We start from the raw sequence: 126,335 nt of genomic DNA on the forward strand, positions 1-126,335 counted from the left end.
CCAAGACAAAGGAGATGATTGTGGACTACATTCTCATCGACGGGGCTGTAGTGGAACAGGTTGAGAGCTTCAAGTTCCTTGGTGTCCACATCACCAACAAAATATCATGGTCCAAACACACCAAGACAGTCGTGAAGAGGGCACGACAAAGCCTATTCCCCCTCAGGAGACTGAAAAGATTTGGCATGGGTCCTCAGATCCTCCAAAAATTCTACAGCTGCACCATCGAGAGCATCCTGACTGGTTGCATCACCGCCTGGTATGGCAACTGCTTGGCCTCCGACAGCAAGGCACTATAGAGGGTAGTGCGTACGGCCCAGTACATCACTGGGGCCAAGCTTCCTGCCATCCAGGACCTCTATACCAGGCGGTGTCAGAGGAAGGCCCTCAAAATTGTCAAAGACTCCAGCCACCCTAGTCATAGACTGTTCTCTCTGCTACCGCATGGCAAGTGGTACCGGAGTGCCAAGTCTAGGTCCAAAAGACACCCCCACCACCCACCCCATCTTTTTACGCTGCTGTTACTCTGTTAATTATTTATGCATAGTCACTTTAACTCTACCCACATGTACATATTACTTCAACTACCTCAACTAGCCGGTGCCCCCGCACATTGACTCTGCACCGGTACCCCCCTGTATATATAGCCTCCCTACTGTTATTTTATTTTACTTCTGCTCTTTTTTTCTCAACACTTTTTTGTTGTTTTATTTTACTTTTTTATTTAAAATAAATGCACTGTTGGTTAAGGGCTGTAAGTAAGCATTTCACTGTAATGTCTGCACCTGTTGTATTCGGCGCATGTGGCCAATAAAATTTGATTTTATTTTATTTGATCTGATTTGTATTCATTAGTACACTCTTAGAATGAAAGGTGCTATCTAGAACCTAACAGGGTTATTCGGCTGTCCCCATAGGAGAACCCTTTGAATAACCCTTATTGTTTCCAGGTAAAACCCCTTTTGGTTCCAGGTAAAACCCTTTTGGGTTCCATGAAGAACCCTTTCCACAGTGGAAAAAAGGTTCTACCTGAATCCAAAAAGGATTCTCCTGTGGGGACAGCCGAAAAACCCTTTTGGAACCCTTTTTTCTAAGAGTGTACACACCATAGCAAACCATAGCAAAATGTTTTTCCAATGAAAATTTGAGTTTCTTATTCGTCAAATTCAGGTAGTTACCGCCCCGTTTTGGCCCGCTTGCCTCCGTTTGGTTCCTAGTGAATACACCCACAGTGAAACAAAGCTGTAGTTCCAGTGTGCCAGTAGAGGGCACTCAGACTTACTGAATTGGCTGTTCTCTGCAAAGTCTGGAGGAACAGACTGCAATCACTTCTCTGCAAAACATGATAATTGAGTGATTCAAACTATTGAATGCCGTTAGTGACGTCTTCCTTGTGATATCTTTATAATTTTACGAACATTGGGAACATTGGTTTTTAGAGGAGTTTACGAACATTGGTTAATTGAAAAACGTCCTCGCTACAATGCAAGTGGGCTAATAGCTACTGAAGTTTACCCCCTTGAGATTTGGGTAAGCTCTAATAAATTACAGTCTCGCACAAATAGTAAGGTCTCTGGGCTGAAGACATGGTAAAGTGAGGTGGAATTGAACCAAGAAGAGAGAGAGAGAGAACGGGATAAAGAGAGAGAGTCCTGTGGGAGTGGTGAAGACAACTTATTGGAGCTTTTGTTGCTACCGACCATACAAATTAATCACACCCTGTTGTATTAGGCAGAGTGGGGAATGATTGGGAAAGGGAGAGAGGGAGAGGTAGAGAGAGAGTGCATACCTCCTCAGACTGTAAAGCACTGTGAACTCACTGAACTGAGAGTAAAGCAGAAACTGTAATGTGGTAGATCAAGCTGAGAGGAGAGAGAGAGAGAGGAGAGAGAGACCAAATATTATGTAGTACCCATTGTTAATTTACTGGTACAGTGTATGTGTGTGTGGGGGTGGGTGGGTGGGGGGGTGGGGGTGGTCAATTATTAGCTGATCAATTAAATATGTGCTACCCAAATCAAGGAATAGCGTGAAACAACGCAATCGCACATGAACATTCAGTATGCAAAAACATGTTTTACAGTATATGAATTTTCGAAAATCGAATATGGTTTAAATGCCAGGATGTTATACTTATTTCGGATTTTCATCTAGTAGAATTCGCTGCACACTTTTCGGGAATTTCACAGCCACAATGTATTGGAAGAGTGGGGCTGCGAGTTTTGATAGCTAGGTCTCTTCAAGTAAACAACAAAACAACTTGGAAGATGGTGAATAGCGAAGCTTCTGCGCTGGTGTTCAAATGAAAGTAGTTTTTGTTCTCCTTAAAATTATCAAAACTATTTCATCGTAACGTTACATCTTTGAAAACAGATCTGCTTTATAAGTTAGCACTGTTTGAACAGTCATGTTAGCTACAGGGTTAGCTACTTGCTTGCTGTTGAGCGACAACTTCATATTTAACATTAGCGTTGTTAGCTAGCTACTTGTTGTAAATACCAGGGCTTGTGTTAAAACTGTTACATGATCTGATGACAATAGAGCTCGCCAGCTTGTAATCCTAAAAACGGGAAATGCGTTACCTCGGGTTCATTCAGCCATTCCTATGGGGAAAATGATTGGGAAAGAATAATGTTTTGGGATAAACGCTGAAAATAAGGTCTGAGGTTAACACAGGCTTAGGAGATCTTAAACGTTTTGTTCTATGAGGTAATATCAGTCAGTTAACATTACCTTTATGAATTATGAAGCCTTTTGTGTGCTTTATGTGCTTATTTTGATTACATAAATGCTTCAAAATTCACAAACAGCGACCTTAGCTGATTAAGATTATCTTAAAGAACAAAATGTGTAAGATCTCCTAAGCCTGTGTTTACCACAGACCTTATTTTCTGCGTTTATCCAAAAACCCTACACAAACTCCATTCATTTTCCCATAGGCCTTGTCCAATGAACCATGACAGAGTGAGTGCCTACAAAAAGACGCCATTACTATTGCTCTCTATACCAGGCATTTAACTCAGTGACGAACGTGGCAGGAGAAATGCCGCTACAAAGGTTTTGAGTAAGTCATGTTAGCCATAGTTAGCTCTCTTTCCACTGCACTATGCACTGCCACTAGTTATAGCTAATGTTAGTAACACGGTAGCCTACTATTACATTCCTATTTTCCACAGTGGTACTGGTCCCAACACTTTTTTTCTAGTTCTCCTGATTTGTCAAGTCGGTTTATCTGTGTTGTAATGTTCATGCTATGCAATATTACTTTCCACCTGAACGGTTACAGCCTGAATGGGTCTAGGCTAGCTAGTTTCATTGCACCTGTTATGGTGAAAGTAGCTGTTTCACCTTGGCACTCCAATTTGATAAAGTATGTGGAAGTCTAGCTGTCTACAGAAACTTCACACAACTCTACTTTGCTCATGTTTTGGTTAATGTTGTACTTCATCTTATGTCTTTTCATGATCTACGTGAAGGAGTGTGAGCTGAAGGGGCAGCTGTCGCCTGCATGAGTGAAAAATAAGTGGGAGAACCATAAGCAAAAATACACAGTACGCTACTGTATGTTATCTTGACATTTATTGCTGTGCTGTACTTGGATACTAAAGTTCCCCTTTCTCTGAGAGCAACAACACTTTCCCATCTATTTCCTATGCTTCGGTGGAACATTCATGTAAGTGTGAAGATATACATGTTAGAAAAGTGCAAGTATTCTAGAGAATGGCATAATACCTTTTACATGTAGCTAGTACGTTTGATGCTGAAAGCTATCCTTTTCCATATTTTTCAGGAGCTGAAAGCTTCCCCACCAGAGTCAGCATGGAGGGAGGCTACAGCCACTCCATCACCCAATCTCCTCCTCTCCCTCCCAGAAGGGTCCAGATGTGGAGGCGGAAGAAGGAGGTGACTGCCAGGGAGGCACGCCTTATGGCCATTTTAGAGGCCATGATTAAGAAGTAGTTTTATGTATTCTGTATGTAGCTGTTAATTGTTTTTGGTGAAGTCCTTTTTTTTAAGCCCAAAGTGGATTTCTGTTTTCTCATTGATATGTTTCTTGTTTGTAAAAAAAAGAATGTATTTGATACCGGTACAGCCACTGTTGGTGTGTTTTACTTTGAACATTTCAACATTCAAAAATGCACTCTCACATCTAAGCTATGTTGTTGCAGTTGCATGGTAACAATTAGATAAGATACATCTTCATAGATGTTTGCTCTACTAAACTAAATAAACCATCTTTGTTTATTACATTTCTACACCGCTTTTCATAACAATCTCAAAGCGCATCAAAATATAAAAACAAACAAGCAATACATCATGAGTAGCCTAGCTATAGTTGGCTAGGTCAACCAATAGAGGCCAAGTCTTTGAGTGCATGCATCTTCCAAAGATAGAGAGGGACAGTTCATGGCTTGATCAGAGGAAGGTGGTCAGGGAGATGGTTGATGAAGGAGTCTGGTGACGATCTTGTAGAGGGCTACCTACTCTGGGAACCAGCATGAGTCGTGTAGCCACTGGACTTCTCCCTTGCTTGTATGGCACCCACTTGGGTGAAGCCTCAGCAGCTCTGGGCGCCAGAAAGCTCACTACACAATATTCAGAGTAGTAGCTAGTCGTCCTCATTACGAGCCCTATGTCTCAGCACTGCATTCCTCTACTGCATCTTCCATTCCTTTCACGCTTCAGGTGACTCTTCAATTGATACATGCGTAGGCCAACGGTACACTCATGTTTACTCCAAATATGTAGTTCCAAATGCTAGTTACTTAGCTAACGTTAGCCCAAAACAACAACATGAAAGGTCACTGGGTCGGGCTACAGAAGATCCTTTCTTGTTCATATGAAGCTGTAACTGATGGTGCGTTCAAGACAACAAGGAACTCTGAAAAAAACTTTTCCAACTGGGAAAAATCGGACATCATAAACTCGGGCATCGTCCTAGAGCTACGACTTCTCTAACTTTTTCCCAGTCTGAGCTCGTTTTGTTTCCGAATTACCAGTTGTCTTGAACGTACCAAAAGTAATTCGTTTCGGGTGTGGCAAACTGCATACTTTTTACTAAACAGTATGTGCTAAAAGGTACGTAGTATGATTACTACACAATATGCAGTTTAAGTAAGTAGAAGGCATGCCAGATTACGGCCACGACCAGTGTGTATATGTGTAAGTATGCTGCATAGACTACAATTACAGACACCTGCATTAGCGTCCCACAGATTGGAGCTCAGACTTTGATTGATGGGCTGTCAGGAAACCCCCATTTGCGTCCCCCTGATACTGAAAACTAATCAGGGAGAGGGAAGGAGCGATGAAGTGAAAGAATAGGGAAATAAACATCCCTTATTGTGGGGACTCCTGTTGGCTACAGTCCTCTGGTCTCTAGCCTCCGACTCTATGACCCCCTGTCTTAGCCTGGTCCCAGATCTGTTTGCATTGTCTTGCCAACTCCTATGGCCATTGTCACCGTTCCTCTGTCACCTGTGCTTCATACTGGAATGAGAGGACGTACAGGTGTTCAAGGACAGGTGTTTAAAGACAGGTGTTTAAGGACAGGTGTTTAAAGACAGGAGTTTAAAGACAGGAGTTTAAGGACAGGTGTTTAAAGACAGGTGTTTGGTTTTCGTCATAGGACATGAGGAAATGGAAGTGATCTGGTATGGGTTTGTTTTCTCTTTGTTCTTCCCACACCCTCTCTCCTCCTCTCCCCCCTCCATCCCTCCATCCTCCTCTCCTCCTCTCCACCCTCCATCCCTCCATCCCCCTCTCCTCCTCTCCTCCTCTCCCCCTCCATCCTCCTCTACTCCTCTCCCCCCTCTTTCCCCCTCTACTCCTCTCCTCCTCTCCCCCCTCCACCCCCCTCTCCTCCCTCTTTCTCTTTGTTCCTCTCTTTGAAGTTGCAGAGGATCTACCGGCCAACAGCTGGAAGCAGGAGAACAAATGTCCCTTTAAACCTGCTTTAAATGTCCCTTTCATCCGTGTCAAATTTAATATAATAGTCCCTTAAATCAATGTTCCTGTCATTTTCCCTCCTCAAGGGGGGTGTTTTGGGTTCCTGGGGGGAGGTGGGGTAGAGGCAGTGGGAGGTGGAGGTGAGGTGGGGGGGGGGGTCAAAGGCAGCCCCCTGAAGAGTGGTAAAGGGCGGTGTGGAGGATGAGGTCAGATCCTTACCCCCCTAGCGACCCTCGTCACTCGACCCCCCCCCCCCCCTTTAGTGCCGTGACCCCAGGAGGTTGTGACCTTTCAGGTGTGGCTTTCATGACAGTTCTTTTGGGAGGACGCACTGCTTGCTTCGTTCCATCCAGTCACATACTGTAGTGACGCACACACACTCACACAGATGCACACACATAGCTGTGTGGGAGTATGAACAAACACATAGCTGTGTGGGAGTATGAACAAACACACAGACGCAAACACACAGAAGCAAGCAATAGATGCAAGCATGCAGAAGCACCTGCACGTACACACACATACACACACATACACACACATACAGACGGACAAACAGATGCACACATGTACAAACACTGAGGCAAACACAGACGCACATGCATACACACATGTTAACACATACAGATACCCATTTGCTGAGATTAATATACAATAATTTCTGACTCTAAGGCACCATCATGAACCGTGGTCCTCTGTAGCTCAGCTGGTAGAGCACGGCGCTTGTAACGCTAAGGTAGTGGGTTCGATCCCCGGGACCACCCATACACAAAAAATGTATGCACGCATGACTGTAAGTCGCTTTGGATAAAAGCGTCTGCTAAATGGCATATTATTATTATTATTATTATAACCCACACTTTGACATTATTCAGTAACTTGATTTTACAATAAATTACCTTCTTTATTGATTAAGCATTTCACTTTTAATTATAATGAATCAACTGCAACAATATTTCCCCTCCTAGTCCCACCGCAATGTATTGACCAACACTTTATCCATTCTAACCAGATGCAAAATCCATAAAGCATTAAATACTATTACTATAAGTATATTTTGTGCTGGGTTCAGCAGGTTTACAGTGAAAGACTGTGTTTTGATGAAAGCTTTTTGTCATAGAACAGGTTCAAAGAGTTTAAGTCCTGAATTTCCCTTGCGGGTACTTGGAGTTGTATGGGTGTGTGTGTGTTTGTGTGTGTGTGCTTGTGTGTGTGCATGCATGAATGTCTGTGTTATTAGACACTCCTTATCTTGTAATTTGTGTTTGAGAGAGAGAGAGAGAGAGAGAGAGAGGGAGAGAGAGAGAGAGAGAGAGAAAGAGCAAGAGAGAGAGAAAGAGAGAGAGAGAAAAAGAAAGAGCAAGAGAGAGAGAGAGAGAGAGAGAGAGAGAGAGAGAGAGAGAGAGAGAGAGAGAGGGAGAGAGAGAGAGAGAGAGAGAAAGAGCAAGAGAGAGAGAAAGAGAGAGAGAGAAAAAGAAAGAGCAAGAGAGAGAGAGAGAGAGAGAGAGAGAGAGAGAGGGAGAGAGAGAGAGAGAGAGAGAAAGAGCAAGAGAGAGAGAAAGAGAGAGAGAGAAAAAGAAAGAGCAAGAGAGAGAGAGAGAGAGAGAGAGAGAGAGAGAGAGAGAGAGAGAGAGAGAGAGAGAGAGAGAGAGAGAGAGAGAGAGAGAGAAAGGGAGAGAGTTTAAAACTGACCCACCACCTTCTCAGCTCTGCCCATTTATCAGGCATGTTGATCAGCAGTAAGAACAGAGAGTCAGAGGAAGAGAGGATGGAAGAGGGGATTGGGAGGAGGAGATGGGGAGTAGTGCCAGAGAGAGAGAGTTAATCATTAAGGCTGCCGTGGGTTCCTTCATCCATCACTCTGTGTTCCACTGAGATGGCCTGCCCTGGGTAGAATAATGCTCCTTCATCCATCACTCTGTGTTCCACTGCGATGGTCTGGCCTGGGTAGAATAATGCTCCTTCATCCATCACTCTGTGTTCCACTGCGATGGTCTGGCCTGGGTAGAATAATGCTCCTTCATCCATCACTCTGTTCCACTGAGATGTCCTGACCTAGCCAAGACCTCAGGAAAGAAAGGAGGAAGAGAAAGAGGAAGGAGAGAGAGTAAATTGGTTGTGGAGGATACAAGGGGATGACAACCCTGGATCAATTCTGGAAGTGCGTCTTAAATGGCACCCTATTCCCTATATAGTGCATTACTTTTGACCAAGCCCATAGGGCTCTGGTTAAAAGTAGTGCACTATACAGTATAGGGACTAGGGTGCCATTTGGGATGCAGTCGGGTTCTTCCCGGCTGCCTTCCTCTTCAGTCTCATTAAATCTCTATCCATCCTTATGTCTTTCCCTTTGTCCTTTATGACCTCTGCAGGGAGGTGAGTGTTTCTCTGCCTGCGTCCTAAATGGCACCCTATCCCTACATAGTACACTACTTTTGACTAGTGCCCTACGGGGTGCCTCTATGTACCCTGGTCAAAAGTAGAGCACTATATAGGCAATAGGGTGCCATCCTTATTAAATACTGTACAGTCTGAAGCCAGGGACAGGATTTATGCAGTGGACATGGTGTTGTGTGTGTGTGTGTGTGTGTGTGTGTGTGTGTGTGTGTGTGTGTGTGTGTGTGTGTGTGTGTGTGTGTGTGTGTGTGTGTGTCAAGGAGAAAGAGCACTGAAGTTGTTAGCTCGTTAATCCTAGCTTTGTGTAAAGAGTTACTGCAGCACAAGCAATATATCGTACCGTATATCAATTTCTTCTGGTAAGAAACGGTGAGGGTTCCTCGATCTAGTTTCTCTGTGTTTTCGTTTAAATATTGACAAATCTCTAAATATATTAAGACTAATCGCACAGATACAAAGAGAGAATCCCCCCCCCCCCCTCACCCACCCACACTAATATTAGGCAGGTGCCACGCGTCCCCCACTCTCCCTTCATTAACCATCCCTGTTGTCTTTGTAGTTTGTGTTTGTGTTGATGTATCTGGAGACCCGGTCCTCTTTGTTGTCCTATGGCTTTAACTATGCTGATTTAAACACTGCTTTAAGATCAGGGCCTTTTATCTGTCCAGATTAAAGGAGAGGCAGCTGAATAAAACAGAATACATTAGACAGGTACAGTATTCACATGGAGGGCTGGGAAACTGAGAGGTGTAACGCACACACGCACACACACACACACACACACACACACACACACACACACACACAGAGGAGAGAGGTGTCAGGTGAGGCGATCAAATAGTACCTGGGTTTAAATCTGGTTTGTCACAAATACTTAATCTGTGCTTGATTGAGCATGCCTGGCGCAATGGAACCAATGGAATAGACCAAAACGTGCAACTGGACTGCAGCCGGGCAGGCTCAATCAAATGCTCAAAGTATTTTAAGGGGAGAAAATACTATTTGAACCCAGGTGTAATATGTCTAGCAGAGGAAAGGCTGCAGTGTTAGCCACTTGGCTTGATGGACAGGGAGGAGAGCAGATCAAACAACTTGTTCCTTCATGAAGGTAGTAGGAACAGGTGGCAAACAAGAGACCACTCTGTTCAGCACTCAAAAGCCCTATACCTGATCTTTGAACCTTCAGTTGGATGTACCGTTTATATCAAATATACTGTATTTAAATGACGGTAGTATTCGGAAAGTATTCAGACCCCTTGACTTTTTTCACATTTTGTTACGTTTACAGCCTTATTCTAAAATTGATGAAATTATTGTTTTTCCTCATCAATCTACACACAATAACCCAAAGTTTTTATAAAACATAAAAAACTGAAATAATGTATTTACATAAGTATTCAGACCCTTTGCTATGAGACTTGAAATTGAGCTCAGGTGCGTCCTGTTTCCATTGATCATCCTTGAGATGTTTCTACAATTTGATTGGAGTCCACCTGTTGTAAATTCAATTGATTGGACATGATTTGGAAAGGCACACACATTTACATTTACATTTACGTCATTTAGCAGACGCTCTTATCCAGAGCGACTTACAAATTGGTGCATTCACCTTATAGCCAGTGGGATAACCACTTTACAATGTATTTTTTTTTTTTTTTGGGGGGGGGTAAGGGGGGGGTAGAAGGAATACTTTATCCTATCCCAGCATCGACACACCTGTCTATATAAGGTCCCACAATTGATAGTGCATGTCAGAGCAAGAACCAAGCCATGAGGTTGAAGGAATTGTCCGTAGAGCTCCGAGACAGGATTGTGTCAAGGCACAGATCTGGGGAAGGGTACCAAAACATTTCTGCAGCATTGAAGGTCCCCAAGAACACAGTGGCCTCCATCATTCTTAAATGGAAGAAGTTTGGAACCACCAAGACTCTTCCTAGAGCTGGCCGCCCTGGCCAAACTGAGCAATCGGGGGAGAAGGGCCTTGGTCAGGGAGGTGACCATGAAACCTATGGTCACTCTGACAGAGCTCCAGAGTTCCTCTGTGGAGATGGGAGAATTTTCCAGAAGGACAACCATCTCTGCAGCACTCCACCAATCAGGCCTTTATGGTAGAGTGGCCAGACAGAAGTAAATCCTCAGTAAAAGGCACATGACAGCCCGCTTGGAGTTTGCCAAAAGGTACCTAAAGTACTCTCAGACCATGAGAAACAAGATTCTCTGGTCTGATGAAACCAAGATTGAACTCTTTGGCCTGAATGCCAAGTGTCAGGTCTGGAGGAAACATCCCTACGGTGAAGCATGGTGGTGGCAGCATCATGCTATGGGGAGGTTTTTCAGCGGCAGGGACTGGGACGCTAGTCAGCCTTGAACCCGAGTTCAAAATCTCTGGAGAGACCGGAAAATAGCTGTGCAGCGACGCTCCCCATCCAACCTGACAGAGCTTGAGAGGATCTGCAGAGAAGAAGACTCGAGGCTGTAATCGCTGCCAAAGGTGCTTCTACAAAGTACTGAGTAAAGGGTCTGAATTTTTAATAAATATGCTAGAAACCTATTTTTGCTTTGTTATTTTGGGGTATTGTGTGTAGATTGATGTGGGAAAAAACCAATTTAATCTATATTATAATAAGGCTGTAACGTAACAAAATGTGGAAAAAGTCAACGTGTCTGAATACTTTCCGAATGCACTGTATATGTAGACAGTTCAGATACAGTAGTATTGTAAATACAGATAATTGTCCATGTGACTATTGTCCATGTGTTATCGTCTTTACATGTTGTTATACTGATACAGATGAGGAAAGTACAGCTAATATACAAACTGCTGAAGTTCTAATGTGTTAATTTGCAAAGGACCTTGTGATGATGCTGGAAGAAACAGGTACAAAAGTGTCTATATCCACAGTGAAAAACTGAGTTTAAATGTATTTGGCTAAGGTGTATGTAAACTTCAGACTTCAACTGTACATTTAAACTCAGTTTTTCACAATTCCTGACATTTAATCCTAGTAACAATTCCCTGTCTTAGGTCAGTTAGGATCACCACTTTATTTTAAGAATGTGAAATGTCAGAATAATAGTAGAGAGAATGACTTATTTCAGCTTTTATTTCTTTCATCACATTCCCAGTGGGTCAGAAGTTTACATACACTCAATTAGTATTTGGTAGCATTGCCTTTAAATTGTTAAACTTGGGTCAAACATTTCGGGTAGCCTTCCACAAGCTTCCCACAATAAGTTGGGTAAATTTTGGCCCATTCCTCCGGACAAAGCTGGTGTAACTGAGTCAGGTTTGTAGGCCTCCTTGCTCGCACATGCTTTTTCAGTTCTGCCCACAAATGTTCTATGGGATTGAGGTCAGGGCTTTGTGATGGCCACTCCAATACCTTTACTTTGTTGTCCTTAAGCCATTTTCCCACAACTTTGGAAGTATGCTTGGGGTCATTGTCCATTTGGAAGACCCATTTGTGACCACGCTTTAACTTCCTGACTGATCTCTTGAAATGTTGCTTCAATATATCCACATAATTTTCCTTCCACATGATGCCATCTATTTTGTGAAGTGCACCAGTCCCTCCTGCAGCAAAGCACCCCCACAGCATTATGCTGCCACCCCCGTGCTTCACGGTTGGGATGGTATTCTTCGGCTTGCAAGCAACCCCCTTTTTCCTCCAAACATAACGATGGTCATTATGGCCAAACAGTTCTATTTTTGTTTCATCAGACCAGAGGACATTTCTCCAAAAAGTACGATCTTTGTCCCCATGTGCAGTTGCAAACCGTAGTCTGGCTTTTTTATGGCGGCTGTGGAGCAGTGGCTTCTTCCTTGCTTAGCGGCCTTTCAGGTTATGTCGATATAGGACTTGTTTTACTGTGGATATAGACACTTTTGTACCTGTTTCCTCCAGCATCTTCACAAGGTCCTTTGCTGTTGTTCTGGGATTGATTTGCACTTTTCGCACCAAAGTACGTTCATCTCTAGGAGACAGAACGCGTCTCCTTCCTGAGCGGTATGACAGCTGCGTGGTCCCATGGTGTTTATACTTGCTTATTATTGTTTGTACAGATGAACATGGTACCTTCAGGCGTTTGGAAATTACTCCCAATGATGAACCGGACTTGTGGAGGTCTACAATTTTTTTCTGAGGTCTTGGCTGATTTCTTTTGATTTTCCCATGATGTCAAGCAAAGAGGCACTGAGTTTGAAGGTAGGCCTTGAAATACATCCACAGGTACACCTCCAATTGACTCAAATGATGTATATCAGAAGTTTCTAAAGCCATGACATCATTTTTTGGAATTTTCCAAGCTGTTTAAAGGCACAATCAACTTAACTTCTGACCCACTGGAATTGTGATACAGAGAATTATAAGTGAAATAATCTGTCTGTAAACAATTATTGGAAAAATTACTTGTGTCATGCACAAAGTAGATGTCCTAACCGACTTGCCAAAACTATAGTTTGTTAACAAGACATTTGTGGAGTGGTTGAAAAACGAGTTTTAATGACTCCAACCTAAGTGTATGTAAACTTCTGACTTTAACTGTATATGGTGCACTATAATGGACCAGGACACATAGGGTGCCATTTGGGACACATACGACTGTGCACAGAACAGTCAGTCAATCCGTGTTTCAGTTTGGTCCCAGTGACCTGGAGGCACATGGACCAACAGGAAAGTGGGGTCACTAACCCTGGGTCTATCAGAGTCATCATCATAACGTTTACGTTTGCATTTTTGTCATTTAGCAGACGTTCTTATCGAGAGTGACAATTAGTGCCAAGGTTTTTTTCATTCTGGAAGGGGGACACCATGAAGTTGTCGACCGTGATGGAGAGGCCTTGCAGGTGGTGGGCTGATATCCAAGCTGAGATGTCTGCCAGGTACGCAGAGATGCGTGTTGCCACCTGGGTATCAGAAGGGGGGAAGGAGAACAGTAGTTGAGTGTCATCCACAATGCAATGATAGGAGAGACCATGTGAGGATATGATGGAGCCGAGTGACTTGGTGTATATAGATAAATGGGAAGACGAGAGAAGAGGAGAGGGCCTAGAACCGAGCCCTGGGGGACACCAGTAGTGAGAGCAGACTCAGATCCTCTCCACATCACCTGGTAGGAGCGACCTGCCAAGTAGGATGCAATCCAAGAGTGTGCAGAGCCTGAGACCCGCACACCTGAGAGGGTGGAGAATAGGATCTGTTCGTTCACGGTGTCAAAGACAGTGGATAGATCTAGGAGGATGAGAACAGAGGAGAGAGAGTCAGCTTTGGCAGAGCGGAGAGCCTCCGTGACGCAGAGGTGAGTGTTCTCAGCTGAGTAAGCCGTCTTGAAGCCTGACTGGTTAGGGTCAAGAAGACATGGACAAGTGACAGTGACAGCATGAGGAGATAGACAGGTGAGAAAGGGGAAAAGAGAAAATCTCCACTTAGGAGAAATGAGTAGCCCTCCGTCAGGGGTCAAAAAGTGTAGGGACTTAAGGGCAACATATTGGCAGTTCCAAATACTGTTGGAGACTAGGAATTCCACATGGGTTGTGCGCGCAGGGTACATTAAATTAGAAGAGTTGCAGCCACGGGGTGGGGAACATCTGTAAAGCCTACAGGGAGAGGAGCGAACTGGGATAGAAAGCACACACAGTTGACAAAGCTACAAAAGAGCAAAATGAGATCATCTGAAAATAACAAGGTACTTTACTCAAGTGAGAGAGATTCGTCATATAATAGGACTGGCCATACAGTCTTAAATTGCTTCCTGTCCTTCATTCCCACCGACCCTGTGACCATTCTCGGATGAGTCACTGTCATGGGACTAGTTCCAACAAGTCCCTTCATTCCTACATAGGACTAGTCCCAACAAGTCCCTTCATTCCCACTGATATGCCCTGGCCGGGCATGGCACTTGACTTTTAAAAGTAATTTACACTTGTGTCGACATCTGTAGTGTTAACCGTGAATGTGATCTCTGCGAACGTCAGGGACATTGTCTTTAAAGGGGCAATCTGGGATTCAAACAACAACAAAGCTTTTCTCCGACACTTCTTTTTGGTAATCAGCTATGGGATAGGGATGGAGAAATGCAACCACTCTCAAATTCCTAGACGGAGCTATTGATGCAAGGACTGACGATCCATGAGATCAGAATTATAGTTTTAACGGTGTTTGTTCCAAGTGAAATTGCTTCTTGTCCTTTATTCCCACTGACCTGGAAAAAGGGGGGGGGGGGTACTTGTTAGGTAAGAGTCAATCAACCTTTGGGCTGACGCCATATTGCTGTCACCTATCACTCACACAGTCACTCACCCAAGGGGCTGATGCAGTAGGTGATACAGGGTGGCAAAACAAACTTCTACTCATTGAGATGCACCCATCTGAACCCAGTGTCCTCTCTATATTTCTGTGGGTGGCACTGGGGTCACAGGGGACAAATACAATAGGATGAGACATTGTTTGAGCTGGCTAATGTTTTAAATGTTAATAAAGCGATGATTAAGCACATACATCTTGCTCTCTGCGGCTGCATCCTGGTCAAAAGTAGTGCACTTTAAAGGGAATAGCGCCATTTGGGACCCAGCTTCACTCTCTGCATCTTATAATAGGGCATAAAGTGCCAAGCTGATGATGAGGTGGTATCGGTGTCACTGTAGGTAGGAGGTTATGGATGATATTATGGCTGGTGACGGTTTGCACCAGGTGACTGGGTTTGACTTAGGAGTCACTGAGTTCAGGGTTTAGCACATTGCTCTCTTTCTTTCATTCTCTTTCTCCATCCTCTGCTCCCTTTCTCTTTCCGGCCATGTAAAGGTTATCTTTCATACTCTCTTTGTTACTCTCTCTCTCACTTCATCACAGACATACACACATCTGCGTACGTGCATGCACACACACACATGCGCACACACACACACACACATACACACACACACACACACACAAACACACACACAGAGATCAGCTGCAGCCCAGTCACAGCAACAGCAGACAGGCACATCCGTCTTTATTACCGCAGTGACACACTGGCAAAGACTGGCCACTGAGCTGAGAGAGAAACACACCCTCCTAGACACACAGTCACACACACCCTCCTAGACACACATTCAAATACACCCTCATAGACACACAGTCACAAACACCCTTCTAGACACACAGTCACACACACCCTCCTAGACACACAGTCAAACACACCCTCCTAGACACACAGTCACAAACACCCTCCTAGACACACAGTCACACACACCCTCCTAGACACACAGTCACACACACCTTCCTAGACACAGTCACTCACCCTCCTAGACAATACTCAACTATTTTCTTTCTCTCTCGCTTTCTGACAAACACACTCTCTGTCTCTCTTTTGCTCTCTCTCTCTCTCTCACACACACACACACACACACACACACACACACACACACACACACACACACACACACACACACACACACACACACACACACACACACACACACACACACACACACACACACACACACACACACACACACACACACCACAGGAATATATTACAGTAACAATCAAATACACAACACCCAGCCACAAACAGGTCCCTACAATGATGAGATATTGGACACTTAAATAAGATTAGGCTGTGATATTGAGTTATCGAGGGCCATATTGTGGCCTATCTATCAGAGACACACACACACACATATGTGCACACACACACACACACACACACACAAGCAAACACATGCAAACACACACCCATGCAAACACACAGACACACCACACACACACATATGTACACACACACACGCACAAACACACACACACACACATTTGTGCACACACACAAACACACACAAACACACACACACACACAAGCAATCACATGCAACCACACAGACACACCATACACACACACACAGACACACACAGACACATAGACACAGACGCAGACACAGACACACACACGCAGAGTGATGGGAGCCCAGGGCAGTCTCTGGCTAATACACCTCTTCATCACTTTACCTGTCATCTAAGTTGAAATGAGATTCCAGCCATGTAAAGGAGTTCCAGGAACAATCTCCCAGTTTCCCACAATAAGTTACCTGTAGGGCCAATACAGGAGAGTGACATTGCCAGATATACTTGTGCCTTTTTCATTTCAAACAATACAGTTTATAAGTCCTCAGTTTCTGTTAAAATATGATAGCAGAAGCTTCTGGGATCTGACTTCAAGTTGAATGCTGGAGTGTATTCACAGTAGGAAACAAACAGAAGAAAACGGGACGAAATGGGGAGGGACTTACCTGAATTTGTCCAATCAGAAATGGTTGTTTTTGTTTTTCTACGGTGTGCTGAAATTAATACATGCCAGGTGAATTTCGCCAGTTCAACAATGTTCTGATGACGATTCTCCTGTCCATTAAGTGGTGTAGTTTTAGGGTTCTTTAGATGATGGATGGATGACTCTATATGTAGACAACCACATCGATGGAGAGCAATTACTCTTGTGCAGATTTAATGATGAACTGACCACAGTTACAGCCATAACTCAACCACTTCCTGTTCTTGCTCAAACAATTATTAGTGTAATACCTTGCTAAAACCAAGTATAGAGTTTATTTGTTATAATTCATTGGTATTAGATTTAAAAGGTGATCGAATAGCTCCTGATTTGTAATGTCATTAATGCATTTCTTTTGAAGCAATGTTTAAAAAATGTTTACAAGTGAATAGGTTGGTTTACTTTTAAGTTTAAGTTTCTCACGTATCTCGTTAAAGTTTTGACCAATGAGGTAACTTGTTAAGTTGTGGCCAATGGGAGAGTGGACTGGTTGCTGGGAAAGAAAAGAGAGGGAAAAGGTTGAAAGAAGGGAGAGGAGAGACGTTAGTGGGGTTGGTGAAGGAAAAACGACCAAAGGAAACGATAAAGAGAAAACAAAACCATACCTACAGAGTTTTTTTTGAAGGGAAATCCTGATTTTATTTCTATAAGAGAGTGTTTATTATTTCGTTAAGAAAGACCTAGTGGAGACTGAAGCTGCCGTCGCATTGTGGAGACATTCGACATCCTAGAGGTTAGCCTAGCATCGTGCAAGACTTGGAGAGAATTGCTTGTGACGATCAACGAGTTCGGGTTTCCAACGGATGTCTGTTGCTGCTACCGAGTACTGGCTGCATTGATAGCTGTGTTCGCTGTGGATCTTGTGAGGACACCTGCACGGAACTACTATATTTTGCTGAGGCATTATCTACAAGTAGTGAGTAACTACAAATGTGGGGTGGACTTCGGGACTTTATGTATGTCGTCATTTTTTTTTTTTATGAGCTCCAACGCGCGCCCAGGGTTTAAGCAAGCTTGCAAATAATTTGGACATGGGTTGTGGAAAAATCATTGGGGTTTATTATTTTTATTTCTTTTGATGTGATACATTGAACATTTGATTAATATAGATCTTGAACCTTATGTCTGTTGTATTGGTGGAGTCATTTACTGTTTCATTTAATGCATGGGAAAGCATATCCTTATAATAATAACCAAGTCTATAATCATTCTATCTGAAGTTAATACCCTATTTGTCATTCACCCTAGCAAGTTTACAATAGGGATTCTTATTGGAGATGTCCTTCTCACCTAATATCCCATGCTGTTCAGATATTCTAAATAAGGTAATATTGTGAGAGTCAAATTCGAGCCTGGTGAGAGCTTTGCCTTGATGACAGCTTTGCACACTCTTGGCATTCTCTCAACCAGCTTCACCTGGAATGCTTTTCCAACAGTTTTGAAGGAGTTCCCACGTATGCTTAGCACTTGTTGGCTGATTTTCCTTCACTCTGCCATCCGACTCATCCCAAACCATCTCAATTGGGTTGAGGTCGGGGGATTGGGGAGGCCAGGTCAACTGATGTAGCACGCCATCACTCTCCTTCTTGGTAAAATAACCCTTACACAGCCTGGAGGTGTGTTGGGTCATTGTCCTGTTGAAATACAAATGATAGTCCCACTAAGCACAAACCAGATGGGATGGCGTATCGCTGCAGATTGCTGTGGTAGCCATGCTGGTTGAATTCTAAATAACTCACAGACAGTGTCACCAGCAAAGCACCCCCACACCATAACACCTCCTCCTCCATGCTTTACGGGGGGAAATACACATGCGGAGATCATCCATTCACCCACACCGCGTCTCACAAAGACACAGCGGTTGAAACAAAAAATCTCAAATTTGGACACATTTCCACCGGTCTAATGTCCATTGCTCGTGTTTCTTGGCCCAAGCAGGTCTCTTCTTATTATTGGTGTCCTTTAGTAGTGGTTTCTTTGCAGCAATTCGACGATGAAGGCCTGATTCACACAGTCCCTTCTGAACAGTTGATGTTGAGATGTGTCTGTGACTTGAATTCTGTGAAGCATTTATTTGGGCTGCAATTTCTGAGGCTGAAAAATCTAATGAACTTATCCTCTGCAGCAGAGGTAACTCTGGGTCTTCCATTCCTGTGGCAGTCCTCATGAGAGCCAGTTTCATCATAGCGCTTGATGGTTTTTGCGACTGCACTTGAAGAAACTTTCAAAGTTCTTGAAATTTTCTGAATTGACTGACCTTCATGTCTTAAAGTAATGATGGATTTTAAAGTAATGATGGATCATACAATGTGATTTTCTGGATTTTTGTTTTAGATTCCGTCTCTCACAGTTGAAGTGTACCTATGATAAAAAATTACAGACCTCTACATGCTTTGTAAGTAGGAAAACCTGCAAAATCGGCAGTGTATCAAATACTTGTTCTCCCCACTGTATATATATAGTGGTCCTCTGTAGCTCAGCTGGTAGAGCACGGCGCTTGTAACGCCACGGTAGTGGGTTCGATCCCCAGGACCACCCATACACAAAAATGTATGCACGCATGACTGTAAGTCGCTTTGGATAAAAGCGTCTGCTAAATGGCATATTATTTATTATTATATACACTACCAGTCAAAAGTTTGGACACACCTACTCTTTCAAGGGTTTTTCTTTATTTTTACAATTTTTTACATTGTAGAATAATAGTGAAGACATCAAAGCTAAGAAATAACACACATGGAATCATGTAGTAACCAAAAAAGTGTTAAACAAATCAAAATATATTTTAGATTTTAGATTCTTCAAATAGCCACCCTTTGCCTTGATGACAGCTTTGCACACTCTTGGCATTCTCTCAATCAGCTTCATGAGATAGTCACCTGGAATGCATTTCAATTAACAGGTGTACCTTCTTAAAAGTTAATTTGTGGATTTTCTTTCCTTCTTAATGTGTTTGAGCTAATCAGTTGTGTTGAAACAAGGTAGGGGGGCAATACAGAAGATAGCCCTATTTGGTAAAAGACCAAGCCCATATTATGGCAAGAACAGCTCAAATAAGCAAAGAGAAACAACAGTCCATCATTACTTTAAGACATGAAGGTCAGTAAATTCGGAAAATTTCAAGAACTTTGAAAGTTTCTTCAAGTGCAGTCGCAAAAACCATCAAGTGCTATGATGAAACTGCCTCTCATGAGGACTGCCACAGGAATGGAAGACCCAGAGTTACCTCTGCTGCAGAGGATAAGTTCATTTTTATATTCCGTCTCTCACAGTTGAAGTGTACCTATGATAAAAATGACAGACATCTACATGCTTTGTAAGTAGGAAAACCTGCAAAATCGGCAGTGTATCAAATACTTGTTCTCCCCATTGTATATATATATATATGTGAAGCAGAAACCGAAGCGGAGGATTGGGCAGTGAGGAGACAGACAAGGTGTTCTGGTGCTCACCTCTCTTAGAGGCTTTTATTTACAATAACAGGTGCAGGACGAATTGGCCAATACATTTTCTACAGAAAATAACAAACAGGACGTTGACAAAGACTTTAATAAATCAAAGATATTCTTAGTATAAACTATTCTGGCAACAACTCTTTGCCTGTAACCAAACTCAGGTATGGCTCTACTACAGCCAACCTGTTACCTGCCCAGCCTGCTTTCCCCCAGGCAAAGGCCAACTGAGCACCCAAGCACTCTTTCCAGGAACTTCCTTCTGCTAGGAATGTTCCGTCATGATTGCCCCAAAACACATTTCTACCATACATTAGTAATTTCCCATGGACATATATCATAAACAACATTTTTATTTAAACACACACTTCAATAACTTGTGCCATAACTTCTTCTTTAAGTCACACAAATACATAAACTAATTCACCCCCTGTAAAATTCATCACTTTGGTTATTCCCGTTAACCAATAAATTACTCGTAGACTCATTTGCGCCGTGCGTAATGTTGGCACTTCAACAAGGAAACAAACACATCCGGTAGGTTAAATTATATGATTATTCTCTACCAACACTTTGATCGTTATTCTAATCATATATTTTACATTGCTAGAGCATGTACGTTTAAATGAGCAGCTTCATACATGGTAGAAACATGGTTAACAAGTTACATTGTTTTAGTAACTGGCGTGCACAACAAACACTCGACTTTGGCGACTTATGTCAAAGTATTGTTGGCAAACGGAATGCGCAACTCTATCCAACATAATATATTCTCTTTTGCTTCAGGATTCTTGGCTATACCATGAAGAGATACAATAAAGTGTCTTTCTCCAACCAATAATTTGTTTCAGTATATACAGTGCAATCATAAAGTATTCAGATCCCTTGACTTTTTTCACATTTTGTTACGTTACAGCCTTATTGTAAAATGTATTCAATTGTGTTTTTCTTCTTCTCATCAATCTACACACAATACCCCATAATGAAAAAAACAAAAACCGGTTGTATTAATGTATTTTTAAAAAATGAAATGAAATATCACGTTTACATAAGTATTCAGACCCTTTACTCAGTACTTTGATGAAGCACCTTTGGCAGTGATTACAGCCTCGAGTATTCTTGGGTATGACGCTACAAGCTTGGCACACCTGTATTTTGGGGAGTTTCTCCCATTCTTCTCTTTGCAGATCCCCTCAAACTCTGTCAGTTTGGATGAGGAGCGTCGCTGAACAGCTATTTTCAGGTCTCTCCAGAGATGTTCGATCGGGTTCAAGTCCGGGCTCTGGCTGGGCCACTCGACATTCAGAGACTTGTCCCGAAGCCACTCCTGCATTGTCTTGGCTGTGTGCTTAGGGTCGTTGTCCTGTTGGAAGGTGAACCTTCACCCCAGTCTGAGGTCCTGAGCGCTCTGGAGCAGGTTTTCATCAAGGATCTCTCTGTACTTTGCTCCGTTCATCTTTCCCTCGATCCTGACTAGTCTCCCAGACCCTGTCGCTGAAAAACATCCCCACAGCATGATGCTGCCACCACCATGCTTCACCGTAGGGATGGTGCCAGGTTTCCTCCAGACGTGACGCTTGGCATTCAGGCCAAAGAATTCAATCTTGGTTTCATCAGACCAGAGAATGTTGTTTCTCATGGTCTGAGAGTCCTTTAGGTGCCTTTTGGCAAACTCCAAGCGGGCTGTCATGTGCCTTTTACTGAGGAGTGGCTTCCGTCTGGCCCCTCTACCATAAAGGCCTGATTGGTGGAGTGCTGCAGAGATGGTTGTCCTTCTGGAAGGTTTTCCCATCTCCACAGAGGAACTCTGGAGCTCTGTCAGAGTGACCATCGGGTTCTTGGTCACCTCCCTGACCATGGCCCTTCTCCCCCGATTGCTCAGTTTGGCCGGGCAGCCAGCTAGAGAATGATGGAGGCCACTGTGTTCTTGGGGATCTTCAATACTGCAGAAATTTGTTTGTACCCTTCCCCAGATCTGTGCCTCAACACACTCCTGTCTCAGAGCTCTAAGTATTTTTTTTTTATTTTTTTATTTTTTTGTAAAAATTTCTAAAAACCTGTTTTGGCGTTGTCAATATGGAGTATTGTGTGTAGATTGATGAGGGAACAATCTATTTCATCCATTCTAGAAAAAGGCTGCAACGTAACAAAATGTGGAAAAAGTGAAGGGGTCTGAATACTTTCCAAATGCACTGTATATACAATAAAATGTATATGGGGGATTGGAAATGATGCAGACAATTACATTGATGGAAGCTACAATCTGTCAGCAATTTTAAAGCTGATCTACCCCCTAAAAAATATATTATAATAATAACAATAATAATAATAATAATAATAATAATAATAATAATTACAATTCACAACAACTGATTCTCCACATTTTAGAACAAGTGATTTAGTAAATAATAACACCTGTCATGATATAATCATACAGTAGTTGGAGTTGTCTTACACTGCACCAAATCAAATCAAGCTATATTTATACAGCACATTTCAGACATGGAATGCAACGCAATGTGCTTCACAGGAAAAAACTAATAAAAACAATGAAAATAAAAACTTAAATATTTACTACACAACAAAAATAAGAGGATAAAAAACATAAGAATAGCAATAAAAACTGAACGACTAAAAAGCACCCTAAGGAAAAGCAAAGCTAAAAATGTGTGTTAAAAGATCTCTTTTAAATATGTCCACAGTTTCGGCCCCCCTCAGGTTCTCTTGCAGGCTATTCCAGAGGCTGGGGGCATAATAACTAAAGGCTGTCTCTCCATGCCTCTTTGTCCTAAGCTTTGGGATAGTTAAAAGGCCAGTGCCAGAGGACCTGAGGGACCTACTGGGTACATAACTTAAAAGCATGTCTGACATGTATTGGGTTGCACAATCGTGGATTGATTTAAAAACCAATAGAATAATCTTAAAGTTAATTCTAAACTCACAGGCAGCCAGTGCAGAGACCTTAAAACCGTTGTGTGCTCTCCACAATATTCCTAGAGAAGATATTCATATTATATAGTTTAATTCCTGTTTAATTGGTTTTCTCTGACTGTGCAGGTTGTCTGACATTTTGGACGTGTTCCTCTGCTCAGACGTTGTTGAATCATTCCAGATCTTACAACGCTTAGTTAAGTATTTAACGTATCAGCTAACCACATCATATGTTATAGCAATTTGGTGTCCGACAGCACAGTCGATGATGTGGCACGCAACCCTTGGTTGATGCATGCAACATCTGAGCAGGGGAACTCAATCATTGATGTGGTTCATGAGATCTTAAAGGGGTAGTTCTCTCGAAAGCTATATTTTAGTGTTTTGTTCATTAGTCCACTGTTAATACAATCCCCCAAAATGGTGAAAGTCAGCAGTCATGTTTTCAGTACAGAGCGGAAACTGTGATGATGCATTTTGCATCATTGAGTGAACTATCCCTTTAAACACTTCTCCAGGCATTCTTAACCTGAGTAGAATCTCTTTCTGTCTAGAACATACCGAATATGTCTTGTGTCTATATAACTGTACCCTCTGTACAGCAGTGGAGGCTCATCAGAAGAGGAAGGGGAGAACCCCCTTAAAACTATACTTATATATTCACGTCACAAAAGTACCTGATAAAAACACATTGTTTTGCAATGAAGGTCTACAGCAGTCTCACCAGCACCCTCTAGGGTAACAACATGGTGTAGCCGGAGGGCTGCTATTTTCCGTCCTCATTTGGCAACATTGATCTCAATATAAAACCTAGGAGGCTCGTGCTCCTCACCCCCTTCCATAGACCTACATGGTAATTATGAAGACTTCCGGAGGACGTCCTCCAACAAGTATGAACTGACATGTTGTCCATCCAATCAAAGGATCAGAGAATGAACCTTGTACTACGCATGTGTGATTTAGAAGCTTGATGAGTTGGTGACATTGTTGGATAGATTGAGATAGTGAATAGTGATAACTGAGCATTTTTAGAATAGTATTACATTCAAATTAGTTCCTTCAAACTACAGGAAACTGAGGAAGTAGATTATATATTGTTTTCTTGGTTTTAGAACTGTATTTTTGTGTTACTGCAATTTATTTCAATTTTCCTTGCTAACATGCCCCTCCCACCTGAGAATCTGTCTTTGTCAGCTATCTATTTCCTTTGTTTGAGGGGTGCAAAATCCACTTGTCACTTAAATCTCGCTGGATTGATTGCTTTCATTTTACTCCTGCGACTCTTTCATACTCTAGCTTGTGCCTATTTCTGTTAACGTTATGACCGCGGAAATGTATGTAATGACTTGTCGAACATACCCCGGTAATGGCTGAAATGGGCTCAATAAAAAACCTTGTCTTTCCATTGAATCTATAAGAATGCTAAAGCTTCGTAAGGGATTTAATGCACCATCTCAACACTTACATCACAAGAAAGAGAAGAAAGATTTTTTAAATGGGTGTTCATTTTTTGTGGAATTGAAAAAAGTAATCATTTAATACAGTTGAAATGTTTACAAATTAGATGAGTGGGAATGAAAGCAACTTCCGAAAATGAAAACTCGGATGTGCTATATGTGCTAAAATTCATTTAATATCTGATGGATTATAAAAATGCAAAATGTTTGGAGTATTTTCAGCCATTGTCCAATGTTGCATTTATATTGTTTTGAATTTTCTTTAACAATTTCGATGACCGTTGCTACTACCAGAGTGCAGTTTTCTCCACCAGAATGGACAGCTAACGCTAATGACAATGTAGTGGATTTTTTTGTTGAATAACCCCTTTCATTGCCCACATCAGATTCAAGGTTCTGAGAAAAAACTCAATCAATCATGAAATTGACGAAGGTCTGCGTATTCAAACTGCGCAACACAATGAGAAGGTAAGAAGAAACAGGGATGTTCTCAAGCAGCTGAGTGCGTCAGTCGGAGAGGAGATTCATGCGGTTATTGCCTTCTGCATTTTTGGGCATGTAAGAGTTGTCTTTTAGGGGGCACGATGAGAGGGAAAGTTCCGCTAACAAGGGCAACTACAAAGAGCTTGCAGAGGTAATTGCACATTACGATGCTTTACTTGTTGAGCATATGGAAGTTTCTACTGTCTTCTCCGGGATGTCGAAATCAATTTAGAATGATTTGATAGCTTCCATTTCATCATCCATTAAAGGAGATGTTGACGCAGAAAATTTTTTCGCATGGCAAATGGATGAAACCACAGACATCAGCTGTCGCTAGCGGTTGTCCGTTGACAACAGGTATGTGGATGATCAGGGCTTTATTCAGGAACGTTTCATGAATCTTGGGCTACTTTGATGCACAGTCTGTATTTGACTGTAGATGTCTGAGTTGAAAAAATTGTTGCCCAAACCTATGATGGCGCTGTTGTAATGGAATGTATCTGCTATTTGTATTTACAGCTAAATCCCCTCCTGTTCCCTGATTAAGAGGTGATGACCACTCCACTCCACTACCAGTATCAACTCTCTCCTGACATGAACTGAAGCCATGTCTGATGTGCCCTCTCATCCACTGACACATTGAATGTTTCCTCTGCAAGCACTGTGAGTAGCCCATGTCAATTTTCTCTCATTAGTGTACGTAGAGTCAATCACACACACACAAACACAATCCCATTATTGTTACATTTACATCAATGTGATTTTAATCCTTGCTTGGACTAACTCGTTCTTAGCTCCTTTGACTAACTGTGTTGTGTTATTGTTTCGTGTCTTCCCAGTCAACCTCTAACCCTAGTAAGCTCTTTGCCACATTCTCCTCCCTGCTGAATCCTCCCCCCCACCCCCCCACCCCCCTCCTCCCTCTCTGTGGATGACTTCGTCAACCACTTTGAAAAGAAGGTTGACGACATCCGATCCTCGTTTGTTAAGTCAAATGACACTGCTGGTCCTGCTCACACTGCCCTAACCTATGCTTTGACTTCTTTCTCCCCTCTCTCTCCAGATAAAATATTGCGACTTGTGACTGCAGGCCGCCCAACAACCTGCCCGCTTGACCCTATCCCCTCCTCTCTTCTCCAGACCATCTCCGGTTACCTTCTCCCCTACCTCACCTCGCTGATCAACTCATCCTTGACCGCTGGCTATGTCCCTTCCGTCTTCAAGAGAGCGAGAGTTGCACCCCTTCTCAAAAAACCAACACTCGATCCCTCTGATGTCAACAACTACAGACCAGTATCCCTTCTTTCTTTTCTTTCCAAAACTATTGAGCGTGCCGTCTTTAGCCAACTCTCTTGCTATCTCTCTCAGAATTACCTTCTTGATCCAAACCAGTCAGGTTTCAAGACTGGTCATTCAACTGAGACTGCTCTTCTCTGTGTCACGGAGGCTCTCCGCACTGCTAAAGCTAACTCTCTCTCCTCTGCTCTTGTCCTTCTAGACCTGTCTGCTGCCTTTGATACTGTGAACCATCAGATCCTCCTCTCCACCCTCTCCGAGCTGGGCATCTCCGGCGCGGCTCACTCTTGGATTGCGTCCTACCTGACCGGTCGCTCCTACCAAGTGGCGTGGCGAGAAGCTGTCTCCGCACCACGTGCTCTCACCACTGGTGTCCCCCAGGGCTCAGTTCTAGGCCCTCTCCTATTCTCGCTATACACCAAGTCACTTGGCTCTGTCATATCCTCACATGGCCTCTCCTATCATTGCTACGCTGACGATACACAACTAATCTTCTCCTTTCCCCCTTCTGATAACCAGGTGGCGAATCGCATCTCTGCATGTCTGGCAGACATATCAGTATGGATGACGGATCACCACCTCAAGCTGAACCTTGGCAAGACGGAGCTGCTCTTCCTCCCGGGGAAGGACTGCCCGTTCCATGATCTCGCCTTCACGGTTGACAACTCCGTTGTGTCCTCCTCCCAGAGTGCGAAGAGCCTTGGCGTGACCCTGGACAACACCCTGTCGTTCTCCGCTAACATCAAGGCGGTGACCCGATCCTGTAGGTTCATGCTCTACAACATTCGGAGAGTACGACCCTGCCTTACACAGGAAGCGGCACAGGTCCTAATCCAGGCACTTGTCATCTCCCGTCTGGATTACTGCAACTCGCTGTTGGCTGGGCTCCCTGCCTGTGCCATTAAACCCCTACAACTCATCCAGAATGCCGCAGCCTGTCTGGTGTTCAACCTTCCCAAGTTCTCTCACGTCACCCCGCTCCTCCGCACACTCCACTGGCTTCCAGTTGAAGCTCGCATCTGTTACAAGACCATGGTGCTTGCCTATGGAGCTGTGAGGGGAACGGCACCTCCGTACCTTCAGGCTCTGATCAGTCCCTACACCCAAACGAGGGCATTGCGTTCATCCACCTCTGGCCTGCTGGCTCCCCTTCCTCTGCGGAAGCATAGTTCCCGCTCAGCCCAGTCAAAACTGTTCGCTGCTCTGGCACCCCAATGGTGGAACAAGCTCCCTCACGACGCCAGGACAGCGGAGTCACTCACCACCTTCCGGAGACATTTGAAACCCCACCTCTTTAAGGAATACCTGGGATAGGATAAAGTAATCCTTCTAACCCCCCCCCCCCCCAAAAAAAATAAAGAAAAAAATAAAGAAAAAAAAACACAAAAAACATGTAAATGTAAATGTCAAATCCTGTCCTGTCCATGTCCTGCACTGAAGCCTCTGAACACCTCAACCCCTGTCCTGCACTGAAGCCAAGCCTCTGAACACCTCAACTCATGCCTCATACCCTCATTCAATCACTGCTGTGATCCCTTCCCAACACTGTATAAGTAGTCCTCTCATTCCCATTCCCCATAATATTTTACCTTAAACGTCCTTATTAAATGTTTTAGGTTAAAATAATTTGTCTTTGATGATTTTTTTAAACACTGTCGTCTATATCGTTGGTCTCCCATCCTCCTCAATTTTCCATGTCACCAACCTCCACTGCTGAACAGTATACGTAAGAGACAGGCATTGATTAGCTAGCTGTGTCTTCTGGAAGTGAGAAAAAGACAGTGATTGGCGAGCACAGCCTTCTCTGTGTGGGGTAGAGGTTCTGGTTGGGTGAACCCTCTCTGTTCAAATCTGTTAAGGTGTAAAGTTGCCTCTACTCTTTCATTCAAAAGGTGTGTGTGTGTGTGAAATCTCAGCTATAGAGGTCATCAGGGGCAGAGGGGGAGAGATACATTTTATAAGCCAAGTCCCCCCCTCTCTCTCTCTCCCCCTCTCTCTCTTGGTCTCTCTTTCTCTCTCTCTCTCCCTCTCTCAACCCCCCCCCCCCCCCCCCCCTCTCTCTGTCTCTCTGTTTCTCTGTTTCTCTGTCACACACTTAGACATCTCAGCTCTCTCAGAGACCCGTATGAGTGTGTCAGTCGGACAGCAGACTCAAGCGGTTATTGCCTGTGTTTTTATCAGCCCAGCTGGTATCTGCAGTGCTGTGTAACTGCAGAGTGGTGCTCGTCACTGCATCGTAATATCCCCCTGCAACCCTCTCTCTGCCTCTCTAACTGCTCTATGAAGCCTACCCACACCAGACCTGGGTTCAAATACTATTCAAAATTATTTGAAATACTTTATCTCTGCTCGATTGAGCTTGCCTGGCTAAATGGACCAATAGAACCATCCCAGAACTGCAAAACCTGCCCATCATGGCACTCCAGGCAGGCTAGAGCAAACGCTCAAAGTATTTGAAGGATTTTGAATATAAATTGAACCCAGGGGTGCAGTCCCACAGCTCTACAGTCTACCCACGGTGAGCGAGAGGGGGTTGGTACTGTACTGTTTTAGTGGCTGACGGGTTAGAGGGTAAAAGTGATGGACTGATCATTCGTTCCCCCGACGCTGCGATCAGTGTCACGGATCATCAGTCAAATGTCACATTACCTCCTGAGTGTTGCTGTTGGCGATCAATACGGTATGTACAATTACAGCAGAATTCATCCAGAAGAGCGTGTGTGTGTGTGTGTGTGTGTGTGTGTGTGTGTGTGTGTGTGTGTGTGTGTGTTTGTAGGTGGATTGTGTTAAATGGCTGTGCGGTTGGTAATTACAGGGGTGGAACCTGTAGAACCTTAACTGTGTGATAATCACCAACGAGTGGCAAATTAAATGTCACCACGACTGTCAACCGCAGCAGGAACACTCTGTACCTCATTGCCCTGTACACAGTAAGGGTGAACATACTCTGAGTCGCTATTCCCCCCAGGGGTGTGTGCTTAGCCCCCTCCTGAACTCCCTGTTCACCCATGGCTGTGTGGCCACGCACGACTGCAACTCCATCATCAAGTTTGCTGACGACACAACGGTGATCAGCCTGATCACCAACGTCCAACAGGGAGGAGGTCAGTCAACGGTTTGGCCTACAAACTATTATGACCACTCTATGAAAAATGAGACTCTCATGAACACGAGCGTATTGGGACTCATCTGAAGTCGGTACAGCCGACCTGCCAACTTCTGTCTGTAGCGTCCAAAGAGTTTGGGCTATAGACTAATATGTGTAAAGGTGAGACTCTCAAGAACACTTACATGTCAGTTGTTTTGCTCTAGGATGCCCACAGGCCTCACAAGACTCATCTGAAGGTCCCCTGGTACCAGTTGAAAAATGTATGGAAGTATATATGTGACTCGTTTCAGGAAACTAGGCATATGTCGAACGTCACTACTTCACAGGAGAGGCATTTGAATGTAAACATGTATTTTTTTATCAAAATGTTTTTTGTGTGTCAGAAATGCCTTCTGGAACATGTGAACTTTAATGTGCCTTAATAAACTTGTATACCATCTATAAACACTAATACAATTGTTAAATTACGAGCCTAGTTGGTTTAGCCACGGAAAACAGGAACCTTCCCGCTAGCCATGACTGGCTGAGATAAAGGATGGGCTGGACATGCCGAGAGATGAGTTCGGATTGGTCTGCCACGTAGCAGGCTTCTGTCTATAACATGAGCTGCTCAGTATGTGAAGGTAATCCTTTCTAACACAGCTTTTTTAAAAGATACCACGAAGCACTGCAAAAGTGTTGCTAATGCTCTCCACTTTCTGGAGGACGATCGTGCCATGCTGACTCTCTCTGACTCTGAAAATGAATCAGACAATGAGGAAATCCCTGATTTAGGTAAAATCATTTTCTGTGAACCAGACATTGTAGAGTCTTCTGAAATGGCGATCAACAGTGTTGTCACAGAAGAAGTTGACCGAGTTTTGAAATCAATGGAATGTCCGGTGGAAGCAGAGTATGATAGCTAAGGAGATGGAGAAAATTCTGGCGTTTGATTGGAAATATGCAGAGGGAGTTGAAAAGAGAACACAAAGAAGGATGTTGTATAAAACACCTGTCTCCAGATTACATCTTCAAACTAAGGGCAACCATGGCATCAGTGACAAAGAGGGAGAAGCGTTCATCCATGTATACGGGTAAGAGATTCTAGCTAGCTACATTTTCAGATATTATACGTTTCTTATTTTGTCAGAAGGTTGTTTTCATTGCAAGTTAAAGCGTAGTGTTAGCTAGCTAGCTAACATTAGCTGGCTGGCTCGCTAGCTAATGTTACATGTATGATCTGTGTAGTAATGTTACTGTATGTGTATCTCAGAAATCCATGTGCATTGCTAGTCATAGCCTAATGTTAGCTAGCTAGCTACCATTGAACCTAGTTGGTTAGCTTTAGCTACCTGTAGATTCATGCATGGTAATAACGTTACGAGTTGGGATTATGGTTAATTGTTTAGCTAGCTAGCTAGCTAGCTACATGTCTAAACAAAAGACTCCACTATACAAGTAACCATTTCACAGTACCATTTACACCTTCTGTATCCTGTGCATATGAAAAATAAACGTTGATTTGATTTGATATAGTATGTGTTTACCAGAGACGGTAAAGTGAAGAACAACATGACCTGCACCAAAGTCAAATTAGGATATAACGTTAGGCCAACAAGACAGTGTCCAAGTTCTAAAATTCTCCGGTAGAATGCCCTGCTTTTATTTCGTCACACTCACAACCATAAGCTATTTTCTGTAATTAGCTCGCCATTAACTTGTAAATAATGATCAAATTAGCTAAAGTTAAGACATTGTCAGGTATATGATATGGTCATTATTTGAACTGGCTAGCCAGCTAATGTAACGTTAGCTAGCTAGCTAACAAGCTAGAAATTAACCAAGACATTGTTTAGAAAGTTGCTTTTAGTTGCCTGGTTTGCTAGATTGACATATACTAAATTCATTTTTAAACAGATGGGTTTATTTGTGTTAAAATACACCAGTTATGCTATTTTGGACCAACAGGCTGCTGTCGTTTTTGTGTTTATACTTTTTCATAATGACAACAGAATGTTCATGATGTCACTGCGACAACTGTCTACAGACATGTAGATAGACGTAGTATAAACCAGACTTTAGTCTTGAAATATTTTGTTGTTTAGTACACTACCGTACTTGCACTGTTGGGTAGAGCATGCAATAACTTTTCACAATTTCCCCACCGTGGGGAAAAACACAGGGGAGTTCTCATAGTTTGCCAGCAAAAAAGCCTCCATTTACATGTTGCGAATGAGTGCATTGCACACTACTTTTGGATTATAATTGGATTGTAAGGCTCGTATGAATGTCCTGCTGCTTAGTGTTGCTTTGCTACCAGCCTATGTCAATGAGCGTTAGCATTCTAGCTAACATCTGCTGCATCCAAAATAGTTTTTTTGCAACTATCACAACCAAATATAATCTTAGCGACTGTTCAAACAATAATCAAAACAACATTGTAAGTTTATGAGAACCCAAAAAGTTGTGTTTTATTAAGAAGTAATAACTACATCAATCTAGGCTATGTTGAATGGGCGCAGATGGTGAAAGGCAGTTGTTTTACCCACATTGACCGTTGTACTTGTTTATGACGTGAATAGCGACTCACAGGTTGTAAAAAGCATTACAATTAATTATGATGCAATGATTGCGTAACAATGGAAAAACATTTGCACAACTCATGGTGAGTGGTGACAGTGGGTGAATGTCACCCAATTCCCTACATAGTGCACTACGTTTTACCAGAACTTTGTGGGCCCTGGTCAAAAGTAGTGCACTGTATTGAGAGTAGGGTGTCATTTGGGACACATGCAGTGAGTGTCTTTGACCTCCTTGTTTGAAATATCATGTGATAGTCGAACCATGAACAATCAGATTCATTTAGGATATGACAACTCTTTGAGGATTTTGGTATGTACTTTGTGATATTGTGATATTCATTTGGTGTTACAACACCTTGAAAACATCTTGATTTGCACAATACGCAGATAAGTGCCAAGAAAAGACTGAATTTGTGCACTTTATGATACAACCATGAACCTTGGTACACTAATTCTATTCATCATTAGGAACATTATAAAATAAAAAATAAGGATCAGGATTTGACATTACACATTAGGATATATCATGCCATTTGTCACAATATATTAGTGAAAATTAATACAACTTCTACTGTGTTACTTTATTTAAAGTGTGAATATGTGAAAAAAAAATTGACAGAGACGAACAAGACCAGACAGACATCTTTGATTATTAGAGGATATCTTTATCTTATTCTTAGTTATAAAATATCAGAGGGGAATAATCCTTCTCAACATGCCTTCTCACAGGAAATTACCAAATACATACATTACATTCATTTAAATTCATTAGTTAAAGCTGCAATATGTATCTTTTTGGGTGACCCGACCAAATTCATATAGAAATCTGAGTTATAGACCTGTCATTCTCATTGAACGCTAGTCTGAGAAGCTGTAGATCTGTTTTATATGCACTATTTCTATGCTTCCCGTTCTTAAGATTCGTTTTTGCTTGTTTCACTTTCGGTTTTGTACATCAGCTTCAAACAGCTAAAAATACAATATTTTTTGGTTATGGAAAGTATATTTCACAGCGGTTTAGATGGGACAATGATTCTCTATATAATGACTGCTTGTTTTGTCACATAAACTGACATTAGGCGAACTATTAGAATTTTTGCGAACAGGAAATGTCAGAGCGATTTCCGCATATTGCACCTTAATTATGCAAGCCAAAACAATCAATACATTACATTCAATCAATACACCCCTTATGAAGCGCTGCCATGGAGAAATGGTAGCCTGGTCCCAGATTTGTTTATGCTGTTTTGACAACTCCTATGGTCATTGGTTTGAGTTGGCAATACAGCACCAACAGATCTGGTAACAGGCTACGAGAACAACTGATTTTAAAAAGAGCCTGACATGTAGAAAACACACAATGGAAAAGCTATCAGTAGACAGCCATACTGTAAGCAGAGTGAAATACATTCTCAGATATGCTACTTTAGTAATACTGTTCTGTATATGCACTTGTAATCAACACCAAGGAGTATAAATAAGCTATTTAATACAGAGTACAGAGATATTTTGCTTTATTTACTGTACAGATTTTTTGTCTTAACTGACTTGATATTTTATGCACTTTTGAACGCTCTTGCACTTGGACAGATGCGCACTCACGTGGATGCACACAAAGACTTACGCACGCATACACACACACATGCAAACGCACACACACAAACATACCCACATACCCTGAGAGAGAGAATTAAAGAGTAGAGGAAAATAAAATATTATATTTTTTCATGATCTTTTTGTATTTGCCCTTTTTTATATACAGGTTTACAGTATCTGTGGGAGAAAAGCATGAAGCCTCCAGAGATAAGAGTTTCCTATTATGGTTAGCCGGTTATGAGTTATTGGTGTCACCAACAGTGGGCATACCCTAGTCATCACCATAGCAACTACCACTCCCTCCCACCTGCTTCAGAGTTTCTCACGTGGCAAATGGAGAGGACACCTGGGTCGTATTCATTGGGGCATTTTAAAACAAAGTCAAAGTAGTCTCAACCTGTTTCAGTCTTTCTTCCATTTTAAATGAATAAGATCCTGCATCTGACTCGTATCCTGAATCTGTTTTCCAACCACAGCTCAGACAAGGACTGCACCCCTCTGTGTGTTTTCAGTAGTAGCTTACTATTTCACAAATCAAATTACTATAATCAGTCTAATTAATGTTGGTGGGAACATTTGATGAGGGTTATAAATTAATGTCACACTAACAATGTTGGGATACTTTCAATAAAGAAAATCCATTATTCCCATTGCATTTTCTGGGATAGTTATGAAGTCCTGTTTGACATTTTATTACTGATTGTCACTTAACATTCAATGACATAAGCTGTCAGGATATCATATATAATTTGTTATGTAATGTTTATGACAATATGACAATGTTATGACACAGTAACTGGTCAAATAAAGTGGTACTGCACTGTCTGTTGTGGTATTGATGCATATTGCTCATCATGACCAATGGACAACCAAAAAATAGCATTCACATGACCAATGGACAACCACAAAACAACATTAACATGACCAATGGACAACCACAAATCAACATTACCATGACCAATGGACAACCAAAAAGCAACATTAACATGACCAATGGACAACCACCAAAAAACAACATTAATATGACCAACGAACAACCAACATTATTGATTATTAATTAACATGACCAATGGACAACCACCAAAAAAAAAAACATTAATTAACATGACCAATGGACAACCACCAAAAAACAACATTAACATGACCAATAGACAACCAAATAAAATCCATTAACATCACCAATGGACAACCAAAAAAACAACATTAACATGACCAAAGGACAACCAAAAAAACAACATTAACAACTTCAGATGGGATACGTTGCCCCCAGAGACACAGCATTACAGTGATGAACTGAGAGGTGATTGGCCAGGGTTCAAGTCAAGGCAGAGCGCATGCTGGGTCATTATTGACCATTGACAGTGTCTCAGCTGAGGTCACCTATCTTCATTATATACAGTTGAAGTCGGAAGTTTACACATACTTAGGTTGGAGTCATTAAAACTTGTTTTTCAACCACTACACAAATGTCTTGTTAACAAACTATAGTTTTGGCACAAGTAATTTTACCAACAATTCTTTACAGACAGATTATTTCACTTATAATTCACTGTATCACAATTCCAGTGGGTCAGAAGTTTACATCACTAAGTTGACTGTGCCTTTAAACAGCTTGGAACATTCCAGAAAATGATGTCATAGCTTTAGAAGCTTCTGATAGGCTAATTGACATAATTTGAGTCAATTGGAGGTGTACCTGTGGATGTATTTCAAGGCCGACCATCAAACTGAGTGCCTCTTTGCTTGACATCATGGGAAAATGAAAATAAATCAGCCAAGACCTCAGAAAAAAAATTTAGACCTCCACAAGTCTGGTTCATCCTTGGGAGCAATTTCCAAACACCTGAAGGTATCACGTTCATCTGTACAAACAATAGTACGCAAGTATAAACACCATGGGACCACGCAGCCGTCATACCGCTCAGGAAGGAGACGTGTTCTGTCTCCTAGAGATGAACGTACTTTAATGCGAAAAAAGAAAATCAATCCCAGAACAACAGCAAAGAACCTTGTGAAGATCCTGGAGGAAACAGGTACAAAAGTATCTATATCCACAGTAAAACGAGTCCTATATCGACATAACCTGAAAGGCTGCTCAGCAAGGAAGAAGCCACTGCTCCAAAACCGCCATAAAAAAGCCAGACTACAGTTTGCAACTGCACATGGGGACAAAGATCTTTTTGAGAAATGTCCTCTGGTCTGATGAAACAACAATAGAACTGTTTGGCCATAATGATCATCGTTATGTTTGGAGGAAAGAGAGGGCTGCTTGCAAGCCGAAGAACACCATCCCAACCGTGAAGCACAGGGGTGGCAGCATCATGCTGTGGGGGTGCTTTGCTGCAGGAGAGACTGGTGCACTTCACAAAATAGATGGCATCATGATGAAGGAAAATTATGTGGATATATTGAAGCGACATCTCAAGACATCAGTCAGGAAGTTAAAGCTTGGTCGCAAATAGATCTTCCAAATGGACAATGACCCCAAGCATACTTCCAAAGTTGTGGCAAAATGGCTTAAGGACAACAAAGTCAAGGTATTGGAGTGGCCATCACAAAGCCCTGACCTCAATCCTATAGAAAATTTGTGGGCAGAACTGAAAAAGCATGTGCGAGCAAGGAGGCCTACAAACCTGACTCAGTTACACCAGCTCTGTCAGGAGGAATGGGCCAAAATTCACCCAACTTATTGTGGGAAGTTTGTGGAAGGCTACCCGAAACGTTTGACCCAAATTAAACAATTTAAAGGCAATGCTACCAAATACCAATTGAGTGTATGAAAACTTCTGACCCACTGGGAATGTGATGAAAGAAATAAAAGCTGAAATAAATCATTCTCTCTACTATTGTTCTTACATTTCACATTCATAAAATAAAGTGGTGATCCTAACTGACCTAAGACAGGGAATTTTTACTAGGATTAAATGTCAGGAATTGTGAAAAACTGAGTTTAAATGTATTTGGCTAAGGTGTATGTAAACTTCCGACTTCAACTGTAGCTCTAATAACCTACCTCCCTTCCATACTCTGAAGGTTCCTTACTGGGGAGTAGTTATTTTTAATGAATGTGTGTGTGTGTGTGTGTGTGTGTGTGTGTGTGTGTGTGTGTGTGTGTGTGTGTGTGTGTGTGTGTGTGTGTGTGTGTGTGTGTGTGTGTGTGTGTGTGTGTGTGTGTGTGTGTGTGTGTGTGTGTGTGTGTGTGTGTGTAATTGGAAAGATAATTGCTAAAGCCTGTGATAAGAGTGATGTTGACAGGTTAACAGGTTAGTAAACAACCTGTTTTTGATGGTTGTTTAGATAGGGGTGTGAAGCTCTGGCCCTCTATGGGGGTTAGTGTGCCCAGAAAGCTCTCACAGTCTCATGTCAGAATTAGACGTTCATCCATGTTTCTCAAATGTAAAATGTTGAAGTGTTTGGTTATTTCTCTTTATTGTTCCAAGGTTAAGTCTAGGGATTAACTCCTGATTCTTAAGGTTAGGCATTAATTCAGAATGGTTAAGGTAAGGTTTAAGGTTTGGGATAGGCTTATTTTTTACAATCAAAAACAACTTTCTATCCCTGGATTTGAACATGCAACCTTTGGAACCGGAGGCAGATGCTTGAAGGTAACAGAGCTCATTGTTGCCCCTAGTGGCCAGTTTCCATGTCATCTCCCGACAACCTCAGACATGGATGAACGTCAAATACTGACTTGTATCACGGGTGACCTGCCTGAGTGTGCCGCCCTCCAGAGGCCAGTGGACAACTTTGAGAGGGTAACAGCCTACAATGAGATATCAAATATGAGAGATGGAGCTATATTTCTACCATTCATCAGATATAGAATGCATTTAATACACAATTTATGAAACCATGTCATGCTGAATCCCTCAAGGGAGATGTTATGTGTATTTTGCCCTCTGGCTTAGTTTCACCCAATGTGGATAGATGAATACACATTTTGCCTGAGGACTAAGGTCCACAAAGTGTTTGTGCATTGATCTGTGTGTGTGTGTGTGTGTGTGTGTGTGTGTGTGTGTGTGTGCGCGCGCGTGTGTGCGTGTGTGGATGTTCAGTGGACAGAAATTAACAGAGATGTGTTTTATACAACAAGCTCTCACAGTCTTACTGCAGAATCCAACGTTTGTCCATAAACTTCAGATTTAGAAGGTTAAGTTTATGCATTAATTCCAAATGGTTAAGTTTAGGGTTAAGGTTGGGATAGGGTGAAAACAAAAATAACTCCACTGTTTAGGCATTAATTCAGAATGGTTAAGGTAATTGTTAAGGTTTGGGATAAGCTTAAAACCTAGCAGTTGGATTGAACACGCGACTCCCGGTGCACGAGTTTATGGCCATCCGCCATCCCCGTCCACAATGCCCTAGCAAAACCCAAGCCTACATGATGGTAATAACGCTCACCATTGCCCCTAGCGGATGGTGTTGAAGTCTTCTTCCGATGTCCTGCTTACCTGGACAGATGTCGAATTACGCAGTGAATCGTGAGCAACCTGGCTGGTTTTATAGGTTGTTGTTTCTGGGCAGGACAGAACACAGTTGAATTAGTTGTCATGGCTTCATAGATTCATAGTTTCTCAGTCATCTGGTTTCTCACCCTCGTGCCAGGCAGACAGAGGAGGGTTGAAGAGAGAATAGGAGAATACAGCCTTGAGTGTGACAGCGAGAATAAACTGGCTTTTTACTGTTCTAATTACATTGTTAACCAGTTTATAATACCAATAAGGCACCTCAGGGCTTTGTGGTATATGGCCAATATACCACGGCTAAGGGGCTAAGGGCTGTGTCCAGGCACTCTGCGTTGCGTCGTACGTAAGAACAGCCCTTTAGCCGTGGTATATTGGCCATATACCACACCTCCTCTGGCGTTTACTCTCTTGTTTACTCTCTATCTCTCTCTTTCTATCTCCCTCTCTTTCTCTCTCACATACAGACAGACAGACAGACAGAGAGAGAGAGAGAGGGAGAGAGCGAGAGAGATGCACACACACACACACACACACACACACACACACACACACACACACACACACACACACAGACACAAACACACACACACACACACAAACTTCATCTAGTCAGTAATATAAAGTTAAGGGGCTGAGGAGCTACACAAGTACATTCATTCTGATATGACTAAGACAGTCATCAAAGACAACCAACACTTAACTGAATACTCTTTAAATGGTAGAAATGTCCTCCTTCTAAAATTTTGGAATCCATGGTTACAAGATTACTGATCCTATGGAACCACTACGACAAAGTATTGTAATTTTTTTGCTTTATTTTTGTGCATCTACAACAGTCTCCTTCAATCCTGGTCCTGGAGACACACAAAATGTGCAGGTTTTTGTTTTAACCCAGCACTAACACACCTAGCACACCTTGATTCAACCACTCAAATTGCTTGATGATCAGTTGATTCGCCGAATCAAGTGTGTTAGTACTGGGCTAGAATAAAAATCTGCACACCATGTGTGTCTTCAAGATCGGTATTAAGGAACACTGATCTAACAGTAACAGTCAAGTCTACCATAATCCTTCACCATGACAACAACAAGCAGCTCCTACTTATCCTTAACAACACCTGTGAGACTGCTCCTGATTGGATGGTAATCTTTCCCAATCCCTTCCATCTCTGATGAATTCACTCACTGAGAACATCTTAATATCCACAGATCCGTTTTTAAATAAAAAGTCCCTTGTAATGTCTAACGCACCTCTGAGACCCACTATATATTAACAGGAAATGTCAGCGGTGTTTCAAAATGCGTCAGGGTACACGGTAGTGATTGCGAACCAAATCAGCTAAGGTCACCACTAAGGACAAGGACATCTGATACTTGAGAGTCAATGCCTAGGATGCCTCTTCAAAGGTGAGGGGTTTCTCTTACTGAGAGCCTCTGTGATGAACTCTTTGACTGGAGAGGGCTCCCCTTGGATGATGGCCATCTGTTCAGATTCAGAGCATCCCTTATCCTCCCACCGTCCCTCCCCCATCACCTCCTCCCCATCCGTCGACAGCAGTACAATAGAGACGGTACTAAAAACATCCCAATGTCAAAGCGAGGTTGATATGTCACAGAGGAATTCCTCAGTTGTCACTCTCTATTCCCATTTACAAATGGCTGGCTATAAAACCCGGTAATAAGCAGCCGCCATGATGCTCGTTTATCAGGCCCTGATCAAAGTCAAAGGGCATCGTCAGACACTGTCTGAGCAGTAACACAGTCAAAGAGACAGGCAGTTATCCAAGCTGAATGATCAGTCTGTTAGATTGCTTTTCCGCATGAACGAGTGGAGAGATGGTTCTCAACACTGTCGCTAGGTTGTGAGTTCTGTTCTGCTGTTGGAGCTCAGCAACATTCCTACTTGATTTCTCGACTTTTCTTCTTCTTCTTGTTCTCGAACATTCATTCTCTCACTTTAGATAGATAGATTGTTGCGTATCCATAAACCAACCACATACCTTTCTGTCTCCTCTTCTCAGACACTCCTCTAACTCTTCTCTCCTCCACCTCTCCTCTCCTCTCCTCCACCTCTCCTCCACCTCTCGTCACCTCTCCTCTAACTCTCCTTTCCTCTCCTCCACCTCTCCAGCCCTCCACTCTAAATGTCTGTTGACATTTGAAAAGCTCAAAGAGTCCCAGAACCGGGTCGTCATCAAGGTCGGTCGTCGTAAGGGAAACCCTCCACCCTTCCCCCCTCACGAGGAGATGCAGATGGGCTTGCCGTTCTTATCGTACTGGTAGACCAGCATCTTGATGCAGTGGGAGTTGGCTGGGGAGATCCAGGGGCTACTGGTGATAGAGAAGTTGTGTCCAGCGTAGAATGGCGGTGGCTGCTTCCGGCATCGGAACAGCGTCCGGAGAACCGTGGCCGCCATGGTCCGGAAACGCTTGCTGATGAAACAGTAGAGAAAGAAGTTGACCCCGGTGTTGAGGAGAGCTAGCATATTCGCCACATCGGTTAGGAGGTGCAGGAGGCGGGCAGGACCTGGGGATGCCGGCGGTGCCGTGTACAGGTGGTAGAGGATCATGACGGTGCGTGGTGCCCAGAGGACGGCGAACACGGAGGTGATGGCGAGCAGGATGGCGGTGGTCTTGCCCGTGGAGTAGCCGCGGAGGCGGAAGCAGCTGCGACGGCGCTGGAGCTTCCTGACGATCATGGCATTGAGGGAGAAGAAGACGGAGCAGGGGAGGAGATAAACGGTCGCGCAGTGCACCCAGACTAGCACATGCTGCGCAGCACTACTACTACTCCCCCCTCCTCCACTTCCTGTACCACCTCCAGGTAAACCATGCCACAGCTCAGGCCACCAGTAGTAAGGCGCCGCAGACACCAAACACCCCGTATAGACGCCCATGATGACCCGCCGTGTGCGGGCTGGGTAGGAAACGCTATGATACTTCAACGGGTGACAGACTGCAATGTAACGGTCAACGGTCAAGGGGACCGTGATCCAGATCGAGGTGTGGATAGAGGAGAACTCCAGGACCTGGACCGCCTTGTTGAGGGAGGGAGGGAGGGGCGCGCCCAAAATGAAGTCCTCCAATATGAAGTCGACGAAGACGATGAGCAGGAGGACCAGGATGTCAGCGGCGGCGAGCGCCAGGAGGTAGTTATAGGAGGACTTCTGACGCCGTAACACCAGCTGGGAGAGGATGATGACTGTGAGTATGTTGGCTGGATGAGGGGGAAGGTTATGAGGGTGACACAAGAAAATAGGTTGGGGAGATGAGGGAGGGAGGGGGAGGAAGTGGGAGGGGTGAGGTGATGAAGGTAGCACAAGGGAATAGGTTGGGGAGATGAGGCGGGGAGGAAGTGGGAGGGGTGAGGTGATGATGGTAGCACAAGGGAATAGGTTGGGGAGATGAGGGGGGAGGGGGAGGAAGTGGGAGGGGTGAGGGGTGAGGTGATGAAGGTAGCACAAGGGAATAGGTTGGGGAGATGAGGGGGGGGGAGTGGGAGGGGTGAGGTGATGAAGGTAGCACAAGGGAATAGATTGGGGAGATGAGGGGGGGAGGAAGTGGGAGGGGTGAGGTGATGAAGGTAGCACAAGGGAATAGGTTGGGGAGATGAGGGGGGAAGTGGGAGGGGTGAGGTGATGAAGGTGACACAAGGGAATAGGTTGGGGAGATGAGGGGGGGAGGAAGTGGGAGGGGTGAGGTGATGAAGGTAACACAAGGGAATAGGTTGGGGAGATGAGGGAGGGAGGGGGAGGAAGTGGGAGGGGTGAGGTGATGAAGGAACGGATGTGAGGGGGGTGAGTATGAACCAAGGGTCAGATATATGGGGAGATGAATGGAGACAGAGAGAGAAAGGAGAGGAAAGTGATGGGGAAATTACATAAGAGGAAAAGCATGAAAGTGGAGAAGAAAGAATGATGAGAGGTTGAGATTGAAAGTGGCGTGAAAACAGGTTATGATAAAGGAAAACGAAAGAGAGAGGAAGAGAGTTAGTTTTACTGGGGAGGCCATTGACAAGGAGCAACACTCATTCAGCCAATCAGAAACAACACACACTCTACCTACATAGAACACACCCACACGTGTACATGCACATACACACACACATACATACACACACATACACACACACACACACACACACACACACACACACACACACACACACTTTTTGCACCTGTCTACACAAAGTTTAATTTTCACTTCCTTCTACTGGCATAAAGAGAACCAAATAACAACCCTTTACATAACCCTAACAAGTGTTGTGTTCGAGACCACTTAAAGCGAGATCGATTCAAGACCAAGACTGGAGCAAACTGAGTCAGAGTCAAGACCGAGACCAGAGGGGGGGTGAGACCGAGTCAAGAATGAGACCGGGAGGAAAATAAGGGGTCCACGACCGAGTCAAGACTGAGACCAGAATTGAGTCCAATTCAAGGCTATGATTGTAATTTTGAGAAATCACCACCATAATAAGAGTTCAAAATGTCCAGTATTTGTGTGTTCATTTTTCAGAACAACATATGGATTATTTAGACATTCAGAATAGTGAAAAAATGCATGCTGAGGGAAATAGAGCCAGTCTACAAATTATTACTATTACAATTATTACTGTTTCATATCCGCAAAGTAGTTAAAACGCTGTCAGTTCCACTTTAAACTTTAGGTCACCGGTTACTTTGTGTGCTAAACATGAAATGTTTTTTGCAATTGGAAGTAATAGTTGTACATTTTGATTGGGAATTGCTTAATGGTTGTGTTTTTGTATTCTTATGATTGGGACCTACTGGCTTATTTTGTCTGAGTTTATGGACTGCTTAAACTTTAACATCATGTGTGTGACAGGTTTATGGACTGCTTAAACTTTAACATCATGCTGTGTGTGACTGCTGTCTTTCCATCGGCCCAGTGGTGTCTGGAGAAGTGGGTATACTCTAATCTTTTTTTAAATGAGTTTTTCTATAGATTTTTCAAATTGTCACTCTCAAAATCACACTTTTTTTATATAGAAAAAATACGAAAATGTGATGGTCTAAGTCCACAACAATGTTTAAACCACATCAATCTGATTGTATGGACCTGTCAGGGCTTAGCTCCCCAGTGGGTGGGCCTCTGTTTGCAAACAGCACATTATGAAAATTGTGCATCACAAATAGCCTACTAACCAACACTTTTTCAATATCTGTTTTGCATACCCATTGTTGCCTTAGTTCGCATTTACTGGTAGATATCATAAATTCAAACGTCTTTCCTACCCTACCGGCTACTGATGTTATTCTTCTGTGAGCTGCTCCGTGCCAAAACCAGTCGAGAGCTGCACACTCTTGTTGCCTGCAGATGATATTCCACTGAAACTAGGCTATGTGTGCAGCACGCATGTGAATATATTTCACATGCTTTGCAATTGTGTAGGCTACTTTGTGCATGATTTCTCTATTGTACTACATAATTGATCAATCGTATCAGTAGGGATTTAGAAGTGAGTATACGCAATGCCCACTGAAAAAAAAGTGTGTATACGGCTTATACCTGCATATACCCTCCACTACACCACTGGCCCTTTGTGTTTTACAAAAAAGTGCAATCTCCTACATGAGTGCGCTGGTATTACAGTTGCTGTCCTTTCAGAATCACAAACCTGTCACACACTGAAGGCCTATAGGTTCGCCACTGCGCAAACATGTCTATAATAGATATAAAGGCTGTTAAGATATTCATGTTTCAAGAAAATACTGTATATATTTGGCCTGGCGAAGAGGTTTTATGACTGAATGGAAGCTGATAATTATGAGTTTTTTACTCTGCTGGTCTCGGCTGGTCTCTGGAAGAAATGATGAGTCCTCACTCTCCGAGACCGAGTCAAAACCGAGTACAAATGTATCAGACACCAAGACAAGACCAAGACACTCAATATGTGGTCTCGAGACCGGACTCGGGTACTACAACACTGACCCTAACCCCTTTCTAAAGACTAATAATTTGCTCAGTAGAATATTTCCTGTAACAATATTTCCCTCCACCTCTCCTATCCTGTCTCCTCTCTCTCTCTCTCTCTCTCTCTCTCTCTCTCTCTCTCTCTCTCTCTCTCTCTCTCTCTCTCTCTCTCTCTCTCTCTCTCTCTCTCTCTGTCTCTGTCCTCTCCTCCCCCCTTCCCTCCCTCCATCCATCTCTTCGCCCATCCTTCCCTCCTCCCCTCTACCTGCTGAGTTGCACGGTGGCACTTGCCTCTGCCTCGGGTCCATTAGTTAGCTCGATTAAATAATAATATACAGCGCCACAACAAAACCAGGGAACAATGACAGCGCACCGTCATGGCCTTGCTGAGTCGTTGAGGCTCCGGCTGGCCCAGATAAACAGTCCAAGGACACCACCTCTCTCTCTCTCTCTCTCTCTCTCTCTCTCTCTCTCTCTCTCTCTCTCTCTCTCTCTCTCTCTCTCTCTCTCTCTCTCTCTCTTTCGCTGCCTTTTCCTCCCCCTCTTGCTTCTTCCTCCATCTTTTATCTCCCTTTTCACTCCTCCTTCCCTCCCCATTTGCCTCTTTCTCCTCTCTCTACCTCCCTCTCTCACATTCCTTCTTTCCTCTCTCCTTCCATCCCTCCCTCCTGGCCTTGCTGGAGCATGGGGAATGATTCAGGGGACATAGAGGGACAACCACAGTTTTCTATCATTTCCGCCCAGTCTCCCTCTTAAGGGTCGTGCTGGGCCATGGTGAATTGCTCATGAGCAAGATGTGGGGGATAATGACAGTTTTCTATAACTTCGGCCCCCTCCCTCTCTACCTCTCTCCCTCTCTCCCTCCATCCATCCATCCCTCCCTCCCCTCTTCCAGAAGGGGGACGTGGTGGTGACAATCACAGTACCACTCTGCCAGTAGTAGGAGAAACGTGTACACAAAGGGGTCTATGTGATTTAGCCTGCTGTTACCCAGGCAAACCAACTGTGTGTATGTGTGTGTCCATGTGTGTGATTGCTTGTGTGTCAACAAGTTCAATGGTCATGCATGTATACATGTGTAAGTACATGTGTTGTGTGCATGTGTGGGTGTGGGGGAAAGTGCATTGTACCTCATGATGGTGAGTATAAAAGTGTACACTTTTAGGAGAAAAGTGGAGATTTGGGAAGTAGCCTTAGGCGTAAAGAAAACATGTGCAAGCACAACTGTCAAGATCTGTGCTTTTGTAACCAAGCGAAATCTGTTGATTAAATCACGTTTCCCTTTAGAGCCAAAATGGCTGATTCCTATGACGTGTGTTGAAGGCAACCAGAAGACATTCATCCCTCTTTGTTCTCTTGCTGTAGATAACGCTGCTGTGTGTCTGTCTATGACATTTCTGACAATGATTTGCATTGTTATGTCACAGAGACATCAATGCACTTAGCACCTGTCACAGGGCATCTAGCTAGATGAAAGGGGTCTGTGGTGCCACCATCGCCTCCTCTCTCTCTGTCTCTCTTTCTTTTCCTCTCCCTCTGCCTATCTTTCTTTCTTTCTCCTCCCCCCCCACCTCTCTCTCTCCCTCTCACTCTCTCCTTCTCTCTCTCTCCCCCTCTTTCTTTCTCCCAGTCTGTCTGGTAATAGATGTGGGATTGGATTAAAGATGGCAGCTCAGAGTCTGGTCCATCACACTTCACACCTCTCTGCTATCAGCTGATTACTTATGACAAAGCAGGCTCCAGATAATGACTAAAGATGTCCTTGTCAGACGCAGGCGGAGATGCCCAGGCTCACGGGCACACTTACGCGCACACACACACACACACAACAATAGTAGGCTTGATTACCAACTATGACGAGACAGCCTACAGGGAAGAAGTGAGGGCTCTGGGAGTGTGGTGCCAGGAAAATAACCTCTCACTCAACGTCAACAAAACAAAGGAGATGATCATGCACTTCAGAAAACAGCAGAGGGTGCACCCCCCTATCCACATTGACGCGACCGCAGTGGAGAAGGTAGAAAGCTTCTTGGCGTACACATCACTGACAAACTGAAATGGACCACCCACACAGAAAGTGTGGTGAAGAAGGCACAACAGAGCCTCTTCAACCTCAGGAGGCTAAATAAATTCGGCTTGGCACCTACAACCCTCACAATTGAGAGCATCCTGTCGGGCTGTATCATCGCCTGGTACGGCAACTGCACCGCCCGCAACCGCAAGGCTCTCCAGAGGGTGGTGCGGTCTGCCCAACGCATTACCGGGGACAGGTAATGGTGGAACAAAGCTGGGACAGAGAGACTGAAAAACAGCTTCTATCTCAAGGCCATCAGACTGTTAAACAGCCATCACTAGCACATTAGAGGCTGCTGCCTATAGACATAGACTAGAAATCACTGGCCACTTTAAGAAATGGAACACTAGCCACTTTAATAATGTTTACATATCTTGGATTACTCATCTCATATGTATATACTGTATTCTATACTATTCTACTGTATCTTAATCCATACCGCTCTGACATCGCTCATCCATTTATGTATATATTCTTAATTAATTCCTTACTTAGATTTGTGTGTATTGGGTATATGTTGTGAAATTGTTAGATATTACTTGTTAGATATTACTGCACTGTCGGAGCTAGAAGCACAAGCATTTCGCTTCACCCGTAATAACATCTGCTAAACACGTGTATGTGACCAATACAATTTTATTTTATTTGACACACACACAAACAGTTTGCTTTGCAGCATTTCAGGTTTTCTCTCCTCTCTCAGTGTAACGGGATAATCCAGTAGACGATCCCATCCTGTGTGCTGCTGGTCACTCACCACTGAGTCTCCCGGACACTCAGCTAGCAGCTCAATTGGTTTGTTATTGAACTTCACTTGATTGTGCTATTGATTGTTGTTCGTCCCTTTCCACTTACAGAGTGAAAAGTTAACTTTGTGAGTGTCTCTCGCTCTACTATCTCATCCTATCACTCTGTGTATGTGTGTGTACTGTAGCTCAGTTGGTAGAGCATGGCGCTTGCAATGGCAGGGTTGTGGGTTCGTTTCCCACGGGGGGCCAGTATGAAAATGTATGCACTCGCTAACTGTAAGTCGCTCTGGATAAGAGCGTCTGCTAAATGACTAAAATGTAAATGTACTGTATAAAATGTCTGTCTCTCTCTGTCTGTGCAGGTGTACCTGAGAGCATAAGCAGGTGGTTTCTCTCTCTGCTCCTTTGTGTTTATGTGTATCAAAGTGTGTCACTAAGCCTTGAGCCACCTGGGGAGAGACATTAGAAGAGCGCAGCAAATCCCACACAATGGATTCCTCACATAATAATCCTCTAACCTCTCCATCTATCTCCTTCTCTTCCTCTCTCTCTCTATCCAGCCCTCTTTCTCTTTCTCCATCCACCTCTAAAGAGGGATGACCATATGTGGAATTGAAATGGGATGTTTTTCTGTATTCAGTTTTTCAGTGGTCGTGGTATTATTCAGTGAAAAGCTCTGCACTCCCTAGTGAGACAGAGCCTTGAAGGGACGGACAAAGGGAATCCGATGTGCGCTTGACATTTCCATTTAGCCACAGCAAGCCTCCACTGGACGGTCCATTCATTTCAATTGACTGCTGCTCTCTGTCTCTGTCTGTGTGTGCGTCCCAAATGGCACCCTATTCCCTGTATAGTGCACTACTTCTGATCAAAATAAGTTCCCTATGTAGGGAATAGGGTGCCATTTGGGATGTAGCTGTGTCTGTGGAGCTGGTTCTGGGCAACAGGGTTAGGCAGGCAGGCTGGTTCTACTCGACATGAAGCTCGGATGGTCCAGGAGGGACCCATCTCTACCAGGGGAGGACTGGAGGATGACGGACTGAAAATAAAACAGACAACAACCACAAAATGATTCCCCTGTGCTTTCTTTCTCTCTCTCCCACTGTGTCTCTTTCTGTGGTGCTCTCTCTCTCTCTCTCTCTCTCTCTCAAATTAATATTTAAATAGCTTTATTGGTATAACATTGGCAAAAAATCTAAAGTACAATTGCCTCTCTCTCTCTCCCCCCCTCTGCCCCCCTCTCTCCCATCTCCCCTGATGTGTAACCATGACGCTAGGAGGAATAGGCTGGAGAGGAGGAGGGCAGAATGACCTGTGGGGAGGGAGAGAGAGAGAGAGAGAGAGAGAGAGAGAGAGAGAGAGAGAGAGAGAGAGAATGGGGTCTGTTGCCATGTGTTTTTGTGCGTCTCTTTACTCTGCTACTTCTCCAATATAACAGGGGTCGAGGCCAATGACATTGTTGTGGGGGGGGGGGGGACGACACACACGCTCTAATACACACACATACATTGATGCACACACTGACATGCACACACACACACTGAGACACATCGTGCTCCCCGAGGTGTGTAATGACGCTGAGTCATCCCCCCTAAAAAAGGAGGTGTAGAAACAAGCCCCCTTGCTCCGGTGGAGGAGAAGAGAGGAGAGGCACAGTTTAACCCCATAGAAAGAAGAGGTAAACACATTAGGTGCTGCGACACTATGACTGTGTCCCAAATAGCACCCTATTTCATGCAGAGTCTTCCGTCAGACAGATGCCACAATCTACACCCCGGGCCTGGTATTACTATACAGAAAAACGGAACGATGAAAAGAAGAGAAATTAAATGAGAGAAAAGACATGCAATTATGTTTTTCGGGGGATGAGGAAATTGAAGTTGGACTCAGGCTGCATATCTGAGGGAGTCAGCTTAATCAGTCTCGTGGACGTGTTGTGAGAGAGAGAGTGAGAGAGAGAGAAAGATTGAGAGAGAGAGAGAGAGAAGGAGAGAGAGAGTGAGAAGGAGAGGGAGAGAGAGAAGGAGAGGGAGAGAGAGAGAGAGAGAGAGAGAGAGAGAGAGAGAGAGAGAGAGAGAAAGAGAGAGAGAGAGAGAGAGAGAGAGAGAGAAATAGAGGAGGAGAGAGGGAGAAATAAGAGAGGGAGAGAGAGAAATAGGAAGTAGATAGTGATAAATAGAGAACGATAGAGACAGGGGGAGGGGCAAAATAGAGAGAAGGTTAGAAAGAAAGTACGAGAGAAAGTTGAAGGAGTCTAAGATCAGGTAGGGAAAGGTTTGGTGAGAGGTTGATTGAGAGCGAAGGGGAGAGGAGAGGCGGAGAGAGTTAAATGGAGAGAGAGAAGGCGTGAATGAAAAAGAGAGGTAGTGATGGAGAAGGTATGGGAGGGGGAGGAAAAGGGAGGCCTGGTTGAAATATCAAAAGGCAGTTTCAAAGGTCACACTCACTTTGTACCTTATGACAAACATTTGCCCTTTTGTCTTCTCAAAGAGTCTGATTAGACCGAGCTACCAATCCATTCACACTATTTAAGTTGTACATCTACGATCCAATCTTGGCTATACACTTAGAAAGAAAGGGGCTACCTAGAACCATAAAGGGTTCTGCGGTTCTTCGGCTGTCCCTATAGAATAAACATTTTTTGGTTCCAGATACAACCCTTTTTCTAAGAATATTCTTTGTACCCTCTCTACAAAGACAGAGTTTATTTATTTATTTATCTTATCTCATGTGAACTAACACTTAACCATACACTGTTGTGTGCTTTCATAGATCAATACATTCGTAAAGGGAGATATGGAGGGGGAGAATATAAACATTTTAGAGTAGGAGAGAGAGCGTGAAGACAGTTAGAGATGCTGAATGAAAAATAGAGAGTGTAAACTAGAAAGAGAGAGAGAGAGAGAGAGAGAGAGAGAGAGAGAGAGAGAGAGAGAGAGAGAGAGAGAGAGAGAGAGAGAGAGAGAGAGAGAGAGAGGACTAGGATAGTCAGAGAGAAAAAGAGAGGGAGGGTGGGAATAGAGGCAGAGAGAGTGAGAAAAGAGAGAGAATAGTAGAAAGAAGCTAAGGATAATTGTAGAGATAGAGAAACAGAGAGAAAGTAAATAAGAGAGAATATATAGATAGAGCGAGAAATAGAGGTCAGGCCAGGTTTGTAGGTAATGTTATTGATGACACTGCAGTGTTGTGCTACTGCCTGATGAGACCTTTCGATTCCTCAGATCACACAGTCTATTGAACCAAACCTTGTTGTTCAACTCCTGCTCTGCTCTCACTGTCTATAGAAGCTATATAGCAACCTGGAGATGAGGGGAGAAAGAGAGAGAAAGAGAGGATTGATCACACCAATTTATAAAAATGGAGACAAATTTGACCCAAATAATTACAGAGGAATTTGCGTCAACAGCAACTTGGGGAAAATTCTCTGCAGTATCATAAACAGCAGACTACATAATTTCCTTGATGAACACAACGTCCTAAGCAGAAGCCAGATTGGATTTGTAAAAAATGATTGTGCAACAGACCACATTTACACCCTCCACACTCTAATTGATAAACAAGTAAACCAAAACAAAGGCAAAATCTACTCGTGTTTTGTAGACTTCAAGAAAGCATTTGATTCAATTTGGCACGAAGGTCTTTTTTACAAACTAATAAAAAGTGGTATTGGAAGGAAAACAAATGTGCGATTAAAATCGGCAACAAGCAAACAGACTTCTTCTCTCAGGGACGTGGAGTGAAATAGGGCTGCCCAAGTCCAACACTATTTAACATCTACATTAATGAATTGGCAAAAACATTAGAAGAATCGGCAGCACCTGTTCTCACCCTACACAACACTAGAATCAAGTGTCTGCTGTACGCAGATGACCTGGTACTACTGTCTCCCACTAAGGAGGGGTTACAGCAGCATCTAGATCATCTGCACATGTTCAGTCAGACCTGGGCTCTTAATTAATCTAAAATAATAATCTAATAATAATATGCCATATAGCAGACGCTTTTATCGAAAGCGACTTACAGTCAGTCATGTGTGCATACATTTTTACGTATGGATGGTCCCGGGGATCGAACCCACTACCCTGGCATTACAAGCGCCATGCTCTACCAATTGAGCTACAGAGGACCAAAAAAAACAAATATAATGATATTCCAAAAAAGGTCCGGAAATCAGGATGACAAATATAAATTCTATTTGGACACAGTTCTATTAGAACACACCAAAAATGACACGTATCTAGGACTAAATATCAGCAACACAGGTAGCTTTCACATGGCTGTGACTGAGCTGAGAGACAAAGCAAGAAGAGCATTCTATGCCATTAAAAGGAATATTAAAATCGAAATTCCAATTAGAATCTGGCTCAAAAATGTCCAATCAGTTATAGAACCAATTGCTCTATATGGCAGCGAAGTATGGGGTCCGCTCTCTAATATTGAATTTACCAAATGGGACAAACATCCAATTGAAATACTGCATGCAGAGTTTTGCAAGACTGTATTGCAAGTGCAAAGAAAAACTCCAAATAGAGCAGAATTGGGCCAATACCCCCTCCTTATTCGAATAGAAAAAAGAGCCATCAAATTTTACAACCATCTAAAAACAACTGACCCCAAAACATTCCATCACACAGCTCTACTATGTCAAGAGATGAAACAAGAGAAGAGTCCCCTCAGCCAGCTGGTTCTGAGGCTCAGTTCACTAACCAAAACCAACCTCATAGAGCCTCAAGACAGCACTCAGAAAATCTGGCCCAACCAAATCATCACAAAGCAAAAATAAAAATACATCACCTATTGGAAAGACACCACAGAAAATCAAAGTAAACGTCAATGCTATTTGGCTCTAAACAGACAGTACATGGTGGCAGACTATCTGACCACTGTGACTGATAGAAAACTGAGGAAAACAATGACTAGGTACAGACTCAGTGAGCACAGTCTGGCTATAGAGACCGGTCGTCACAGGCAAACCTGGCTGCCCAGAGAGGACAGGCTGTGCTTACTCTGCCCCTGGGGAGAGGTAGAGACAGAGCTGCATTTCCTATTAAACTGTGACAAATACTCAGACCTAAGAGAATCTTTCTTTCCCAAAATTATCATTCAGTACAAAGAATTTGAAACTATAAAAGAGGAATAAAAAATCCAATATTTATTGGGTGAAAAGCCAAAATGTGCAATTTTGGCAGCCAAATATGTGTCCTCCTGCCACAACCCGAGGGACAGCCAGTGAAAAGTGTAATGTAATGTCAACAATATTTCCTGTTTTGTTTTGGCTTTCATACCATGTAATGTGTCTTCTCAGTCATGTTGAGATTGGTCGATTACTATTGCTTTAATGTATTGTTATTCTCATTAATATTGTTGTTGTAGTTGCTGTTAATGGTAATCCCATTTCCACTACTACTATTACTATTATTGCTGTTGGTCCCACCATTTTTGTTATATCTATACTTTGACAATGTAAGTAATTTTACTTGCCATGTCAATAAAGTCTATTGAATTGAATTGAATTGAATTGAATTGAGAGACAAAGAGAGAGAGAGAGAGAGAGAGAGAGAGAGAGAGAGAGAGAGAGAGAGAGAGAGAGAGAGAGAGAGAGAGAGAGAGAGAGAGAGAGAGAGAGAGAGAGAGAGAGAGAGGGAGAAAGGGGGGGAGAAAGAGAGAAAAAGAAAGAGGGATAGAGAGAGAGAGAGAGGGAGAGGGAGAGGGAGTGGACAGGGGAGAGACCAAGAAGTTGGATAGGAGATGACAGAACCAGAGAGGGAGGATGAGGGAGAGACCAGGAAGTAAACAACAAGAAGAGGGAGGAAGAGGGAGGATGTAAAGAGAGTATAATAAGGGGAGGAGTAGGATGAGAGGAGGGGTATGGCCGGCAGATTGGGAGATTCATGTAAGTTCCTGACAACTTTACCATAATTACCTAATGATTGGTTCTAAGTCCTCCTTTAAACAGTGCTGTTCTGTATTGAGCGAGCCATAAGGATACTGTACACCTTTCCCAGTGTTTTCTCACAACTTAACACTGCCAAGTTGGTTTTTATGTGGGTAACGGATCCACTTTCAACACCAGTCAGAACTGTCACTGTGTCAACAGCTTTTAAAACACCCTTTATTTTCCCATCTCTCGCCCTCCCTCTCTCTTCCCTCTCTCCCCCCTCCCTCCTCTCTCTTCCCTCTCTCTTCCCTCTCTCCCCCCTCCCTCCTCTCTCCTTCCCTGTCCTCTCTGGCTCATCTCCTCCCTGACAGGCCGCTGCCTGGTGGATATAACACTCGTCTTTTCCTCCTCATCTTCCTCCCACCATCATTTCCCCAGACGATGCCTCACTTTAGGAGGATGAGCGCATCCTCCTCTTTCCCTCCCTTCCTGAGACTTTCCCCAAAGCCACTGTCCCTTCCCTCTGTCAACTCCTGTCCCTTCCCTCTGTCAACGCCTGTCCCTTCCCTCTGTCAACGCCTGTCCCTTCCCTCTGTCAACGCCTGTCCCTTCCCTCTGTCAACGCCTGTCCCTTCCCTCTGTCAACGCCTGTCCCTTCCCTCTGTCAACGCCTGTCCCTTCCCTCTGTCAACGCCTGTCCCTTCCCTCTGTCAACGCCTGTCCCTTCCCTCTGTCAACGCCTGTCCCTTCCCTCTGTCAACTGCTGTCCCTTCTCTCTGTCAACGCCTGTCCCTTCCCTCTGTCAACGCCTGTCCCTTCCCTCTGTCAACGCCTGTCCCTTCCCTCTGTCAACTCCTGTCCCTTCCCTCTGTCAACTGCTGTCCCTTCCCTCTGTCAACTCCTGTCCCTTTCCTCTGTCAACTGCTGTCCCTTCCCTCTATCAACTCCTGTCCCTTTCCTCTGTCAACTGCTGTCCCTTTCCTCTGTCAACTCCTGTCCCTACATCCTCCTTCCCTCCTCCTTCCGTCCTTCCCTCCATTTCAGCAGTACACAAGAGAATCTTCTCCCTCCCTACTGTCACTTCCCCTTCCCTTCACTCAGCCTCCGGTATGACCGTCGCTTCCCTCCATCCTATCTTCTCTTCCTCCATCCTATCCTGCTCTCTCCCTCCATCCTATCCTCCTCTCTCCCTCCATCCTATCCTCCTCTCTATCCCTCCATCCTATCCTCCTCTCTCCCTCCATCCTATCCTCATCTCTCTCTCCCTCCATCCTATCCTCATCTCTCTCCCTCCATCATATCCTCCTCTCTCTCTCCCTCCATCCTATCCTCCTCTCTCTCCCTCCATCCTATCCTCCTCTCTCTCCCTCCATCCTATCCTCCTCTCTCTCTCCCTCCATCCTATCCTTCTCTCTCCCTCCATCCTATCCTCCTCTCTCCCTCCTATCCTCCTCTCTCTCCCTCCATCCTATCCTCCTCTCTCTCTCCCTCCATCCTATCCTCCTCTCTCTCCCTCCATCCTATACTCCTCTCTCTCTCCTCCATCCTATCCTCCTCTCTCCCTCCATCCTATCCTCCTCTCTATCCCTCCATCCTATCCTCATCTCTCTCTCCCTCCATCCTATCCTCCTCTCTCTCTCCTCCATCCTATCCTCCTATCTCTCCCTCCATCCTATCCTCCTCTCTCCCTCCATCCTCTCCTCCTCTCTCTCCCTCCATCCTATCCTCCTCTCTCCCTCCATCCTATCCTCCTCTCTCTCCCTCCATCCTATCCTCCTCTCTCCCTCCATCCTATCCTCCTCTCTCTCCCTCCATCATATCCTCATCTCTCTCTCCTCCATCCTATCCTCCTGTCTCCTTCCATCCTCCCCTGACATCAGACTAACATCTCTTTAACAACCCTTCCCTTCTCTCCTTCTTTCCCTCCTTTCCTCCTTCCATCCCTCCCTTTCTACTCCACATCTAAACCACCTGTCACCACCACTAAACCTATAAACCCCTCACTATCCCTTTTACAATCATCCCCTCCTCTCCTCTCCACCTCCTGTCTTCACCCTCCACTCCTCTATCCCACTCTTCTGTAACCCCTACAAACACCGGGCTGACACTGGGCTGACACCGGCCCACTGGAGTCCCCAGTTAGAGAGGTCATTAGTGCTTTATCCTCCTGACCTTCACTCTGAATTACACACAGAGTCTGAGAGGAGAGAAGCTTCGAGAGCCTTGAAGAGAGGTCTTAACATTGCTCCCAGCACGTGCACCAAACTCCCTAGTGACTACATACAGTATGCATACACCAAGACTGTACGCAACCTATCTAGTGACTACACACAGTATGCATACACCAAGACTGTAGGCAACCTATCTAGTGACTACACACAGTATGCATACACCAAGACTGTAGGCAACCTATCTAGTGACTACACACATGCATCAGGACTGTTAACAGTAAGTACAGGAGCTGCTCCCTGGTGAGACGTTGGTAAATTGGTTGATAATAAAAAGGTACAGAGAGTTATCGGCATCGGGGGAGCAACAGCAGTAGCACAGGTGCAATGGTGCATGCATACATTCTTTTTTTAAAAGTGCTATCTAGAACCTTAAAGGGTTCACCCGCTGTCCCCATATGAGAACACTTTTTGGAACACTTTTTGGTTGCAGGTAGAACCCTTTTGGGTTCCATGTAGAACCTTTTCTACAGAGGGTTCTACATGTAACCAAAAAGGGTTGTAGCTGGAACCAAAAAGGGTTGTACCTGTAACCAAAATGAGTTCTCCTATGGGGACAGCTGAAGAACCCTTTTGGAACCCTTTCTTCTAAGAGTGTATAGCTGTATGACCTAGTGTAGCACTATTTCAGATATTCCTCATGGTATGACCTAGCCTGGCTACTCCATGACTGAACACTGTTTCAGATATTCCTCATGGTATGACCTAGCCTGGCTACTCCATGACTGAACACTGTTTCAGATATTCCTCATGGTATGACCTAGCCTGGCTACACCAGGACTGAACATTGTGCTTTTGTGTGGTCTAGCCAGGCTAGGTAACACCAACCATATGCAAGAATCCCTAAAAAATGATGTCCTCTCAATAGCATGCAGAAGAGACGGTCAAACTATCTACGGTATAAGAAGACATTATTTCATTTCCACAACCACCATATAAAAGTCCTCAATCATTTTGATGACACCTACCTATGCTGTAACACAACCAATACCAAAAATTATGCTTGTGCTTCTTTGCTTTGCCTAGGCTACAAACCATACTTCAATACAACAACAGCAAAGTGAATTTCCTGTTAGTCAGCCTCACACATAAGCATAGACACAGACTATAACACATCCCCGGCCCAGTGTTGAGGTACTGTAGGGTGCTGTGATGTTTGCTGTTGCCTGAACACGACAGCCTGAACACGCTGGTTTTGTTCCCATAGTACATCAGCCTCGTGAGGCAGAGAGAGAGCACCCGTTAAGAGCGGGTGAGCGATTAATTAAAAAGGTGGCAATTCGTCATAGCTCCGCGTCTGGCTTCCTCACACAGGTCTCAGGGTGCCACTTCACCGACTCCGCTGTTATTAATCTCTCTCCCTCGTTCTCTCTCTTCACCTTTCTCTTTCTCTTCTGATTTCTCTATCAATTTTTTTTACATTGACATTTTTGTCATTTAGCAGACGCTCTTTTTTATGTACAGGTCCCACGTGGGAATTGAACCCACAACCCTGGCATTGTGAGCACCATGCTCTACCAACTGAGCCTCACTTCTCTCTTTTAGCTCTTTATGTACACCTCTCTCGCTCTGTCGTTCTCTCTCTCCCTCTTCAGCCCTTTCTCTCTCTTTCCCTCCCTCTTCACCTCTCTCCTTCATATCTCTTTCTCTTTCTCTCTCTCCTTTTCTGCCTCTTCACCTCTCTCTCCTGATCTACCTCTCTCTCCCTTCTCACCTCTCTTTCTCTCCTGATCTTTCTCTCTATTTACACTTCTTCTTCGATATCGCTCTCATTCTCAGTTTCACACTTCATCCTCAAGTCTCTTGCACATCCTTTTCTCAACATGTCTTCTCTTTGTCCCAGAAATTCTCTTTCTCACAACCTCTCATCATCCACTCTCTCTACCTCCATCTTCAAATCGAACCATCCCTCTCTCTTGTTGTTCTGTCACTCTCTCTCTCTCTCTTTATGTCTTTCTTTCATCTACATCGAGGTCACTGTAAGTAACCTAAAGACAAGATTATTTATATACGTACCCAAAGTCCACAGCAGTCTCAGAACAGACTAATGGCACAGTGTGTTAATTACATCCCACTGGGCACACACTGGTTGAATCAACAGTTTCCATGTCATTTCAACTAAATGACGTTGAACCAACGTGGAATAGACGTTGAATTGAAGTCTGCGTCCAGTGGGAGTGTGACTAACCCCAAGCTATATCACAGACAAATAGGTATCTAGGCAGCAATCCTATTACTCCAAATTAACATTACAGTCAAGCTATCAGTCCAGGTCAGGTGGAACAATATGTCAGCAAAACTACTGTAGTGGAAATCAACCATTAAAAATCAGCAGATTCAAACTCAGTCCAACCCTAAGGATTCAGCATGCAGAGCTGCAAACATAATTTATTGTGGTCAGCTACTATAGCATAGATTTACCTTCCAACAGAAACATTTAGCCTGAGGAGGTAAAAGGGGCTTTCTTTCTTCAAGAGAGCAGGCGACGCGCAGGAAACATTTTGATGGTATTATTCTCTGGTAGTTTGGCATACAAAGCACTACTATTACTTTAAATTGCAGATTCCCTTATTGAGAACAGAGTATACATCTTGAAATCTCTTACTCCTGATCCATTGTAATAGAAAGTAGGACATCCCTTATGAAACTCTTATCAAACACAGATATAACAGTATTACTGTTCAGAATGAGGGCCAGTCAATTCACTCCACACTCTACTTAAAACTAACACTGAGTGCAATAACCTCTTTTAGTGGACGCATTTAAAACATACAATGTAAAATAGAGGGTTGAAAATAAAACTGGAAAATAATACATTAAAGAACGTAGGGTAATAGCATTAGAATTGAGGGTTAACATATTTTTTCCCTCTTGAAACAAATTGACGTGAAGTTCTGGTCTGGAGCTAAAGCATAGTGAATATATCTGCTATAGCCTCAAGGGCAGAACATAGACTTTAATCATAGATTGGACATCAGCATTTGTCCTGACCCCTAGCCTCTCTCTCCCTCTCGCTCTCTAGCCGCCACAACACATAGAACCAGACCAGAGGTACTATGTGACATATACAGTGCATTCGGAAAGTATTCAGCCCCCTTTACTTTTTCCACATTTTGTTACGTTACAGCCTTATTCTAAAATGGATTAAATTAAAAATGTTCCTCATCAATCTACACACAATACCCCATAATGATCAAGCAAAAACTGGGTTTTAGAAATTTTGCAAATGTATTAAAAATAAAAAACAGAAATACCTTATTTACATAAGTATTCAGACCCTTTGCTATGAGAATCAAAATTGAGCTCAGGTGCATCCTGTTTCCATCCTGTTCTAAAACTTGTTGGGAGTCCACCTGTGGTAAATTAAATTGATTGGACATGATTTGGAAAGGCACATACCTGTCTATATAAGGTTGACAGTGCATGTCAGAGCAAAAACCAAGCCATGAGGTCGAAGGAATTGTCCGTAGAGCTCAGAGACAGGATTGTGTCGAGGCACAGATCTGGGGAAGGGTACCAAAAATGTCTGCAGCATTGAAGGTCCCCAAGAACACAGTGGCCTCCATCATTCTTAAATGGAAGAAGTTTGGAACCACCAAGACTCTTCCTAGAGCTGGTCGCCCGGCCAAACTGAGCAATCTGGGGGAAAGGGCCTTGGTCACTCTGACAGAGCTCTAGAGTTCCTCTGTGGAGATGGCAGAACCTTCCAGAAGGACAACCATCTCTGCAGCACTCCACCAATCAGGCCTTTATGAAAAGTGGCCAGAAGGAGGCCAGTCCTCAGTAAAAGGCACATGACAGCGCACTTGGAGTTTGCCAAAAGGCACCTAAAGGACTCTCAGACCATGAGAAACAAGATTCTCTGATCTGATGAAACCAAGTTTGAACTCTTTGGCCTGAATGCCAAGTGTCACGTCTGGAGGAAACCTGGCACCATCCCTACGGTGAAGCATGGTGGTGGCAGCATCATGCTGTGGGGATGTTTTTCAGCGGCAGGGACTGGGAGACTAGTCAGGATCGAGGGAAAGATGAACGGAGCAAAGTACATAGAGATCCTTGATGAAAACCTGCTCCAGTACGCTCAGGACCTCAGACTGGGGCGAAGGTTCACCTTCCAACAGGACAACGACCCTGAGCACACAGCCAAGACAACGCAGGAGTGGCTTTGGGACAAGTCTCTGAATGTCCTTGAGTGGTCCAGCCAGAGCCCGGACTTGAACCCGATCGAACATCTCTGGAGAGACCTGAAAATAGCTGTGCAGCGACGCTCTGACAGAGCTTGAGAGGATCTGCAGAGAAGAATGGGAGAAACTCCCCAAATACAGGTGTGCTTGAGGCTGTATTCGCTGCCAAAGGTGCTTCAACAAAGTACTGAGTAAAGGGTCTGAATACTTATGTAAATGTGATATTTGCAACAATTTCTAAAAAACTGTTTTTGCTTTTTCATTATGGGGTATTGTGAGTATTGATGAGGGGGGAAAAAACAATTTAATCAATTTTAAAATAAGGATATAACGTAACAAAATGTGGAAAAAGTCAAGGGATCTGAATACTTTCCGAATGCACTGTAAACAGTGGTTAAATGTCACTATTTTGACACATTCTAATGAGACCATGTTGCCCAGACTGGGTAAGTGTCCATCCATAGACCACACAGTAGGGAAGCAGACATGTAAAATAGTCCTATCTGTCTTGGGAATGGGTCTAAACTCACCAATAAGTCTTTACAGAGATGGTGATGTACTGTAAGTAACCCAACAACATAGCTTGTAGGCTATGTACCTGAAACCCACAGCAGTCTCAGTACAGACTATTGGTCCAGTGTGTTCATTTAAGTGTGTCTACCCAAAGCTATAACACAGACAAGTAGTTCTCTAGGCAGCAATGTTTTTTTACTCCAAATACATATTACAGTCAAGCTATCTGGCCAGGTCTGAACTGCGATAAGTCTTTGGATCAGACATGACTGGGATGCATCAATATCTTCGTCATTGTAATTCACTGGGTGAATAGAAGCCGGAAGATTTACAAAGAGGTGAAATCTGAGCTGAGAAATAGAAAATAACGTTTCATCCCTTTTTTCATTTGTCTGGCTTTTTATCTCTGTTGATCCAACAGACCGACGTGTGGGCGCACTCACACTCACACAGGCACACACACACACACTGGCATGGACACACACACTCACACACACACACACTGGCACAGGCACATGCACACACACACACTCGAGCACACAGATAGGACAAGGTCAATGTGAGATATCAATTAATGACTCTAGAGCAGCTGAGCACAAAACACAGACTTCAAACACATACACTCACTCAGTTAGAGTATACCAAACACACACACGCTCACTTAGAGTATAACAAACACACACTCTGTCATACAAACACAAACAAACACAGATATTCACAAAAAACACACACACACACACAACACACACACAGTCCCACACACACACACACGCTCTCTCTCTCTAATCCATCCTCTCCCCCCTCTCCCTCTTACCGGGCAGGCCGAGGCAGAGCAGGGCACTGTAGTAGATGACGGGCAGTGGTCCGAGAGGGCAACCCTGGGGAGTGTCGGCCGGCTGCTGCCCCGGGCTCCAGGCACTGCTATTGGGGGGGGGCAAGAGGGTGAAGATGTGGCTGTGCTCCATGGCCCTCCTCTTCCTCCTGGTCCTCGTCCTCAGATGCTCAGGAGTGAGCTGGGAGTGTGTGAGCTCAGCTCGGCTCGGCGTCAGGAAAGCCCAGAAACACACACACACACTCTCACAGACCCAGACTCAGCAGCCTGGCAGCAGGACTGAGACAGAGAGAGGGAGAGAGAGGGAGAAAGAGGGAGAGAGATAGAGAGAGGGAGGGAGAGAGGGAGAGGGAGAGAGAGAGAGAACTAGAGAGGGAGGGAGAGAGTGGGTGCTCTGTCCTTGGGTGCCAGTCGGCATGAGTGTGTGGTGTGTGTTAGAGCGGGTGTTGAGCAAGCGTTTGTGCGTGTCTGAGTGAGAGAGAGAAGAAGAGAGAGAGAGAAAGAGAGGGGAGAAGAGGCTGTAAGTGTGTGTGAGAGAGACAGAGGTTGAGACACAGACGACACAGACAGGAAGATGAGAGAGGTGATATGTGTTTGTGACAGAGGGAGAGAGGAGGAGGAGAGTTGAGAGTGAAAGTAAGTGGAGAGGGGAGATGCTGCATGCATGTGTGACTGAGAGAGAATGAGAATGAACCGAGAGAAAGATAGAGACAGAGAGAAGGGTGGAGAGAGAGAAAAAGAGAGATTTAGAGAGGGAAGGGGTAGAGAGAGAGAGTGATAGAGAGAGAGAGAGAGAGAGAGAGAGAGAGAGAGAGAGAGAGAGAGAGAGAGAGAGAGAGAGAGAGAGAGAGAGAGAGAGAGAGAGAGAGAGAGAGAGAGCGAGAGAGAGAGAGAGAGAGAGAGAGAGAGTGGGGGAGGGATGGGGTAGAGAGAGAGCAAGGGCACACTAGAGGAGTGAGTAAGGAGAAGTGAGGGAGTCGAAAGAGGGAAAAGCAGACGGGAAGGAGGTTGTGAGGGGAGAGGGAGAAAGAACGAGCATAGATGATTTGGATGTGAGGAGAAGACAGGAAGGCAGTGAGAGTGGGGGAGCGGAGGAAGGAGGAGGGAGGAGTGGTTATGTTTCCCTTGTGAGAACAGACTATAGTCTACACAAAGAAAATATCAAATTGGGGGGAAGATGAGATGACAGGTGGGAGTAGTGTGTGTGTGTGTGTTGTGTGTGTGTGTGTGTGTGCGTCCATCTGTGTGATTATGTGTGATTGCTTGTGTGTCAACAAGTTCAATGGTCATGCGTGTGTACATGTGTTGTGTACATGTGTGGGTGTGTGGGAACACCTGTGCGCACGGTTAACTAGATTTGAACATGTTGTATCCTGATTGCCGTACAGTGTAAGCTGTGAGGTGATCTGAGTGTTATAGTTGAAGTGTGCTAGTGAGTGAATCTGTGAATCAGTGAGTCAGTGAATCAGTGTCAGTGTGACACATACAAAGTGTTCACCCCTCGGCATCTGTTCCTGTTAATCCCTATGTGCCTCTACAGCCCTACTTAGTCCCATAGAAATATAGTCTATTCATTATATTTCTATGCTTAATCTACTGCAATAAATCCTCTGTCTCTACATTGAATAACGTCTTTGTACTAGGGTCCTATGGGTGAAAGGTATTTGTTTGTTCATAACACATATCTATTGCTCTACTTCATCCCTTTGCTTAATGCCATAGAAATACAATCTATTCATTCTATTTATTTGCTTGATTCCATAGAAATATAATATATTCATTCTATTTCTATGCTTAATCCTCTGCATAGAAATCCTCTGTCTCTACATTTGAATAACATCTTGGTACTACATTGTTGCGGGTCCTACATCATGAGTGAATAGTGATTATTTGTTCATAACATAATGTGTATATTGAATTACCGAATACAATCAATTCACATTGTTGTCAGCTGAACTGAATACATACAGAACATTGGAAAAGCAAGAGAAAATATAACAAACATAATATATTCACTGTTGTTGCAGATGTGGACAAAAAATCCATTTTCAGTGATATCAGGCATGACTTTGCACAAGAGTGGTTTCGGGTGCTAGGGGTTAGGCACCCACTGCCCTGATTAAATGGATAACACTGGATGCATCCCAATTGGCACCCTATGTTCCTATGGGCCCTGGTCAAGTAGTGCACTATTTAGTGAATAGGGTGTAATTTGCCATGCAGCCACTATACAGGGGGAGGCTGGCTCACTGCTGAATAAAATATAGCACTCACTCACCTGCCAAGCTCTCTCAGGATGGAACCTATGGGCAGGGGAGGGAGGGAAGGAGAGGGAAGGAGAGAGAGAGGAGGGAGGGGGCAGGAGGGAGGAGGGAGGAGGGAGAGAGAGAGAGAAGAGCGGGGGGAGAAGGAGAGAGGGAAGATTATTTGAGGGGGAGGGGTAAAGACCGAGAGAGAGAGAAGAAGAGAGAAGGAGAAAGAGGAGCGAGGGAGAGAGAGAGAGAGGGGAGAGAGAGAGAGAGAGAGAGAGAGAGAGAGAGAGAGAGAGAGAGAGAGAGAGAGAGAGAGAGAAGAAAACGGGAGAGAGAACGGGAGAGAGAAGGATGATGTTTGGGAGGGGGGACTCAGCACAGATGATGGTAGGAATCAGGGAGTGATGGAGCAAGGGATGAATGGAGAGATGGAGAGATGGAGGGAGACCCAGGGATCCCATCCATCTGCAGCCTGTTGTGTTCTATTTGCCGTGAGCGAAAGGTTGTATTAATTATGGATGTTCAGTGTAATAGCCAGGCTGTTTGTTTAGTATGCCAGCATAATCAGCTGATTTATACTAATGAAGGGATGGAGAAAGGGAGGATGGAGGGATGGATAAGAGATAAAGGGATGGAGGGAGAGAAGGGGTGTGGTTCACATGCCCTTAATTCTCTTCTCCAACATGGAACATTTACAAAGGCAGGAAGAGTTAGGGAAGGGGCCGCACCACCAGCACAATTAAATGTTAAATAAAATATAGACTAGAAGATGTTAATTGATCATGGAGAAAGATGGGGAGAGGTGGATGGAGAGAGAGAGGGAGATGGGAGAGAGAGAGAGAGAAATTGAGAAAAAGAGAGAGCGAGCGAGAGAGCAAGAGAGAGAGAGAGATATGGAGAGAGATATGGAGCGAGGGTAAAGGTGGATGAGGAGAGGGAGAGGGAGGTAATGTATTAGACTATTAGACTCTCAGCAGCTAGCAGAGCTTAGGAACAGCCAGAGGGTTAGGAGCAGTCTGGTCTATAGTGTTAAAAACATCATCATTACACACTCAACCCTATCAGCCTGAAATGTCTTCACTCACAGAGCCAAATTGCTAGCTTTTCGGTGGCGGAACTGGGTAAGAATATTTCAGGGTGGCGGTCAGGTGTGTTTGCAAGGAAGAGGTCCTGGGTTCTAATCTCAGTGTGAGCTGGAGCAGGAAGAAGTGGTACGGCTAAGAAAGCAGTCTGACGTCCACTACACCTGCATAGAAATACCACGCAAATCATTACAACACAGTATACTCAATGCATCCTGGGTGGTGTTACGGCATCTCTCGTCAGTCGTGACGGCTGGTGCTGGTGGTGGTGGTGTGTCAGGACAGGTCATTAAGAGACTCTGTCAATGTGTGGTCCCTATCGGCTGTCACTATCTCTTCTGGCCCCTGTAGTGACAGCCTGCCTGGCTGCCTGCCTGGCTGACTGGCTGGCCTATCGATAGGTCTCCCCTGGGCTGCAGAGACATCTATCTTCCCACTGTCTGTGTTGTTAACACACCCGTTACATCCTCATTACCCACATCATTAGGGGAGGTACACACACACCCTTATCCAGGTACACACACACACGCTCGCACACAGACACACACACAGGTACGCTCATGCACACACATATACACAGTGTCACTGACAGACTTACCCAGGCACACTCACATATCTAGGTATACTCAGGCACTTAATACAGGCACAGATGGGGAGGGACATTATGGCCTAACTCACACTCACCACAAGTCGCATCATGTGTCACATGTGCATGCATTCCTATGGGATGGTGCACATACACATACAATGCTGTCACAGTTGGAACAGGAAAAAATGAAGGAGTCAGTGTTGGAAGGGAGAGAGGGAGAATGAGTCTGGGAGAGGGAGAGAGGGACGGAGAGAGATGATAATGATATTTGAGAAGGAGGAAGGGAACATAGGAGAAGGAAAATAACAGTGAGTGAGTGAGATGGAGGGATGGAGGGAGAGATGGAGAGATGGAGGGAGACCCAGGGATCCCTTCCCTCTGCAGCCTGTTGTGTTCTATCCATCAGAGTTGCCGTGAGCGACAGGTTGTATTTATGATGGATGTTCAGTGTAATAGCTGTTGGTTTAGTATGCAGGCATAATCAGCTGCTTGATTCACTGGTGCAGGGTGACCCAGGTCACACGTGACTGGCTCCCTCTCTCCCTCTCGCCCTCTCTCCATCTCTTTTTTTCTCTCTCTCTTTTATTCTCTCTCTTTGTTTTTCTTCTTCCTCTCCTTCTTCTCTATCTCCTCCTCTCCTCTCATTCTTCTCTATCCCCTCCTCTCCTTCTCTTTTCTCCTTGTACTCCCCTCCTTTCCTCTATTCTCTCCATCTCTTATCCTCATCTTCTTCTCATCTGTTTTCTCCCTCCCTCCCTCCCTCCCTCCCTCCCTCCCTCCCACTCCCTTCCCCTATTTCCCTGCTCTTTTCTTCTCACTCTCATCAAAAGAAAAGATGAGAGGGAGGTGCCCCTCCTTGAGTGGACATCTTTAAAGAAACACAAAGTAGGGAAGGAGATGAATCATTAAAGAAGAAACACACCATTTACCCTGCATGTCATGTCCATTTACTGTGTCACTGCCCCTCTCTCTCTCTCTCTCTCTCTCTCTCTCTCTCTCTCTACACACACACACACACTCGCACACACACACATTCTCACACACACACACACACACACACACAACCCCCCACATACAGAACATTATATAACTCCTAGTTATTTACTTGTACATATTTCTAATCAGAATGCCGTCCGATGGGAAATCTCCATATCCTGATCCATTTATACATCCACCACCACCTCCAGCTCCAGCTCCAGCAGGCCGGGGAACGTTCCCTCTCCCCCTCCCCAGCCACGGTAACCCTCTCTGGGCTAGGCTAGCACGGCAGACCAGGCCAGCTCTGGGGATCAGCTGGTGAAGCAGGCCTTTATAATGCCTGTTATTGGACTGGAGGAAATAGATCAACACTTTACACTGCAGTCTGCAGCCCTATAGCCCTGAGGTCCTGGTGACTATGCAATGCTGCACACACACACACACACACACACACACACACACGTGTGCATACACACACACTCATACAGATAAAGGTAAAGACCTACTGGTTTGAGATCCAAGCTGACAAGTGACCAAACATCTCCGTACTCATATTCTCTCTCTCTCTCTCTCTCTCTCTCTCTCTCTCTCTCTCTCTCTCTCTCTCTCTTTTCCCCTCCTTTCCTCTTCCTGCCTCTCCCTCTCTTCTCTTCTTCCCTCTCTATCTCACCGTTCCTCTCCTCCTCCTTCCTCTCCCCCCCTCCCCCCACCTAACATCTCCTGGCCCCTGTTGACACCACACTCCAGAGCCCCATCTTGGTGTTCTTGTTGTTGCTGCTGCTGTCTGGTTCTGTGTGCCCTCTCACATTGATCTAAATAATAACGGACGGATTTCCAACGCGTTTGATGCCCGACTTCAAAGCCGCTGAGATTATGATTCCGATCACACCGGCGAAGTAAAATGGAATTATCATTGGCACCAGGGAGAGTCGGAAGGGAAGGCCAGGGTGGGCTAGGGTAGAGGTGGGGTGGGGGAATGGAGAGCTCCCTAACACAGAGGGCAAACTAATGGGAGGGAGGGATGGGAGGGAGGGGGGGGGGGGGGGGGGGGGGTAGAGAAGGAGGAATAGAAAAGGGTGAGAGTTGTCCTGATGTTGTCCTTTGTAGGTCAGTTGGTAGAGCATTGTAACACCAGGATAGTGGGTTCGATTCCCGGGACCACCCATACATAAAAGCGTTGACTAAATGGCATATATTGTTTATATATTATGAGAGGCAGGAAGGAAGAGGAGAGGGAGGGGATAGAGAGAAGGGTTGCATGGGTTACTTTCTAAATGTAATCAATTACAGTTACTAGTTACATGTCCAAAACTGCAATCAGTAAAGTACCTTTTGGATTACCCAAACTCAGTGATGTAATCTGATTACTTTCCCTTTAAGAGGCATTAGAAGAAGACAAAAATAATTCATTTAACACATTGGTGTGTCATCAAGTCTCTGACTTGTGATCAGACTCGCTCAGGTGGAACAAACTTCAACTTGTGCCTTTTTTCAATGCTGAATTGAATGTCATTGAGAAAACAGAAAGGTGTCATAATGTATTTCATTTTGAAAACATCCTTTCTAAATTCAGAAGTAATCCAAGCAGTAATCATCTCGTTTTTCAAATGTATCTGTAAACTGATTACAGTATTTTTGCTGGTAACGTAACTGATAACATATATTATATTATTATTATTAACATTTTTTTAAAAATTTAATGATGGAGAGAAAGGGGGGGAAGACAGCAAGTACATTAGCAGTGTAATGGAGTATCTACATCTTAGGTAACTACCAGTTTGCAGTGATTAACCAATCACACACACACACACACACAAGCACTCACAACAAATATAGGCCTACATAAGGAACCATGGGATAATATTAACGATGTGTATAAACCCTGGATGACTGACAGGGGGCGCCGTTTTGAAGCCACTGCGAAGCCATTTTAGTATCCTCCTCCATCGTAAAAAAACGATTTTGGAAGCTATAGAAATGCATTTATTAATGTCTACATTCGTTTTTGCCAAGTATATTCTACTACAGACACCTTAATGCATACTTTTAAGTTATATTATTTGAACTAAACATAAAAAATATATATATATATACATCAAAACATATTCTTAAAGTTTTTTTTTTAGAGAGTACTAATGTTACTGTCCCAACTACAACAACAAAAAATACTTAAATACATGTCATTTTGTCCATGAAACATTGGAGAACTGCTCCTTCTCAGGAGTACCAACATGGTGGCGGCTTCAAAGCTCCTCATTGGCCAGTACATTCAGTAGCATCAACAATCCATCATTGGGTAATACAGTAGCACGGACCAATACAGTATAGTAGCCTACATACAGTATTTGTATTTATGGTTCTGAATAAAGTATCCAAGAGCGCCTTCGCGTGGTTGATTACACACGTCGCAGTGGCCTGAAAAGCAACACTGGAGTGTGATGCTGTCAGCCTCTATTACGATCTCAGAGCCGAGGATCCACACGGGGAAAGTGAACTGCGTGTCCGGACCAGAGACTGAACCAACCGAACAGGCCTCTGTCATCTTTCTCATTCCGTCCAAGCCCCTGTCGAAGTCCGACGCACGGTAGGTTACCGTGCTTTTTTACCGTTCTAATCATCATGCGTTTTGCCGCGCCCTGAATAGCGGTCCATCTCTCCCATAATGGGATACGCGTTGCGATTTAGGTAGCATAATATAGCGTGGATGCATAATAGGCCTCTATATTTTCGATAACGTTTAGGAGCCATACATTCATATGTGTTTTTAGTGGTTTGTGGTAGCCCAAGCTTTTACAGCATCATTTCAGATTAGTCTGGTCGTGTCATATGTTGTTTTATAGCCAACAGCACCATCATTCACAACATGAACCAGTTCATATTCATATTGGACTAAATATAAATACACAGGCCTGGTTTATTTGGTTCGTTCTGTTACAGGCAATCTATTAAACCAACTATTTTATTAGGCCTAATACCAATGAATCTAGTTTGTTTTGGGAGTTTGATGTTATCCCTCTTTGTTGTTTACAATTGGAAATTGATGAAACAATAATAAACCGGGGATAATACTACACGATGGCAGCATTGAACAGTCCAGGGGTTCTTTAGAAAATGCATTGTCACTGTTCTCTTAACTCAATTAAACAAATAGGTTGTTGATTTTAGCTTACTTTACAGAGAAAGAGCGGAAGCTGCAAGACTGAAGTTCAAGCTTTTAATGACTATCCCAAGATCCAAAAGCTTTTAACAACACTCACAACAATTAGTATTTATCCTCTTGTTTTGTAGGTTACTCTGGTCCTGCACATAAAATGACCCTCCTCTTTGAAGCTCCTTGATTGGCTCCTCCTGACAGAAAATGATGTAATCTGTGATGTCTATGTCAGAATGTGGGTATCTCTGAACTCTGGTCCTTGTTGTTTTTAGGTGTGCACTTTGAGCTCTGCTGAGGGTAGCTGACAGTATTAGACAGACAAACAGGCAGACTGTCCTCTAGCTGCCACCATGGGCTACCTAGCCACCGCTGCCACCCTGCTCTCCTTACTGCTACTGGGAGCTGTGACGGCCAGACTGGACACTAAGAACACCAAGACAGGTAAGGGACCAGGGACACGATGCTGCTGGCTGATGGCCCTGAGCAACATATTTGACATTTTAGTCATTTAGCAGATGCTCTTATCCAGAGCGACTTACAGGAGCAATTGCAGTAGGATTAAGTGCCTTGCTCTAAGGCACATCAACAGTTACTGGCCCAACGCACTTAACCGTTAGGGTTCCTGCCGCCCCCAACAAAAGGGCGCAGAGGGACTTTCCTTGGATGGTAATTTTCCCTGGATGGCCAATCCACCCAGTAATGATAATGGATTATTTAGATGGCTCACTGGGTCTCAAAGCACAACATTGAAAGGAGGAACTCACATCCAGTAGACAGGACACTAGGACAGGGAAGGGGCCTGTTTATCCACTAGACAGGACACCAGGACAGGGAAGGGTCCTGTTTATCCACTACACAGGACACCAAGACAGGGAAGGAGCCTGTTTATCCACTAGACACAACACCAAGACAGGGAAGGGGCCTGTTTATCCACTAGACAGGACACCAAGACAGGGAAGGGGCCGGTTTATCCACTAGACAGGACACCAAGACAGGGAAGGGGCCGGTTTATCCAGTAAACAGGACACCAAGTCAGGGAAGGGGCCTGTTTATCCACTAGACAGGACACCAAGACAGGGAAGGGGCCGGTTTATCCACTAGACAGGACACCAAGACAGGGAAGGGGCCTGTTGATCCACTAGACAGGACACCAAGACAGGGAATGGGCCTGTTTATCCACTAGACAGGACACCAGGACAGGGAAGGGGATGGTTTATCCACTAGACACAACACCAAGACAGGGAAGGGGCCTGTTTATCCACTAGACAGGACACCAAGACAGGGAAGGGGCCGGTTTATCCACTAGACAGGACACCAGGACAGGGAGGGGGCCTGTTTATCCAGTAGACAGGACACCAGGACAGGGAAGGGGCCTGTTTCTCCACTAGACTGGACACAAGGACAGGGAAGGGACCAGTTTATCCACGAGACAGGACAGCAGGACAGGGGCCTGTTTATCCTCTAGACAGGACACCAGGACAGGGAGGGACCGGTTTATCCACTAGACGGGACACCAGGTCTGGGAATTGGCCTTTTTATCCACTAGACAGGACACCAGGACAGGGAATTTGCCTGTTTATCCACTAGACAGGACACCAGGACAGGGAGGGGGCCTGTTTCTCCACTAGACTGGACACCAGGGCAGGGAAGGGTCATGTTTACATTAGATAAGGAGAATTTGTCATGGAGACATTAGGCTGCATTCTTAATGGAATCTGAGACCCCTTTTTGGGAGGGGGGATCCAACTTGGTTTAGGCCGAAGTTAATGAGTAACAAAGAATGTTACTATTGTACCCTACTACATAGATTTGACAGATTTAGGCTGATAATCTGTAATAAACTATTTTCAAATGTGTGACCTAACTATTTAAGTGGAATCAGGTTATATGAAAAAGACACTATCCACTGAGATAAAAAATTGTTATTTTTGTGAATGAGTGTCAAAATTAAGTACAATGACTAAATAGCTTCAACATTGAAAGTGTATCCTATTGCTCCAAGTTCTATCTCAGGGCTCCATCTCTCCTTTCCTTTCCTCTCCTCCCCCCCAGTGTTCCTGGACAAGCAGGAGGCCAGTGAGGTGATCACCCTGTCCCGCCAGAAGAGGGCCAACGTGGGCAACGAGGAGAGCCTGCTCCCTGCCAACCTGGAGAGGGAGTGTCTGGAGGAGGTCTGCAACTACGAGGAGGCCAGGGAGATCTTCCAGGACTCCTACCGCACGGTGGGCCAATGCTCCCTTATTCCACTGAGCATACTTCTCTCCTCACACCTCCCTCTATTAGACTCCCTTCTTTCCTTACCTCCTTAATCTCATCCTTCCTTTTCTCACCTCAGACATCCTCTTTAACAACCTCCAAACCTTCCTCCTTTCCTTGCCTCTCCACTCCTCTCCTCTTGTTATCTTTCTTGCTTCTGATGATTCTGTAGACATTTAGAATCAAACTGACAGTGGACTTCTGATGATTCTGTAGACATTTTGAATCAAACTGACAGTGGACTTCTGATGATTCTGTAGATATTTAGAATCAAACTGACAGTGGACTTCTGATGATTCTGTAGACATTTTGAATCAAACTGACAGTGGACTTCTGATGATTCTGTAGACATTTAGAATCAAACTGACAGTGGACTTCTGATGATTCTGTAGACATTTTGAATCAAACTGACAGTGGACTTCTGATGATTCTGTAGACATTTTGAATCAAACTGACAGTGGACTTCTGATGATTCTGTAGACATTTTGAATCAAACTGACAGTGGACTTCTGATGATTCTGTAGACATTTAGAATCAAACTGACAGTGGACTTCTGATGAATCTGTAGACATTTTGAATCAAACTGACAGTGGACTTCTGATGAATCTGTAGACATTTAGAATCAAACTGACAGTGGACTTCTGATGATTCTGTAGACATTTTGAATCAAACTGACAGTGGACTTCTGATGATTCTGTAGACATTTTGAATCAAACTGACAGTGGACTTCTGATGATTCTGTAGACATTTAGAATCAAACTGACAGTGGACTTCTGATGATTCTGTAGACATTTAGAATCAAACTGACAGTGGACTTCTGATGAATCTGTAGACATTTTGAATCAAACTGACAGTGGACTTCTGATGATTCTGTAGACATTTTGAATCAAACTGACAGTGGACTTCTGATGATTCTGTAGACATTTAGAATCAAACTGACAGTGGACTTCTGATGATTCTGTAGACATTTAGAATCAAACTGACAGTGGACTTCTGATGATTCTGTAGACATTTTGAATCAAACTGACAGTGGACTTCTGATGATTCTGTAGACATTTAGAATCAAACTGACAGTGGACTTCTGATGAATCTGTAGACATTTTGAATCAAACTGACAGTGGACTTCTGATGATTCTGTAGACATTTTGAATCAAACTGACAGTGGACTTCTGATGATTCTGTAGACATTTAGAATCAAACTGACAGTGGACTTCTGATGATTCTGTAGACATTTTGAATCAAACTGACAGTGGACTTCTGATGATTCTGTAGACATTTTGAATCAAACTGACAGTGGACTTCTGATGATTCTGTAGACATTTTGAATCAAACTGACAGTGGACTTCTGATGATTCTGTAGACATTTTGAATCAAACTGACAGTGGACTTTGTTTTGATCTTTCAGGATATCTTCTGGTCAGTCTACATAGGTAAGTGTAATGACTTTGCCTGACGTTCTCCTGGAACATATCAGAGTACTTATTCTTTTGGGTTAACACTCAATTCACATCCATGTGATTTGGTGTCACAGTTAAAATAGCTTCACCCAATAATGTGCGTCTTGTATTAGTGAATGTACCATTTGACTGGCTGTGTTGTTAACTCTGTGTGTGTACAGATGGGGACCAGTGTGCAGAGAAGCCGTGTAAGAATGGAGCCATGTGCTCAGACAGTGTGGGGGGATACGACTGTGTCTGCAAGTCAGGCTTCTTTGGAGTCCACTGCGAGACAGGTGAGAGACATGAAGGACCCAGTTGGTGGGGAACTCATGTTGTATTTTTTTTTTTTTTTTTTTAATAAAGTTTCAAAATAACAAATTCAACAAATCCGAAATGATTTGAAATCTGTCTATGTGTCCACTACCTGTGCTGTCAAAATATGAAATATACCTTGTCGTAATCCTCTCATCTCTCCCTCTTCCCCCTCTCTCTCCCCTTTCTCTCCCCCTCTCCCCCTTCCTCTCTCTCCCCCTCTTCCTCTCTCTCTGTGTGTGATTGTAGATCAGACAGTATGTATGTTGGATAAGACCAAGGGATGCAGTCAGTTCTGTAAGCCAGGATACCAGTCCTATGAGTGTTCCTGTGCCCGTGGCTGGAAACTAGAGGAGAAGGAGAGGGTGAAGTGTATTCCTGCAGGTCAGTGACCATATACCTGCTTCAATACTATTATGCTATACTATACTATGCTATCCTATCAAATCAAATTTTATTGGTCACATACACATATTTTGCAGATGTTATTGCGGGTGTAGTGAAATGCTTGTGTTCCTAGCTCCAACAGTGCAGTAGTATCTAACAATTCACAACAATACACAAATCTAAGGGTAAAATAATGGAATTAAGAAATATATAAATATTAGGACGAGCAATGTCGGAGTGGCATTGATTAAAATACAGTATATACATATGAAATTAGTAAAACAGTATGTAAACATTATTAAAGTGACTAGTGTTCCATTATTGAGGTGACCTAAGGTGCAGGGTTGAGTAACCGGGTGGTAGCCGGCTAGTGATGGCTATTTAACAGTCTGATGGCCTTGAGATAGAAGCTGTTTTTCAGTCTCTCTGTCCTAGCTTTGATGCACCTGTACTGACCTCGCCTTCTGGATGATAGCGGGGTGAACAGGCCGTGGCTCGGGTGGTTGATTTCCTTGATTATCTTTTTGGCCTTCCTGTGACATCGGGTGCTGTAGGTGTCCTGGAGGGCAGGCAGTGTGCCCTCAGTGATGCGTTGGGCAGACCGCACCACCCTCTGGAGAGCTCTGCGGTTGCGGGCGGTGCAGTTGCCGTACCAGGCGGTGATTCAGCCCGACAGGATGCTCTCAATTGTGCATCTGTAAAAGTTTGTGAGGGTCTTAGCCTCCTGAGGTTGAAGAGGCACGGTTGCGCCTTCTTCACCACACTGTTTGTGTGGGTGGACCATTTCAGATTGTCAGTGATGTGTACGCCGAAGAACTTTAAGCTTTTCATCTTCTCCACTGCGACCCTTCAATGTGGATGGGGGCGTGCTCCCTCTGCTGTCTCCAGAAGTCCACGATCAACTCCGTCGTTTTGTTGTCGTTGAGGGAGAGGTTATTTTCCTGGCACCACTCCGCCAAGGCCCTCACCTCCTCCCTGTAGGCTGTCTCGTCATTGTTGGTAATCAGGCCTACTACTGTTGTGTTGTCTGCAAACTTGATGATTGAGTTGGAGGCGTGAGTGGCCACGCAGTCATGGCTGAACAGGGAGTACAGGAGGGGGCTGAGCATGCACCCTTGTGGGCCCCTGTGTTGCGGATCAGCGTAGTGGAGGTGTTGTTTCCTACCTTCACCACCTGGGGGCGGCCCGTCAGGAAGTCCAGGACCCAGTTGCACAGGGCGGGGTTCAGACCCAGGGCCCTGAGCTTAATGATGAGCTTGGAGGGTACTATGGTGTTGAAGGCTGAGCTATAGTCAATGAACAGCATTCTTACATAGGTATTCCTCTTGTCCAGATAGGATAGGGCATTGTGCAGTGCAATGGCGATTGCATCGTCTGTGAATCAATTGGGCGGTATGCAAATTGAAGTGGGTCTATGGTGTCAGGTAAGGTGGAGGTGATATGATCCTTAACTATCCTCTCAAAGCACTTCATGATCACAGAAGTGAGTGCTACGGGGCGGTAGTCATTTAGTTCAGTTACCTTTGCTTTCTTGGGTACAGGAACAATGGTGGACATCTTGAAGCAAGTGGGGACAGCAGACTTAGATAGGGAGAGATTGAATATGTCCATAAACATTCCAGCCAGCTGGTCTGCGCATGCTCTGAGGACGCGGCTAGGGATGCCGTCTGGTCCGGCAGCCTTGCGAGGGTTAACACGCTTAAATGTCTTACTCATGTCGGCCACGGAGAACGAGAGCCCACAGTACTTGGCAGCGGGCCGTGTCGGTGGCACTGTGTTATCCTCTAAGCGGGCGAAAAAGGTGTTTAGCTTGTCCAGGAGCAAGACGTCGGTGTCTGCGACGTGGCTGGTTGTCCCTTTGGGATCCGGGATTGTCTGTAGACCCTGCCACATACGTCTCGTGTCTGAGCTGTTGAATTGCGACTCCACTTTGTCTCTGTACTGACAATTTGCCTGTTTGATTGCGTTACGGAGGGAATAACTACACAGTTTGTATTCAACTATATTCCCAGTCATCTTGCTGTGGTTAAATGCAGTGGTTCGCGCTTTCAGTTTTGCTCGAATGCTGCCATCTATCCACGGTTTTTGGTTTGGGTAGGTTTTAATAGTCACAGTAGGAACAACATCCCCTACACACTTCCTGATGAACTCAGTCACCGTGTCCGAGTATACGTCAATGTAATTCTAAGAGGCAACCCGGAACATATCCCAGTCCGCGTGATCAAAACAATCTTGAAGCATGGATTCCGATTGGTCAGACTAGCGTTGAATAGACCTTAGCACGGGTACTTCCTGTTTGAGTTTCTGCCTACTGAAAGTGAGGAGCTATTCTGTACTGTATTATGCTATGCTAGTCTAGCCTCATACAAACCATCCTGATCTCGTTAGCTTACATTCTGTTTTGCTACACGGATAGTGAAACAGAATGTAAGCTTGCGAGATGAGGATGCTTCGTACGAGGCTAATGCTATCCTATACTAGATACTAAACTGTACTATACAGTACTGTACTAAACTATACTCTGTAATTCTCTCCATCCCTCTCTCAGTGACATTCCCCTGTGGGAAGGTGAACAGCCTAAGCCAGTGGACAAAGAGACAGTCAGCCAACATCGCCAGCAACTTTGAGGGACTCGCCTGCAACTCTGGAGAGTGTCCCTGGCAGGTAGGAAAACACACACCACTATGAGGTACACACACACACAATTCAAGCTAGCACTGTCAACTGGCAGGCAGTATTCCGCTCTCAAATTCATTTTTCTCAGAAGGTCAACCCCTCACTACCAAAGCTACAGCACATTAACCCAATATTCCCATAGGTGTGATAATGTATTTTGCTGTGTCATCTCGGCTGTATGCTGTAACTGTGGCATTGTGTTGTCATTATGCAGGCCATTCTGAAGAGTGCAGAGTCTGTAGGGTTCTGTAGTGGTGTCATTCTGAAGGAGAACCTGGTTCTAACTACAGCCCAGTGTGCCCAGAAATACATCAACTTCCAGGTGGCTGTCGGTGAGTGATCATCATGGGGCATCATGTCCAGTCTATGGGCTCAGGCTCCACTGGTGGTGGAAGTGGTGTGTGTGTGTGTGAGAGAGTATGTTTTTGATTTGCTTTATAGTATGTGTTCCTTCATTGATTTGGAGTACTTCCTCCCTACCCTCCCAGGCAAGCGCCAAACCGCATCTGAAGACGGCGAACAGACGATGTATGTCAAAGTCGTCCACGTCCACCCCCGTTATGTACCCGGTCGCCCTGACAACGACCTGGCCGTCCTCGAGCTCCGTGAGCGCATCGTCTATAAGAAACACGTGGTCGCTGCCTGCCTGCCTGAACGCGACTTCTCAGAGGTCGTTCTGATGACCGGCGAGTACCCGGCAGTGGTCACTGGCTGGAAGGACCCTGTGGACGCCACGGAGGTCCAGGGCCCGCTCACTCTCAACCACCTGGCGTACGAGCATCTGCCCCAGTGTGTGGAGAGGCACCCAGGGTTGGTCACCAACAAGATGGGCTGTACGACGGTGAGACCCAATGGTGACTGCATCTTGGGGCCGGGGAGTCCCATCCTATCTCTCCACAGGGAGGTGTTCTATCTGACCGGGGTGGTCTCCAGACCAACAGGGGCAGACTGTAGTCAGGGTTACATCTACCAGAAGGTGTCCCGCTTCCTGCTTTGGCTGCAACCCCTCATGGACTCACGCTAAGGGGGCTCTGAATCCCAACTCAACCCCTAGCCCCCACCCCCTATGCATTAGGGTAGATCTGAGAGGATTGGAAAGATGTCCTTTAAGCTATATGGCGGCAATTCCCATCTGGCCAGATGGAGCTACCACCATATTGCTTATACCAGTCCAATCCTTTCAGATCTATGTAAGTGCTTCGTGGGTAGGGACTAGGAGTTGATTTGGGATTTAGGGGTGGTGATCAGGGGGAGGGAGGGTACAGGGAAGAGATGGAGAGGTTGAGGGGGTTAGGAGAATACGTGTGAGGATTGATGGTATTGAACAAAGGCGTAAATGGATAGGGATTAGGGAAGAGAAGACAGGGAGAAGGGAGGTGACACTGTTGAGAGAATAAATAAATGGAGGATATTGTAATACTGGATAGAGGTGGAAAGGGATAGGGGTTGTGGGAGGAGAAGGGGAGGGAGGGAAGAGAGCTGAACAGGAGCATGATGAAGGACTGAAAACACAAGGTAAACGGAGGGCCAGAGAAAAAGGGGGAAATTGAGATGTATTCCTTTTGTGTAACATACATTACTCTTATCTTAGGTATTTTTTCATTGGAATGGTCTGGTTTTCCATATGGCTGATGGTCCTTTCCTTAAATTATCCCTTTTCATTTAGGCCTATAAGTTGAATTCCATATAGTATATGAGTTCTATGAAAATTGGCTAAAACAGAGAGGGTTTACCTGGATCTGTCCTTTATGAACTGCCATTTTCAAAAACGTTTGCACGTTGTGTGCCCTTATGCAGTGGTTCCCAACCAGGGGTACTAGGACCCCTGGGGGTACTTAGCCTATCCACAGGGGGTACTTGAGAAGACTCATGAGACCATAGGCTTACTGGTCAAATGCACTTGCAGGGGTAATTCAGGGGTACTCTAGGCAGAGCAAAATTCTGTTGATGGTACAGTAAGTGAAAAAGGTTGGGAACCACTGCCCTAATGAACAGAACCCATATCTGTGTAGTTCTCTGTTTATCCCACAAGGTGGCGGTCTTTCATTAAAATACCATTGTCTCATGTCCTACCAAATATAGTACCTGGCTGACTGCAGCTAGACTAGGGGAACATTAAATAATGCAGCATGTTGTGTTGCTCTTGTCTTACTCTTAACTGATGTTATTTTTTTTGGAGAGAAAGGTTGGTAATTGCACTGTATACCTTTTAATGTTAGTCACTTTACTAAGAATGTATTAATAAAAGTTAACCTCTGATCTGGTGTCAGTTGAATGAATTACTGAGGAATATGGGTTGATTGAAGAGAAAGAAGAACAAAAGAGAGGGAAGACTCCACATGTTTACAGGTCTACTCTCAAGTCTGGTCTGCAGCGCATTAACAAACATTTGCTTCAAAGTAAATGTGTCACAATGACGACGTGCAAAATGACGACGTGCAAAACTATCTATAACTTTGTAATGCCGTCAACTGTAGCCTACTTTGATCTCCAGCACCTTCTCAAAGCTCTTAGATGGATCAGAACCACTGCTTTTCCTTGTGGTGTAAATTACTTTCACTAGCATGCCGAGAGCAATCTAGCAAGAATCAGGAGACTCACGCAGACAGATTTGGTGATCTTATCTGTAATAGCTGGGATTTGAGTCTAGAATGATCACTTCTACTCCCACTGCTACAGACACTACATCAATGCTACATTTCACTATTGTGCCCAATATCAAGCTACCATCACAGCCACATTCCCCCTAGCGTTGTTTGGCAACATTTTCCCACAATCCATTGCAAAGACACTACTCTCCATCTTCTCACAGCCTCCTTGGCGACCTCGGCCTGGTCCGGGGCAGCTGCCAGCCTCCTGTGTCACCCAACAAAGAGAGGCGGAGCAAGGGGAGAAAGAAAAAGAAAGAAAGGAGAGACGCCGATAACAGAACCTTTCCTGACACTTTTGATCGGGCACTTGAAAAGGGAGTCGGAACACCCCTGCCAAAGCCTGGGGGCCCTCGCCGCTTTGGGGCCCTGGTTGCCATGGCATTCACCTAGGAGATGGCTCCTGGCTCCAAGATATTCCCCCAGCTCCTTTAACTCCTTTAGCCTCTGTCCAATAGAGATGAGTTTGAGTGGACCTTCCTTCCTGTGCCTGGCCCCGTGTCCTGGCCCCGTGTCCTGGCCCTGCCACATCCTTTCGCACTGCAGCCCTGAGACAAGCACACCAGTACCTCCCAGCACTGCAGGGAAATGGGCAATATGTAATAAAAACTAGGAGGATACACATCAGTGTTGCTAGATTTAATTGACACTTTCATGCCGAAACTGAGCAAAACTCCCACCAAATCTACTATAAGGCTGCGTTCAAACAGGCAGCCCAATTCTGATCTTTTTTTCACTAATTGGTCTTTTGAACAATCATATCATCTCTGAGAAAGATCTGATGTGAAAACAATCTGATGTGATTGGTCAAAAGACCAATTAGTGGAAAGATTATCAGAATTGGGCTGCCTGTGTAAATACAGCCAAAGTAGTCCAATTGTAAGGGGGGATAGAAATCACCCAATCTGGCAACTCTAATGTAGAGAATGAAAAAAGGACAGGTGGAGAGAGAGAGAGAGAGAGAGAGAAGGAGGTTTAGGAAGGGAATGAGACTCATTGGGTTTGATGGAAAGGTGAGAATGGAGGAACATGAGAGAACCTGTTATTGATGTGACAGAGGGAAGTGGGATTACAGTCCTTAATATAAAGTGCTCTCACTTTGAGCTGGCAGAAAAAAATACATTGTAATGTGAGAGACAGCTGTGGAATGTCGTTTACAGTGATTACGCCCCAAATGGCACCCTATTCCCTAAGTAGTGCACTACTTTTGACCTGTAAAAGTAGTGCACTGTATAGGGAATAGGGTGCCATTTCAGGACAAAGCCAGTATCTACATAGTGGTACTCAACTTTAGAGAGAGAGAGTGTAGGGATAATGTGTAGGTTGGTGGTCTATCCTGTCGGTGTACTTAACTATAAATCTGACTGCTGCCCTACAAAACTGTAATCCACTAGCTACCCCATAACCCCCTATACTAGCCACATGCTGTGACCTCAAATCCACCATAACTCCTGCTGAGGATATGATGGGGTGTGAGAGTGTGTGTGTGTATGTGGGGGGCTCGGGGTAACATCAAATGACCCTGTCTTTCATAAGGATTATCTGTCTGCAATATGTCTGAGCCTGTGTATAGGGTCATATGTCAGAGAGTGAAAGTGTGTGTGTGTGTGTGTGTGTGTGTGTGTGTGTGTGTGTGTGTGTGTGTGTGTGTGTGTGTGTGTGCGTGCGTGCATGGGCGTGGGTCTGTGTGCGTATCCGTGTGTGTGTGCGCGTGTGTTCATGTGCAATTGTGTATGTATTGAGGGGCAGTAGTCTATGATGACATATCTATGATTATACCATAATCCCCATCTGATATCCCCCCCACCCCCTCTTTCTCTCCATTCCTGCTCCAACCAACCACCCAGCCCCCAACCCAGATTTCTCACTCTATGCCCAGAGATAATGCTCTCCACTGGGCCGGGTGGTGCAGGCTGAGGCCCACCTCACATGGAGCCCCATGGATGCCAGACAGCATCAGCCTCCACTTGGCTGGGTAATTGTGCAGCAGTGTGGAGGTAACGCTGCTCCTCCAGGGGCAACCGCCTGGGACTGAGGTTGGGCTGGGGGAGAGTTTTTATTTCAAAACTGCAGACGCAATAGCTGTTTGAAAACGGAAAATATATAAATAAAATATTTTAGAACTGCAGACGCAGATGAAGGCTTCTCCTTTGCAGAGAGAGAGAGAGAGAGAGAGAGAGAGAGAGAGAGAGAGAGAGAGAGAGAGAGAGAGAGAGAGAGAGAGAGAGAGAGAGAGAGAGAGAGAGAGAGAGAGAGAGAGAGAGAGAGAGAGAGAGAGAGAGAGAGAGAGCAGTCGATTATGTTTTTATGCAGGCCTACTAGACTTTTACATTAGTCATAACTCAATCGGTTAGTCACACAATCACACAAACCACAACACACACACATGCCCTGATCTTCAGTATATAATGATTGATCACATTCAAGTCAAGTGTATAATTGATCCTACCGAACATGACGCACGCAATCCAATCACTCAGGAGGATACATCAAAACAGTGTTTTCACCTGTCCCTATCCAGGCCTCTGATTGGATGACGTTGAACAGTAAATCCTGAGTTGGCCTTTGTTCTGCTAACCTGTCCATGACCCAACAAAGGGTTAGTGGGTTAAGACCCCATTCAGCCCCATGGAGCAACCTGAGCAGTTAACAGATAACAATTTGCAAGGCTCTGTGAAGGAAGATAGAATGTGCTGGGGTCCATGTGGCTGCTTTTGAAGAGGGACAGATTAAGGTTGTGCGTGTGTGTGCATGCAATGTGTGTGTGTGTGTTACTCCCTGCCTGTGTGTAGATGTACAGGTAACTGCCAAAATAAAGGAAACACCAACATAAAGTGTCTTAATAGGGCATTGGGCCACCACGAGCCAGAACAGCTTCAATGCGCCTTGACATAGATTCTACAAGTGTCTGGGACTCTATTGGAGGGATGCAACATCATTCTTCAACGAGAAATTCCATCATTTGGTGTTTTGTTGATGGTGTTGGAAAACGCTGTCTCAGGTGCTGCTCCAGAATCTCCCATAGATGATCAATTGGGTTTAGATATGGTGACTTAGACACACACACACTTTAAAACCTTATGCTCCTTAGAGACCCCTCTTTCAAAGTCACGGAGATCCCTTCTTCTAGCCATGGTAGCCAAAATAAGCATGATGGGATGTTAATTCCTTAATTAACTCAGGAACTACACCTGTGTGGAAGCACCTGATTTCAATATACTTTGTATCCCTCATTTACTTAAGTGTTTCCTTTATTTTGGCAGTTACCTGTACATCGCCACATAATGAGGTCACACTCAGCTGACCTTTAGTTGGGCTTTGTCGAGTAAGGCTTAAACTATGTATTTAGATTGTAGTTAGGTATTGTAGGTAGTTATCGTGGGTTGTTGTATGTAATTATTGTAGGTTAGTATTGTATTCGGCTGTGCCGGGTGTAGCACGAAGCTAGCTAGCTAACCCACCACCTGGACTAGCTGGCGAGTAGCTATTAGCAACGGTATAGTTGTTTCACGCCTGAGAGTGCCTGTAATTACGCCAGCTGGCTGCCTACAATAATTACATACAATAATTGCCTACCATTCAGCTGTTTTCTAACCTCATTGTCTGAACCGTTAACGTTAGGTAGCAAGTGGCTACTGTGCTTGAAATTTAGCTAGCTTGTTGCTACCTGGATAGCTACTAGTAAACAATAGCTGGAACGACCGAGCGAACAGACGCGAACTGGCTGAGTCAATTCAGTGGCTAGCTTTGCACTTGGCTAGCTAACAGTAGCTGCTAGGGGTAAGTCATAACCTACATTTGTGTTTTGTTTTTTTACATATTGATAGCCCGAGTCGTTCAAGGAATTCGGGACATGGGTGACTAGTTAACGTTAGTTTGGCTCTCTCTGTGTGTTCGTGCCGTGAAAGGAGAGGTTCTTCTTTGTCTGAAAGCAATGGCTAGCTAGTTTGCTAACTATTCTAGCTAACTAACTGGCTGAATAAGTTGACGACGGACTCGCTCAAGCTGTCGGGACTAACCCACAACGTTAGACATGGACACGAACGATCTGCTTGCGTGTTGATACACTGGTGGTTTGTTGTGGCCGAGTATTGGCGCTAAACCGGGTTGTTGGAGTCCGGCATGCTAGCTGGCTGTGGCGTCTTATGACGAGGTGCCCGGACGATTTTCACGGAATAATACTGCACCTAGTTAGCTAGCTGAATAAACTAAGTTAGTCTATTCCTAGAAAACATTGAACCGCTGTAGTTTACAACAATTATAGTTTCTGAGGTGGAAGTTGGGAGAGTTATATTTGGGAGTTGTGGTGAGGGAGGCCCCGCTCTCTCCTTTCCCAGATGTTTAGTTCATTTCATTCCGATCTCCTGTGCATTATTGTAGCCATCTGCTGCAGCCTGTCAACTATGCCTCTGCCTATCCCTGTTCTCTCCTCTCCGCACAGGCTACACAAACGCCTCACACCGCGTGGCTGCTGCCTCTCTAACCTGGTGGTCCCTGCACGCACCTCCCACGTGGAGTTCCAGGTCTCAGGCAGCCTCTGGAACTGCCGTTCTGCTGCCAACAAGGCAGAGTTCATCTCAGCCTATGCTACCCTCCAGTCCCTCGACTTCTTGGCGCTGACGGAAACATGGATTACCACTGAAAACACTGCTACTCCTGCTGCTCTCTCCTCGTCTGACCATGTGTTCTCGCATACCCCGAGAGCATCTGGTCAGCGGGGTGGTGGCACAGGAATCCTCATCTCTCCCAAGTGGACATTCTCAATTTTTCCCCTGACCCATCTGCCTATCTCCTCATTTGAATTCCATGCTGTCACAGTCACTAGCCCATTTAAGCTTAATATCCTTGTCATCTATCGCCCTCCAGGTTCCCTTAGAGAGTTCATCAATGAGCTTGACGCCTTGATAAGTTCCTTTCCTGAGGATGGCTCACCCCTCACAGTTCTGGGGGATTTCAACCTCCCTACATCTACATTTGACTCATTTCTCTCTGCCTCCTTCTTTCCACTCCTCTCCTCTTTTGACCTCACCCTCTCACCGTCCCCCCCTACTCACAAGGCAGGCAATACGCTTGACCTCATCTTTACTAGATGCTGTTGTTCTACTAATCTCACTGCAACTCCCCTCCAAGCCTCCGACCACTACTTTGTATCCTTTTCTCTCTCCCTCTCCTCCAACACTACTCACTCTGCCCCTACACAGATGGTAATGCACCGTCGCAACCTTCGCTCTCTCTCTCCCGCTACTCTCTCCTCTTCCATCCTATCATCTCTTCCCTCTGCTCAATCCTTCTCCCTCCAATCTCCTGATTCTGCCTCCTCAACCCTCCTCTCCTCCCTTTCTGCATCCTTTGACTCTCTATGTCCCCTATCCTCCCGGCCGGCTCGGTCCTCCCCTCCAGCTCCGTGGCTTGATGACTCATTGCGAGCTCACAGAACAGAGCTCCGGGCAGCTGAGCGGAAATGGAAGAAAACTAGACTCCCTGCGGACCTGGCATCTTTTCACTCCCTCCTCTCCACATTTTCTTCATCTGTTTCTGCTGCTAAGGCCACTTTCTACCACTCTAAATTCCAAGCATCTGCCTCTAACCCTAGGAAGCTCTTTGCCACATTCTCCTCCCTGCTGAATCCCCCCCCCCTCCTCCCTCTCTGTGGATGACTTCGTCAACCATTTTGAAAAGAAGGTTGACGACATCCGATCCTCGTTTGTTAAGTCAAATGACACTGCTGGTCCTGCTCACACTGCCCTACCCTATGCTTTGACTTCTTTCTCCCCTCTCTCTCCAGATAAAATCTTGCGACTTGTGACGGCAGGCCGCCCAACAACCTGCCCACTTGACCCTATCCCCTCCTCTCTTCTCCAGACCATCTCCGGTGACCTTCTCCCTTACCTCACCTCGCTGATCAACTCATCCTTGACCGCTGGCTATGTCCCTTCCGTCTTCAAGAGAGCGAGAGTTGCACCCCTTCTCAAAAAACCAACACTCGATCCCTCTGATGTCAACAACTACAGACCAGTATCCCTTCTTTCTTTTCTCTCCAAAACTATTGAGCGTGCCGTCTTTAGCCAACTCTCTTGCTATCTCTCTCAGAATGACCTTCTTGATCCAAACCAGTCAGGTTTCAAGACTGGTCATTCAACTGAGACTGCTCTTCTCTGTGTCACGGAGGCTCTCCGCACTGCTAAAGCTAACTCTCTCTCCTCTGCTCTTGTCCTTCTAGACCTGTCTGCTGCATTTGATACTGTGAACCATCAGATCCTCCTCTCCACCCTCTCCGAGCTGGGCATCTCCGGCGCGGCTCACTCTTGGATTGCGTCGTACCTGACCGGTCGCTCCTACCAAGTGGCGTGGCGAGAATCTGTCTCCGCACCACGTGCTCTCACCACTGGTGTCCCCCAGGGCTCAGTTCTAGGCCCTCTCCTATTCTCGCTATACACCAAGTCACTTGGCTCTGTCATATCCTCACATGGCCTCTCCTATCATTGCTACGCTGACGACACACAACTAATCTTCTCCTTTCCCCCTTCTGATAACCAGGTGGCGAATCGCATCTCTGCATGTCTGGCAGACATATCAGTATGGATGACGGATCACCACCTCAAGCTGAACCTTGGCAAGACGGAGCTGCTCTTCCTCCCGGGGAAGGACTGCCTGTTCCATGATCTCGCCATCACGGTTGACAACTCCGTTGTGTCCTCCTCCCAGAGTGCGAAGAGCCTTGGCGTGACCCTGGACAACACCCTGTCGTTCTCCGCTAACATCAAGGCGGTGACCCGATCCTGTAGGTTCATGCTCTACAACATTCGGAGAGTACGACCCTGCCTTACACAGGAAGCGGCACAGGTCCTAATCCAGGCACTGGTCATCTCCCGTCTGGATTACTGCAACTCGCTGTTGGCTGGGCTCCCTGCCTGTGCCATTAAACCCCTACAACTCATCCAGAATGCCGCAGCCCGTCTGGTGTTCAACCTTCCCAAGTTCTCTCACGTCACCCCGCTCCTCCGCACACTCCACTGGCTTCCAGTTGAAGCTCGCATCGGCTACAAGACCATGGTGCTTGCCTACGGAGCTGTGAGGGGAACGGCACCTCCGTACCTTCAGGCTCTGATCAGTCCCTACACCCAAACGAGGGCATTGCGTTCATCCACCTCTGGCCTGCTGGCTCCCCTACCTCTGCGGAAGCATAGTTCCCGCTCAGCCCAGTCAAAACTGTTCGCTGCTCTGGCACCCCAATGGTGGAACAAGCTCCCTCACGACGCCAGGACAGCGGAGTCACTCACCACCTTCCGGAGACATTTGAAACCCCACCTCTTTAAGGAATACCTGGGATAGGATAAAGTAATCCTTCTACCCCCCCCTTACCCCAACCCCCCCCCCCCAAAAAAAAAATATTTAAAAAAATAAAGAAAGAAAATAAAATAACATTGTAAAGTGGTTATCCCACTGGCTATAAGGTGAATGCACCTATTTGTAAGTCGCTCTGGTTAAGAGCGTCTGCTAAATGAGGTAAATGTAAATGTAAATGTATGCCATTAGCATCAGAGGGCAGGACTCCCCTAAAGGTCACGACCTCTCTGTCCTGGGCAGCGACAGCCGGAGGGCTTACGTCACCATGGTGATAAGGCCTGTAGAATGGGCTGGCGCTACACAGACACATGATGTCAGGATAATCCCTGTTCTTACCCCATAGCCTGGGTTACGTTACTTACCTCAATCAGCAAGTCAGCACATTTCACCTGCAGGGAGAAGGAGAAAACCCCAGGACAGGACACACTGTTGGTTTTTGTGTTTGTGTGTGTGTGTGTGTGTGTGTGTGTGTGTGTGTGTGTGTAACCTTGTCCCCTGGCTAAATGCTACCATATATAGAGAGAGATCTGGCTGGTGAAGGAGACTAGTGTGTGTATAATAGCTTGTGAAAATGAATGATGAAGAGGAACTTGGAGGACAATACAATTATTTTATATTCTAGAACATAGAATGAGAGCTGTACTGTATATGTGTGTGTGTGTGTGCATGCATTTTTGTGTTTATGTGCTCATGCGAGTAACTGACCTTTCTTTCTTGCCAAAAATGCCTTAACAGCCCCTCTTCCATGTCCTTCCACTGTGTTTAGGAGGAGTGAGGATGTCATATCCTTCCACTGTGTTAAGGAGGAGTGGGGATGTCATGTCCTTCCACTGTGTTAAGGAGGAGTGGGGATGTCATGTCCTTCCACTGCATTAAGGAGGAGAGGGGATGTCATGTCCTTCCACTGTGTTAAGGAGGAGTGGGGATGTCATGTACTTCCACTGTGTTTAGGAGGAGTAAGGATGTAATGTCCTTCCACTGTGTTTAGGAGGAGTAAGGATGTCGTGTCCTTCCACTGTGTTAAGGAGGAGTGAGGATGTCATGTCCTTCCACTGTGTTTAGGAGGAGTGGGGATGTCTTGTCCTTCCACTGTGTTTAGGAGGAGTGGGGATGTCATGTCCTTCCACTGTGTTTAGGAGGAGTGTGGATGTCATGTCCTTCCACTGTGTTTAGGAGGAGTAAGGATGTCGTGTCCTTCCACTGTGTTTAGGAGGAGTAAGGATGTCGTGTCCTTCCACTGTGTTTAGGAGGAGTGTGGATGTCATGTCCTTCCACTGTGTTTAGGAGGAGTAAGGATGTCGTGTCCTTCCACTGTGTTTAGGAGTGTGGATGTCATGTCCTTCCACTCACCATTCAGCCTTAAAATTAGCTATCTTCCTGTCCTGCTAGCCTTACACGCCTGCATCCTGTCATAGTGATTACTTCCTGTGTGAGGTCATGGACTCACATCCTGACATTTGTAATAAGGACAGCTCAAGCGTGCGACCGGTGTGTTCGTCTGTCCTCACCAGATCAGATCCCTCCCTGTTTCAGCCTGTTTCCTTACGTTTGTTACCTAACGAATACAACCCAGGATTGGCTATTGTCCAATGGATATAACCCTTCCACTGTGCGCCTCTGACTCTCTGAACATGTGTCATGGGTAGCCCTTAATTAGGCTAATGTCTCATCGAGCAGTGCACCGTTCAATAGTTCAATTCAATAAACTCTATTGCTGGACTGACAGTGGATAGTAACCACACAGACAACATTCTGTATAAATCAAATCCGATTTTATTTGTCACATACACGTGTTTAGCAGATGTTATAGCGGGTGTAGCGAAATGCTTGTGGTGTAGCGAAATGCTTGTATAGCAACAGCAATAAGGACTAGTGAACCTTCTCAGTGTATCACAGGACTGGGAGAACCGTCTCAGTGTAACACAGGACTGGGAGAACCGTCTCAGTGTATCACAGGGACGGAGCCAGCATCCTGGGGAGAGGAAGCCCGGCCATGCCCTGGAGAGGTGAGGAGTCCTCCAGGGGGAGGGGGTGGAGGGTGGCATGGGAATGGATTGCAGTGCCAGCCTGGGGCACTGCCAGGTGGAGGTGTCAGAGGAAATGAGCTTAGAGGCTGAATGGAGAGACAGAGACTGCAGCCAGAGTTCTCACAGGAGAAAAAGAGAGAGCGAGAGAGAGAGAGAGAGAGAGAGAGAGAGAGAGAGAGAGAGAGAGAGAGAGAGAGAGAGAGAGAGAGAGAGAGAGAGAGAGAGAGAGAGAGAGAGAGAGAGAGAGAGAGAGAGAGAGAGAGAGAGAGAGAGAGAGAGAGAGAGAGAGAGAGAGAGAGTCACATATTAAAATGAGAGCTACCAAAGTGTCTTTGAGAGGACTATGTATAAAATATATTATGAATAAAGAAAGAACGCCTGCACAAGGTGTGGTCCTGTATGGCTCAGTTAGTAGAGCATGGTGCTTGCAATGCCAGGATTGTGGGTTCAATTCCCTGGGCCACCCAAACCGAAAATGTATGCACGCATGACTGTATGTAGCTTTGGATAAAAGCGTCTGCTAAATGTCTTATACAAGGCATATGCTGCTCTCAAGTGCTTATATTTAAATTGCAATACAGTCTGTGTTGTGTTAGGAAAGAATAATCAGCTTTAAGACATATATGTACAGTATACACAATTTACTGGTGTCTTCCTTTAGTAAAGGGACTGTCATGTTATTTCAGTGTGTGACTGATATACTGGTGTCTTCCTTTAGTAAAGGGACTGTCATGTTATGATCACAGGCATCACAGACTCACCTTTATCTATAATTACAAACAGGGTGATTCGAGCCCTGAATGCTGATTGGCAGAAGGCCGTGGTGTATCAGACCAAATCCACCTCATTTTCCAATGCTTTTACAACATGGAAGCCAAACACGGAAACTATTGATACAACCTACAGCATAGAAAATGCATTTTGGGGAAAGTTGAGGAGAGAAAGTGCATTGGTGTGATCCCTTTTGGCCAGTTATGATAACATTGTTGCACAGGATAGACAGAGGGATGAGTACAGTGAAAAAGACCCAAAGGATTTGACAGTCATTAGAAAAATGGAAATCACTTGCAAACGACTTGAACAACGAGGCAATCACATGCTGTAAAAAGTTGTGCAGGCTAAACTGGGTTGTTAAATTGCCACATTTAAATACAAGTTACTATGTTATTTTTTATTAGACCTACATGTACATTGAAGTATTATTTGCAGTTGTCACTATGACAATGAACACACACTGAAAACACTGAATGGTCTGAACCAGTATCTGTGCGTGACCTACCACCTTATTAATAGGCAGCATGCAGTAGGATGCGTTGATCAGTTGATTGACAGGTGCAGGACTGTAGAACGATAAACTATCCTCTAGCGTGGATGCTCACCAACGTTTTATAGTTATGTAGCCTATAGTTAATCATTATAGTTATCGTTATAGTTCTTGGTTTGGTGGATGGCCCTTAACTCCTACACAACACAAATAACGTTCTTATCTTTTTTTGACTTTTATACTCTATAAATTGACTCCTTCAAATAATTTACTCTAGCAAGTTTGCCACCGGCACGCTGCAGTATGTAAGTATAGCGGAAGTCGAATCCATCACTTCTGTTGTTTGGCTGTGCCCATAGCGACGTTAGAAAATTAGGAGGTATCAATAGGTATGACAAAACATTACTTTTTACTGGTCTAATTACGTTGGTAACTAGTTTATAATAGCAATAAGGCACCTCAGGGGTTTGTGGTATATGGCCAATGTACCACGGCTAAGGGCTGTATCCAGGCACTCCGCAACTAACTGGACAGTTGGAAAAGATATCGGAAAACATACAATCATGACTCAATATGCGCCTACACATGCAGACCATATTTGCTACAAAGTTACAGAAAGCAAAACCAACAACCACACAAACCGAAATCAGATACATTGTAAATGCAGGTTCAACGAGGAAAAACGTAGCTAGCAGTGATTTGTTTTTGCAGAGACATATTATTTTGGAGCATCTGAAGACCTAACATGGTGAGAGTGATGAACAAGAATTTCTTCGGTCCCTGTGTAATACTATTTATGACGCAAGTGGCGCTATGCTGTCAAATCCTTCCAAATGTTTCTGGTTTGACCAGCTGTTTTCAGCAACAGGTATTTTTTTAATTCTGCTGTCATATTGGCAAGTTTGCTAGCAACAAACTATTTAGCTAGCTTCTAGCCTAGTGTTTGATATGCAAAGCGATCTCCATCTAATAAACAGTGTAGAGTGTCCAAACGAGAAGGCAAACTTTTCTAGCTATGCCAGGTAAAATCGGGCATCATCAGCTCATTGTTATGGATGTATCCAAATGAATGTCAATAGAAAACAGCTTAAACAAACGCAAATGCAGCTACTTTGCTGTTATTATGGCTGAGGTCGTGACTGTGTTAGCCGTAGCTAGTTGGCTAGCTAGCAAGTAAGGGACAAGAACGTTGCCAGTGAGAATGGCAACGGAACATATAGAACGAACAACTGGGACACGTCCATAAATATCGAACTAATCGAACGAACGACTGGGTCGCGTCTCTAGGAACCAAAAGATGAGAAAGTATGAATTCTCATATAAAAATTAAAATATCAACTAACGTATTTTTTTTTTTCTGCAGGTAAATGTGTGTTTAAGTACTGTTTTATTTGGCAACTTTGGGATAAACGCCTCCGTTCTGTACATTACCTTCAAACAATTAACTCCACTCTGGGACTCGGCGCATCAGCCATTATTTCCAAGTTATACAAAGGATGGGTCTGATCCTGGACGCTGATTGGTTAAAACCGCATTCCAGCCAGTGTCTCTTTAAGCGATAATGCCAGTTTAGAGGATATATTGGCATGGGTGTTGTTAGGCCCAAGACAAAGTCATCCTTCCACAAGATATAGTCCCGAAACAAATCTAGGGTTGCTACCCAAGCTGGCTGATTGTTAGTTATATCGGTTTGGTTCCCTGAGACTCGACCCAGTCGTTAAGTCTTTTTGTTCTGTATCTATGGACGTGACCGAGTCATTTGTTCTAAATGTTCTATTGCCATACTGGCTGGCAACATTCTTATCCCTTGCTTGCTAGCTAGCCAACTATGGCTAACTTACAGTCACGTCAAACAGTGCAGCCAGAATAACAGGCAATTTATAAATTGTCTGGCTGGGCTGATGAGACAATGGATTGTGCAGTCAGATGGAACAGAGGAAATAGGCATTTTAACATCATAGATTTAGCCGGTGGTAACTTGTGGAATAGACACCGGCTGGAATGCAGTTTTAACCAATCAGCATTCAGAATTAGACCCAGCCATTGTATAATCCACAAGTTACCACAGGCTAAAGCTATGACGTTGAAATGCCTATTTACTCTGTTCCATCTCACTGCGCAATCCACTGTCTCATCAGCCCAGCCAGACAATTTATAAATTGCCTGCGTCCAATCTAATTAGTCAGGCAATGTCCACATTATTCTCACATATTTTAGGATGTAATAATAATTTGAATATCAATGCATTGGCAAAGGCCAAAAAAAGAATGATTCTTAAAGTGGTAAAGCTCTTATTTTTTTACACTTTTTGCATGCTTTTTTTTTTGGGGGGGGGGGGGGGGGTCGGGGTTCTATAATGTTGTTGTATAGGTGGAGTTATGGGGCAATTTGCATATATTCACTTGTGGAACTGAATGAAAATCATTTTGATTTATTTTTCAATCCATTTTGAAATGTTGATCCTAATGCCACACATTATTTATAGAAAGACCATGTACACAATGTTGGCGTTTATCCCTTACAGACTGTCTATCTGAGCTAGGAATCTCCTCTCCTCTGCTCTGATCTGACCCCAGACACCCTCTGTTCTGTTTGTGGTAATGTACAATAACACACTGTTGAGGAGCAGGGGGTTGTATAAGAAGTCCCATACTTGGGGGTGTAGTCTGGCATTATGTTTGTACTTTCACACACATTGTTTGGCCTTATTTTGACGCGTGTGCACATGCGTGCGTGTGTGTCTGTGTGTGTTTCTATGTGTGTGGATGTGTGTTAATCTGTTAGTAAGGTGTGAAACTGAACAGCACTCTAACCAAGCAGGTTACCCGTGATACAAGTATGTTCGAGAGATGACATGAAAACCAGCCACTAGGGGCAACAGTGAGAGCTGTTACCTTCAAGTAGGTTTTGGTTTTGCTTGGGTGTTGCGGATGGGCGTAAGCATCAGGCTCTAAAGGTTGTTTGTTCAAATCCAGCGATAGAAAGTCATTTTTGATATTTTTGTTTTAAGCCTATCCCAAACCTTAACCATTTGGAGTTAATGCCTAACCTCCAGAATTCATAGTGATTGCCTAAACTTAACCTCAAACACTTCGAAATTTGACGTTTGGAACAACTTTCGAAATGTCACGTTTGACAAACATGGATGAACGTCTAATTCTGATGTGAGACTGCGGGAGCTTGTTGACTCTAACACCTTTAATCACCTAATGCAGGGTGCCATATGGACACCTAACCTGCGGGACACTGCATGCACCATGCACTTCCTAGAACCACACAGCATTTTACAGTATTACACAACCTCTTCTTACACTGAGCAATATCTGTATCTGTATCTGTATGACTTATAGACGTACTAATTTGCAATGTTGAGATGATGATATAATACAGTGAGTGTACAAAACATTAGGAACACCTTCCTAATATTGAGTTGCACCCTCTTTTGCCCTCAGAACAGCCTCAATTCGTCGAGGCATGGACTCTAAAAGGTGTCGAAATCATTCCACAGGGATGCTGGCCCGTATTGACTCCAATGCTTCCCACAGTTGTGTCAAGTTGGCTGGATATCCTTTGGGTGGTGGACCATTCTTGATACGCACGGTTAACTGTTGAGCGTGAAAAAACCAGCAGCGTTGCAGTTCTTGACACAGGCGCCTGGCACCTACTACCATACCCCGTTCAAAGGCACTTCAATCTTTTGTCTTGCCCATTCACCCTCTGAATGGCACACATCCACAATCCATGTCTCAACTGTCTCAAGGCTTAAAAATCCTTCTTTAACCTGTCTCCTCCTCTTCATCTACACTGATTGAAGTGGATTTAACAAGTGACATCAATAAGGGATCATAGCTTTCACCTGGTCAGTCTATGTCATGGAAAGAGCAGGTGTTCTTAATGTTTTGTACCCTCAGTGTTTATCTTTTTGATAAAGTCATTTGACTGGGAGGGAACGCTATAACACAAACTGGGTCAAATTTATTTATTTTTAATTTTATATTATTATTATATATATTTTATAATTATTGTCACATACACTGGATTGGTGCAGTGAAATGTGTTGTTTTACAGGGTCAGCCATAGTAGTACGGCGCCCCTGGAGCGAATTAGGGTTAAGTACCTTACGTTTTAAAACGTTTTGCAACAGAAAATCAAAAGGAATGTATCTTATTGGACAAGTCCAGATAGTCCCTCTCTGTTTCAGTCCATTTTCTACCGTTTGGTTCCTAATGAATACACCCCAGATGATGGTAATGAATAAGAGTGACATTTAGCTGAGGGTAGTGGTCTGTAATCTGAGAGGACTCCATTTCCCCTCAGGCTGCAGTGAGCCCCTCTCTGAGAGGTGAAACGTTCACCTCTTGCCTCTATTACCCCCCCTCCTCTTCCCTCCCTCCTGTCACTCTCCCAGACTGCACCTGTCAGATTAAGCCCCTGTCTTCAGCCGCAGCTCCATATGATTGCCTCAATGTGCATACTAGTGTGTGTGTGTGTGTGTGTGTGTGTGTGTGTGTGTGTGTGTGTGTGTGTGTGGTGCACATGGCTGCCTCGTTAACACAATGAGGTCACACTGTCACCTCAGTCTGCGAGAGAGAGTGAATGCATTGCATCTGGATGTATCCTATATGAGTTTGCATATAGAGTTAAAGTGTGATATAGCTCCGAGCATTTGTTTAACATGCAATGCACATGTTAATGGTGTGTGTGTAGTTGTGTGTGTGCATGTGTGTGCGCATATGCGCATGTGTGTGTGTGCGAGTGTGTCTGCTTTTAGTTGTTTAAGTGTGTGTATGTCAGTGTGTCAGATCTGTGTCTGTGTTATCATTATGTCCATCACCTCCATGGCCATGCTGAAGGATTTGGCCTGGGGCCAGGTCAGAACGGCCTAAATGTCTCCTATACTAATACTCCAAATCTCAGATTAAATACAATCCCATTGGAACATTATAGCAGACAACAAAGGCTCCATGCTTTAACGAAGGCAGTGTTTCTCTATTATATTCTGTCTGTGTGGCAATGGCATGGGGATATTGACAGATAGACTGTGATTACCAGGATGTGACTGTCGCTCAAATTGTCCTCGGAAGCAGAGCAGCCGTATCCGACTAACCCGAACTCGCTGGTTACGTGGGATATCGGTGAAGAGGCAATATCCCGAGCAGAGGCAGTTGGATACAATTTCAGGCGGTGTAGAGGGGTAAAAACAACAAATCACCCCCCAAGCCTAGTGCGCTGACTGTGCTCATATTAGGCTGCGCAGGTCTGGCACGGGGCGGGTTCTGGGTCACTCACTTCATACCTCCCTGAATAGATCGAATCGAATGTGTTCAAGCAGAAGGAGAAACAAGCATCACAACACCGTTATACTCATAGCTCCAAACCAACCACAGACCGAATGTGGAGGGGAAGAACTTGATGCCAAGAACCGTAAATGAACCACGGATTATAATTTCAATTGTAATCCGAAATAGAGCGCAGGATTGTGAATCAAAGTGTACTGAAGACACGGACAGATTTGGTGAACGGTGTATGGACGTGGTGCTAAAGAGGAATTGACAGGCGAACCCGCGGGCAACACACCAATTTCTTGAAGGGGAGAATATAGGACTGCCTACAGAGCAGAAGCGGACGAGAGAGAGAGAGAGAGAGAGAGAGAGAGAGAGAGAACGGAGTGCAGTGAAGTGAGTGGATTGTGCTTTCTCCCGTTGCTCCACGTAGAGCTGTCATGTTCGCTGGCAGTGCAAAGAGGGATTAAAATTACGCATGTTATGCAGCGCGCCAAACTGTATACGCGGTTGATGCAGTCAGTCGGGAGATGTGCAACAGGGGGAGCTGAGCCTCGACCCGGGCAGTGAACAGCGTAAAGGTGCGCAGCAGTGACAGGGAATCCGTCTGGATTTAACGCACGTATTTTGTGAACAGCGGGGATATTGACGTTGCTTTCATGTCTTTTATTTATTTAGATGATTCCTCATTTATTCATCACAAAAGGGGGTTCGTTGAAGAAACGCACCGTTGAACAAAGGATTTAGGAGAAACGACAACTGTAACCCAATTCTGCCATCCCGAGTGCGTCTCCCCACTGGCGTGTCAAATCGGGACCGTTACCAGAAGACAACAAGTACGGTTGAATACAGGGTGTTCTCTGTCTGGTTCCTAACCCAGGAGAGGGTTGAATAATTCGGTCGGGGGCGCAGAGCTGATCCGCAGCCGTGGGAATGTGGATGGAGAGTGTAAACGCAAACCCAGCAGGAGGGCTTCAATCCTAAAATGTGACTTTTTCCAATACATCCCCGCTATACACGTGACACGTGCATTCTGCAATCGTTTCCATCGGATTTGTTTACGTCGCTCAAGGTACGTTCCCTCGATTTCCCCTCGAGTATCGATCGATATAAACGAGAGAGGGAGGGGAGTGATTCGAGAGAGATTCGATTGGTATACATGCATGGTTTTCTGTGAACGTGATATAATCATTGTCAATGGCCAATTGGTCATTTTAGCACGACACTATTGATGCTTCTAATTAATCACCTAGTGCCGTGACGGTGGTTAAACTGGACACGGGCTATTTTAGGGTTTGTCATTCACAGGGGTGGAAGTTGCCCCCTTGACAGTCTTGTGTGAGTGGTGGTGATGCGGCTGCACCAGATGCGTGGTTTTAATATGTAAGGTTGCCCGGGGGTCTGGTATTTGTCGTTGGAGAGGAAAGGCCACGTTGTTGGGAAGGCTCTGTCATTGATTAGAGTGCAATTGCGGGCCGAAATTCGGGGCATGTGGGAATTCTTGCATCTGCAGGAACCCCTCATTATACTTCTAATGGTCAATTTTTAAGCTAGGACAGGCGGGGGCACTCCAGTACAGTAGGTGACAGTAATGCACAATAATGTTGGATGCCAACCGCCAATAAACCCCAAAGAAGAAGGGGCGGGGGCGAAAATGGTAGCTAGCTGTACACCGGTAGACAGTGTCCTTCACCCTGCTTTTCATGCAGGAACCAATGGGATGCTAAGGCGCTGCCGCTGGGCCTTGGTGCCTGGCCTTGACCTCAAGGGTCATTGATGAAAAGGACCACCTGCCACTTGACCAAGTATAACAACAAGAACAACATCTAAGCTTGAGTGAGGGTAAACATCAATACTGTTTACATCAGAATCATATGTCAACCCAGTCATTGTGCATGAATAATGCCTCTGCTATGCTCTGCCATTGATGTCATAGCTCACAGTGCATAATATGAGCATCATGGTCTTCATGGTGGTTGACATCATTTTGGGATTTCATGTAAACGCACATTTCCAATCATATCCATCGATGTTCAGTGTTTCCCCTATACGCTGCTAAATCGTTGCCGCCACTGAAAACCCCCCGCACCAGAGTTACAACATCAGATCATCTGAGAAACCTCAGCTGCTGAAAAAAATCTTAGGGTAAACACTGATGTTCTCTCATCCTCAAACACCCTCCCCTCTCTATCTATTTGGAAACATTCAAGGTGAGATTATATTCTTTATTTAGGATTTGAGATCACCCCCGCCCACCTAACAATGGGTGGGCCCGGGTCCCTCCACAAACAATCATTTCTGGAAACCCCTGCGGACCCTCCCATGTGGTCAGTATTGTTTAGGGGGGGGGGACTCAGCCTGTAAAAATAACATTCTCTAAATAGGTATCTACCTAAAGCAGAGACTTGGTTAGTGAAAGAGTTAAAGGCAAGGCCAGCAACACTTAGGACCAGGATATTTTTGGCCTCTAGCCAGCACACTGACCTAACCAGGGCTACGGATCTCCTATACTGGGTAAGTGACCATTGCTGAACGTTCATACATCAATTATGCACTTATTACTAGGTCATAACAACTGAAACAATGTAACTATGCTCTGGAACATGGGATAGGAATTTTTCCTACATACATGTACAGGACATGCCCTTCCTTGCTTGAACATTGTTGTGTATTTAAAAAAAATAATCTATAAATAAGCTTTGTTGTACAATTAAAGGTCAAACACAGTGCATTTCAAACAGTCAGCAATAATCTAATGAATTCAGGGCTTGTGAAATTATACCTAGGCTAAATATAAGCCTTCCACAACCATAAGACCCACTAATAATATAATGATTTAATAAAAAATAGTTTAACCTGCTTTTTTGCAATAATCACTGATTTAACTTTGAAGTCTGTCTATGAAAGTGCCCCTTTTGTTACAAATTCAACCAGAACCATGCATAATGCACATTCACTAATAATGACTAACTTCTTGTAGCAGGCATTATAGAAAATGAACACAGGACTCATAAACAATCTCTCAAGCACAAGCCCACGTGCTAGTGAGTAACCAGCTAATATTTATATTTCAAGTTTAGCCAACTTGGATCTATTTGCTAGCTAACAAGGTAGAACAGTTTAATTGTTATGAACACACCCTTCTGTCCGTCTCCAACTGTTTGAACAGCATGTTAGCCTGTCCACTTTGTTCAGATATTGAAATCAAGTGGCCTACCTTATTTCTCAGAATGAGAACAAGTTGCCAATTCCTTATATAATTGTGTTTGATGCTTATTGCACGTTTATAAAACACAGACTAGACAGCTAGTATAACAGTCTTTGGCTAAAATGCTGCTAGTGGTATGTGGTACCGCGCGTTACAAACTGACCATTACTTTTCCAGAATCAATGTTCATTGCATTATATATTAGTAGGTTTTGTTATCTGTTTTAACAAACCTTTTTTATTTTTTATACTTATGTATTGTTTTTTTCTGGTGTGGTTTTCATATAAGCCCCTGGGCTTCCAACCACACCTGCACACCGTAATTTATTATAATTATTTAATTTATCTGTATTGTTATTTATCACTTGTTTTCATTTTTTTCATTTTTTAGTCGTAATTATTTATTTTTTCATTTTTTGTGGTATTTTTTATTAACCCATCCCTCTTCGGAGGACAAATATCTTTGTTTTTGTACAGCTTTTCAGCTACATATACATTTTTACATATACATTTTGCATACACATTTTACATACATGGTACTTTTACATAAAGCAGTCACATAACAATAATACATTACCAAACATAAACTCTTTAATCCTACCCCTCTCAGCCCATCCCACCTATCACCATAGACCACCCTCGTTTGGTTTCCATGTGCCATATATTTTTCAATTGTGCTGTGATGTTTTACATACATTTTGAACCTTTCTAATCGTATAGTATCCACAGATTGTTAGCTAAAGATGAAAACCTTTCCTACGAGTATTATTATATTATTTATTGACTGACTATGGCTTTCCAAATCGCCCAACACTGCTGTAAGGTTAATTTTAAGTGAATGTTGTGATTTTGTAACCATTCCTGAACCTGTGACCAGAAACAAGCTACATAGGGGCAAAACCAGAATAAATGATCTAGTGATTCTGTCTCTTCACAGCAAAATCTACAGAGCTGAGATTGTTGTATGCCCCATATAAATTTATATAGCATTCTTTTGGTGGCAAGAATTTTGTATAATCATTTACATTTGAAAAACTCGAAGTGTTGAATCAAGTGTTATTTTTTGTACCAGTTCATACACCATGTGCCATGGAATCGGTACATCGAAAATCTCTTCCCATTTATTTTGCAACCTGTATGGTGCAGCTGCCAACATTTTTGTCCTCAAATGAAACTGGTATATTTTCTATTTATGCCAATTTCGTTCAGCCAATTTGTATCTTTAATATATGGCAGGTAAACAAGTTCCCTACCTTCTCCCTTTTCCACTTGCCTTCTCCATTTTTGTGGTAATGCTGCAATCAGTTGGTTGTAAGTTTGGATTGAGCAGACATTCCCATATATTTTTGATAGCTGCATATGTGACATAACTCCTCCATTTCTATTCATAATATCATTAATAAATATAATACCCAAAAAAATTGTTTTTTAAATCTGTATTGTTGTTTATCACTTGTTTTCTTTGTTGCAAATAAATTAAACTAAACTTTAAAATGTAACTTAAAATTGATACTCCTGTTTTGGTAGTGTCTGCTCTGCACGCAATTTTAGGAGTTGAGACATAAAAAGGGTATCGTTAGAAAGGTTAACTTCTCCTCCATTCCAGTAAAATAATGTCTCAATGTCTTTCGGTGTCCATATGACCGATTTTGTTGGACCAAACCTGAAATGCAAATAGTGAGTTGAAACCGCTTGTCAAAGAGGAAGAAGTGATCGCTCATCTTTGTAGTTGTGAGTGGCAGGGGGAGGGGCTCGGTGTGTGGGGGAGGGGCTTGTTGTGTGGGGGAGGGGCTTGGTGTGTGGGGGAGGAGCTTGGTGTGTGTGCAAATGGGAAGGTGCACAGTCACAGCTAAAGAACAGAAGGAGACGAGACCAAAAAGACAACATGTGAACAAGCGGACATAAACGCTCAGAAAAATTACAAACAGTAAAAAACTAGATTCTTGCGATACAGGAATTTGCAATATCGCGCAAAAACATAAATTAACATTAATTGGATCAGGGATGGTTTAAATTCTATTCAAAATACCTACTTTGTTTTTCCTACAAGGGGTAATTACACTCTTAGAAAAAAGGTGCTATCTAGAAAGGTTTTTTTAGTTGTCCCCATAGAATAACCCTTTTTGGTTCCAGGTAGAACTATTCTTCGGCAGACCCCAATAATGATTCCAGGTAGAACCCTTTTGGGTTCCATGTTAAACTCTTTCCAGAGAGGGTTCTACATGGAACCCAAAATAGTTCTACCTGGAACCAAAAAGGGTTATTCTATGGGGACAACTAAAGAACCCTTTTGGAACCCTTTTTTCTAAGAGTGTATGCTGAACATGAACTGCAAATGAGAAGTAGACTACATACAAACATGCAATATTATTCAGAGGTCCTGTCTTTGGTGTCACACAGAGTGAGTTATTCATCATTCAGACCTCTAACGCCTGATGTTTTCCCCTCTGGCCTTCCTCTCTCTCAACTATAGGTACCTTTTCTAGCTGTGCGTGTGGTTGTGTGTGTTCGTGCATGCATGCTTTCTGCCAACCATGTGTATATCTGGTACAGCTGTGTGTGCGTGTGTGTGAAAGAGAAAGAGTAAGAGAGAGAACGTGTGAGCATGTCATATCTTCATCAATGCCTGAGCTTCCTCTTGCGTGCGCGTGTGTCTGTGCTCAGAGGCAACAGCTTGACTCATCACAGAACGATCACACAACAATCCCTTCCACGCTACAGCTTCCTCCACACATCCTGCTCTCCTCTGTTCCTCTCCTCTCATCTTCTCTCCATTCCACTCACCAGCACAACCCACCTTACTAATCCTTCTTCTGATCATTATCATGTAACCCAGATATGTTCTCTGACTCTCTCTCTGACCATTATCATGTAACCCAGACATGTTCTCTGACTCTCTCTCTCTGATCATTATCATGTAACCCAGACATGCTCTCTGACTCTCTCGCTCTGACCATTATCATGTAACCCAGACATGCTCTCTGACTCTCTCTCTTTGACCATTATCATGTAACCCATACATGCTCTCTGACTCTCTCTCTCTGATCATTATCAAGTAACCCAGACATGCTCTCTGACTCTCTCTCTCTGATCATTATCATGTAATCCTTACATGCTCTCTGACTCTCTTTGTGATCATCTCCCATTCATTCTGATCCAGTATTAGTGATCCTATCATCTATAACAGATGGTCTGTGTTGATATAATCAGACTGAACTGGCACACGTGAGACACACAGCCTGAATGACATGGGTCATGTTCATTAAGCACCAAACGGACTGAAACAGTGTGAGAATACCTGAACTGGTCCAATAAGAAACGCTCATTTTTTGTTGCAAAACATTTCGCTAGCTACATTGTGCCCAAATGAATACAACCATGTCCTATTTTCTGTTTCTTTGGGGGGAGGAGGGGACCATTCCTTACCCCCTCATCTCTTAATCTCTGGGATGGGAGGATGGTAGAAGAAGGGGGGTGTGGAAATAAAAAAATCGGACTTAATTGCGAAGTCAATTAGCATATGGTCACACTGTGAGACCCAGTCACATGTTAATGAGGCCTAATTATCTGGGCTTGGGATGCCTGGAGAGGTCTGGGGACCATGGAGGGAGGAACATAACTGTCCCTGTCTGTCTGGCTATCTGTCTGATCGTCTGTCTGATCGTCTGTCTGTCTGTTCATCTGTCTGTCTGTCTGTCTGTCTGTCTGTCTGTCTGTCTGTCTGTCTGTCTTATCATCTATATGTTTGTCTGTCTGATCATCTGTCTGGCTGTCTGATCATCAGTCTGTCTGATTATCAGCCTGTCTGTGTTGCCAGTCAGTCTAGCTGGCTGGCTGGATGGATGCCCTTCTGTCTGTCTGGCAGGCTGGTTGCACTTACACACCAGACCTCAGGGGGGGACATTCTCTCTTCAATCACTCCATTCAATCTCTCTCTGTCTCTCTGGCATACTCTTTATTTATTTATCTCCATCTCTCTCTCGTTCTTTCTCTCTCTCATTGCCACAACCCCCTCTTTCTCTTTCACTGCTCTCTCACTCTCTCTATTCCCTCTGTCTCCTCTCTCTTCCTCAGTCTCTCTCATTTTCTGTCACTCCCTCCATTTATCTGACACTCACAGCTGTGGAAGACCGATGACGTCAGTGAAGGAACATGGTGTTATTGTGAGATGGAGGAAAGGAGAGAAAACAGGTCTTTAAAAAGAGCTAGTATGGAGCCTGCCAACCAGCCAGTCTAGAAAACAGGTCTTCAAAAAGAGCTAGTATGGAGCCCTGGCAACCTGCCAGTCTAGCATCTCTTCTGAAGACAGATGAAAGCCCCCCATGGCCCCCATCCTTCCCTGACCTCTCCATCTCTCCTCTGACCACTTAATTTGCCCTTGGGCTCTGGCTGCGTTGTAATTCTATACCCTTCAGATTCTTTCACATTTCCAAAAGTGTACACTCGTAAACCCCCTCATGGATTTAAAAGAAATAGAGAGGTCAAGGAATATTGTTGAAACTTCATCCAGCCATGCTTGCACCAGTCCAATGCCTCTAAATGCATTAAGAGAATCGTAGAAAACAAGTATTTCTAAGTGTCATCCAATATGGCGATTAGTTACCAACTTCCGTGGTCGATGCAATGCTAACAACAGTATCTTGTTCCTAATGAAGCACCTTCATTACAGTACTGCTGCTGATCCTCAAAAATATTGAATGAATGAATCAATTTATGTAAACATGTCGTCCCCCACAAATGTGGCCGCGTCCCTCCCCTTGGGCCAATTCATTTCAGTTAATTACTATAGCTCCTGCCTTGGGACAATCAGTGTAATTTAGTAAATGCTGGATCTCTATGGCAAGACGCATCATTCACCCAAGCTTCGTAAAAATCGGGCCAGTGCTGTCTGAGATATCGCGTGTGACTAATGTGTGAACGAACGGACGGAGGGAGATCCACATTCACCTCCCCGATTTCATTGTGGGGGACAATTAACCCATAAAGTTGCTATAGTTGGAGACAACATTACAGCATTGGTCGGGGGAGACAGTACTTCAGGAAGGCTAATTAGTAATTAATTATTACGGCTACCTTACGACACAATGACTAATGTGGCATGGACCAGAACAGAACAGGCAGATGTGAGGCAAGCTTTGGTCCATCTCCTGGAAGTGACCTGCTGACCCCAACAACATCTGTCTATCTCCATATCTGGAGCTCTGCACGGGCTAAGGTCAGGACACAGGTTTTTAGAAACACACACATACACACACATACACACATCTAAACGCATGCACCCCCCCCCCCCCCCCCCCCCCCCACCCCACCTCCATAAACACACACACAAAATCAATTATTTATCATCACTATCCATATCAAATGAATGACACAATTGCTAAAAGACTAAGGAGAGGAGAGTGAGTTGAGAGAGATCCTAGTCAGAAAATGTAATCATCTACCCAATTATGGTTATGGTAATTACACAGCATCTGGTAGTGCACTGTCTAGGGTAATTGTAGAGGATGATAATTGTAGAGGATGGCTCTGTAGGTTTCAGTCTTTGACTTGAGGTACTGAAGATGGTTGTAGCCATGAGCAATTGCATTATGTGTAGTGCTTATAAATGCAGTTGCAATGTGTTGGTATTAATTGTAGTGTAGTATTTTGTAACACTGATTTGAAGTCATATACCAGAGTGCAGTGAGAGCTATTGGGGAGGAAGATAGTAAGGCTGCGTTTATACAGGCAGCCTAGTTTTTTTCAGAGATGACCAATCAGATCAGCTCTGAAAAAGAGTTGATGTGATTGGTCAAAAGACCAATTAGTGGGGAAAAAAATATCCAAATTGGGCTGTCTAAACACAGCCTAAGTGTGTATGTGTTTTGAGACTGTGCATTATACATCGACACACACTTATCTTTACATACACACACTAAACATTTAGGGTAATAAATATTCAGTGTGCAGAGGTAAAGAGAATGAGATGCATTGTGGGAACAGTAGTCTTTGTTATTCACACATAACAACACTGTGTACCATAGAGCCTTCAGCTGCAGCTCTTGCCTCCCTGTCTGTAACTGTGAGGAGGATCAGGATGCCTAAGCAGGCAGACAGTGCAGGCAAGCAGGCAGGCAGTGCAGGCAGGCAGCAGAACTGGCAATAGCTGGATTCTGGATCCTTCCTTCCCCATTACATAAGAGAGAGGGATATATAGAGGGGTAGAAGAAAATCAAACAGAGCGAGTGGAGATGGTGAGAGAGAGAGAAAGAGAGAGAGAGAGAGAGGGGGAGAGAAGGAGGTAGAGAGCGCAGGGAGACCATAAGAGGGGAAAGGAAAGAGGGAGTGAGGGAGAGAGGGAGAGCGATGTAGGGTAAGGAAAGGATTTTGCTGTACCATGTGATTGGGTGTTGTTGGGTGAGAGAAGGAGAGCAGAGAAGGGGAGAGGGAGGAAGGTAGAGAGAGATGTGGCGTAAGGCAGGGGTTTTGCTGTACCATATGATCGGGTGTTGGGTGAAAGAGGGAGACAGGGAGGGAGAGAGCTGAGGAAGGGAAGAGGGAGGTAGCGAGTGAGTAAAGAAAGAAAGAGAGGGATGTAGGGTAAGGAAGGGGATTTTCAGTACAGTGTGATTGGGTGTTGAGAGGGAGGAAGAGAGAGAGAGTGCCAGGGAGGGGGTAAGGCACATGGTTCTCATCCCATCTTCAAATGTGGCAGAGAGATGAGACTGCTGCTCTCTTTACAGCAGGGGAGGGGGAGCAGATTCAACATGAATAGAAGATTTAAACTGAGGGGAGGACAGAAATGGCTACAGAGAGAGAGAGGCAGGGAGGAAGAGAAACATTGGAGAGGAAGAGAGAGACAGAGAGGAAGATAAATGGTAGAGAGACATGGGAGGGGGCAAAGGGAGTGAAAGACAGAGAGAGAAAAATAGACGGACATAGAGAGGGGGCAGAGAGAGGGAAATAGATGGATATAGAGAGGGGGTAGAGAGAGGGAAATAGACGGATATAGAGAGGGGGTAGAGAGAGGGAAATAGACGGATATAGAGAGGGGACAGAGAGAGGGAAATAGACGGATATAGAGAGGGGGTAGAGAGAGGGAAATAGACGGATATAGAGAGGGGGCAGAGAGGGAAATAGACGGATATAGAGAGGGGGCAGAGAGATGGAAATAGACGGATATAGAGAGGGGGTAGAGAGAGGGAAATAGACGGATATAGAGAGGGGGTAGAGAGAGGGAAATAGACGGATATAGAGAGGGGACAGAGAGAGGGAAATAGACGGATATAGAGAGGGGGTAGAGAGAGGGAAATAGACGGATATAGAGAGGGGGTAGAGAGAGGGAAATAGACGGATATAGAGAGGGGACAGAGAGAGGGAAATAGACGGATATAGAGAGGGGGTAGAGAGAGGGAAATAGACGGATATAGAGAGGGGGCAGAGAGGGAAATAGACGGATATAGAGAGGGGGCAGAGAGATGGAAATAGACAGATATAGAGAGGGGGCAGAGAGAGGGAAATAGACGGATATAGAGAGGGGGCAGAGAGGGAAATAGACGGATATAGAGAGGGGGCAGAGAGAGGGAAATAGACGGATATAGAGAGGGGGCAGAGAGGGAAATAGACGGATATAGAGAGGGGGCAGAGAGATGGAAATAGACGGATATAGAGAGGGGGCAGAGAGATGGAAATAGACGGATATAGAGAGGGGGTAGAGAGAGGGAAATAGACGGATATAGAGAGGGGGTAGAGAGAGGGAAATAGACGGACATAGAGAGGGGGCAGAGAGAGGGAAATAGACGGATATAGAGAGGGGGCAGAGAGAGGGAAATAGACAGACATAGAGAGGGGGCAGAGAGAGGGAAATAGACGGATATAGAGAGGGGCAGAGAGAGGGAAATAGACAGATATAAAGGGGGGCAGAGAGAGGGAAATAGACGGATATAGAGAGGGGGCAGAGAGAGGGAAATAGACAGATATAGAGAGGGGGCAGAGAGAGGGAAATAGACGGATATAGAGAGGGGGTAGAGAGAGGGAAATAGACGGATATAGAGAGGGGGCAGAGAGAGGGAAATAGACGGATATAGAGAGGGGACAGAGAGGGAAATAGACGGATATAGAGAGGGGGCAGAGAGAGGGAAATAGACGGATATAGAGAGGGGGCAGAGAGATGGAAATAGACGGATATAGAGAGGGGGGGTGAAAAGACTGCTATAGAGGAAGGAAGGCTGGGGGGCTGTACTTCACATGACTCATATATATGAGAGAGAGAGAGAGAGAGAGAGAGAGAGAGAGAGAGAGAGAGAGAGAGAGAGAGAGAGAGAGAGAAAGAGAGGGAGAGAGAGAGAGAGAGAGAGAGAGAGAGAGAGAGAGAGAGAGAGAGAGAGAGAGAGAGAGAGAGAGAGTGTGTTTGTCTCTGTCAGTACTCTGTGTACCATCTCCAGCCTGTCAGACAGTCCCTCTACACAGAGTGGAAGCCATCTGTGCTAGATTGAGTGAGTGAGTGAGTGAGTGAGTGAGTGAGTGAGTGAGTGAGTGAGTGAGTGAGTGAATGAATGAGTGAGTGAGTAAGTGAGTGAGTGAACGGAGAAGAGAGGGACTGAGTGTGTAGGTGAGTGAGGGACTGAGAGAGAGAGGGACTGATGGACTGATTGTATAGGTGGATAGTTGAGCGGATCAATGAATGAATGAATGGATGGATGAATGAATGAATGAATGGATGGATGGATGAATTAATGAATGGATGGATGAATGAATGAATGAATGGATGGATAACTGGAGTGAGCATGGTGATGTAGCACTCTTGATATCTCTCCAGTACTGGATGTGTGTTGGAACTCAGCTTCACTACCTGTTTCTTACTCTATGTTCTGAGTCTGCACTGTACACTGCAGCTACGCAATGTGGTTTCCATTCCCTGTCACAAAGCAGAGCCAGAGAGAGAGAGAGGAAACAGTAGTCTGTATGGTTGTGTGGGGATGAGTGAACCCCCTCTGTCCTGTCCTCGCTCCCTCCCTCCCTCTCTCGCTCCTGTCTTTTCAGAGATGGGGCGTAACCATGGTTATCAGGGGCTCTGCCAGAACAAAACATGGTGTGAGGACTGAGGAGTGAACACAGCACCCAGAGCTGTGTGTGTGTCCTTACGTCCGTGTGTGTGTGCGTGTGTGCGCCGGTGGTGTGTGTGCGTGTGTATGAATAGAGCTAGCACCGTGTTTAGGGGTGTGTGTGTGTGTGTTTGCCTGCATGTGTGAGTGTGTGTCTGTGGTCGTGCATGTGAATAGAGCTAACGCCATGCTTAGTTTACTCATCCTTGTGGAAGCGCTGATTGATGTTAATGTAACCCAGTGGTAACCAGCGGCTGTTTGCTGCTACAGCAGAAGGTGAGGGGGAAAAGAGAGAGACTTAAGTTTATGGAGGAAAGAGAAGGACGAGAGCGAGATGAGGAGGATGAGTTTGAGTTATTATTGGGGCTTAGGAAGGGATTCAGGGTTGTTTAATTACCTGAGGGTAACTTTATGTAGCTATTAAACAAATGAGAACACACACACACACTTTCACATGTACTCTCTGAGCCCTTGGCATACTTGGCAAATCACAATGCACCAAAGTCGTAAACAAGCCCTGTTAAAAAAAATAATCAAAAATGGCATTGCTTAAATAATGACTGTGAACCCTCTTGAGACATTCACCCAGCTAACACAGAATGTTCCCACAACCAACATTTCCCCCCCACAGAATGTTCTGAGAACCAACATTTGTGATTGGAATGCCTCTTGGGACACTAGCCCAGCTAACATAGAATGTTCCCACAGCCTAAAAACAATGTTCCCTGAATCTTCTGGGAACCTAAATGTGTGAACTGGAGAACTACCTACTAGGCCTACAATATGGCAACCATATGGGCTGTTGTTGCCCAAACACTCTGGGCTACAGGCCAGATGCCCACTGATCTAGCTATTCCTCACCTCCCTAATGGTTAAGGTCAGGATTGGAGGTTAGGTAATCTGATCCTAGATCTGTGGTTAAGCGACAACTTTTATCCCTGACCCCAGTGACCCCTGTGGGCCTTAATCCCAGGATTTACCTCAAGCACGCCTCCTGTCCCTCACACACACTCGACCTTGGTTTGAAACGTGCCTGCCTGCAAGAGAGGGCTCAAGGTAGAAGTATCCCCAGTCCCCACTCCTAACCTTAACCAATTGATGGACGATAAGACATTGACCCTGAATGGGTGGTTAGGAACAATTTCTACCTACAGGTAATTCCAAAATAAAGGAAACACCAACATAAAGTGTCTTAATAAGGCATTGGGCCACCACAAGCCAGAACAGCTTCAATGCACCTTGGCATAGATTCTACAAGTGTCTGGAACTCTATTGGAGGGATGCAACACCATTCTTCCATGAGAAATTCCATCATTTGGTGTTTTGTTGATTGTGGTGGAAAATGCTGTCAGGCGCCGCTCCAGAATCTCCCATTTAGTGTTCATCAAATCATTCAGTGACCACTCGTGCCCTGTGGATGGGGGCATTGTCATCCTATGGAGGCATAGCCATGGTAGCCAAAATAATGGCCTGCCCAACATTTTTTAAAACATGACCCTAAGCATGATGGGATGTTAATTGCTTAATTAACTCAGGAACCACACCTGTGTGGAAGCATCTGCTTTCAACACACTTTGTATCCCTCATTTACGCAAGTGTTTCCATTATTTTGGGATCCATCTCATCCAAAAAGTTCACTCACCTGGATGATCATCAAGTCTCTTGGAAAAATGTTCTATGGACAGATGAGTCAAAAGTATAACATTTTGGACGACATGGGTCCCATTATGCCTTGCGAAAACCAAACACTGTATTCCACAGTAAGAACCTTATACCAACGGTCAAGTATGGTGGTGGTAGTGTGATGGTTTGGGGATGCTTTGCTGCCTCAGGACCTGGACGACTTGCCTTAATAAAAGGAACCATGAATTCTGCTCTGTATCAGAGAATTCTACAGGAGAATGTCAGGCCATCCCTCTGTGAGCTGAAGCTGAAGTGCAGCTGGGTTATGCAATCAAAGGAACAGAGAATGCATCTAGTACTGAAAGCACAAAAGCACAAGTACAAGTACATCTAGCACAAAGCACAAGCTACAGCTAGCTAGCACTGCAGTGCATTAAATGTGGTGAGTAGTTGACTCAAATAGAGAGAAAGACAATAGTTTAACAGTTTTGAACAAATTAATGAATTCAAAAATTAAGGAAAAGCAGCAGAGAGAGACATAGCTATATTTTGTATTTTTTTTAACTTTCACTTACTTAGCTAGCTAATGCAGCTAGCTAATTTAGCCTACTCAAACACCGGGCTCAAATAGAGAGGAATGCTATTTATGTTAGCTAGCTGGCTAAGGCTATCCAACACAGGAACTCTTCCAAGTCAAGGTAAGCTTTTGGTTGTATTAATTTATTGCCACCGGGGCCCGCGGGTGTAACTGCTAAATTGCTTGCTGTACACTGCGTGATTGTAACGGGTTTACTAACATGTTAGTTCTAGTAGCTATGTTGACTACAACGTTAGCTAATATGGTGACATTGACACGATGTAGGCTGTGTGGAGCGGTTACGGTATAAAGGTTTGGCTTGGAAATATTTTTTTGCCTGGTCACAGACAGCTGATATGTTGTGCACTGAAGTCCACAAGCGAAGGAAAAAGGTGAGAGGACGAGAGCGCGTTGATGCGAGAAGGAATTATACAACAAGCAAGTGATGATGCTGTTTGTATGTGGCTGCTATGAAAGTAAACTGTGTGTGCGGATAATCAGGGGTGTATTCATTCAGCCGATTCTGTTGAAAAACGTTTCTTAAACGGAAACAAACGGAACGAAACGGGGATAAACCTACCTGAATTTGTCCAATAGAAACTCTTGTTTGCAACTGTTTGGACTAATGATTACGCCCTAGATCAGCTAGATGCAGGCAAGAGTGTGCAAGGCGGTATTGAATGTGTCACTGTCTGTCACCTTGATTACTCCAATTTGTCTATCGACCTGTGCACCTACATTATAAACTTTCATTCGTAGGCTAGGTTGTAGCAACCTCATGATGGGTATAGGGAACATTTGAGTATTATGTAGGCTAGTAGCCTAAACCTGTCGATGTTACATTGAGCTGGGTGAATGGAATATGAATGAAAGTCATCCAATTTGCTGTAATAGAAATAAGGCCATGCTCATTAAAAGAAAAAAATGGTCCTCCCTAATCTTAAACGGCACCGACCACCACTGATGTAAATATTATGTTACAGTCTATTTATGGCACCTAGAAGCAGATATAGCATAGCCATGCTTATAAAGACGGTGGCTGGAAGCCTTGCTGCACCAGATATCCTCGACACACTCATAAAGCTGTCTGTAATCTGAATTAGTCTAAGATGCCTCGGAGCGAACCAACACTCTGATAGAGGGGTTTAATGCCAACATTCGTGAATCTAAAATTGTGTTGAATCTTTTTCTCTTTTGGAACTCCCACCACTGTCAGCGACCCCCAGTTTATTTCCACGAGCCAGACCTAATTAAGGCTAACCAAAGGGCTTTTCCTATTACGGAGCCAAACCAAACTTTACTGAGCTGGGTTGCTTGCACATCCAACATTCTGTAGTTGCTGGAACCGTGCTGAAAAGGATAATGTGCAAAGAAAATATGTCAGCCAGCACAGTTTGGTTTGGGTGGGCATGATAGTGTGAACAGGGTCAAAGGGTTGTGTACGGTCTGTGTAGTATTTGTGTGGTTCCGTATATTAGTGTGACGCGTGGTGATGGTTTAAAATGAATGCAGTGCAATTGACTCTATGAGACGGATAGGAAAGTATGTCTGAAAGGTCAGTGTGTGACGTGTTGTGTTGGGAAGGGACCGGACAGTTGTTGTTGACTGTTACTAGGCTGGTTTAAAAAAGGTTGGTGTGTCAGTGTGGATGTCTATGTGTGTGTTTGTGAGTTTAGATACAGCCTTAGATACTGATCCTACATTGTGTTCGTTGTCTCTTTAGAGACTCATTAGGGATCGCCTTGTGAAGAATGGACAGAATGTTACTAACAGAAATGGAGTGTGTGTGTGTTTGTTTTGTTAGGATAGGATAAGATAGGATAGGATAGGATAGGATAGGATAGGGAGTTAATGTGATGGAGAAACAGACAGTCACTGTGAGGCGATATTGATTTCCTCAGTAGCACTACTCTGGCTGTCAATGCTTTCTGAAGATCTTCACTTTAAAAGTGTGTGTGTGTGCATTTGTTTTACCGATGCAATATGCCTTGTCTGTGTCTTACCTAAACAACATGATGTTGTCAGCTCCTCTGTCTGTACAGGAGGATCCCTTTTTTTCTATTCCTGTTTTATATATGATCCTGTTGAGGCTGGTGGGAGGAGCTATTGGAGGATGGGCTCATTGTAATGGCTGGAATGGAATCAATGGAATGGTGTCAAACACATCAAACATATGGAAACGACATGTTTGACTCCGTTCCATATATTCCATTCCAGCCATTACAATGAGCCCGTCCTCCTATAGCTCCTCCCACCAGCCTCCACTGATATGATCCTACATCCCTTCCCGTGTCCGCTCAGACAGTGAGCAGTGTTTTCTCTGAATATGACTCTGTCTGTGGATAATGATGTAATAAAGACTACCGGTAACTCTATGTTCTTGTTTCAAAACAAGTACATTTCCAACCTCCGACTCTCAGCTTCAAGGTAAAGCCATGTGAATGGTCTGTTTCCTTGAATGCTCTTGTTCTGGAAGTATCTAGTTGATGCTCATAATTTTGTGTGTGACTAGATGCATTTGTGTGGGTGTGTGTGCATGCATGCATTGGTGTAGTCAGTGTAAACATATGTATGTTGAAGCTATCAGCGTGTGATGTTGGTATGGAGCCTCTTAGCTGTGTGTTGACCTCTGACCATTTACAGGAGAGTGTCACTGTGCTCCTGTTGTGCTCCTGTTGTTGCGGATACAAGAAGTGTGGGTGTGGGTGCGTGCGTGCCATTGGATAGCTCTTCCATGTACATACACTGTCACTCACACAGTGATCACTTGTGGTTCATAAAAAAATGCAGCCAGATTTACAGTAGACGATTTGCTTGTCACAGCGCAACACTGACATTTTGTTTCACTTTGCACATTTTGTTCCTCTCTCCTCCTCTCAGAGATGGCGTTCTTCCCTGTCCTCCTCCTCCTCCTCTCCGTGGTCCAGCGTGGTTCCTCCCAGGACCCTGATGAGGACTCGTCGGCAGTGCCCCGGGGGTGTGGCTGGGGCCTGGTGCGCCCCTACACCCTCCTCTGCGACTTGGACTCTGTTTGGGGCGTGGCGGTTGAATCTGCAGCGGCCGGTGGTGCCCTGGCGGCCATTTTACTGGGCCTGATCCTCCTCTGCCGACTACACCACGTGAGCGAGGCGGAGAAGCGCAGCGGCGTGGGACCCATTCTCCTCCTGCTCCTGGGCATCCTGGGCCTGTTCGGCCTCAGTTTCGCCTACCTCATCGAGCGTGATGAGCAGCTGTGTCTCCTGCGCCGCGCCCTCTGGGGCTTGCTCTTCGCCCTGTGCTTCTCCTGCCTGCTGGTGCAGGGTGTGCGGCTCCGGAGGCTGGGCCGCGAGCGCCGGAGCCCGGGGGGCTGCGCTCTGACCGGCTTGGCCCTGGGGCTGAGCGCAGTCCAGGGGATCATCGCCGCTGAGTGGCTCCTGCTCACGGTGCTCAGGGAGGGCAGAGCGGCCTGCCAGTACCTGCCTCTGGACTTCTCCTTAGCCTGTAGCTATGTGCTTGCACTACTGCTAGCCGCGCTGGGGGCGGCCTCCTTCGCTCTCTGTGGGAAGACCCGGCAGTGGCGCTGTAACGCGATCTGGCTGCTCGCCGCCTGTTTGTTGTCCCTCCTCCTCTGGGTTGCCTGGGTGGGCTTCTATCTCTATGGTAACGCCTGGCTGGGGCGGTCCCCGGACTGGGACGAGCCAGCGTTGGCGATAGCGCTGGTGGCTCAGGGTTGGCTCCTCCTCCTGTTCCACGCTGTGCCCGAGGCACACTCCTGTCTACGCCCCCCGCCGCAACCCACCGCCCCCGACTATTTTGACACGTCTCAGGCCCCGTCCCGCATGAGGGAGACCAGCTTCGATGAGGAAATCCCCCTCTCACACAGGCAGTATGCGGAGAACCAGGGCTACGGCTTTGACGAAAACACTGCAGGTAACAAGAGACTTTAACTTTCAAATATGCATTAAAATGTATGCTTACCAGCTCAGTACAGCACAACTGAGGTTTTACATGCATGTTTCTGTGTATGGGGTTGGATGTAGAACATTGTGACTCAGTGATATTACCATACTGGGCTAAAAATAACTATATAAGAGCAGTGGTTCTTGTTGTGGTACAAGCAGTGCCTGTACAGCATGTGTTAAAAGTACAGATTGGGCATCTGTTCCTGTGTCTATCTTAAAGTAGGATGCATGAATGAGTGTGTTTGCAGTGTGTGTGTTTCTGAGACAAAAGAAGAGCATAACGTTGTTTCTCTGCTGTGCCAGGTCTGAGGAGTGGAGGTAATCATAATGGTAACACAGCGCCCAGACCCAGTGCCCCCTTCCGCAGCAACGTGTACCAGCCCACTGAGATGACCATGATCCTGAATGGGGGAGCGGTGAGTTCTCATATTGTACGTTTACACATCCGACCACGCTTCACAAACTCTATTAAAACTTGCATTATGATCCTGAGCAAGAAAGCAGTGTAGACACTTACACATACAGTACCAGTCAAAAGTTTGGACACACCTACTCATTTCCCCTCTGAACAATTGATATTGAGATGTGTCTGTTACTTGAACTCTGTGAAGCATTTATTTGGGCTGCAATTTCTGAGGCTGGTAACTTTAATGAACTTATCCTCTGCAGCAGAGGTATCTCTGGGTCTTCCATTCCTGTGGCGGTCCTCATGAGAGCCAGTTTCATCATAGGGCTTGATGGTTTTTGCAACTGCACTTGAAGAAACTTTCAAAGTTCTTGACATTTTCCGTATTGACTGACCTTCATGTCTTAAAGTAATGATGGACTGTTGTTTCTCTTTGCTTATTTGAGCTGTTCTTGCCATAATATGGACTTGGTCTTTTACCAAATACGGCTATCTTCTGTATACCCCCCCAACCTTGTCAGAACACAACTGATTGGCTCAAACGCATTAAGAAGGAAAGAAATTCCACAAATTAACTTTTAAGAAGGCACACCTGTTAATTGAAATGCATTCCAGGTGACTACCTCATGAAGCTGGTTGAGAGAATGCCAAGAGTGTGCAAAGCTGTCTTCAAGGCAAAGGGTGGCTAGAATCTCAAATATGAAATATATTTGGATTTGTTTAACACTTTTTTGGTTACTACATGATTCCATATATGTTATTTCATAGTTTTGATGTCTTCACTATTATTCTACAATGTAAAAAATAGTAAAAATTAAGAAAAACCCTTGAATGAGTAGGTGTGTCCAAACTTTTGACTGGTAGTGTATATAGAAACATACACTCACTCACTTGGGCAGTGAGCACACACACACAAGTTTACACACAGATACACACCTGTCACACACTACCATTCACAGGTATACAAACTCTGATTATTATTCTGCGCAAGAAAGCCACACATATTAGGTATGAAGCCACATATACACAACACATATACACACCTTGCATGCATGCATGCATGTGTGTGTGTGTGTGTTTGTGTGTGTGTGTGTGTGTGTGTGTGTGTGTGTGAGAGGGAGGGAGTGGGTTCACTGGGCTGCAGACTAGAGCCATCTCTTCAGTGTGAGTGATGCAGCTGTGTCCCCGGCCCAGTCAGGCCCTCTATAGCCCCAGGATGGATGGGTGAGCTCCCTGGCGCACGATACTACCCTCCAATCACCTCGCTATAAATAAACCCTGCCGACCTGGTAGAATCTGGAGCCACGCGTCCAGAAAAACGTTGAGCCAATGTTCAGCTTACGCTCTGGGAACGTTTTGAAATGGCTCCCTCCCAGTCTCTGCTCTGACACCTGCCACCCACATTAGAGGCAGAATCTGAAACCAGAAAACAGCCAGAAAACACTGAGCCACCGCCCAGTTAAAGCTCTGGGAACGTTTTCCTGTGAACCAAATGGTCTCACTCCCAGTATTCTGCTCTTAGACCTGCCACCTACATCAGAGTGGTATTAATGTGCTTTAGTAGGGAGTAGGGAAAGGAAAGGAGGGGGAGTTCTGATGGTCTCTCCTGCATTAAAGAGGACTAGCTGCTGAGACTGAATGAAGAGAAAAAAGGGGAGAGAGGAGGAAGATAAAAGAGGAAAGAGGAGGGTTTAGAAGATGTGATACAGGCCACATATTCAAAATGCAACCTCTTATCAGGAACGTGTGGTGTGTGTGTGTGTGTATGTGTATATTACCAAACTGACGTCCCATCTCTCTCTCTTTCTCTCTCTCTCCCCCTTTCACAGGTCCCCTCCGCACCCCCGACCTATACGGGCCGGCAGCTGTGGTGAAGGACAGAAATGGAGAAGAAGAGGATGAGAGGAAGAGGAAGGAAGAATGGGGTGATGAAGAAGGGATGAAGGGTCCTTGGACAGAGGAATAACCCAGAGAGGATAACTAAACATGGACACCATCAGGACCCCCTCCCCACCCTCCCCCCAGCTCTCTATGTGTGTATGGGGACAGACAGTTAAACTGATGACATACTGAGGGCTTACACACACCACCCACCCTGTGGTAATCAAGCACACCAACCAACCACTGAATGAGTGTGACTGAGGGGGAGAGCAGGTATGGAGGACAGATCAAAACATTACTGGTAGTTTTGAAGTTGAATCTCTGTAGGAGATGTTAGACTTAATAATAACCCTATTTTGGCTGCAAATGCAGTGGAGACCATTTCCATCTGGGAGACGTGAGATTTGAAATGTTGACAGTCAGGTTTCTTTTGTATGAGTCAAGTTTACTCCCATGAGACTACTAAACCACTGTATAATTTCTGAAAAACTGTGAAACCTCTCTCCCTCTTGAGATATTTGCTCTGTTTTTGTTGTTTATTTTGGGAGAAACTCTTCTAAAGCAGAATGTTTTGCTCTGTCCTCCATCCTGCCAAAATAAAGGAAACACCAACATAAAGTGTCTTAATAGGGTGTTGGGCCACCACGAGCCAGAACAGCTTCAATGCACCTTGGCATAGATTCTACAAGTGTCTGGAACTCTATTGGAGGGATGCGACACCATTCTTCCATGAGAAATTCCAACATTTGTTGTTTTGTTGATGGTGTTGGAAAACGCTGTCTCAGGCACCGCTCCAGAATCTCCCACAAGTGTTCAATTGGGTTGAGATCTGGTGACTGAGACGGCCATGGCATATGGCTTACATCGTTTTCATGCTCATCAAACCATTCAGTGACCACTCGTGCCCTGTGGATGGGGGCATTGTCATCCTATGGGGGCATAGCCATGGTAGCCAAAATATTGGCCAAAATAATGGCCTGCCCAGCATTTTTATACATGACTCTAAGCATGATGGGATGTTAATTGCTTAATTAACTCAGGAACCACACCTGTGTAGAAGCACCTGCTTTCAATATCTCATTTTAGGGATGGGCATTTGAAATAATTTCACTATTCGAATAATAGCATGGTTTTTGGGGGGGATATCTGGATAATCTAGTTGTTTAAACTTGGGAATTGGATTGGCTGTGCTGCCTGCGCTACTTGCGTGCCGCTTGCTTGCAGCAGTGTGATTGGCAGGTGAGTTTTACGAGAGAGAGAGTAGCCATACAGACTCACGCTAGTTAAACAAACTTGTAGATTCCGTAGGTTATCGATCATCCCATCTGGTAGAGCCTGTCTTGACTGCATCAAATCAATCTGAAGAAGCTAGCTAAGATAGCCAGCTAGCTACCTAGGCTAAAAGCAATTAAGGCTATGTTGCTGTGCTTCCCGTCCTTGTCTACAGTAACTCTATTCAGATTAAATAACAGCCTACCTGATGGTTGCTCGTAGTTGTAGCCTACTCCTTTTCATTTAACTAACTTAATTCTGTAATTTTAATTCCATTTTGCATTGATTAGAGATCTCCCACGTTGCTTACTACACATGGAGCCACTGAATGTAGACAGTACCACTTTGATTGGCCAACAATAACAACCGCGTGAAACCCGTATAGGCTACTACGGTATGTACTTTTATGGGGCGCATGTCATAAAAACTACATTTAAAAGATTGTTTTATTGAATTAAGAATTTCAAAATGTCATGGCATATCCTTGTGTGTAGCAATGTCACATAGATCATTTAATTTAGACAAAGCCTTTTCATTGTTAAAATAGATGTGTTCTTTTTTTCAAATACTAACGTCCATTTGGATATTTGAATATCTGAATAACAGTGCCCATCCCTACCTCATATACTCAAGTGTTTCCATTATTTTGTCAGTTACCTGTGTGTGTGTGTGTGTGTGTGTGTGTGTGTGTGTGTGTGTGTGTGTGTGTGTGTGTTTGTGTGTGTGTTTACCCCCTCTACTCTGGACCCCAAAAACCAAAATACTCCTTGTCTAAACACTGTGTTCTGCTCCACCCCTCCTCCCTCTGAGTAACCTGGACGCACTTCTACTGAGTAACCTGGACTCACTTCTACTGAGTAACATGGACTCACTTCTACTGGGTAACATGGACTCACTTCTACTGAGTAACCTGGACGCACTTCTACTGAGTAACCTGGACTCACTTCTACTGAGTAACATGGACTCACCTCTACTGAGTAACCTGGACTCACCTCTACTGGGTAACATGGACTCACTTCTACTCGTCTTTCCACCTGCATGGAGAACTAACCCCAAACTGTGAACCCACCCAGGCTGCGGTCCAACCAACCATAACCACAATATGACCACGAACTACTATACACCTATCCAGCTCACCTAGCACCTGAGGGACAGAGCTAAGCTGCTACTGGATGAACAGTAGGAACCGGGGGAATCCGGGGATCCTGATTGGATGAACAGGGTGTCAGTCAGTGAGGAGGGGATCCTGATTGGACAGACAGGGTGTCAGTCAGTGGGACTGTGTATATAGGTCAGACAGGCTGTGTTTTCCCCCCACATTCTCCTGTGACCACAGAGACTTTCTGAACCAGCAGGACTGAACCAACTGTCACTTTATATCAGAGAGAAATGGGTCTGCGACGAGGAGATAGTTTTCCCTTTTACTGTTTCCTTTTTTCAAAAGTGTGTGTGCGCATAGAGATAAAAACGTGTTCTATCTGTTTGTGTGTGTGTGCATGTGTGTGTGCGCTCGTGCGTATGTGTGTTAATGATTTTATCAGTGTTGGGAGGATATACAACAACTGTACAATACACAGCCCCAGTCCCGTTCCAGTCCTGGTTATGGCTCTCCCATTTCCTCCAGACCAGTTTCCAGTGAGCCTGAGAAATGGATCCAGAGTTCCAGACGTCTTGGTCAGCTCCAGATACATAACCTCCATACTGTGACCGTCAGCTAGCTACCTAGGCTAAAAGTAATTAAGGCTATGTTGCTGTGCTTCCCATCCTTGTCTACAACAACTCTATTCAGATTAAATAACAGCCTACCTGATGGTTGCTCGTAGTTGTAGCCTACTCCTTCTCATTTAACTAACTTAATTCTGTAATTTTAATTCCATTTTGCATTGATTAGAGATCTCCCATGTTGCTTACTACACATGGAGCCACTGAATGTAGACAGTACCACTTTGATTGGCCGACAATAACAACCGAGTGAAACCCGTATAGGCTACTACGGTATGTACTTTTATGGGGCGCATGTCATAAAAACTACATTTAAAAGATTGTTTTATTGAATTAAGAATTTAAAAATGTCATGGCATATCCTTGTTTGTAGCAATGTCACATAGATCATTTAATTTAGACAAAGCCTTTTCATTGTTAAAATAGATATGTTATTTTTTTCAAATACTAACGTCCATTTGGATATTTGAATATCTGAATAACCGTTCCCATCCCTACCTCATATACTCAAGTGTTTCCATTATTTTGTCAGTTACCTGTGTGTGTGTGTGTGTGTGTGTGTGTTTGTGTGTGTATGTACCCCCTCTATATTGGCTCTACTCCAAGACTCTGGACCCCAAAACCCAAAATACTCCTTGTCTAAACACTGTGTTCTGCTCCACCCCTCCTCCCTCTGAGTAACATGGACTCACTTCTACTCGTCTTTCCACCTGCATGGAGAACTAACCCCAAACTGTGAACCCACCCAGGCTGCAGTCCAACCAACCATAACCACAATATGACCACAAACTACTATACACCTATCCAGCTCACCTAGCACCTGGAGGACAGAGCTAAGCTGCTACTGGATGAACAGTAGGAACCGGGGGAATCCAGGGATCCTGATTGGATGAACAGGGTGTCAGTCAGTGAGGAGGGGATCCTGATTGGACAGACAGGGTGTCAGTCAGTGGGACTGTGTATATAGGTCAGACAGGCTGTGTTTTCCCCCCCACGTTTTCCTGTGACCACAGAGACTTTCTGAACCAGCAGGACTGAACCAACTGAGAGAAATGGGTCTGCGACGAGGAGATCGTTTTCCCTTTTACTGTTTCCTTTTTTCAAAAGTGTGTGTGCGCATAGAGATAAAAACGTGTTCTATCTGTTTGTGTGTGTGTGCATGTGTGTGTGTGTGCGCGCTCGTGCGTGTGTGTGTTAATGATTTTATCAGTGTTGGGAGGATATACAACAACTGTACAATACACAGCCCCAGTCCTGTTCCAGTCCTGGTTATGGCTCTCCCATTTCCTCCAGACTAGTTTCCAGTGAGCCTGAGAAATGGATACAGAGTTACAGACGTCTTGGTCAGCTCCAGATACATAACCCCCATACTGTGACCGTCAGCCTATATATAAACGAGCCCAGACTGGGGTCTGGAACTGCAGGTGTCCTGACCCCTGTGAATGATCAGATATAGTATACTGTGAGAGATCAAATATAAGCCTGTGGGGAGGACTGGAGAAGGAAAGGGGGATGGGTAGCTAGAGAGAGAGGAAGGGAGGAGCCAGTCCTGAGGGGTTACAATAGTCTGTGTGACGGCTACATTGCTGTGACTTCCCCCCCAATCAGCCTGCATATCTGTGTGACAAAATGGCTCTTTCCCCAGTGTGTGTGTGTGTGTGTGTGTGTGTGTGTGTGTACAGTCTGTGTACAGTCTCTGTGTGTGTGTGTGTGTGTATGTGGGGAAGGCAGTACTGCTCTGTGCTGTCCTCCTTATCTTTGAGAAGCTCCTCTCCTCTCGTCCGTCTGTGCTGGTAACTACCGTTTTCTGTGCCAAGAAAGACTCTTGTGTTACAGCAAGATCTCTGTTTTCAGTCTCCCTCTCCCTTACATACTTACCAGCTCTCCCCTTACGAGAGAGAGACACACTGTGTGCTGTATATAGTAGTGTTGTATTTTGGTTATTTTTACTTTTTTACTGTAGATTACTTTTTTTTGACACCAACCTAATATATTATTATATAAACCACTGGACATCTGACTACTGTAATAATGATTTAATTTTTATTTTATCGGATTTGTGACTGGATTGATTTTATTGTTATTATTTTATTGTCATATAGCTTTTTTATTTTGCTTTTGCTGGTGTCTTTCTTTGTTCTTTTTAACTAGTATTTTAAAACAGTTTTGAAGATGCTAGCCATGTTTTTAATTTCATTTTATTAGATTATTAACGTTCAAAAACATACAACGGTCTGTCTGTGAGGGATCTAGCTAACTTTGGGTGTGGTTTTTCCCTTCTCGCGACAACCTTGGAAATCTCCTATACAGTATCCTCTGTCAAGACATGTTTCACTGTCTGCTGTAGCAGTTTTTATTATATGGGTAAACGTAATACATTTTTCAGAGATATGACATTAGTTGCATAATCCTAATCAAAAAGACTTGTTGTTTTGCACTTCATAGATAATGACTACTGTGTCTGTGATATTATAGGGTGATGCAGAGAGCAGAGCAGGGATGGTAGAATGACCTCTGATCTATGACCTATGACCCCCGCCGATGGCCAGAGATGGTATGACCCCAAGGGTCTTTTGGTGTAATCCTGGGTCATTGGGTTACAGGATGGCCCTTCACTGGGGGTGGGTAGCAGTGGAGGCTGGTGGGAGGAGCTATAGGAGGACAGGCTCATTGTAATGGCTGGAATGGAATTAATGGAATGGAGTCAAACATGTGGTTTCCATATGTTTGATGTGTTTGATACCGTTCCAAGAATTCCATTCCAGCCATTACAATGAGCTTGTCCTCCTATAGCTCCTCCCACCAGCCTCCACTGATGGGTAGGTAGGCAGGCACTACATGTAGGCCTAACCATAGAAATAGAATTACTAGATTGGCTATTCTATCTATGGCCCTAACCCACAGGGCTGCATGCCAGGGCAGGCTTTGTTTGGGCCTCTCCGGGCCAGACCCAGGCCCGTTCTGACTGCACTGTGCAAGGCTCCAGTGGGACAGGCTACAGCCTCCGAGTGCTGGCATAGGATCAGTTCTGCCTTTTAGATAACACTGAATAAGATTATATGGACAGGAGAGACTTGATCCTAGATCAGCACTCCTACCCTAAGATGCTTTGTGAACACGGGTCCTGTCCTCAGGGCTGTGGGTGGACAACAAGCAAGGAACAACTGTGGAGATTCACCCTCCCAGAACCGAAGAGGGGCGGGTTTCAATTCTTCAATCTTGTGATGTTTTCACTCAATGTGGAGTACAAAAAAAGTAAAAAGTTGTTACTTAGTAGATTTTTGCACTCGTCGATGACTACCTATCTGTGCATGCTCATTACCATTTATACATGTAAATACGTTTCTCTCAGACGTACTGTTAAATACTAATTATATTTATGTCAAAGTCATGTGACAAAAATCATATTTTTCAGCTTATATCAGATGACACAGTTTTATGTCTGTGCTTTCTTGAGAGAGAGAGAGAGAGAGAGAGAGAGAGAGAGAGAGAGAGAGAGAGAGAGAGAGAGAGAGAGAGAGAGAGAGAGAGAGAGAGAGAGAGAGAGAGAGAGAGAGAGAGAGAGGCCAAAGGGCCCACAAATAACCTATTGGAGTTGCTTGTGACATCATCACAATACCCAAATACTGTACCCCCTGCCAGTTTGGAAGGAAATCTATACGAAATGACTAAAGATCTAGATCTTCATCTCTGTGTTTATAAAGATGTTATGAACAAATTATGGTGAGACTTTGCACATACTACTGTTCTATCAAGTTCATTTTTTTCCACTGGGCAGCCCCATTTGTAAACACCCCTCTTGTCTGGGTTTGACATGTCCTTGACTTGTCCACTCCTGAATTGTCTTGCCTTCGGACTGTTCCATCCAGGGCATCCGACGGGGGTGGTATTGATTTTCACAGCTGTGACTGTGCAGTGACGCAGCATGCCTATGTATAGAACTATGTTATCCCTGATTAGAAGAAAAAACAGTTAACTCTCTGTTTCTGTAACCGATTCAGGCAAACGTTCAATAAAGTGTCATGTTTGTAGTTAACTCCTTTCGATGGATCATGTTTTTATTTCTAAACAAGAACAGGCCCACTGGAGCTCTGTCCCAAAGCGTCCCAAATGGCACCCTATTCTCTACATAGAGCTCTGGTCAAAAGTAGTGCACTATGTATGAAATAGGGTGCGGGTACCACTTGGGACATAGCATTGGTAATATACGACCACTATAGAGTCCATAGTGAATTACTGGGACCCTGAAGTGACAGGTATCAAGACTGATTCGTCCACTGCTCCTTACACTCTGTTCCAGACATTGAACATGGCTGTGTTGAAGCTGTTCAGTTCGTTTGTCAAGATGTCACTGGCAGGTGACATTGACAGATACAGTGGGGAAAAAAAGTATTTAGTCAGCCACCAATTGTGCAAGTTCTCCCACTTAAAAAGATGAGAGAGGCCTGTAATTTTCATCATAGGTACACGTCAACTATGACAGACAAAATGAGAAAAAAAAATCCAGAAAATCACATTGTAGGATTTTTAATGAATTTATTTGCAAATTATGGTGGAAAATAAGTATTTGGTCACCTACAAACAAGCAAGATTTCTGGCTCTCACAGACCTGTAACGTCTTCTTTAAGATGCTCCTCTGTCCTCCACTCGTTTCCTGTATTAATGGCACCTGTTTGAACTTGTTATCAGTATAAAAGACACCTGTACACAACCTCAAACAGTCACACTCCAAACTCCACTATGGCCAAGACCAAAGACCTGTCAAAGGACACCAGAAACAAAATTGTAGACCTGCACCAGGCTGGGAAGACTGAATCTGCAATAGGTAAGCAGCTTGGTATGAAGAAATCAACAGTGGGAGCAATTATTAGGAAATGGAAGACATACAAGACCACTGATAATCTCCCTCGATCTGGGGCTCCACGCAAGATCTCACCCCGTGGGGTCAAAATGATCACAAGAACAGTGAGCAAAAATCCCAGAACCACACGGTGGAACCTAGTGAATGACCTGCAGAGAGCTGGGACCAAAGTAACAAAGCCTACCATCAGTAACACACTACGCCGCCAGGGACTCAGATCCTGCAGTGCCAGAAGTGTCCCCCTGCTTAAGCCAGTACATGTCCAGGCCCGTATGAAGTTTGCTAGAGTGCATTTGGATGATCCAGAAGAGGATTGGGAGAATGTCAGATGAAACCAAAATATAACTTTTTGGTAAAAACTCAACTCGTCGTGTTTGGAGGACAAAGAATGCTGAGTTGCATCCAAAGAACACCATACCTACTGTAAAGCATGGGGATGGAAACATCATGCTTTGGGGCTGTTTTTCTGCAAAGGGACCAGGACGACTGATCCGTGTAAAGGAAAGAATGAATGGGGCCATGTATCGTGAGATTTTGAGTGAAAACCTCCTTCCATCAGCAAGGGCATTGAAGATGAAACGTGGCTGGGTCTTTCAGCATGACAACGATCCCAAACACACCGCCCGGGCAACGAAGGAGTGGCTTCGTAAGAAGCATTTCAAGGTCCTGGAGTGGCCTAGCCAGTCTCCAGATCTCAACCCCATAGAAAATCTTTGGAGGGAGTTGAAAGTCCATGTTGCCCAGCGACAGCCCCAAAACATCACTGCTCTAGAGGAGATCTGCATGGAGGAATGGGCCAAAATACCAGCAACAGTGTGTGAAGACTTACAGAAAACGTTTGACCTGTGTCATTGCCAACAAAGGGTGTATAACAAAGTATTGAGAAACTTTTGTCATTGACCAAATACTTATTTTCCACCATAATTTGCAAATAAATTCATAAAAAATCCTACAATGTGATTTTCTGGATTTTTTTTTTTCATTTTGTCTGTCATAGTTGACGTGTACCTATGATGAAAATTACAGGCCTCTCTCATCTTTTTAAGTGGGAGAACTTGCACAATTGGTGGCTGACTAAATACTTTTTTCCCCCACTGTATATAGGCCAAATTGAAATACAGATCTTCAGAGTAGTGCAGGTAACCTCTCTGAAGTGTAGTACTACCCCCACCCTTTCCCATACCTAGTATAGAATGACTTATATACACAACAGTTGAGGCCCTGATTAGAAGAAAAAAAAGTTGCATTGTGACTTTTCCTAGTTTGTGACCAATCCCCAAGATGTCATAGCCTGGTCTGTATGTGCTTCCGCCTTCTCCCCAGACTACTGCCCAGTCAGAGTTACCTTCTCCCCAGACTACTGCCCAGTCAGAGTTACCTTCTCCCCAGACTACTGCCCAGTCAGAGTTACCTTCTCCCCAGACTACTGCCCAGTCAGAGTTACCTTTTCCCCAGACTACTGCCCAGTCAGAGTTACCTTCTCCCCAGACTACTGCCCAGTCAGAGTTACCTTCTCCCCAGACTACTGCCCAGTCAGAGTTACCTTCTCCCCAGACTACTGCCCAGTCAGAATTACCTTCTCCCCAGACTACTCCTCAGCCAGAGTTACCTTCTCTTCCAGACTACTCCTCAGCCAGAGTTACCTTCTCTCCAGATTACTGCCCAGCCAGAGTTACCTTCTCCCCAGACTACTCCTCAGCTAGTTACCTTCTCCCCAGACTACTCCTCAGCCAGAGTTACCTTCTCCCCTGACTACTCCTCAGCCAGAGCTACCTTCTCCCCTGACTACTCCTCAGCCAGAGTTACCTTCTCCCCTGACTACTCCTCAGCCAGAGTTACCTTCTCCCCAGACTACTCCTCAGCCAGAGTTACCTTCTCCCCAGACTACTTCTCAGCCAGAGTTACCTTCTCCCCAGACTACTCCCCAGTCAGAGTTACCTTCTCCCCAGACTACTCCCCAGCCAGAGTTACCTTCTCCCCAGACTACTCCTCAGCCAGAGATACCTTCTCCCCAGATTACTCCTCAGCCAGAGTTACCTTCTTCCCAGACTACTCCCCAGCCAGAGTTACCTTCTCCCCAGCCAGAGTTACCTTCTCCCCAGACTACTCCTCAGCCAGAGATACCTTCTCCCCAGATTAATCCTCAGCCAGAGTTACCTTCTTCCCAGACTACTCCCCAGCCAGAGTTACCTTCTCCCCAGCCAGAGTTACCTTCTCCCCTGACTACTCCTCAGCCAGAGTTACCTTCTCCCCAGACTACTCCTCAGCCAGAGTTACCTTCTCCTCAGACTACTCCTCAGTCAAAGTTACCTTCTCCCCAGACTACTCCCCAGTCAGAGTTACCTTCTCCCCAGACTACTCCCCAGCCAGAGTTACCTTCTCCCCAGACTACTCCTCAGCCAGAGATACCTTCTCCCCAGATTACTCCTCAGCCAGAGTTACCTTCTTCCCAGACTACTCCCCAGCCAGAGTTACCTTCTCCCCAGCCAGAGTTACCTTCTCCCCAGACTACTCCTCAGCCAGAGATACCTTCTCCCCAGATTACTCCTCAGCCAGAGTTACCTTCTTCCCAGACTACTCCCCAGCCAGAGTTACCTTCTCCCCAGCCAGAGTTACTTTCTCCCCTGACTACTCCTCAGCCAGAGTTACCTTCTCCTCAGACTACTCCTCAGTCAAAGTTACCTTCTCCCCAGACTACTCCCCAGTCAGAGTTACCTTCTCCCCAGACTACTCCCCAGCCAGAGTTACCTTCTCCCCAGACTACTCCCCAGCCAGAGTTACCTTCTCCCCAGACTACTCCCCAGCCAGAGTTACCTTCTCTCCAGACTACTGCCCAGCCAGAGTTACCTTCTCCTCAGACTACTGCCCAGCCAGAGTTACCTTCTCTTCAGAAGAAAGGCAGTACATACTTGTTAAAAAACGATTATTGACTTGCTACAGAGTGTATTCAGCTTCTCTTTGTGGATCTGCAGAAAGGCACACAACACAATGGCCAGGTCTTTATAAATTATTTTTTATACATAGAACAATTTAGTGAAGCTAAACTTTTAATTTGTCTCTTTACTCCATTTGAGATCCCCAGACTACTCCCCAGCCAGAGTTACCGTCTCCCCAGACTACTCCTCAGCCAGAGTTACTTTCTCCCCAGATTACTCCTCAGCCAGTCATAGTTGACTAAAGCACATACAGATCTGAGACCAGGCTAAAGCTTTCATGCCAGGGCATGCAGTAACCTTGAAACTGGTAGAGCAGCCCTGCTACCAGATGGGCTAATGCTACCTACCCGCTGCTATGTGATCCAGTTTCACCATGCAACTGGACCCACTGCTTCCAGCCAGCCAGCCAACCAGCCAGCCAACCCCTACTGTGGAGCGCTGGTTGCTCAGGCCTATCAAATGTCCTTGAAATGAAATGAGCTGTTTTATCGCCTCGCCCTAACCCAGTGGCAGCTGTGCCCCGGGCATCCCATTACCTACTGACTGAGATACATCTCCCTCCCTTCCCTAGACTGGGCCTCCTGGGGGCTGCTGCATCAGGATTGGCCCAGACAGCTGTCCATCACAGGGCCACCCCGCTGTTATGCTCTGTGATTTGGTCCAATTGAAAACTGTGAGGCCTTCAAGAGCTGGGTCTTTGCAGGTAAGTGCATCAGACAAATAACAGTAGATATAATGCC

At 44.7% G+C, this 126,335-nt stretch overlaps 3 protein-coding genes across 5 annotated transcripts; 2 read left to right on the forward strand and 1 right to left on the reverse strand.

Annotated features, from left to right (window-relative positions):
• Nucleotides 1–40,238: 40,238 nt before the first annotated feature.
• On the reverse strand, nucleotides 40,239–60,526 carry LOC311137804 (putative G-protein coupled receptor 139; the record flags this gene model as incomplete). The annotated part of the gene is made up of 2 exons (XM_084172396.1): nucleotides 40,239–41,218; nucleotides 60,376–60,526. 2 exons carry the CDS (start codon nucleotides 60,524–60,526, stop codon nucleotides 40,239–40,241), a joined length of 1,131 nt encoding a protein of 376 aa, XP_084028522.1.
• A 7,193-nt stretch (nucleotides 60,527–67,719) lies between these two features.
• LOC311101681 (coagulation factor X-like) lies at nucleotides 67,720–77,777 on the forward strand. The gene is made up of 9 exons (XM_084142833.1): nucleotides 67,720–67,878; nucleotides 68,721–68,889; nucleotides 70,501–70,670; nucleotides 72,110–72,134; nucleotides 72,323–72,436; nucleotides 72,705–72,839; nucleotides 75,391–75,506; nucleotides 75,733–75,850; nucleotides 76,007–77,777. The coding sequence occupies exons 2-9, from the start codon at nucleotides 68,799–68,801 to the stop codon at nucleotides 76,540–76,542; spliced, it is 1,305 nt and encodes a 434-aa protein (XP_083998959.1). The 5' UTR covers nucleotides 67,720–67,878; nucleotides 68,721–68,798; the 3' UTR covers nucleotides 76,543–77,777.
• Nucleotides 77,778–94,684: 16,907 nt separating this feature from the next.
• gprc5ba (G protein-coupled receptor, class C, group 5, member Ba) lies at nucleotides 94,685–115,514 on the forward strand. Of its 3 annotated transcripts, none has more exons than XM_084178788.1 (4): nucleotides 94,685–95,158; nucleotides 111,457–112,485; nucleotides 112,821–112,948; nucleotides 114,753–115,514. In XM_084178788.1, the coding sequence occupies exons 2-4, from the start codon at nucleotides 111,459–111,461 to the stop codon at nucleotides 114,795–114,797; spliced, it is 1,200 nt and encodes a 399-aa protein (XP_084034914.1). In that variant the 5' UTR covers nucleotides 94,685–95,158; nucleotides 111,457–111,458; the 3' UTR covers nucleotides 114,798–115,514. The 3 variants fall into 3 exon arrangements, with proteins under 3 accessions (XP_084034914.1, XP_084034916.1, XP_084034915.1); XM_084178790.1 differs by having other exon boundaries at nucleotides 112,821–112,933; XM_084178789.1 differs by lacking the exon at nucleotides 94,685–95,158 and adding an exon at nucleotides 96,542–96,600.
• The last annotated feature ends 10,821 nt before the right edge of the window (nucleotides 115,515–126,335 follow it).

This window comes from Coregonus lavaretus, assembly GCF_964263955.1.
Source record: "Coregonus lavaretus genome assembly, chromosome: 2".
NCBI classification, from domain to species: domain Eukaryota; kingdom Metazoa; phylum Chordata; class Actinopteri; order Salmoniformes; family Salmonidae; genus Coregonus; species Coregonus lavaretus.

Bases quoted from the DNA above. Each gene is read 5' to 3' on its own strand.
- LOC311101681 (XM_084142833.1), top strand. From the start codon at position 68,799: ATGGGCTACCTAGCCACCGCTGCCACCCTGCTCTCCTTACTGCTACTG. The intron at 72,437-72,704 runs GTGAGAGACATG...GTGTGATTGTAG, and splicing joins TGGAGTCCACTGCGAGACAG to ATCAGACAGTATGTATGTTG. The intron at 72,840-75,390 runs GTCAGTGACCAT...TCCCTCTCTCAG, and splicing joins GGTGAAGTGTATTCCTGCAG to TGACATTCCCCTGTGGGAAG.
- gprc5ba (XM_084178788.1), top strand. From the start codon at position 111,459: ATGGCGTTCTTCCCTGTCCTCCTCCTCCTCCTCTCCGTGGTCCAGCGT. The intron at 112,486-112,820 runs GTAACAAGAGAC...CTGCTGTGCCAG, and splicing joins CTTTGACGAAAACACTGCAG to GTCTGAGGAGTGGAGGTAAT. The intron at 112,949-114,752 runs GTACGTTTACAC...CCCCTTTCACAG, and splicing joins GAGCGGTGAGTTCTCATATT to GTCCCCTCCGCACCCCCGAC.